Source organism: Mobula birostris, chromosome X (assembly GCF_030028105.1).
Source record: "Mobula birostris isolate sMobBir1 chromosome X, sMobBir1.hap1, whole genome shotgun sequence".
Classification (NCBI taxonomy): Eukaryota; Metazoa; Chordata; class Chondrichthyes; order Myliobatiformes; family Myliobatidae; genus Mobula; species Mobula birostris.
In genome coordinates, this window is record NC_092402.1 from 84,149,565 (window position 1) to 84,293,743 (window position 144,179).

Genomic DNA, 144,179 nt, shown 5'->3' on the forward strand with positions numbered 1-144,179 from the left:
AAATACTCGTTCAGTTCCTCTGCCATCTCCTTATCTCCCATTATAATTTCTCCAGCATCATTTTCTATCGGCACTATATCTACTCTCACCTGTCTTTTACCCTTTATATACTTGAAAGAGCTTTCAATATCCTCTTTGATAGTTTCATAGTTAATCTTTTCTCTCTTAATGACCTTCTTAGTTTCCTTTTGTAAGCTTTTAAAAACTTACCAATCCTCTGTCTTCCCACTAATTTTTGCTTCCTTGTACGCCCTCTCCTTTGCTTTAACTTTGGCTTTGCCTTCTCTTGTCAGCCACGGTTGCATCCTTTTTCCATTCGAAAATTTCTTCTTTTTTGGAATACACCTGTCTTGCACCTTCCTCACTTTTCGCATAAACTCCAGCCACTGCTGCTCTGCCATCCTTCCCGCCAGTGTTCCTTTCCAGTCAACTTTGGCCAGTTCCTCTCTCATGCCACTATAATTTCCTTTAGTCCACTGAAATACCGACACATTGGATTTCGGCTTCTCTTTTTCAAATTTCACAGTGAAGTCAATCATGACAGGGCAGAGTTTGTTAAGTGTGTCCAGGACGGATTCCTGTCACAATATGTTGACAGACCGACTTGGGGGAATGCCATACTAGATCTAGTATTAGGTAACAAATCAGGTCAGGTCACAGATGTCTCAGTGGGTGAGCATCTGGGGGACAGTGACCACCGCTCCCTGGCCTTTAGCATTATCATGGAAAAGGATAGAATCAGAGAGGACAGGACAATTTTTAATTGGAGAAGGGTAAATTATGAGGCTATAAGGCTAGAATTTGCGGGTGTGAATTGAGATGATGTTTTTGCAGGGAAATGTACTATGGACCTGTGGTCGATGTTCAGGGATCTCTTGCAGGATGTTAGGGATAAATTTGTCCTGGTGAGGAAGATAAAGAATGGTAGGGTGAAGGACCCATGGGTGACTAGTCAGGTGGAAGAAGGCAGCATACATGAGGTTTATGAAGCAAGGATCAGATGGGTCTATTGAGGAATATAGGGTAGCAAGAAAGTTTAAGAAGGGGCTGAGGAGAGCAAGAAGGGGGCATGAGAAGGCCTTGGTGAGTAGGGTAAAGGAAAACCCCAAGGCATTCTTCAATTATGTGAAGAACAAAATGATGACAGGAGTGAAGATAGGACCAATTAGTGATAAAGGTGGGACGATGTGCCTGGAGGCTGTGGAAGTGAGCGAGGTCCTCAATGAATACTTCTCTTCGGTATTCACCAATGAGAGGGAACTTGATGATAGTGAGTGAGGTTGATGTTCTGGAGCATGTTGATATTAAGGGAGAGATGTAAGAGCTGTTAAAATACATTAGAGCAGATAAGTCCCCGGGGTCTGACGGAATATTCCCCAGGCTGCTCCACGAGGTGAGGGAAGAGATTGCTGAGCCTCTGGCTAGAATCTTCATGTCCTTGTTGTCCACAGGAATGGTACCGGAGGATTGCAGGGAGGTGAATGTTGTCCCCTTGGTCAAAAAAGGTAGTAGGGATAGCCCAGGTAATTATAGACCAGTGAACCTTACGTCTGTGGTGGGAGTGCTGTTGGAAAAGATTCTTAGAGATAGGATCTCTGGGCATTTAGAGAATCATGGTCTGATCAAGGACAGTCAGCATGGCTTTGTGAAGGGCAGATCGTGTCTAACAAGCCTGATAGAGTTCTTTGAGGAGGTGACCAAGCATATAGATGAGGGTAGTGCAGTGGATCTGATCTACATGGATTTTAGTAAGGCATTTGACAAGGTTCCACTCGGTAGGATTATTCAGAAAGTTAGAAGGCATGGGATCCAGGGAAGTTTGGCCAGGTGGATTTAGAATTGGCTTGCCTGCAGAAGGCAGAGGGTGGTGGTGGAGGGAGTACATTCAGATTGGAGGTTTGTGACTAGTGGTGTGCCACAAGGATCTGTTCTGGGACCTCTACTTTTCGTGATTTTTATTAAGGATCTGGATATGGAGGTAGGAGGGTGGGTTGGCAAGTTTTGCAGACGACACAAAGGTTGGTGGTGTTTTGGATAGTGTAGAGGATTGTCGAAGATTGCAGAGAGACATTGATAGGATGCAGAAGTGGCAGATGGAGTTCAACCCGGAGAAGTGTGAGGTGGTACACTTTGGAAGGACAAACTCCAAGGCAGAGTACAAAGTAAATGGCAGGATACTATACTTGGTAGTGTGAAGGAGCAGAGGGATCTGGGGATACATGTCCATAGATTCCTGAAAGTTGCCTCACAGGTAGATAGGGTAGTTAAGAAAGCTTATGGGGTGTTAGCTTTCATAAGTCGAGGGATAGAGTTCAAGAGTCGCAGGGTAATGATGCAGCTCTATAAAACTCTGGTTAGGCCATACTTGGAGTACTGTGTCCAGTTCTGGTCACCTCACTATAGGAAGGATGTGGAAGCATTGGAAAGGGTACAGAGGAGATTTACCAGGATGCTGCCTGGTTTAGAGAGTATGCATTATGATCAGAGATTAAGGGAGCTAGGGCTTTACTCTTTGGAGAGAAGGAGAATGAGAGGAGACATGATAGAGGTATACAAAATATTAAGAGGAATAGATAGAGTGGACAGCCAGCGCCTCTTCCCAGGGCACCACTGCTCAATACAAGAGGACATGGCTTTAAGGTAAGGGGTGGGAAGTTCAAGGGGGATATTAGAGGAAGATTTTTTACTCAGAGAGTGGTTGGTGCATGGAATGCACTACCTGAGTCAGTGGTGGAGGCAGATACACTAGTGAAGTTTAAGAGACTGCTACACAGGTATATGGAGGAATTTAAGGTCGGGGGGGTTATATGGGAGGCAGGGTTTGAGGGTTGGCACAACATTGTGGGCCAAAAGGGCTGTACTGTTCTATGTTCTATAAGATCTCCCCTCATTCTAAGTGCTAGGAAATAAACATAGAACAGAGAAATCTACAGCACATTGCAGGCCATTCAACCCACAATATTGTGCCGACCATGTAACCTACTCTGGAAACTGCCTCAAATTACCCTACCACATAGTCCTCTATTTTTCTAAGCTCCACGTACCTATCTAAGAGTCTCTTAAAAGACCCTATTGTATCCGCCTCCACCACCATCGCTGGCAGTGCATTCCATTTACCCACCACTCTCTGTGTGAACAAATTACCTCTGACATCTCCTCTGTACCTACTTCCAAGCACCTTAAAACTATGCCCCCTAATGTTAGTCATTTCAGCCCTGGGAAACAGCCTTTGACTATCCACAAGATCAATGCCTCTCATCATCTTATACACCTCTATCAGGTCACCTCTCATCCTCCTTTTTTTCCAAGGAGAAAAGGCCAAGTTCACTCAAGCTATTCTCATAAGGCATGCTCCCCAATCCAGGCAACATCCCTGTAAATTTCCTCTGCACTCTCTCTATAGTATCCATATCCTTCCTGTAGTGACCAGAACTGAAGAAAGTACTCCAAGTGGGGTCTAACTAAGGTCTTATATAGCTGTAACATTAGCTCACGGTTCTTGAACTCAGTCCCAAGGTTGATGAAGGCCAACACAGCATATACCTTCTTAACAAGACTGTCATCAGCTTTGAGTGTTCTATTGACACGGACCCCAGGTTCTCTCAGATCCTCCACACTGCCAAGAATCTTATCATTTATATTGTATTGTCTTCAAATTTGGCCTACCAAAATGAACCACTTCACACTTATCTGGGTTGAAGTCCATCTGCCAGTTCCGCATCTTATCAATGTTCCGCTGCAACCTCTGACAACCCTCCAGACTATCCACAGCACCCCTAACCTTTGTGTCTTTAGCAAATTTACTAAACCACCCTTCTACTTCTTCAGCCAGGTCACCGACCTCCATGCAGAAAGCATTTGATCAGGTTCCCCATGCAAGGCTCCTTCAGAAAGTAAGGAGGCATGGGATCCAAGGAGACCTTGCTTTGTGGATCCAGAATTGGCTTGCCCACAGAGGACAAAAGGTGGTTGTAGATGGTTTGTATCCTGCATGGAGGTCGGTGACCAGTGGTGTTCGGCAGGAATCAGTTCTGGGACCCATCCTCTTTGAGATTATTATAAATGACCTGGGTGAAAAAGTAGAAGGGTGATTTAGTAAGTTTGCTGAGGACACGAAGGTTGGGGGTGTTGTGGATAGTCTGGATGGTTGTCAGAGGTTACAGTGATACATCGATAGGATGCAAAACTGGGCTGAGAACTGGCAGATGGACTTCAACCCACATAAGTGTGGAGTGGTTCATTTTGGTAGGTCCAATTTGAAGACAGAATATGATATAAATGGTTAGACTCTTGGCAGTGTGCAGGATCAGCGAGATCTTGGGAACCGTGTCGATAGGACACTCAAAGCTGCTGCGCAGGTTGATGGTGTTGTTAAGAAGGTGTATGGTGTGTTTGCATTCATCAGCCGTGGGATTGAGTTCAAGAGCCGTGAAGTAATGTTACAGCTATACAAAAACTTGGTCAAATCCCACTTGAAGTATTGTGTTCAGTTCTGGTCGCCTCACTACAGGAAAGATGTGGAAACTATAGAAAGGGTGCAGAGGAGATTTACAAGGATGTTGCCTGGATTGGGGAGCATGCCTTATGAGAATAGGTTGAGTGAACTCGGCCTTTTCTCCTTGGAGTGATGGAGGATGAGAGGTGACCTGATGGAGGCGTATAAGATGATGAGAGGCATTGATCTTGTGGATCAACAGAGGCTTTTTCCCAGGGCTGAAATGGCTAGCACAAGGGGGCATAATTTTAAGGTGCTTGGAAGTAGGTACAGAGGAGATGTCAGGGGCAAGTTTTTCACACGTAGCCAGCAGCAGAGGTGGAGGCGAATACAAAAGGATCTTTTAAAAGCCTCTTAGAAAATAGAGGGCTACGCGCAAGGGAAATTCGAGTAGGTTACATGGTCAGCACAACATTGTGGGCCGCTAGGCCTGTAATGTACTGTTTAAAAATAATTCTATGTTCTAATAAAAGGAAAGGTACATCGTATCTGTAATTTCTCCAGTTAGCAGACGATTTCCCTCCAAGCCTCTCCGATGTAGTGGGGAATCGCGTACGAGGCAAGTTACAGCAGTAGTTTGCCACTGCCTTCTGCCGGGTAGTTTGTCAAATTGATTACAGTTAGAAGTTCTCCTTAGTGATTTTCCTCTAATCTACAATACTCCACTTACAAACTCATCATTAAGAGTAACAAACACTATTTACAAGGTGAACAATTTATGTTTATTCTCATGAATTACAATTTAAATATTTTCCAAATCAAAGAATTAAAGTGAATAATACTTCAAAACAACTCAATAAATGATTTAAACTTCAGCACTGAACAGTACAGAATCTTTCAAAGAGTTAAAGCCATCCAGAAATTGGGATTTAAAAAAATTTTAATAACAATGTTCATTCTCCATTATTTAGTTGCAATTAATCAAATACACAAGAATCTCCCTTCACTGAAGGGATTTCTGCTTCACAAACTACCTTTGTCTCTGTGAATATTGATGAGGCCTCTGTTGGTCAGGGTCGACCATGGATGTTGCACCCTAGCTGTCTAGATACGTCACAGCAAATTGAAACAGACAGCCTATAACAAATGAGTGCTATAAACTGGAATTCAATGTTGACACAATACATTGCAAAAATTACACATTTTATGAAAAGCAGTTTTTCAAATATCAGATGTCAAACTCCTCAAAACAAAATTGTGGCTGGTACAGCACAGTTCATAATATTTGTGGATGCAAGCTTTGTACTGAGACTTTTCTAGCCATTTTTACCGCTTCCGTTCTCCCTTCTGTGTTCTCTTCTTCTCCTTTTCTTTCCTTTCCTGCTTTGCAAGCTTGTCTTTTTCTCGCTGCAGTTTATCTTGCTCTTTCTTCTTCTGTGCATCTTCCCGAGCCTTTTCTCTTTCTGCTTTCTTTGCAACAAGAACAGCTTCAACATTTGTATTTTTGAAAAGAGCTGTAGTTAAATTAAGAATTTTTTTCCAATTCATATTTCTGGTAAACAATAATAATTTCAAATAAGTCCAAATGCATATTATGGAACTGGAAGTAAAATATAAGTTACAAAGAGTATTAAAACAACTTGATCTCCCTTTTTTCATTATTTTACGAGATACGTACATGTTTCATTTAACCCATTCCACTACTTTGCTTTTTAAAATCAGATATCATCAAATATAATGTGGTTCTCATGTATTAATTATCAGATTTATTTCTCAGGTCATGTGGGTTACAAATGAATAATAATGGAAAGATAGCAGCCCCATCATCTCCTCAGCTTTTTTTTTCTCCAGTTCAGCTGAAGGGTTTTGGCTCGAAATGCCAACTGTATTCTTTTCCACAGATGCTGCCTGCCCTGCTGAGTTCCTCCAGCACTTTGTGTGTGTTGCTTGGATTTCCAGCATCCGCAGTGCAGATTTTTTCTTGTTTGTGATTGGAGCCCCATCATTAAGCTCATTTTTTGAAAAAGTCACAAAAGCATTGGCAAATCTTTCCTCATCCTGAATTGATTTTTGTAATTCTTAATGTTCTGGAATATGATGCCCAGAATTTAGAGTATACGACAAGATCTGCAGCCCTAAAACGAGCAAAATTGGTATTTTCTCTGGAGGTAGAGTGTTCCTGGACCTCCAACACAAAGTGTGCCCAAATGTAGTAACTTTCTTCAATTAATTACAAGCATTTAATGCACAATGTAGTTTGTATAAGTGGATGACTCACTGTGCACCAGCTGTTTCAAAGAGCAATCTAGGTAGCTTCAACACTAAATTCTTCCCCAATATCCCTGCAATTTGTTTTCTCTTTCCATTATTCAGTTTTTTTTAAAGCAATCTTTGAATCCACAATTTCATTAAGAAACTGCAAGGGTAAAACAATGGTTATGGGAATCATATATGGGTCTCCAAATAGCAGCCAAGATGTGGGACTGAGATTGCAAAGGGAGCTGGAAAGGGCTTGTAACAAGGGTAATGACACAATTGTAATGGGGGACTGCAATATACAAAGGGATAGGGAAAATCAGGTTGGTGTCGGATCGTAAGAGAGGTAATTTGTTGACTGCCTACGCAATGGCTTTTTAGAGCAGCTTGTGCTCGAGCCTACTCAGGGAAAGGCTATCTTAACCTGGGTGTTGTGTAATAACCCAGATCTTATTAGGAAGCTTCACGTAAAGGAACTTTTAGGAGGCAGTGGTTATAATATAATTGAATTCATACTGCAATTTGAAAGGGAAAAGAATCTCTCCTTGGCTATCCATCCCATAGGATGATGATAGTTCCTTTCAGTCAGTTAGTGGGGTGGTACCCCACTCCTCAGAAAGTAACAGCGTGTGCGTGAGTGGATTTTAGGTGAGTAGGGGGCTTGCACAGGTCCAGACCCACCCTCTCGACATCCTCTCCTGGATCCAGCGGCATGGTGGGGTCCAAGATGGCTGGGGGAGGTTCTGTTGCGGTGAATGGCCAGACCAAGCTTCGATGCAAGGGATGCCCTTTCCACGCTTCACGGCATGTGTTTGCTAGATGGCTGTTGACCCTACGAGAGGGTTCATCCGCCCTTTGACAGGTCTTGTTTTTCGTCCTGCAGGGTGTCTAGCCACCCTCCTCACCAGGCAAGCCTGGTGGGGGAGCCGGTTTAGTCGCCGACCACCTGACCATGCGACAGGTAGTACTGGGTTACAAGGTACCAGTAACACTCAGACGAGTGACCTGACCAACTGGGGGGGGGGGGGGAGGGCGCGGAATTGGCGGATACTGGTGGGGATGATGGCACAGCAGAGGTGGCTGAAGTTTCTGAGAATAGTTCATAAGGTGCAAGATAGATATGTCCCACAGAGGAAGAAGTGGTTGACAAGGGAAGTTAAGGACTGCATAAAAGCCGAGGAAAGGGCATATAAGGTAGCAAAAGTGAGTGGGAAGTTGGATTGGGAAGCTTTTAAAATCCAACAAAAGGCAACCAAAAAAGCAACAGGAAGGGAAAAGATGAAATATAAGAGCAAACTAGCCAATAATATAAAGCAGGATACTACAAGTTTTTTTCAGTTATATAAATAATAAAAGGGAGGTGAGTTGATATTGGACCCCAGGAAAATGATGCGAGTTAGGTAGTAATGGGGGACAAAGAAATGGCAGATGAACTTAGTGGATATTTTGTATCTGTCGTCACTGTGGAAGACACTAGCAGTGTGCCAGAGGTCCGTGAGTGTCAGGGAGCAGGAGTGAGTGCCATTGCTATTACAAAGGAAAAAGTGTGAGGCAAACTCAAAGGTCTTAAGGTAGATAAGTCACCTGGACGAGTGGACTACATTCCAGAGTCCCGAGAGATGCATTGGTCATGATCTTTCAGTAATCACTTGATTCTGGTATGGGGCTGGAAGACTGGAAGATTGCAAATGTTTCTCCACTCTTTAAGAAGGGAGGAAGGCAAAAGAAAGGAAATTATAGGTCAGTTAGTCTAATCTCAGTGGTTGGGAAAATGTTGGAGTCTATTCAGCATGGTTTCTGTGAAGAGAAATCTTGACTGACAAATCTGTTGGGAGTTCAGGGCTGGAATGGCTAACACGAGAGGGCACAGTTTTAAGGTGCTTGGAAGAAGGTACAGAGGGGATGTCAGGGGTAAGTTTTTTTTTACACAGAGAGTGGTGAGTGCGTGGAATAGGCTGCCGGCAATGGTGGTGGAGGCGGATACAATCGGGTCTTTTAAGAGACTCCTGGATAGCTGTATGGAGCTCAGAAAAATAGAGGGCTATGGGTTACACAAGGTAATTTCTAAAGTAAGTACATGTTTGGCACAGCATTGTGGGCTGAAGGGCCTGTATTGTGCTGTAGGTTTTCTATGTTTTCTTTGAGGAGGTAGCAAGCAGGGTGGACAAAGGAGAGACAGTGGATGTCATTTACTTCGATTTTAAGAAGACATTTGATAAGGTGCCACACATGAGGCTGCTTGAGTAGATAAAATCCTATGGCGTTACAGAAAAGATACTGGCATGGATAGAGGAATGGCTGACAGGCAGGAGGCAGCGAGAGGGAATAAAAGGGGCCTTTTCTGGTTGGTGCTAGTGACTAGTGGTGTTCCTCAGGGCTCAGTATTGGGACCGCTGCTTTTCACATTGTTTGTCAATGATTTAGATAATGGAGTTGATGTCTTCGTGGCAAAGTGTACAGATGATATGAAGATAGGTGGAGAGGTGAGTGCTGAGGAAGCAATGTGATTGCAGCAGGACTTAGACAAGTTGAAAGAATGGGCAAAAAAGTGGCAGATGGAATACAGTGTTGGGAAATGTATGATAATGCATTTTGGTAAAAGGAACAATAGCACAGACTATTATCTAAATGGAGAGATGGTTCAAACATCAGAGGTGACGAAGGGCTTAGGAGTCCTCATGCAAGACTACTAGAAGTTTAATTTACAGGTTGCATCTGTGGTAAAGAAGGCAAATGCAATGTTGGCATTTATTTCACAGGGATCAGAATATAAAAGCAAGGAGATAATGCTGAGGCTTTATAAGACACTAGTCAGGCTGTACTTGGAGTATTGTCAACAGTTTTGGGCCCTATATCACAAAGGAGACAATCCAGAGGAGGTTCACGAGGATGATTCCAGGAATGAAGGGGTTAACATATGAGGAGCATTTGGCATCTTTGGGCCTGTACTCACTGAAATTTAGAGGAATTTGGCAGGCGATCTCATTAAAACCTGCCTGATGTTGAAAGGACTAGATAAGGTTGTGGAGACGATGTTTCCTCTGGTGGGGTTATCCAGAACTAGTGGCCATAGCCTCAAAATTGAGGGGCAACCCTTTCGAACAGAGACAAGGAGGAATTCTTTTAGCCAGAGAGTAGTGAATCTGTGGAATGCTCTGCCACAGACTGCGGTGGAGGCCAAGTCCGTGGGTATACTTAAGGCGGAAGATGATCATTTCCTGATCGGTCAGGGCATCAAAAGATATGGTGAGAAGGCAGGTGTGTGAGGTTGTGGGATACAGGATCAGCCATGATGGAGCAGACTCGATGGGATGAATTGTCTAATTCTGCTCCCATGTCTTATGTCATACCCGCCAATCTCCAACTCACACTACAAGGTCATCTGCCTTATTCTGTATACTGCAGGCATTGAAATATAACACCTTAAGTCCTGTATTCACCCTTTTCGATTTTGTCCCCGTTACACTGCAACTCACTCCACTAACTGTAATTTTGCCCTGTCATTTGCCTGTCCTTTCTCACAGTCTTATAAAACACTTGTATACCAGCTGCCCCATCCTCACCCTTATCATTGCAGTTCCCATCCTCCTGCCAAATTAGTTTAAACCCACCCCAACAGCTCTAGGAAACCCGACCGCAAAAATATTGGTCCCCCAAGGGTTCTGGTATAACCTGTCCTTTCTGTACGGGTCATACCTTCCCCAGAACATAGAAAACCTACAACACAATACAGGCCCTTCGGCCCACAAAGCTATGCCGAACATGTACTTTCCTTAGAACTACCTAGGCTTATCCATAGTCCTCTATTTTTCTAAGCTCCATGTATCCATCCAGGAATCTCTTAAAAGACCCTATTATTTCCGCCTCCACCACTGCCACCGGCAGCCCATTCCACGCACTCACCACTCTGAGTAAAAAAACTTACCCCCGACATCTCCTCTGTACCTACTTCCAAACACTTTAAAACTGTGCCCTCTCGTGCTAGCCATTTCAGCCCTGGGAAAAAGCCTCTGACTATCCACACGATCAATGCCTCTCACCATCTTATACACCTCTATCAGGTCACATCTCATCCTCCGTCGCTCCAAGGAGAAAAGGCTTGACTCAGCCTATTCTCATAAGACATGCTCCCCAATCCAGGCAACATCCTTGAAAATCTCGTCTGCACCCTTTCTATGGTTTCCACATCCTTCCCATAGTGAGGTGACCAGAATTGAGCACAGTATTCCAAGTGGGGTCTGACCAGGGTCCTATATAGCTGCAACATTACCTCTCAGCTCTTAAATTCAATTCCACGATTGATGAAGGCCAATACACCGTATGCTTTCTTAACCACAGAGTCAACCTGTGTAGCAGCTTTGAGTGTCCTATGGACTCAGATCCCAAGATCCCTCTGATCCTCTGCACTGCCAAGAGTCTTACCATTAATGCTATATTCTGCCATCATATTTGACCTACCAAAATGAAGCACCTCACGAGGATATAGTTTTAAGGTGCTTGGAAGTAAGTACAGAGGAGATGTCCGGGGTGAGTTTTTTTAACGCAGTGTGGTGAGTGCGTGGAATAGGCTGCCAGTGGTGGTGGTGGAGGCGGAAATGATAGGGTCCTTTAAACGACTCCTGGACGGCTGCACGGAGCTTCAAAAAATAGAGGGCTATGGGTAAGGCCAAGGTAGTTCGAAGGTAGGGAGATGTTCGGCACAGCTTTGCAGGCCGAAAGGCCTATATTGTGATGTATGTTTTCTATGTTTCTATGTTTAATCCGTCTCCCTACGTGCTCTTTGATGTCCCTGTTACTATTGGGCGGCCTATAAAAAACACCCAATAGTTATTGACCCCTTCCTATTCCTAACCTGCACCCACAGAGACTCCGTAGACAACCCCTCCATGACTTCCTCCTTTTCTGCAGCCGTGACACTATCTCCGATCAGCAGTGCCATGCCCCCACCTCTTTTGCCTCCCTTCCTGTCCTTTCTGAAACATCTAAAGTCTGGCACTTGAAGTAGCCATTCCTGGCCCTGAGCCATCCAAGTCTCTGTAATGGCCACCACATCATAGCTCTAAGTGCTGATCCACGCTCTAAACTCATCCGCTTTATTCATAATACTCCTCGCATTAAAATAGACACTGTTCAAACCATCGGTCTGAGTGTGTCCCTTCTCTATCACCTGCCTATCTTTCCTTTCGCACAGTTTCCAAGCTTTCTCTATTTGTGAGCCAACAGCCCCTTCCTCCATCTCTTCAGTTCGATTCTTACCCCCCAGCAATTCCAGTTTAAACTCTCCCCAATAGCCTTTGCAAAGCTCCCTGCCAGGATATTGGTCCCCCTCAGATTCAAGTACAACCCATCCTTTTTGTACAGGTCACACCTGCCCCAAAAGAGGTCCCAAAGATCCAGAAATCTGAATCCCTGCCTCCTGCTCCAATCCCTCAGCCATGCATTTATCCTCCACCTCACTCTATTCCTATACTCATTGTCGTTTGGCACAGACAGTAATCCCGAGATTACTACCTTTGTGGTCCTGCTTCTCAACTTCCTTCCTAACTCCCTGTAGTCTGTTTTCAGGACCTCCTCCTTTTTCCTCCCTATGTCATCAGTACCAATATGTACCACGACTTCTGGCTGTTCTCCTTCCCACTTCAGGATATTGTGGACGCGATCAGAAACATCCTGGACCCTGACACCTGGGAGGCAAGCTACCATCCGCGTTTCTTTCCTGTCTGACCCCCTAACTTTAGAGTCCCCTATCACTGCTGCCATCTTCTTCCTTCCCCTACCCTTCTGAGCCACAGGGCCAGACTCTGTGCTAGAGACGCGACCACTGTTGCTTCCCCCAGGTAGGCCGTCTCCCCCAACAGTACTCAAACAGGAGTACTTATTGTTAAGGGGGACAGCCACAGGGGTACACTCTAGCATCTGACTCCTGCCCTTCCCTCTCCTGACTGTTACCCACTTATCTGTCTCCCCAGGCCCCAGAGTGACTACCTGCCTATAGCTCCTATAGAAGAGATCCCAATGATTCAGACATACGCAATCCTGCCCCTTGCACCACTATTTCAGCCATGTATTCATCTGCCAAGTCATCCTATTTTTACCCTCACTGGTGCATGGCACAGGTAGGTATCCAGAGATTACTCCCCTGGAAGTCTTGCCCTGGGAGTCCCTTTATTCTCGATTCATGTCCTCCTCTCACTTCCTGCTTGTATCGTTGTTACCAGTGTTTACCACGACTTCCAGCTGTTCACCCTTCTCTTTCAGAATGCTGTGGACCCGATCCAAAACATCCCTGCCCCGGCACCCGGGAGGCAACCTGCCATCTGGGTGTCTCTGTTGCACCCGCAGAATCTCCTGATTGCTCCCCTAATGATGGAATCCTTCATCACTACTGCAGTCCTTTTCTCCCCACCATCCCTTCACCTGCTCACTCCATCTCCGTCTTCTTCCCCCCACCACACCCCAACTCTATTATTATTATTGAGGGAAACGGTACAAGGGATACTCTGCACTGGCTGTCGATTCCCTTTTGCTCTCTTGACAGTCACCCTGGTAACTACCTCCTACAACTTACAGTGACTACCTCCCTGTAGCTCCTATCATCTCCTCATTCTCCCGAAGGTCTTTGACCTTTACATGGTCTCTGAAGAGCTGCAGCTCAGTGCACTTCATGCAGATAACGTCATCAGGGAGACTGGAGGTTTCTGAACGTTCCAAGTCACACAAGGATTACACTAACTCTGGACCCATTCCCACTATCTATGTACTAACAAAAAAGGAAACTTGCTGGAAAACTTACTTAGACCCTCCACCTGTGTTTGCCCAAGTCTGTTGAGCCAAGGCCTGACCACTCCAACACTCACCCTGTCAACAATAGCTGCTCTGCTTGCACATCCTTTCTTTTTATTGGCTCAAATAAGGCTCACTCCCCCGACGAGAGCTGAAGTTTTCAAATGGTGCCCGTTCTGCAAGATGTCATTCTCTCACTACTTCAATTAGATACTGCAAACAAGACTTCTGGTTTTCAAATGACTCCCGTCCTGCACAAGATGTCACTCTCTCACTCACTACTTCAAACAGTAACTCACTGTTTACTTGAAAGATCAAGCATTTGAGGGTGATGGGGAATTGACACAGAAGAGGAGTTGAGGCTGGCATAAATTAGCCATGAATGTATTGAATGGTAGGGCTGGCTTTGGGCCTAGGTGGTTTACTCCTGTTTCCATTTCTTTTGGTTAAATGTTCTAGAATAGCCTATAATTAATAATTACATGGACACAATTTTTTTTAATGGAAATGTAAATAGTTTTGCTGAGATTACAGTTGAAGCTCACTTCCACTCCCCTTCTGATCCTCAGTTTCAACTTAAAATGAAAACTATTTTAAACTGACACTCTTGACAAAAATCACAAAAAAGTAAATAAAAGCAATAAAAATATTCTTAAAATGCTCCACAGAAATCTGAAGCATGCAACAAATTTATCATAAACAGCATAACTGCAGTATTTTGAAATGTTACAAGCACAAAATATTTATGATTAAATTACTTTAAGAAATCATACACCAAAATGTGTTAGAAAAAGGATACACTTATCACTATCAAAATTAAATGATCCATTTCCTCCATGTCCCTCTTCATCTTCAGTGTTTCAGTTAAAGAAATTAAATGTTTAAGCTGTGAAAAACAAATAAAACAAAAACTGGTGCATTCTAGCATTTGTTTGGTAAGTCATTTCAGATATAACACAACAATTGAATGCAAAGGGCATTTACAATAAGACTGATGGGATCCACTCCTACATTTTGAGCTCCAAAATGTTACATGTAGAATTTGCAAGGAGAAAACAAATTCAATATTTTCATTGGAAAAAAATGAAATAGATCACACAAAGTGACTAAATGAATTAGCTTGCAGACAAATTACTCCTGGACAATATACTACAACTAAATGTAGTTTCATTAAATCAAATGATACACAGGATATTAGCTTGATCAATATTAATTCAATTTAGTCAACAAAATGTTTGGTAGAATTTAGCAATCTCACTAAATTGTTACAAAAATTGATTAATGAAGATAATGTACGTTATCACACTTCAGTAACTGTTCGTGACATAGGAAACCTTGAATTGTTTGGTTGAGTGGCTGAGTTTTTTTGGTAATTTTTTTAATTGAATTTCATCATCAAACATTTCCATAAGATGTATTTCAGATACTGTACATATATCATATAATATTTATCTGAGGTATACACTTAAAGGAGAGGAAAGAACAAGCAAAAGGAGAAAACTATGTACAAAGTAGGGAGTGATTTTTTTTAACAATATATTGATTCGTGAGAATAAAATCAGGCCTATGAGGTGTCATGTAGTTAAACCATTTTTTCCAGTATGAATAAAATTGTTCCAACTTATGATTAACAGATGCTGTTATCTTCTCCATTTTGTAAATGTCCATTGTAATTTCCATCCATGCGTTTAAAGTTGGGCTCTCCTGTGATAACCATTTCCTGGTAAGGGTCTTTTTACCAGCCACCAGCAGTACATTCATTAAATATTTATCTCTTTTCAACCATTCTTGAGGTATATACCCAAAATATATGGTCTCACTTTCTAAGGGTATTTCACATTTAAAGATGTCTTGTAGGGCATTATGTATCCCACTCCAATAGTCTTTAATAACAGGGCATTCCCGGAAAATATGATAATGGTTTGCATTTTGATTTCCATAATTTCTCCAGCAAACAGGGGAGTTACTATTATAATGGGATTTCTGAGAAGGTGTAATAAAATATCTTATCAAGTTTTTCCACCCAAACTCCCTCCATTTCTGTGAACTGGTACACTTTCATTGATAACTCCATATTATTGTCCAGTCTTCCTCAGATATTATTATCCCTCCTTCCTTCTCCCATTTTGTTTTAATGTATGAAGTCGAATGTGTTTTAAAATTTGACAAACCCTTATATACACTTGAAATTATTCTACAGTTCTGTTGTCTGAATTATATGCTTTTCTAAATAGCTCTATCGGACATGTACTTGCCTTGGTTACATTTTTAACCGTCCTATTAACATACTGTTGCATCTGCAAATACCGGTAAAAGTCTTGTTTTTCTAATAAGTGTTTCTCTTTGAGCATTTCAAAACTGAACAGTGTTCCTTCTTTCATTATATTGCAAATAGCTGTTATTCCTTTAGCTGTCCAGTCCTTAAATCTAGCATCCAGTTTATTCGGCGTAAAATCCGAGTCATATGCACACCATTCAAGAATTGCAATGTCTCTCTCTAGTTTATAATCTTTTATAACAGTCAAGTGGTTAAGGCATTGGACTAGCAACCTGAAGGTCGTGAGTTTGAGCCCCGGCCGAGGGAATGTGTTGTGTCCTTGAGCAAGGTACTTCATCACACATTGCTCTGCAACGACACTGGTGCCAAGCTGTATGGGTCCTAATGCCCTTCCCTTGGACAACATTGGTGTTGTGGAGAGGGGAGACCAGCATGGGCAACTTCTGGTCTTCCATACAACCTTGCCCAGGCCTGCGCTGTGGAGAGTGAAGACTTTCCAGGCGCAGATCCATGGTCTCGCAAGACTAACGGATGCCTTATAATAGTTTTCCATATTTTAAGAGTCCATTTCACCCACGAGTTGTCAATATTATTTATGTAACTTTGTAGGTTGTTATCAGCCAAAATTGCCTGTATGGGGATAGAAAGTATCCTCTCCTCAATGTTTTCCCATTGAGCGTCGTATGATGGGTTGCACCAGCATATCATGGCTCTCAACTGTGCTGCAAAATAATAACCTCCAAGAGAAGGTAGGCCCCATTCCCACTTTTCCTTGGCTAATTGCAAAGTTTTGAGACGAACTCTAAGCCATTTAACTTGCCATATATATCTCGATAGCATCTTGTTCCATTCATTGAATTGATTTTGGTTAATCTCTGTTGGTAGGGTCTGAAAGAGATATAGCAGTCTGGGCAGTATATTCATTTTAATAGATTCAATCCTTGAAATGAGACCAAGAAAAGGAATTAGGTTCCATCTTGTTATATCTTCCTTAATTTTTTTTATATATAGGCTGATAATTGCATTCTGATAATTTTGCCAAATCTTTTGGCATAATGATGCCCAAATATTTGACGGATTCTGTTTGCCATGCCCAAGGATATCTACTTTCAATTTCTCTTGGTGGGCTATAGTTATATGAAAGTAATTGGGTTTTATCTATGTTGATCTTGTATCCTGATAATTGACCATATTGTTCAAAGGATTGCATCAATTTAGGTAAAGAGTATGTTGGTTGTCCTAGATAGATCAAAATGTCATCCGCTTAACAGGCCAATTTATGCTCTGTCCCTTTAATAGTAATTCCCCTGATATCTTCATTTTGTCTGATGTATTGAGCTAATGGTTCCAGATATAATGCGAAGAGTAGCGGTGACCATGCACAACCCTGTCTCGTGCCCCTTTCTAGGGTAAAACTGTTAAATAAATATCCATTGAATTTAATCCTAGCAGTAGGATTGTCATATAGTGCTTGTATAGTTTTAATAATTGTGTCATGTAGACCAAATCTATGTAAAACTCTGTAAAGAAAATTCCAATTAACGGAATCAAATGCCTTTTCAGCGTCCACGCTTATCACTATTGCTTCAATTTCATTTTTTTTATATGATCCATAATGTGAAGTGTCCTTCATGTGTTGTCTTGTGTTTGGCGTTGTTGTATAAAACCTGTCTGATCATTAAGTATCGGTGTGGGTAGAAACTCTTCTAATCGTTTGGCCATGTTGGAGGTAAATAATCTGTAATCCACATTAAGAACAGATATTGGTCTAAATGACCTACATTCCATTTTATCCTGCCTTCTTTTGGTATAGCTGAGATTATCGTCTCCTTCCAGCTGGGTGGAATTTGCGCCTTTTTGATAGCCCAGTTCAGTGTGGGGAGTAAAACAGGAATTAACTCATTTCTAAACTCTTTATACCACTCTGCCGTATATCCAACTGATCCTGGCGACTTGTTTAATTTAAGCCTACTAATTGCAGTTTTTAGTTCAGCTTCAGTTGTGTCAGCAGTCATCGTTCTATTTTGTTCTTCGCTTAAAGTGGGTAACTCTAAAGAATTCAGCAAGGTGTCAATTTGGGTTATGCTTCCTCCTGGAAGTTTGGAATATAGTTTTGTAAAACGTTTCAAAAGCTTCTTGAATTTCACTTAGCTTATTTTTTTTTTATCACTTTTGTTCTTGGATCCCTAATTCTATGAATTGTATTTTCTGCTATTTTTTTTTTTCAGTTTCCACGCCAGTATTTTCATAGATTTAGATCCACTTTCATAGTGTCTCTGTTTCAGAAACAGTAAATTTTTTCTAATTTCTTGTATAGCCAAGCTATTAATTTCATTCCTAATTTTTAAAATTTCCTCTAGTGTACGGTGTGCCAAACTCAATTTGTGTTTTTTTTCCTAGTTCCTTCAGCTTATTTTGTAATTTCTCTAATGTTCTATTCCTTATTTTTTCCTTATATGAAGACATCGCTATAATTTTCCCTCTTAAGACAGCCTTCAGAGTATCCCATAGAAAGGGAGGTGAATCCTCTCCATTATCATTGAATTCTAAGTACAGAACAATTTCTTTTTTAATTTGTTCCTTAAAATAGGGATCATTGAGTAGAGTTGAATTTAGTTTCCAAATAGTATTCTTTGGTTGTAGGTCAATCAAAATCAACAGATAAATATATAGGTGCATGGTCACTTACGTCTATTGTCCCAATTCCACAGGCGATTATTTTGTGTCTATATTTTCCACATGTTATGAAATAGTCTATTTTTCTATATACGAAATGCGGGGCAGAATAATGAGTGTAATCCCTTCTGTCGGGGAAAAGGTCCCTGCATATATCAATTAGACCAACAGCCTCAAAAAGTGTGTTAACTTTCTTATGGTTTCATAGGTTTTTCTATTGGAAGAGTCTAACTTTGGTTTTAATTGTAAATTTAAGTCTCCCCCACATATCAAGAGACCTTCTGTTTCCATTACCATAATATTAGTAATTTTCTGGAAGAAACTAATATCACTTCCTGGGGCTGCGTATACATTCAATAAAGTAACTGGATTTCCATCTATATTCCCCCTTACCAGAATATATCTGCCCTCCTTATCTCCCATTTCGAATACTTTTTCAAAATTTAGCTTACTTGAGATGAGAATAGCAACTCCTCTTTTATGTCCTGATTTATATGAGAAAAACAAATTAGTGAAGCCCATTCTCTTTAATTTTCCATGCTCATTATCACTTAAGTGAGTTTCCTGCAAATGTACTACATGGGCTTGTTCTTTTTCATTTTGGATAGAATTTTACTGCGTTTGATTGGATTTAACAGCCCATTGACATTAAAAGAAATGAATTTTACTTTGTCCTTAACCATGTGTATTTATCTGTCAGTATATCATTGAAATTTGCAGAATATAACTTAATCGATCTACTCCCTGAACAAATAAGAGCCAAGAAACGCGAATAATTTTAAAAAAAAGGTAACTAAGGTGGGATTCCATGGCTGGGGTCTCTAGATGACCCTGAGTTGAGCTAGAAGAAACATCTAGCTGTGGGGGATAGCCCCTCCTACCTGTGAGTTGAGGGCCCCTGCTGCAGTACCTATAAAAGTAAGTAAAAAAATACTATGTCCATTACACAGAAATGATTTCCCTGTGTATTCCTCCTATGTATATATTCTCATTTAGGTGGGGAAAAAGGGAATGAATGAATGAATTTTTAAAAATTGAGTAATATAAAATCCACATCATAATACGTATTTCTCGAGATAGGTATATCACCATATATTTTTGCTTCCGTTTAGTTTATCAGCACTTTTAAAGTTAGCCAAACTTTGACCACGCTAATGGGTTCTTCATGTCTTAGTCGCCTCTTCCACCATCTGATATAGTTGTATCCCTTCTTGGTAAAATACCCTCAGTTGAGCAGGGTACAGGGTTTGGAACTTAATCTTTTCTTGCTTTGATATTCGTTTTGCTTCGGAATATTCCTTCCGTTTCTGTAGGACCGCTGGGGGGTAATCATGATCGAAGTATATTAACTTCCCGTTCCAAAACACCCTCTTCTTACCTCAGGCTCTTCGTAGAATCTCCTTCTTGCTCTTGAATCGAAGGAACCTAAGTACCATTGAGCGCGGTTTACTTTCTCTGTCTCCAGAAGGCCTCGGGATGAGTGAACGATGTGCGCTCTCAATTTCAATCACCATGGTCTGGGGAATCTCCAGTGCTTCCCGCAGCAGCTTGTCTACAAAGTCTATCATCGACAATCCCTCCGCTCCTTCGGGAACATTATAAATCTTGATATTTTTCCGTCGCGATCTTCCCTCCTGGTCAAGCAATTTACTGTCCTGTTGATTTAATATTTTTATCGTCTTACTTAGTATCTGTTCCACATTTTGCACACGATCTTCCACCTTCTCAATTCGAGTCTCTGCCACCACTATTTTCTAATTGACATTGGCGAGCTCTGGCTTTATATCATTAAGTTGCTGCTTTATATCTTTTTGGACTTCCCTTATTTCTTCCAAAATCCTTATCATATTTGCCGTTTCACCTGCGTGAGGCCCATCATCAGCTTCACCGCCACGAGCACGTGTAGGAGAGCTGCGTGCTGCACCTCGCTCTTCCATAGGCTCCGCAGTGGCGCTTTTTAAATCTCCATTCTTTTTCCCCATTCTTGCCCCCCTTATCAATTCAGATATTTTCGAAAGATCTTATATTTGATGGATTAACGGGGCAAAATATCCGATTTTCCAAAGGAGCTATTGATTTAAGCTGCCATTCTGAACGATGATGTCACCGGAAACCCATCGAGTGGCTCAGCTTTATGGCTAGGTTTTCTTAGTTTCATAAAATTCTACTTCGAATTTCAACCTTATGGATTGCTGGAATGCTGTACTGTGCTTTACTACTGTACATGATCTTATTAAGAAGATAAAAATGAAAAAAAATACTGCTACACATAAGGTTTTCAAAACTATTTTGATGCACTGACCAACAAAATTACAAGAGTCCTGCAATATATACTAGCATATCACTATTAACTCATAACAGAACAAAGGTATAATGTTGTCACTGGAACAGGTAAACATCTACCATAAACATAACCAATTTTCCCAAGTTTGCTTACTCTACATTTGTAGCTGCACCCGAATTTCAAAACTGTATGGAAATATGACTCTACAATTAATCTATATAAATACTGCACAGCTCATTGTTAGAAGTGACAGCAGTTCTAATGTTACCGACATTAAAAAGTTACCAGAAAAGGGAATATTTTCAGAAGATTCAGACAACTAATATAATGGGAGAATGGATCAGCTCATGATAAAATGGTGGAGCAGACTATATGGGCTGAATGGCCGACTTCTGCTTCTTTGTCTTTGGGAAGTAAGGTAGTGCAAAAAAACCAAGAGGCAGGTCCGGATATTTGGATGGTACAGCCCAGATTCGGGTCAGGGTCCGTTCAGCAGTCTTATCACAGTTGGAAAGAAGCTGTTCCTATACCTGGCCGGACAAGTCTTCAAGCTCCTGAGCCTTCTCCCGGAGGGAAGGGGGACGAAAAGTGTGTTGGCTGGGAGGGTCGTGTCCTTGATTATCCTGGCAGTATTGCTCCGACAGCGTGCGGTGTAAAGTAAGTCCAAGGACAGAAGATTGGTTTGTGTGATGTGCTAGGCTGTGTTCGCGATCTTCTGCAGCTTCTTCCGGTCTTGGACAGGACAACTTCCATACCAGGTTCTGATGCACCCTAGAAGAATGCTTTCTATGGTGCATCTATAAAAATTAGTGAGGGTTTTAGGGGACAGGTCAAATTTCTTTAGCCCCTTGCTTTTATATTCTATTCCCCTTGAAATAAATGCGAACATTCTATTTGCCTTCTTTACTACAGACCCAATCTGTAATTAACTGTCCTGGAGACTTGCACGAGGACTCCTAAGTCCCTCTGCACCTCTGCTGTTTGAGCCTTCGCCCCATTTAAATAATAGTCTGCACTATTGTTCCTTTTACCAAAATACATCATCATACATTTCCCAACGCTGTATTCCATCTGCCACTTTTTTGCTCATTCTTCCAATTTGTCTAAGTCCTGCTACAATCACATTGCTTCCTCAGCACTACCTACCCCTCCACCTATCTTCATATCATCCACAAATTTTGCCACAAAACCATCAATTCCATTATCTAAATGACAGTGTGAAAAATTGTGGTCCCAATACTGACCCAAGGAACACCACTAGTCACCGGCAGCCAACCAGAAAAGGAGATGAGTTATACAGTTCTCGTTACATGCATATGCAGTTCAACTCTTTGAGTGATTATGCAGAAAGTTTGAAGTTAATAACTCATCTCCTTCTACCTTAGGCCACGAACTTATCAATCACCCCTGCTGTGGACCACTTTCTGGAGGTCCAAGACACTGACGTCTACAAAGAAGGGATCCGTATGCTCCACGACCGCTGGACTAAGTGTGTGAATGTAGGAGGGGACTATGTTGAAAAATAAATGTGCTGGGTTTTCTAAGATTGACTCCTTCTACCTTTGGCCACGAACTTATCAATCACCCCTCATACAGCATTATAGTTAATTTTCCAGTTAATTATGCACCTTTTATTAGGACAACAGGTTCACTGTTCCATTCTGTTTCAAAAGAAAATCAAAATTTCCTAAATTTATGCTGTCAAATTTTCACTTTCCACGATCTCCACCAACTGGTCAAGATAGCGCCAGCGAATGATTCCTCGGGCGACATCTTTGAGATAGTCAACCATTTCAGTTTATCTTTGTCTTCTACTTATTCTTTTCATCTTAATTTTGTTTTTGAAACTGTTGAGCCTGTGACTTACAGACTGTAGTTCAATCGAGTGAACTAACGCTCAGTCTTCCCAAGAAAACTCCAGGAGAAAATTGCGAGCACCAGCTACCACAAGAAGAAGCTCAGAGATGAGATGAGGGGCCATGACCGACTACATTTCACACCGATTAAAGCGTCCAGGAAGATTGAAACATCTAGGCGAATGCGGAGGAGAGCAAGAGGTTCTTGGAGAGGCCGCTGGTTCGTGTAGCTTCCCTTGGAGGGGCCGCTGGGACCCGATGCTCTCAGCGATGTTACAGAAATTCTGAGATTTATGGATAGGACTGTAGTTCAAACTAACAGTAGCTCATATTGGCCTCTTTCAGCTCTATGTTTCTTTTTGTGCTGTCACCCATTCTTTCTTGTTGCTGATTGGCTGGCTGGGGTTCTTGCTGCTGCTTCTCCATGTGGGTGATCTGTGCGAGGGAGGGGTGGGGTTTCCGAGTTTTTGTTACTTTTTCTTTTCGTGTGTGGGAGGGATTGATGTCCTTCTTTCAACTACTTCTATGGTTTCTATATTTTATGACTATCTGGAGAAGACAAATAAGACCATAAGACATAGGAGCAGAATTAGGCCATCTAGCCCATCGAGTTTGTCCGCCATTCAATCATGGCTGATCCTTTTTTTCTATCTCCTCCTCAACCCCAGTTCCTGGCCTTCTCCCCGTAACCTTTGATGCCATGTCCAATCAAGAACCTATCAATCTCTGCCTTAAATACACCCAACAACCTGGCCTCCACAGCTGTATGTGGCAACAAATTCCACATATTCACCACCCCTTGGCTGAAGAAATTTCTTCACATCTCTGTTTTGAAAGGGTGCCCCTCTATCCTGAGGCTGTGCCCTCTTGTCCAAGACTCTCCCACCATAGGAAACATCCTTTCCACATCTACTCTGTCTAGGCCTTTCAATATTCAAAAGGTTTCAATGAGATCACCCCTCATCCTTAAAAATTCCAACAAGTACAGACCCAGAGCCATCAAATGTACCTTGTATGATAACCCCTTCATTCCTGGAATCATCCTTGTGAACCTCTGCTGGACCCTCTCCAATACCAGTGCAACTTTTCTAAGACGAGGGGCCCAAAACTGTTCACAATACTCAGGGTCAGGCCTCACCAGTACCTTATAAATCCTTGCTCTTGTATTCTAGACCTCTTGAAATGAATGCTAACGTGGCATTTGCCTTCCTCACCATCGACTCAACCTGCAAGTTAACCTTTAGGTGTTCTACACAAGGACTCCCAAGTCCCTTTGACTACCAGATTCCTGGATTTTTCCCCCAGTTTAGAAAATAGTCGCAAATTTATTTCAACTACCAAAGTACCGGGGGGGGGGGGGTGCTAGTGCGCATGCGTATGGATTAGACGTGCTTGGTCAGTGCTCCTCTCCAAGGCCTTGATAAAATTACTATTATACCGTGTTTTATTCATTCATAGGCCAACAGTGTATGTCTAAACTAAGTGTCTGTCTGGAAAAGTTTGAAAATGCCGAAGGCAAATAAAGCCAAGACCGCCAACTGCCAAACTACCAAAGTTAGTGTTAACAACGGGTCAGTAAAGAAATTCTCTGCGTTTCAGATACCGCCGGATAAAACTTACGCCATGTGCAAGGAATTAGGTCAGGAGATTTCTGAGTCAGTTCTGCGTGGCATTAACGACCGCTTTGATGTTTTTGAGACCAAGTTTCATGCGCTTGTGGCCTCCCAGGCTGACCTACAAGCCCATGTGGCTAATCAAGAACTAACCACCAGTGACCTCGAAACACGCGTGCAAGAGCTTGAAGTTAAGTATTCAAAGCTAATGAGACAAAATAGCCAGCTTGAAGCTAAAGTGCATGACTTAGAGTCTCTTTCCCGGAGACATAATATTAAGATTGTAGGGATACAAGAGGGCGAGGAGGATGGTAAACCTACTGAGTTTGTTTCCAGACTGATTCCCAAGTTGCTCAGGGAAGAGCATTTCCCGTATCTGGTTAAAGTCAATCGCACGCATCGCTCTCTGCAGCTGAAGCCGGCTGCCGGCGCTAAGCCGCGCACCATCTTGGCATGTATCCATCACTTTCAAGTGAAAGAGCTGATCCTGCGCCGCAGCAGGCTACAACCCATGGAGTACACGGGAAATAAGGTCTTGATCTTCCCGGATTACAGGTGTCCCCCGCTTTTCGAATGTTCGCTTTACAAAACCTCACTGTTACGAAAGACCTATATTAGTACCCTATTTTCGCTTTCAGAAGGTGTTTTCACTGTTACGGAAAAAAAATTCAGCGCGCAATAAAAGGCAGCGCGCCCCGAGCAGCCGCTCTCCCCTGGGTTCGGAACTGCATTGCTTTAACACGTGCCTGTGAGCAGCAGTTTGCAAGATGAGTTCTATGGTATCGGAAAAGCCTGAAAGAGCTCGTAAAGGTGTTACACTTAGCGTAAAGCTAGCCATAATGAAGCGTTTTGATCGTGGTGAACGAAGTAAGGACAACGTGAGTTTGGCTTGTGGAAGCTGATGAACATGATGTTGAAGAGGTTTTGGCATCCCATCACCAAGAACTGACAGATGAAGAGCTGATGCAATTGGAAGAAAAAAGGATAACAATCGAAACCGAATGAGTAATGATAAAGTACGACTTTAATTTTGAAAGGGTACGTCGGTTTAGGGGATATTTGCAGGATGGTTTGAGTCCTTATTAAAGAACTGTGTGATAGAAAAATGCGTGAGGCTCAGCAGTCAAGCAAGCCTTCCACATCAGCCACAGCAGACGACGAACCTCGACCTTCAACATCGAGGCAGCCAGAGATAGAAGAAGATGAGCTACCTGCTGTAATGGAAACAGGCGACGAGATGACACCCCAGTGTCCCACCACCCCAACACCCAGGCCACGGACAGATACTGATTCGCAGAGAATGCAAAGGTAGCCAGGAGGCACACAGCACATCTTTAAGAAAAAGGCCGAAATAAACATGCTAATTAATTAGGTGCCACCGACACGTAATTGTTGGTCCAGATCAAAGACGACGCAATCGGAAATCGGCACTGATCTGGGCCGACAATTACGGGCAGCACCTAATTAATTAGCATGTTTGTTTTGGCTTTTTTCTTAAAGATGTGCTGTGTACCTCCTGGTTACCGCTGGACCCCTGCGTTCTTCGCGGCAATGTATCGCTCAGCAGCCTGGAGGGTGGGGGGCCACTGCACCAACCAACCTGCGACGACTCAGTCTGACACACCATCATCAGTGTGCTCGGCGCTGTTTTCCCAATTCCGGTAAGTGATACTACACTGTACATACATTATTTCTACTTTATATCGGTTGTGTATTTTTACGTGTTATTTGGTATGATTTGGCAGCTTCATAGCTTAAAGGTTACTGGAGAGCGCTTGCGCCGTGTTTTTGCCAACAGCGCTTGCGTGAGATTTTCTGCCGACGGCGCTTGCGTGAGATTTTTGCTACAGAGAATAGTTCAGTAATGATTGTGGAAAAGTATTTCTACTTTATATAGGCTGTGTATTTATCATATCATTCCTGCTTTTACTATGTGTTACTGTTATTTTAGGTTTTATGTGTTGTTTGGCATGATTTGGTAGGTTATTTTTGGGTCTGCGAACGCTCACAAATTTTTCCCATATAAATAAATGGTAATTGCTTCTTCGCCTTACGACATTTCGGCTTACGAACCGTTTCATAGGAACGCTCTACCTTCGGATGGCAGGGGAAACCTGTACACTAAAGAGGTGATGACTCAACGTCGTGCCTTTCGTGATGTACTGCAAATTCTGCATGATGGAGGAATCAAGCACACCCTGCGGTATCCAGCTAGACTCTATATTTATCATCAAGATGGAAAAGCGCCTAAAGTATATCACAATCTGATAGAAGCAGCACAATTCTTGGAAAGGAATAATGCACGCAAAAGGGAGTAGATATATTGACACTGTTTATTCATCTTATATTTGTGCCGGTTTCCATGTTGGGATACGGGGAGGGACTTGCTTGTTATATATAGTTTTGCAATGCTGTATGTCGCACTGGGATTTAATTGCAGAGAATGTTCTAAATATTTTTGTTATTATAAGGGTTAAATTTGAGTTGGTGTCATGAATGTTCAGCTTCAGGTGCGGACATTGGATAACTCATAGTTAATTCAGAAACAAAGGTTCTGAACTGAAAGAAGGGTAACTTTGAAGGTATGAGACGTGAATTAGCTAAGATAGACTGGCAAATGACACTTAAAGGATTGACGATGGATATGCAATGGCAAGCATTTAAAGGTTGCATGGATGAACTACAACAATTGTTCATCCCAGTTTGGCAAAAGAATAAATCAAGGAAGGTAGTGCACCCGTGGCTGACAAGAGAAATTAGGGATAGTATCAATTCCAAAGAAGAAGCATGCAAATTAGCCAGAAAAAGTGGCTCACCTGAGGACTGAGAGAAATTCAGAGTTCAGCAGAGGAGGGCAAAGGGCTTAATTAGGAAGGGGAAAAAAGATTATGAGAGAAAACTGGCAGGGAACATAAAAACTGACTGTAAAAGCTTTTATAGATATGTAAAAAGGAAAAGACTGGTAAAGACAAATGTAGGTCCCCTACAGACAGAAACAGGTGAATTGATTATGGGGAGCAAGGACATGGCAGGCCAATTAAATAATTACTTTGGTTCTGTCTTCACTAAGGAGGACATAAATAATCTTCCAGAAATAGTAGGGGACAGAGGGTCCAGTGAGATGGAGGAACTGAGCGAAATACATGTTAGTAGGGAAGTGGTGTTAGGTAAGTTGAAGGGATTAAAGGCAGATAAATCCCCAGGGCCAGATGGTCTGCATCCCAGGGTGCTTAAGGAAGTAGCCCAAGAAATAGTGGATGCATTAGTGATAATTTTTCAAAACTCGTTAGATTCTGGACTAGTTCCTGAGGATTGGAGGGTGGCTAATGTAACCCCACTTTTTAAAAAAGGAGGGAGAGAGAAACCGGGGAATTATAGACCAGTTAGCCTAACGTCGGTGGTGGGGAAACTGCTGGAGTCAGTTATCAAAGATGTGATAACAGCGCATTTGGAAAGCGGTGAAATCATCGGACAAAGTCAGCATGGATTTGTGAAAGGAAAATCATGTCTGACGAATCTCATAGAATTTTTTGAGGATGTAACTAGTAGAGTGGATAGGGGAGAACCAGTGGATGTGGTATATTTGGATTTTCAAAAGGCTTTTGACAAGGTCCCACACAGGAGATTAGTGTGCAAACTTAAAGCACACGGTATTGGGGGTAAGGTATTGATGTGGATAGAGAATTGGTTAGCAGACAGGAAGCAAAGAGTGGGAATAAACAGGACCTTTTCAGAATGGCAGGCAGTGACTAGTGGGGTACTGCAAGGCTTTGTGCTGGGACCCCAGTTGTTTACAATATATATTAATGACTTGGATGAGGGAATTAAATGCAGCATCTCCAAGTTTGCGGATGACATGAAGCTGGGTGGCAGTGTTAGCTGTGAGGAGGATACTAAGAAGATGCAGGGTGACTTGGATAGGTTGGGTGAGTGGGCAAATTCATGGCAGATGCAATTTAATGTGGATAAATGTGAAGTTATCCACTTTGGTGGCAAAAATAGGAAAACAGATTATTATCTGAATGGTGGCCGATTAGGAAAAGGGGAGGTGCAACGAGACCTGGGTGTCATTATACACCAGTCATTGAAAGTGGGCATGCAGGTACAGCAGGTGGTGAAAAAGGCGAATGGTATGCTGGCATTCATAGCAAGAGGATTCGAGTACAGGAGCAGGGAGGTACTACTGCAATTGTACAAGGCCTTGGTGAGACCACACCTGGAGTATTGTGTGCAGTTTTGGTCCCTTAATCTGAGGAAAGACATCCTTGCCATAGAGGGAGTACAAAGAAGGTTCACCAGATTGATTCCTGGGATGGCAGGACTTTCATATGAAGAAAGACTGGATGAACTAGGCTTGTACTCGTTGGAATTTAGAAGATTGAGGGGGGATCTGATTGAAACATATAAAATCCTAAAGGGATTGGACAGGCTAGATGCAGGAAGATTGTTCCCGATGTTGGGGAAGTCCAGAACGAGGGGTCACAGTTTGAGGATAAAAGGGAAGCCTTTTAGGATCGAGATGAGGAAAAACTTCTTCACACAGAGAGTGGTGAATCTGTGGAATTCTCTGCCACAGGAAACAGTTGAGGCCAGTTCATTGGCTATATTTAAGAGGGAGTTAGATATGGCCCTTGTGGCTAGGGGGATCAGAGGGTATGGAGGGAAGGCTGGTGCAGGGTTCTGAGTTGGATGATCAGCCATGATCATAATAAATGGCGGTGCAGGCTCGAAGGGCCGAATGGCCTACTCCACCTATTTTCTATGTTTTCTATGTTAACTCTCCCCAGCCCTAAAAGCATTTGTTTAACGTATTATATAATTTGTTATAAATTTTCTCGGAGAGGGGGTTTGTGATAATTGTGTAATGTTAGTTACCTGCCCAGCAGCTCCTTTTGGGATGGAAATAGGCAGCTATGTGTCTGGTTTAGGGAGACACGAAGGGGGGTGGGTTAGGGTGTGTGTTTTTGTTTCTAGCTCAGACATGCCTTTTTTTGTGTATGTTGTGTTCTTATGAGGCTGCCAGTTATTTTGCATTGTTTACTATGTTTGTGCTCAACTCTAATAATCTCTTTTTTTATTCTCATCTGCAAAGGCCTTGCGGTAGAACGCAGCTAGGGGGTAAAGATATTACAATAATCTCGTGGAATGTTAAGGGCCTTGGTCATGTTGTTACGAGGGATAAAGTTTTCAGACATCTCAAATCTCTATCTGCAGATGTGATTTTTCTACAGGAAACCCATATCAAGGTAACTGAGCAACGCAGATTGAGATCTAGCTGGGTATCGCAGGTTTACCAGTCACCATTTACTTCTCATGCCCGTGGTGTGGCTATCCTCTTTAGGAAAATATTCCATTTCAACTCACTTCCATGACCACAGATCCTCTCGGCAGGTTTATTATGATCTCTGGCACCATTAATTCGTTTCCGCTAATCTTCCTTAATATCTATGGTCCAAACACAGACAAGCCAAATTTTTTTAGGAAAGTTTTTGATTTACTTCCGGATGCCAGTATTCAAATATAATAATCAAGCAGTGACTTGAATTGCTACCTGGATCCATATTTAGATAGGTTGTCCTCCCGCCCGCCCTCAAATATTGCGACAGTGCAGGTCCTAAATAATTTGATTACATCTAAAAATTTAGTAGATATTTGGCGAGTTCAACATGCCACCGACAAGGATTATTCTTATTATTCTCATGTTCACAAATCTATAGTAGAATAGACTATTTTTTGGTTGACTCTCATTTAATATCTCGTGTTACCAATACAAAATATCATAATAGATTAATTTCTGACCATAGCTCCTTGACAATGTCCCTAAATCTCTCCCTTTCCAAATGAATCTATCGGTAAGAAATTTATAGAATATATCACCACCAGATTAAAAGGTTTTATAGAAATTAACGATAACGGCGAGGTGTCAGATTCCACACTCTGGGAGACATTAAAAGTTGTAATTCGTGGGTATATAATTTCATGTGAATCCACTGCTAAGAGGGAGAGAGAAGGGTGATTATTAGAGATTGAGAATACTCTCCCAACCCTTGAAGCGACATACCAGGCTTCGAAATCCTCTGAAGATTATAATAAAATAATGAAGCTTAAATATGAGTACAATTGTATCTTGGGTAGTCAAATAAATAATCTCCTCTTAAAATTAAGACAAAAGCATTTCGAAATGGGGGACAAGCCTGAGGGGCTCCTGGCGCGGCAGCTCAGGGGTGCCCAGGCCCTAAGGTCAATTCATTGCATTAGATCGAGGGTGGGTACCCTGTTAACTAACCCCAAGGCGATAAATGACTGTTTTAAAGAATTTTACAGTGAACTCTACACCTCTAAATGCAATGCCACACAATCTGATTTGAATGACTTCTTTGATTCTCTTCTCATGCTGAAACTTAGTGACACTGCTAGGGAGGACTTAGAATCTGACTTCACATTGGAAGAAATAACCTCTGCCATTAAGTCTTTTCCGTCCAGCAAGGCTGCAGGACCAGGTGGATTTGGCTGTGAATTTTATAAGAAATTCTGTGATATCCTTGCCCCACTTCTCCTCAGAATGATATCTTGCTCTGAGAGAGATAAAGCCTTGCCTAGGACATTGTACGAGGCTAACATTTCCCTCATTTTAAAGAAAGGTAAAGAGGAAACAGACCAGGCCTGCTATAGGCCCATTGCACTCCAGAATTTTGATAGAAAGGTAATTACTAAAATGCTGGCTAAATGACTAAATAAGCATTTGTCATCTATCATTCATCCTGATCAGACAGGATTTGTCCTGGGTAGGTTCTCTTTTTCCAGCGTCAGATGCCTCCTCAATACTATATATGCTGATCATGGGAAAGCTAATGTCAATTCCTCCTTGCCAACCATGCTGTTCTCCAAGTTAGAGAGGCCTGGGACTTCAAAAAGTTTGAGTTTTCTTTTGAAAACTTCCGTCAGAATTCTAAATCAGATTAGGAGCATTCTTAATTTACCAGAGACCTCTGTACAAACACCAATCTGTTTCAATCACTCCTTTCTACCCTCATGGTTGGATAAAACCTACCATGCTTGGAGGGAGAAGGGTCTAGTTTCTATTGAAGACTTGTACATAGAGGGACGGTTTGCAACATTTAGTCTGCTGAAAGAGAAATTTGAGCTGCCTCATTCGCACTTTTTTCGTTACTTACAAATTAGACACTACATTCAATCTAAGATTTGTAATTTTGAAATCTTTCCAGGGAAACATATGTTTTTTGTGATATTTTAAAGAACCCTCCTGACTCCAGGCATCTCGTTTCTAAGTTTGTACGTTCGTTTGATAATTGCACTGTAGCGTCTACTGTGAAGATTAGAGACGCCTGGAGAGAGGAGTTGGGCATTGAATTATCTGAAGCTGCCTGGGATAAGTGTTTGTCTATGATACAGGCTTGCTCTGTTAACAGCAGGCACCAACTGATCCAGTTTAAAGTTGTCCACCGTCTCCACTACTCTGAACTTAGATTGCACAGGATTTACCCTTCTGTCTCGCCAATGTGTGATAGATGCCAAGGGACGGAAGCCACGTTGTCACACACCTTTTCGTTTCGACAATTACTGACTGGAATTTAGTCCAAAATATTCAACTAGTACTCAAAGGCCGATAAAAGATCCTTCCCCTTGGAAGCTGGTCTCACTATATTTGGCTGCTCGCAATCTACTATTTGTTTCCCTGCAGCCATACAACAGTCTCTGATGCTGGGGATGATTGTTGCCAAAAGACTTAACCTGAGGGAATGGAAATCACCCTCTCCCCCTTCCTTTCGGAGATGGATGGTTGATATGATCTCAGTCATACAGATGGAGAAACTTAGGCTCTTGAGAACCAATTCAGTTAAAAAAATTTTTGGCCATCTGGGATCCATTTCTTGCCTACCTGATTACAGCATGGAAACAGGCCATCTCGGCCCTTCTAGTCCGTGCCGAACTCTTACTCTCACCTAGTCCCACCCACCTGCACTCAGCCCATAACTCTCCATTCCTTTCCTGTCCATATATCTATCCAATTTAACTTTAAACGACAACATCGAACCTGCCTCAACCACTTCTGCTGGAAGCTCGTTCCACACAGCTACCACTCTCTGAGTAAAGAAGTTCCCCCTCATGTTACCCCTAAACTTTTGCCCTTTAACTCTCAACTCATGTCCTCTTGTTTGAATCTCCCCCACTCTCAATGGAAAAAGCCTATCCACGTCAACTCTATCTATCCCCCTCATAATTTTAAATACCTCTATCAAGTCCACCGTCAACCTTCTACGTTCCAAAGAATAAAGACCCAACTTGTTCAACCTTTCTCTGTAACTGAGGTGATGAAACCCAGGTAACATTCTAGTAAATCTTCTCTGTACTCTCTCTATTTTGTTGACATCTTTCCTATAATTCAGTGACCAAAACTGTACACAATACTCCAAATTTGGCCTCACCAGTGCCTTGTACAATTTCAACAATACATCCCAACTCCTATACTCAATGCGCTGATTTATAAAGGCCAGCATACCAAAAGCTTTCTTCACCTCCCTATCCACATGAGATTCTACCTTCAGGGAATTATGCACCATTATTCCTAGATCCCTCTGTTCTACTGCATTCTTCAATGCCCTACCATTTACCATGTGTCCTATTTTGATTAGTCCTACCAAAATGTATCACCTCACATTTATCAGCATTAAACTCCATCTGCCATCTTTCAGCCCACTCTTCAAACTGGCCTATGAAAACCTACTTCATTATCCACAAATCCACCTATCTGTATACTTACTCATCCAATTTACCACCCCATCATCCAGATCATTAATGTATATGACAAACAACATTGGACCCAGTACAGATCCCTGAGGCACACCACTAGTCACCGGCCTCCAATCTGACAAACAGTTACCCACCGCCACTCTCTGGCATCTCCCATCCAGCCACTGCTGAATCCATTTTACTACTTCAATATTAATACCTAACGATTGAACCTTCCTAACTAACCTTCCATGTGGAACCTTGTCAAAGGCCTTACTGAAGTCCACATAGACAACATCCACTGCTTTACCCTCGTCAACTTTCCTAGTAACCTCTTCAAAAAATTCAATAAGATTTGTCAAACATGACCTTCTATGCACAAATCCATGTTGACTGTTCCTAATCAGACCCTGTCATAGAACATAGAATAGTACAGCATAGTACAGGCCCTTCGGCCCACAATGTTGTGCCGACCCTCAAACCCTGCCTCCCATATAAGCCCCCACCTTAAATTCCTCCATATACCTGTCTAGTAGTCTCTTAAACTTCACTAGTGTATCTGCCTCCACCACTGACTCAGGCAGTGCATTCCACGCACCAACCACTCTGTGAGTAAAAAACCTTCCTCTAATATCCCCCTTGAACTTCCCACCCCTTACCTTAAAGCCATTTCCTCTTGTATTGAGCAGTGGTGCCCTGGGGAAGAGGCGCTGGCTATCCACTCTATCTATTCCTCTTATTATCTTGTACACCTCTATCATGTCTCCTCTCATCCTCCTTCTCTCCAAAGAGTAAAGCCCTAGCTCCCTTAATCTCTGATCATAATGCATACTCTCTAAACCAGGCAGCATCCTGGTAAACCTCCTCTGTACCCTTTCCAATGCTTCCACATCCTTCCTATAGTGAGGCGACCAGAACTGGACACAGTACTCTAAGTGTGACCTAACCAGAGTTTTATAGAGCTGCATCATTACATCGCGACTCTTAAACTCTATCCCTCGACTTATGAAAGCTAACACCCCATAAGCTTTCTTAACTACCCTATCCACCTGTGAGGCAACTTTCAGGGATCTGTGGACATGTACCCCCAGCACATGCTCCTCCACACTACCAAGTATCCTGCCATTTACTTTGTACTCTGCCTTGGAGTTTATCCTTCCAAAGTGTACCACCTCACACTTCTCTGGGTTGAACTCCATCTGCCACTTCTCAGCCCACTTCTGCATCATAACAATGTCTTTCTGCAATCTTTCACAATCCTCTACACTATCTACAACACCACCAACCTTTGTGTTGTCTACAAACTTGCCAACCCACCCTTCTACCCCCACATCCAGGTCATTAATAAAAATCACAAAAAGTAGAGGTCCCAGAACAGATCCTTGTGGGACACCACTAGTCACAATCCTCCAATCTGAATGTACTCCCTCCACCATGACCCTCTGCCTTCTTCAAGCAAGCCAATTCTGAATCCACCTGGCCAAACCTCCCTGGATCCCATGCCTTCTGACTTTCTGAGTAAGCCTACCGTGTGGAACCTTGTCAAAAGCCTTACTCAAATCCATATAGATCACATCCACTACACCACCCTCATCTATATGCCTGGTCACCTCCTCAAAGAACTCTATCAGGCTTGTTAGACACAATCTGCCCTTCACAAAGCTATGCTGACTGTCCCTGATGAGACCATGATTCTCTAAATGCCCAGAGATCCTATCTCTAAGAATCTTTTCCAACAGCTTTCCCACCACAGACATAAGGCTCACTGGTCTATAATTACCCGGACTGTCTATCCAGATAATTATATATACCATCTCTAAGAATACTTTCCATCAATTTACCCACCACTGACATCAAACTCACAGGCCGATAATTGCTAGGTTTACTCTTAGAACCTTTTTTAAACAATGGAACAACATGAGCAATACGCCAATCCTCCGGCACCATCCCTGTTTCTAATGACATTTGAAATATTTTGTCAGAGACCCTGCTATTTCCTTTTTTTTTTAATTTTATTTTTATTTGAATAAGGAATTCACAAATATCATGTACTTTTTTCACACATATAACCTTTTCCATTTTTTTATATGTATAAAACTACAATTATTTATACATTCTTAAGTACATATTGAGATGATATAAAAGGAAAATAAACATTTAAATAGATAATTATGTACTGTGGTAAATCTAACCTATTAGGCTAAGTAATGGAATTAGTTGTTAAGAAAAATGGTAATAATAGTTTCCATATAACCCTTCTGGACCATTTCCACTGGTCCAAAATGTTGTATATAAGCCTATGTATCAACCATTGTAGGTGTTTATATCCTAATTTGTTCATGCTTGCTCCTGCCCGCAGACATAATTATCCAATCCCTATGTACTTATTTACTTAATTTTTTCATTTTTTTATCCCTTTCCCAAATCTTTCCCTTTACTTGTGTTAATTCTCTATTTTCCAAAAGAAAACAAAAAAAACAAACATTTAGACTAGGGGTGCTTACGTTAGCAATATTACTGTGTTGATGAGAAGAGCAGTATAAATCATTAGGAAAGTCATCTAAAGTCTGCTCGCATTGGGGTTATATATTCAATCCATTTATTCCAGATTTGATAAAATTTTTCTTTTTGAGTTCTCAGGGAGTAAGTCAACTTTTCCATTTTAAATATTTCCAAGATAATTTCGTACCAATCTTCTAATGTAGGTGGTATTGGATTTAGCCATTTTCTAGTGATTGATTTCTTACTTGCCGCTAAGAGGGCCTGCAGCAACTTTATATCTTCCTTCTGTTCAAGAAACAATACATGCCCCAAATAGAGCGTCTCAAAGTTCAGAGGTATCTGGGACCTAAGTACCTTAACTAATGTTCTATGAATACCTTCCCAAAATAGACTTAATTTAGGGCAATCCCAAAAAATATGAAAATGATTTGCCTCCTTGGAGCCGCACCTTCTCCAACACATCACATTTGTATCTTTATATTTTTCCTGATATGGGGTCTTGAAGTATCTTATAATGTTTTTCCAACAATGTTCTCTCCAAGTCAAAGAATTAGTCGAGGACCATTGAAAGCTGCAGATTTTCTCCCAAGCCTCCTCTGAAAGTACCAACCCCACTTCTTTCTCCCACTTCTCTTTAATATACAGTGTATCTACATTTTTAGCATGGGAGAGTGCATTATATAATCGAGAAACTGATTTACTAGGTATTGAACTGCAAGCCGAATTCAGAATCTTGAAAAATTCTAATTCTAGTGTTGATAGGTCTGTATATCTACAACTCTGGTTAACATAGTTTCGTACTTGAAGGTACCTAAAAAAGTCATTATGTCCCAGGCCATGTTTGTCCTGCAGGATTTGGAAACTTTGTAATACTCTTTTATCTATAAATGAGAGGTAGGTTGTAAGACCTTTCTTTATCCATAGCTCAAATCTTTTATCTCCTCTGTTGGGAAGGAATTCGGTATCATATGCACACCATCTAAAGAGTTTTAACATGTTATTAATTCCACATGAATTAACCACCTTCTGCCATACTTTTAATGTAAGATTTATCCAAGCATTTTTAAACTTTTCCAACTGGGCCATCAATCCTTTGTCAGCTATTGAGGCCTGAAGAGGAAAACTGTCAACTAATCCAAATTCTATTTCCTTCCATCTAGCCTTATATTCCCTATTACACCAATATAACAGAGGGGTTATCTGTGAGGCATTAAAATAATTTCTCAGGCAAGGAAGAACCATACCTCCTCCTTCCTTCCCCAACTGTAAGGTGTTATATCGAATTCTAGGTTTCTTTCCTTGCCAAATGAAGTGGGAAATCCATTTGTCCCATTCCCTGAATTGATTATCATCCACCTCCACCGGTAAAGTACGGAAAAGATACAATAACCGAGGAAGAATATTCATTTTTATAGTATTTATCCTTGAATTTAAACTTAAAAAGGGGATAAGATTCCATCTATGCATATCTGCTTTTATCTCTGAGATTAATGGCCCATAATTTACCTGTGACAGTGTTGAAAGATCCTTCGGCAGGGTTATTCCTAAATATTTTAATGATTTAGCTTCCCACTTAAGATCATATGTATCCTGCAATTTTTTGGATGGTGTATAATTTAGGGACATAACCTGCGTTTTCTTTACATTTATTTTATAACCTGATATTTTCCCAAAGTCATCCAACAGTGTAAACAATCCTATAAATGATTTTTCTGGTTCACTCAGATAGACCAAAACATCATCTGCGAATAACGCCACTTTCTGTTCAATCCCTGCCACCTTGATACCTTTTACGATTTCGCTCTGTCTTATTAGTTGGGCAAGCGGTTCAATATATAGCGCAAAAAGGAGAGGAGAAATTGGGCATCCCTGTCTAGTGCCTCTCTCTAAGATGAAGGAGTCAGAGAGGTCCCCATTTATCTTAATTCGGGCTGTAGGGCTGTCATATAGAGTCTGAATTACTTTAATAAACTTTTCTTGAAAGCCGAATCTTCCTAACACTCTGTATAGGAATGCCCAACTAACCGAATCAAAAGCTTTCTCAGCGTTCAATCCTACTACCATGGTCTCTGTCTCGTTCTTATTAACCTGTTCTAATATGTGCAGAGTTCTCCTTATGTTGTCCTGTGTTTGTCTTTGTTGAATAAATCCAGTCTGGTCCAAGTGGATTAGGCCAGGTAAAAGTTTTTCCAATCTGCGCGCTAATATAGATGTAAATAGTTTGTAATCTAAACTAAGAACACTAATTGGCCGATAATTGCCACATTCTAGTTTATCTTTACCCTCTTTAGGAATAACTGAAACAATCGCTTCTCTCCAGGAAGGTGGAGTTTCTCCTCTCTGCAAGATCCAATTAAAGGTGTTAAGTAGTAATGGGGCTAACTGTGTCTTCAGGGACTTGTACCACTCTGAGGTAAACCCATCAGAACCCGGGGACTTTCCAGCCTTTAACCTAGAGATGGCCACGTTCAGTTCTTTGACAGTTACTGGTTTTAATAAACTTTCATTTTGTAAATCTGTAAGTTTAGGTAGATCTAAAAAATTCAATACACTGTCTATATAGGGCTCATTGGGGGCCCGGAGTTGGGAGTACAGCTCTCGATAATATGTTTCAAAACTCTCTTGAATTTTCCCTATTGTACTCTCCACAAGCTTTGTCTTTGGATTCTTTATTTTATGAATTGTATTGTCTGCTTGTTGTTTTTGTAATTTATATGCTAATAATCTAGCTGATTTACCTCCTACTTCATAATTTTTTTGTCTCAGGTAAAGAAGATTTCTTTGAGTTTCCAACGTATAAATATTGTCAATTTCACTTTGCAATTTCCTAATTTCCTGTTTTCGATTTGAATTACTTTTGTTGCTATCTACAACTTGAAGTTGTTTTAATTTTCCTTGAAGGTCTGCTAATTTTTGTGCATTGATTGTTTTCATGTGAGTGGTAATGGAAATAATCTTCCCTCTCAGTACAGCTTTCAATGTATCCCATAAGATCACTGGTGATGTTTCTCCCGTGTCATTAAGGTCTAGATATTCTTTGATTTCTCCCCTTAATCTCTCCATTACTTTCGGGTTATTGAGTATATGTGAGTTTAGCCTCCATAGTGTTTTCCTCATTTTCCTTTCCAGGATTAGAGACATAGAGACTGGGCTATGATCCGACAGATCAATTGTTGCAATATTACAGTTTTTTATCCTGAGTCTATCTGTATTAAAGATAAAGAAATAGTCTATCCTTGAATAGGCTGAATGAGGGAAAGAGTAATATGTATAATCTTTACTAGTAGGGTGTAATTCCCTCCGGACATCTATAATTCCCAACTCCTCCATCAATGAATTCACTTTCCGAGTCAGAGGTTTATTCTGAGTAACTATTCTTGAAGAATCTAATATAGGATTTAATCTAATATTAAAATCCCCTCCACAAATTACTACCCCTTGAGAACTGACCATTAGGTCAAAAATGTGTCTATAAAATGACCATTCACAACCTGGAGGAGCATAAACATTCAGCAATATTTCTGTACCTTCTATTCTTCCTGTGATTTTTACGAACCGTCCTTCTTTGTCTCTAGTCTCTGAAATATGTTCATAATTAAGAGTACTTGATATTAAAGTAGCTACCCCTCTTTTGTGACTCAATTTATATGATGAATAAAATACATGCTTAAAGCCCATTCTTTTTAATTTTCCATGTTCAGATTGGCTCATATGTGTTTCCTGGAGGAAAGCTATTTGTGCCCTCTCTTTTTTCAATTTAGACATAATCTTATTTCTTTTAATTGGAATTTTACCAATTCAGTTTGCATTTTTCTCTAGTAGAAAAAAAACACTCTCCTTTTCTAACCAAACAGTAAGCAATCCCTTCTCAACAGTAAACCAAGACATATAACCACACCCTAGACACTTTTGAACGTCCAACATTTGAAAATTTTTCCCGACTTCCCACAGTGAGGCCTGAGCACCGACCCGCCTCAGTTCAGAGGGATAACCTCTATCTTCACCCTGTGTTAGAGGGCCCTCAGCAGTTTGAATAATCATAGAGAATTTTCTCCTATTTATGTCTCGACCATATTGCTATCATTCAAGTTACTCCGTCTAGTTTATTTTCAGTTACCAGTTTTCATTTTACCTTTAAGTCCGATTTACTCCTTTCAGTCATTTCTCTTAATTAATCTGTGTTCTCTGTACATTCGCGTCTGAATATTTGCAGCTTTTCCTTGTAGCTTGACACTCTGGTTCGAGTGGAGCGTCCTCGCCCCACTAACTGCCACGACTTCTGCTGAATCCTCTTCAGTAGCGACTCTGGTTGGGTGATAACTTTAATAGGTAGTCCCCGGTCCACCAGGTCCAACGTTGCCTCCTCCACCGTAGCGTAAGTTTTTGTCCCTTCGTCGTAAAAGACTCTTAGCCGAGCTGGATACAGGGTCTGGAATCTGATGTTGTTTTCCTTCAGGACTCTCCGTGTTTCCGTATATTCCTTCCGTCTGGCAAGAATCCCCGGTGCGTAGTCGTGGTCTAAACTGATTTTACAGTTGTTCCACATGAAACCTTTCTTTTGCCATGCCCGTTTAAGCACCTCTTCCTTCGTTCTGTAACTGAGAAATCTCACCAGAATCGATCTGGGCTGGGCGCCTGCTGGAGGCTGTGGTGCCAACGCACGGTGAGCTCTTTCTATCTGTAGGTCTTTTGCAGCCGGTATATCAAGGTTCTCTCTAAGTAGCTTCTCCACGAAGGGAATCATCAATCCGGGTTTACCTTCAGTTTCTTCGGGAACTCCGTAAATCCTCACAATTTCCCTTCTCGAGTGGCCTTCTTGATCTATTAGTTTCCACTGGAGCTGGTCTTGCAGCTTCAGCATTTCTGCTATCACCTCCTCTGCGTTTTGTAGCTTCTCTTCAATTCCAACAATCCTCGCTTCGGCTTCATCTATCTGCGAGTTAGTTTTTACTATTTCTCCTTTAATATCTTCCAGCTGTTTGCTGTTATCTTGTCGGAACTCGCGAATCTCTCCGAGAATCAAGGACAGAGTCACCGATTCCCCCTCATTATCTCCGTCCTGGCTTGCCGTGGGGGAGCTAGGCCCGTCGCCTTGCTGCGTCTCTTTATGTTTATCAGCCTTCGGAGCAGACTTTTTAATCTTGTTCTTAGACATCATCCTTGCCCCTTTTATTAATATAGTTATGCAATATTAAGTATTGGTCTAAATTCGATTATGGGGCAGTTTACCTTCTTTTTTGTCGAGAGACTTTTTCCTTATGCCGCCATTCCCTTGATGACCCAGAAGTCCCAAAAATGACCCTGCTATTTCCACACTAACTTCCCTCAATGTCCTAGGGAATATCCTGTCAGGACCTGGAGACTTATCCACTTTTATATTCCTTAAAAGCTCCAGTACTTCCTCTTCTTTAATCAACATAGTCTCCATAACTTCCCTATCTGTTTCCATTATTTTACACAATTCAATATCCTTCTACTGAGTGAATACCGAAGAAAAGAAATTGTTCAGAATCTCCCCCATCTCTTTTGGCTCCACACATAGCTGTCCACTCTGATTCTCTAAGGGACCAATTTTATCCCTCACTATCCTTTTGCTATTAATATAACGGTAGAAACCCTTGGGATTTATTCTCACCTTACTTGCCAAAGCAACCTCATATCTTCACACTCAGGTTGGAGGAACAACACCTTATATTCTGTCTGGGTAGCCTCCAACCTGATGGCATGAACACTGACTTCTCTAACTTCTGCTAATGCCACACCTCCCCCTCGTACCCCATCCATTATTTATTTATATACACACATTCTTTCACTCTCTCTCCTTTTTCTCCCTCTGTCCCTCTAACTATACCCCTTGCCCATCCTCTGTGTTTTTATCCCCCCCTCCCCCCTTTCCTTTTCGCTGGGCCTCCCGTCCCATGATTCTCTCATATCCCTTTTGCCAATCACATATCCAGCTCTTGGCTCCATCCCTCCCCCTCCTGTCTTCTCCTATCATTTTGGATCTCCCCCTCCCCCTTTCAAATCTCTTCCTAGCTCTTCCTTCAGCTAGTCCTGACGAAGGGTCTCAGCCCAAAACGTCAACTGTACCTCTTCGTAGAGATGCTGCCTGGCCTGCTGCGCTCACTGGCAATTTTGATGTGTGTTGCTCACATCTTCTTTTAGTTTTTCTAATTTCTTTCTTAAGATTTTTACATTCTTTATATTCCTCAAGCACCTCATTTACTCTATGCTGCCTATATTTATTGTAGATATCTCCCTTTTACCAAACCAAGTTTCCAATATCCCTTGGAAACCGTGGCTCTCTCAAACTTTAAACTTTCCTTTCAACCCAACAGGAACATAAAGATTCTGTACTCTCAAAATTTCACCTTTAAATGACCTCCATTTCTCTACTACATTCTTCCCAAAAAACAAATTGTCCCAATCCACTCCTTCTAAATCCTTTCGCATCTCCTCAAAGTTAGCCTTTCACCAATCAAAAATCTCAACCCTGGGTCCAGTCCTATCCTTCTCCATAATTATATTGAAACTAATGGCATTGTGATTACTGGACCCGAAGTGCTCCCCAACACAAACCTCCGTCACCTGCCCTATCTCATTCCCTAACAGGAGATCCAACACTGCCCCTTCTCTAGTTGGTACCTCTATGTATTGCTGCAAAAACTATCCTGCACACATTTTGCAAACTCCAAACCATCCAGCCCTTTTACAGTATGGGCTTCCCAGTCTATGTGTGGAAAATTAAAATATCCCACAATCACAACCTTGAGCTTACTACAAATATCTGCTATCTCCTTACAAATTTGCTCCTCCAATTCTCGCTCCCCATTTGGTGGTCTATAATACACCCCCATAAGTGTTACTACATCTTTCCCATTCCTCAATTCCACCCAAATAGCCTCCCTAGACGAGCCATCTAATCTATCCTGCTAGAGCACAGCTGTAATACTTTCTCTGACAAGCAATGCAACACCTCCCCTTCTTGTCCCTCCGATTCTATTACACCTGAAGCAATTAAATCCAGGAATTTCCTGGAATTTCCCCCCCAGCTGATTTCTCACGGCCCTCATTTGAGATTTAATATTTAGTATTTTTGAGCACTTTGTACAATAGGCATCCCTCTAATATTATGTTTTTTTTTGCTTATTTCTTTTTTATACATGTCTGAGCTGGTATGTTTTTGTTGATTTCATTTTTTTTCTTCTGGGGCAGGTGGGACCCGTACAAGAGAGACGGGTTACACTTGAACCACAGGGGGACCAATATCCTTTCAGGGAGGTTTGTTAGTGCTATTGGGGAGGCTTGGGAAAATAAATGATGTTGAAGGTTTAAGCAAATCCGCTGATAGAAAGGTTGTGAGTGGTGGTAAAAATCTTCTGAGGTGTATATATTTCAATGCTAGGAGTATTGCGGGGAAGGCGGATGAGTTGAGGGCGTGGATTGACACGTGGAATTATGATGTTGTAGCAATTAGTGAAACTTGGCTACAGGAGGGGCAGGACTGGCAGCTTAATATTCCAGGGTTCCGATGTTTCAGATGTGATCGAGGCACAGGGATGAAAGGTGGGGGAGTAGCATTGCTTGTTAGGGAAAATATTACAGCAGTGCTCAGGCAGGACAGATTAGAGGGCTTGTCTACTGAGTCCTTATGGGTGGAGCTGAGAAACAGGAAAGGTATGGCCACATTAGTGGGATTGTATTACAGACCACCCAAAGTCAACGAGACTTGGAAGAGCAAATCTGCAGAGAGATAGCAGGCAACTGCAGGAAACATAAAGTTGTGGTGGTAGGGGATTTTAATTTTCCATACATTGATTGGGACTCCCATACTGTTAGGGGTCTAGATGGTTTAGAGTTTGTAAAATGTGTTCAGGAAAGTTTTCTAAATCAATATATAGAGGGATCAGCTAGAGGGGATGCAATATTGGATCTCCTGTTAGGTAACGAATTAGGACAAGTGACGGAAGTCTATGTAGGGGAGCACTTTGGTTCCAGTGATCATAACACCATTAGTTTCAATTTGATCATGGACAAGGATAGATCTGGTCCTAGGGTTGAGGTTCTGAACTGGAAGAAGGCCAAATTTGAAGAAATGAGAAAGGATCTAAAAAGCGTGGATTGGGACAGGTTGTTCTCTGGCAAAGATGTGATTGGTAGGTGGGAAGCCTTCAAAGGGGAAATTTTGAGAGTGCAGAGTTTGTATGTTCCTGTCAGGATTAAAGGCAAATTGAATAGGAATAAGGAACCTTGGTTCTCAAGGGATATTGCAACTCTGATAAAGAAGAAGGGGGAGTTGTATGAAATGTATAGGAAACAGGGGGTAAATCAGGTGCTTGAGGAGTATAAGAAGTGCAAGAAAATACTTAAGAAAGAAATCAGGAGGGCTAAAAGAAGACTTGAGGTTGCCTTGGCAGTCAAAGTGAAGGATAATCCAAAGAGCTTTTACAAGTATATTAAGAGCAAAAGGATTGTAAGGGATAAAATTGGTCCTCTTGAAGATCAGAGTGGTCGGCTTTGTGTGGAACCAAAGGAAATGGGGGCGATCTTAAATAGGTTTTTTGCGTCTGTATTTACTAAGGAAGCTGGCATGAAATCTATGGAATTGAGGGAATCAAGTAGTGAGACCATGGAAACTGTACAGATTAAAAAGGAGGAGGTGCTTGCTGTCTTGAGGAAAATTAAAGTGGACAAATCCCCGGGACCTGACAGAGTGTTCCCTCGGACCTTGAAGGAGACTAGTTTTGAAATTGCGGGTTCCCTGGCAGAAATATTTAAAATGTCGCTGTCTACGGGTGAAGTGCCGGAGGATTGGAGGGTGGCTCATATTGTTCCGTTGTTTAAAAAAGGATCGAAAAGTAATCCGGGAAATTATAGGCCGGTGAGTTTAACGTCAGTAGTAGGTAAGTTATTGGAGGGAGTACTAAGAGACAGAATCTACAAGCATTTGGATAGACAGGGGCTTATTAGGGAGAGTCAACATGGCTTTGTGCGTGGTAGGTCATGTTTGACCAATCTGTTGGAGTTTTTCGAGGAGGTTACCAGGAAAGTGGATGAAGGGAAGGCAGTGGATATTGTCTACATGGACTTCAGTAAGGCCTTTGACAAGGTCCCGCATGGGAGGTTAGTTAGGAAAATTCAGTCGCTCAGTATACGTGGAGAGGTGGTAAATTGGATTAGACATTGGCTCGATGGAAGAAGCCAGAGAGTGGTGGTAGAGAATTGCTTCTCTGACTGGAGGCCTGTGACTAGTGGTGTGCCACAGGGATCAGTGCTGGGTCCATTGTTATTTGTCATCTATATCAATGATCTGGATGATAATGTGGTAAATTGGATCAGCAAGTTTGCTGATGATACAAAGATTGGAGGTGTAGTAGACAGTGAGGAAGGTTTTCAGAGCCTGCAGAGGGACTTGGACCAGCTGGAAAAATGGGCTGAAAAATGGCAGATGGAGTTTAATACTGACAAGTGTGAGGTATTGCACGTTGGAAGGACAAACCAAGGTAGAACATACAGGGTTAATGGTAAGGCACTGAGGAGTGCAGTGGAACAGAGGGATCTGGGAATACAGATACAAAATTCCCTAAAAGTGTCGTCACAGGTAGATAGGGTCGTAAAGAGAGCTTTTGGTACATTGGCCTTTATTAATCGAAGTATTGAGTATAAGAGCTGGAATGTTATGATGAGGTTGTATAAGGCATTGGTGAGGCCAAATCTGGAGTATTGTGTTCAGTTTTGGTCACCAAATTACAGGAAGGATATAAATAAAGTTGAAAGAGTGCAGAGAAGGTTTACAAGGATGTTGCCGGGACTTGAGAAACTCAGTTACAGAGAAAGGTTGAATAGGTTAGGACTTTATTCCCTGGAGCGTAGAAGAATGAGGGGAGATTTGATGGAGGTATATAAAATTATGATGGGTATAGATAGAGTGAATGCAAGCAGGCTTTTTCCACTGAGGCAAGGGGAGAAAAAAAACAGAGGACATGGGTTAAGGGTGAGGGGGAAAAAATTTAAAAGGGAACATTAGGGGGGCTTCTTCACACAGAGAGCGGTGGGAGTATGGAATGAGCTGCCAGACGAGGTGGTAAATGCGGGTTCTTTTTTAACATTTAAGAATAAATTGGACAGATACATGGATGGGAGGTGTATGGAGGGATATGGTCCGTGTGCAGGTCAGTGGGACTAGGCAGAAAATAGTTCGGCACAGCCAAGAAGGGCCAAAAGGCCTGTTTCTGTGCTGTAGTTTCTATGGTTTATATGTATTTAAAAAAAACAACCAAAGTGAAAGACGATGCATTTCCCAACATTGTAGTTCATTTGCCACCTTCTTTCCCATTTCCTAATCTGTCTACGTCTTTATGCTGCCTTCCTGTCTCCCCAACACTACCTGCCCCTCCACCAACCTTCGCATCATCTGCAAACTTGGCAACAAAGCCATCTATTCCATCATCTAAATCATTTATATACAGCATAAAAAGAAGTGGTCCCAACACTGACCCCTGCAGAACACCACTAGTCACTGGCAGCCAACCAGAAAAGGGTCCTTTTATTCCCACTCATGGCCTCCTACCAATCAGCCAATACTTTAACCACGCAAGTAACTTTCCTGTAATACCATGGGCTCTTAACTTGGTAAGCAGCCTCAAGTGTGGCACCTTGTCGAAGGCCTTCTGAAAATCCAAACATACAACATCCACTGCATCACTTTTATCTATCCTATTGTAATCTAGAAACATAGAACATAGAAAACCAACAGCACAATATAGGCCCTTCGGCCCACAAAGCTGTGCCAAACATGTCCTTACCTTAGAACAACCTAGGCTTACTCATAGCCCTCTATTTTTCCAAGTTCCTTGTACCTATCCAGGAGTCTCTTAAAAGACCCTATCTTTTCCGCCTCCACCATCGTCGCCGGCAGCCCATTCCACACACTCACCATTCTCTGTGTAAAAAAACTTACCCCTGACATCTCCTCTGTACCTACTTCCAAGCACCTTAAAACTGTGTCCTCTCGTGGGAACCATTTCAGCCCTGGGAAAAAGCCTCTGACTATCCACACCATCAATGCCTCTCATTACCTTGTACACCTCTACCAGGTCACCTCTCATCCTCCGTCACTCCAAGGAGAAAAGGCCGAGTTCACGCAACCTACTTTCAGAAAGCATGCTCCCCAATCTAGGCAACATCCTTGAAAATCTGCTCTGCACCCTTTCTATGGTTTCCACATCCTTCCTGTAGTGAGGCGACCAGAACTGAGCACAGTACTCCAAGTGGGGTCTGACCAGGGTCCTATATAGCTGCAACATTACCTCTCAGCTCTTAAACTCAATCCCACGATTGATGAAGGCCAACGCACCGTATGCCTTCTTAACCACAGAGTCAACCTGCGTAGCAGCTTTGAGTGTCCTGTTGGCTCGGACCCCAAGATCCCTCTGATCCTCCACACTGCCAAGAGTCTGACTAATAATACTATATTCTGCCATCATACTTGACCTACCAAAGTGAACCACCTCACACTTACCTGGGTTGAACTCCATCTGCCACTTCTCAGCTTAGCTTTGCATCCTACCAATGTCCTGCTGTAACCTCTGACAGCCCTCCACACTATCCACAACACCTCCAACCTTGTATCATCAGCAAATTTACTAACCCATCCCTCCACTTCCTGGTCATTTATGAAAATAACGAAGAGGAGGGGTCCCAGGACAGATCCCTGAGGCACACCACTGGTCACTGACCTCCATGCAGAATATGACCTGACTACAACCACTCTTTGCCTTCTGTGGGCAAGCCAGTTCTGGATCCACAAAGCAATGCCCCCCTGGATCCCATGCCTCCTTACTCTCTCAATAAGCCTTGCATGTGGTACCTTGTCAAATGCCTTGCTGAGACCCATATACACTACATCTACTGCTCTACCTTCATCAATGTGTTTAGTCACATCCTCAAAAAATTCAATCAGGTTTGTAAGGCAGGACCTGCCTTTAACAAAGCCATGCTGACTATTCCTAATCATATTATGCCTCTCCAAATGTTCACAAATCCTGCCCCTCAGGATCTTCTCTATCAACTTACCAACCACTGAAGTAAGACTCACTGGTCTATAATTTCCTGGGCTATCTCTACTCCCTTTCTTGAATAAAGGAACAACATCCGCAACCCTCCGATCCTCCAGAACCACTCCCATCCCCATTGATGATGCAAAGATCACCAGAGACACAGAAATCTCCTCCCTTGCCTCCCACAGTAGCCTAGGGTACATCTCGTCTGGTCCCAGTGACTTATCCAACTTGATGCTTTCCAAAAGCTCCAGCACATCCTCTTCCTTAATATCTACATGCTCAAGCTTTTCAGTCCACTGCAAGTCATCCCTACAATTGCCAAGATCCTTTTCCATAGTGAATACTGAAGCAAAGTATTCATTAAGTACCTCTGCTATCTCCTCCGGTTCCATACACACTTTTCCACTGTCACACTTGATTGGTCCTATTCTCTCACATCTTATCCTCTTGCTCTTCACATACTTGTAGAATGCCTTGGAGTTTTCCTTAATCCTGTCTACGAACACCTTCTCATGGCCCCTTCTGGCTCTCCTAATTTCATACTTAAGCTCCTTCCTGCTCGCCTTATAACCTTCTAGATGGCTATCATTACCTAGTTTTCTGAACCTTTGGTAAGCTTCTTGACTAGATTTACGACAGCCTTTGTACACCATGGATCCAGTACCCTACCATCCTTTCCGTCTCATTGGAAAGTACCTATGCAGAACCCCACACAAATATCCCCTGAACATTTGCCACATTTCTTCCATACGTTTCCCTGAGAACATCTGTTTCCAATTTATGCTTCCAAGTTTCTGCCTGATAGCCTCATATTTCCCCTTACTCCAATTAAACGCTTCCCTAACTTGTCTGTTCCTATCCCTCTTCAATGCTATGGTAAAGGAGATAATGATCACAAGTCTATCTCCAAAATGCTCTCCCACTGAGATCTGACACCTGACCAGGTTCATTTCCCAATACCAGATCAAGTACAGCCTCTCCCCTTGTAGGCTTATCTACATATTGTGTCACGAAACCTCCTGAACACACCTAACAAACTCTACCCCATCTAAACCCCTCACTCGAGGGAGATGCCAATCAATATTTGGGAAATTAAAATCTCTCACCTCAAGAACCCTGTTATTATTACAACTTTGCAGAATCTGTTGCCCTGTCTGCTCCTCAATGTCCCTGTTACTATTGGGTGGTCCATAAAAGACACTATGGTCTATGGGAAAGATTGAAGGGAAGGAAGCAAGAGGAAGGCAAAGACAAATGATAATGGAGACAGCAGCCAGAGAACTGGAAATGAATACCAATGAATTGATCCACTTGACCCGAAACAGGAGTGTGTGGGCCATGGCAGTCAAAGCTCCAACTGGGCATGGCACCTGATGATGACGATGATGATAATAAAAAACACCCAGTAGAGTTATTGACCCCTTCCTATTCCTAACTTCCACCCAGAGACTCTGTAGACAATCTCTCCATGACTTCCTCATTTTCTGCAGCCGTGACACCATCTCTGATCAGCAGTGCCACACCCCACTTCTTTTGCCTCCCTCCCTGTCCTTTCTGAAACATCTAAAGCCTGGCACTTGAAGTAGCCATTCCTGCCCCTGCACCATCCAAGTCTCTGTAATGGCCACAACATCATAGCTCCAAATGTTGATCCACGCTGATCCGCTTTGTTCATAATACTCCTTGCATTAAAATAGACACATCTCAAACCATCGGTCTTTGCGCGTCCTTTCTCTATCACCTGCCTATCCTCCCTTTCGCACCGTCTCCAAGCTTTCTCGATTTGTGAGCCAACCTCCCTTTCTTCCATAGAAACATAGAAAATAGGTCCAGGAGTAGGCCATTTGAGCCTGCACCGCCATTCAGTATGATCATGGCTGATCATCCAACTCAGAACTTCAGTTCAGTTCCCACCCCCCCAGCAATTCTAGTTTAAACTCTCCCCAATAGCCTTTGCAAACCTCCCCGCCAAGATATTGGTCCCCCTCAGATTCAAGTGCAACCCATCCTTTTTGTACAGGTCACACCTGCCCCAAAAGAGGTCCCAAAGATCCAGAAATCTGAATCCCTGCCTCCTGCTCCAATCCCTCAGCCACACATTTATCCTCCACCTCATTCTATTCCTATACTCAATGTCACGTGGCACAGGCAGTAATCCCGAAATTACTACCTTTGAGGTCTCCTCAAAGAATTCCAACAGGTTTGTCAAGCAGGATTTTCCCTGAAGGAAACCATGCTGACTTTGTACTATCTTGTCCTGTGTCACCAAGTACTCCATCGACTCATCCTTAACAATTGACTCTAACATCTTCCCACCACTGAGGTCAGGTTAACTGGTCTATAATTTCCTTTCTGATGCCTTCCTCCTTTTTTATAAAGTGGGGTGACATTTGCAACTTTCCAGTCCTCTGGCACCATGCTAGAGTCCAATGATTGTTTGAAGATAATTTCTATTGTTAGCACAATCTCTAACGTTACCTCTTTCAGAACTCTAGGGTGCAGTTCATCTGGTCCAGGTGACTTATGTACCTTTAGGTCTTTCAGCTTTTTGAGCACCTTCTCCCTTGTAATAGTAACTGCACTCACTTCTCTTCCTTCACATACAACAACATCAGGCATACTGCTAGTGTCTTCCACAGGGAAAACTGACGCAAAACACTAATTTAGTTCATCAGCCATCTCCTTATCCCCTGTTATTATTTCTCCTGCCTCATTTTCTAGCGGTCCTATATCCACTCTCATCTCTCTTTCATTTTTAACATACTTGAAAAAACTTTTACTATCCACTTTGATATTCTTTGCTAGCTTGCTTTCATATTTCATCTGTGCCCTTCTAATGATTCTTCTAGTTGTTCTCTGTAGGTTTTTAAAAACTTCCCAACCTTCCCACTAATTTTTGCTTTGTTGTATGCCCCTCCTTTTACTTTTACAATATCTTTGACTTCCCTTGTCAGCCATGGTTGTACTATTTTACAAATTTGAGTATTTCTTAATTTTTGGAATACACATGTCCTGCACCTTACTCAGTTTTCCCAGAAACACACGCCATTGCTGCTCTGCTGACATCCCTGCCAGCAGCTCCTTCCAATTTACTTTGGCCAACTCCTTTCTCATACCACTGTAATTTCCCTTACTCGGCTATGCATCTATCTGCCAAATCAGCCTGTTTCTACCCTCAATGGTGCATGGCACAGGCAGCAAGCCAGAAATTATTACCTGGAGGTCCTGCTTCTCAGTTTTCTACCTAGCTCTCTAAATTCTCTTTCCAGGACCTCATTGCTTTTCCTTCCTATGTCATTGGTACCAATATGTACCAAGACATCTGGCTGCTCTCCCTCCCCCTCCAAAATGTTGTGGACGCGATCTGAGATATCCCTGATCCTGGCACCTGGGAGGCAACATACCATCAGGTTGTCCCGTTCACATCCACAGAATCTTCTGTCTGTTCCCCTAACCAGTCCCCCATCACTACCGCTCCCTTCTTCTCTCTCTTTCCCTTCTGCACCACGGAGCCATGCTCAGTGCCTGTAGCCTGATCTCTGTGGCATTCCCCTGGGAGGTTATCCCCCACAACAGTATCAAAAACATTATATTTATTATTGAGGAGAATGGTCATAGGGTGCTCTGCTCTAACCGACAGTCACCTAGCTACTCGCCTCCTACAACTTCGGGGTGACTACCTCCTTGTAACTCTGATCGATTATCTCCTCACTCTCCTGTACAAGCCGAAGGTCATCCAGCTGCTGCTCCAGATCCCTAACATGGTCTTCAAGGAGCTGCAGCTGGATGCACCTCACGCAGATGTAGTTCCGTGGGAGACTCTGGATCTCCCAGTTCTCCAACATCCGGCATGAAGAGCACACCACAGCCATTTAAATAGTACAGTAAGAGAGGGAAAAAAAAACAGAAATGAAACCTTAACAGACGCTTCACACAGAATTTACACCTCTTCTGAACCAAAGCCTGTTGCTTCTACTCTCGCCACTGGCCTACTCCTGACCATGGCCACTCCGCTTATCCCTGCTGTACTTTTATTTAGTTCGTAGAGCTCTGTTGACGCCGCTGATAGGCCATGTACAATCTCAGAGTTGATAATAAAATGAACCTTTAAACCATGATGCTACACACATAAGCTCTACGTACCTCACCCTCACCTGCCAGCTTTTTCTTTTTTGCTGGAAGGAGAAGAACAGGAAAGGAGCAAGGCTAAGTTTTAAAATCAGTGAATATAAAATTATTCAACTGAAGTTATTTTAATTCTTCTCTGTGTGAAAGCAATACGAGAAAGGATATTCCTCTTCATCGGTTATATTTGCATACTGTGCAAGAACGGCAGCTTTAGTAGGTTTCTCTGCTTCTGAAACACCTTTTTGTTTCACAACAATCTGGGCTTGTTTCTCGATCATACTTGCTATGGTGTGTACTTCATCTTAAAAAAAGATAAAAGGAGTCCAGTTAGATGTCAAACTTTAATAGTTAGAATCCCAAAGAGCAGCAAATGAGCTTCATTAACTTCATAACAATGGTGTATGGGAATAACATACTGCATAGTTATGAAACATACTCACCCAGTTAATTAGCTTCAAGCATTTAAAATATGCAAATAAAACAGCAATTATTCAACATTGTAGATTATCCTGAATTTTACCTTCAATACTTTTCCCTTGTGTGATATTGTTTGTGATCTCAGACCACTTTTGAATTATTTCTTTGCAAATGATTTTTAATGAATCTTCATCCTGAAAAAAAGTACAAGGATTGTTTTATACACAACCTGCCTAAAAAAAATTAACAGTATATACAAGACTGATAAATGTGAGAAATATTCTGGCCTTTTATAATATTTTTAAGAGCCAAGTCTGTGGACAGTTCTGTATAATTGAAGGCCTGCATTCTAGAACTAGCTTGAGAGTTAAACTGCTTCAGTAAACATTCAGCCAGCAGTTATGCCCTGTAACAAAACGCAAGCCAAGCTCAGTTGGCTGATTACCAGTACTGGAAGAAATAAATGAAAACTTACAAAACAATAAATTGCTCAAAATCCTTCAAATGACAACCACGTGCAGCTAGATCCATATGAGTAAATTGCACCAAATAAGTATCAGGGAATTCCTAACTTCTGGTCGCCCACTCTTGGTGAACAACACCACAGTTAACACCTTCAGGGGTCCCCATTGATCAGGTACATAAGGTATATCAGTTACAAAAGTAAGAGCAAGGAAAAGTCATTGACCTGGCATCTTGCAATGAGTTGTAGTAACCTGACTTTCCAAATCAGAAATATAAGGAAATACTCTTCACTTGTGTGCACAAGTGCTACTCCAAAGATCCTTAAGATCTTCAACATCATTTAGATCACCAAGAGATTAAAAAAGCTACAAGAAGGGAAAAGGTGAAATATGAAGGCTGACAAGCCAATAATATAAACCAGGATGCCAAAAGCTTTTTTAGTTATATTAACAGTAAAAGAGAGGTGAGAGTTGATATTGGACCACTGGAAAATGATGTTGGTGAGGTAGAAATGGGGGACAAAGAAATGGCAGATGTACTTAATGGGAACTTTGTATCAGTCGTCACTGTGGAAGACACTAGCAGTGTGCCAGAGGTCCGTGAGTGTCAGGGAGCAGGAGTGAGTGCCATTGCTATTACAAAGGAAAAAGTGCTAGGCAAACTCACAGTCTTAAGGTGGATAAGTCACCTGGACCAGATGGACTACATCCCAGAGTCCTGAGAGAGATTGCTGAAGAGATAACGGATGCACTGGTCATGATCTTTCAAGAATCATTTGATTCTGGCATGGTCCCAGAGGACTGGAAGATTACAAATGTCATGCCACTCTTAAAAAGGGATGAAGACAAAAGAGAGGAAATCACAGGCCAGTTAGCCTCACTTCAGTGGTCAGAACAGTGTTGGAATCTATTATTAAGGATGAGGTTTCGGGTACTTGGAGACTAATGATAAAATAAGTCAAAGTCAGGATGATTTCTGTGAAAGGAAATCTTGCCTGACAACTCTGTTAGAGTTCTTCGAGGAAATAACAAGCAGGGTGGACAAAGGAGAGGCAGTGGATGTCATTTACTTCGATTTTAAGAAGACATTTGATAAGGTGCCACACGAGGCTGCTTGACTAGATAAAATCCTATGGCGTTACTGGAAATATACTGGCATGGATAGTGGAATGGCTGACAAGCAGGAGGGAGCGAGTTGGAATAAAAGGGCACATCATTACATCGCGACTCTTAAGCTCTATCCCTCGACTTAGGAAAGCTAACACCCCACAAGCTTTCTTAACTACCCTATCTACCCGTGAGGCAACTTTCAGGAATCTATGGACGTGTACCCCCAGATCCCTCTGCTCCTCCACACTACCAAGTATCCTGCCATTTACTTTGTACTCTACCTTGGAGTTTGTCCTTCCAAAGTGTACCACCTCATACTTCTCCGGGTTGAACACCATCTGCCACTTCTCAGCCCACTTCTGCATCCTATCAATGTCTCTCTGCAATCTTTGACAAACCTCTACACTATCTACAACACCACCAACATGTGGTGGTTTTGGGCCCCATATCTCAGAAAGGATGTGCTGTCATTGGAGAGAGTCCAGAGGAGGTTCACGGAGATGATTCTGGGAATGAAGGGGTTGATACGAGGAGTGTTTGGCAGCTTTGGGCCTGTATTCACTGGAATTTAGAAGAATGCGGGGGATCCCATTGAAACCTACCGAAAATGGAAAGAACTAGGTAGGGTGGATGTGGAGAGGATGTTTCTTCTGGTGAGAGTATCCAGTTGATACGAGGAGTGTTTGGCAGCTTTGGGCCTGTATTCACTGGAATTTAGAAGAATGCGGGGGATCCCATTGAAACCTACCGAACATGGAAAGAACTAGGTAGGGTGGATGTGGAGAGGATGTTTCTTCTGGTGAGGGTATCCAAAACTAGAGAGTACAGCCTCAGAATTGAAGGGAGACCCTTTAGAACAGAGGTACGTAGCAAATTTTTCAGCCAAAGAGTAGTAAACCTGTGGAACGCTGTCACAGACTGTGGTGGAGGCCAAGTCCAGTCCGTGCATATATTTAATGCAGAAGTTTATTGTTTTCTGATTGATCAGGACATCAAAGGATATGGCAGGTGTGTTGGGTTGAGTGAGATACGGGTCAGCCATGATGGAATGGCGGAGCAGACTAGAGGGGCTGAATAGCCTAAATGTGCTCCAATGTCATATGGTCTTATGGCGACTTCAGAGTTAACAACTCAGTGGGTGTGAAAGCAATAATATGGGATGATTTGCTCTCCAGACAAGTGAGAGGCACTGAGTTACTGAGCACCATTAATACTGTCTGCGGTGGCAACAAGCTCTGAACACTGCAGAAACTAAGGGAAAACAAATGTGAATCACAGCATATTACCCTACAGTTCCAATATTTTTCCATTTTTCCTTTTCCTTCTGTTTCCATTCATCTCCTGTTTACATCTCTTCCAGACAGATCATTTGTGATTAACAAGACTTCACCATAACCTTCTCTATCATTTAGACTCTTGGACTTCGTGCATTTCCTTTCTTCTTTCCACAGCTCTCTCATCACTGCAACTTAAAAATAATCTAAGTTTTTTTCACTTTTCATGAGAAACTTGTGGCCTTAAACAGTGTTTCTTTCTCCACAGGTGTTGCCTGACCTGCTGAGTATTTTCAGCATTGTTTTTATTTATAGCAAGGAGTCACTGAGGATACTTTTTTTCTATGGCAGAGATAAAAGCCCAAGAAAGATATTCAAACAAGACTTAAGAGGAAAGAAAGGCATTGCCCTGGAAATATAAGCATGTTTAGTAAGAGAAAAGAAACATAGATTGGATGAGGTACTAGCTTGCAGCAATGGAATTTTTTTTTGGAAATATGTTTTAAGAGGATAGGGCAGGAACAATTAGAGAGAACCATTTACAAAATTATCTAACCTACACCCAGAAATAGCCAGCCGGTGATGTAGTGGCATCTGCACTGGACTTTGAGGAAAGTGGTCCCGGCTTCGAATCTGGCCAGCTCCTTGCACGCTTTCCATTCGTGCCAAGGTGAGCATCAAGCTAGCAACCCAGCCTCGTAAAACAGACAAATTTTGGGAGGAGAAGATGGCAGCGTGACACAGCTCGCAGCAGCCAGTCCGGTGGTGATGTCTGTTATTTGTCAAGTAGGGTGCCGTGCACAATCTTGATTTGATGGAGACGGACGTGAGAGTACAGAGGAACATCTGGTGAAACTTCTGAAATGCCTGCTTCGCTGCTGCTGCTACTGTGTGGTCCTGAATCTCCGGAGAAGGCCCCAAGTCCTCGGCTTTGCTTGTTGCTTGGCAGCCGGGGCGGGGTCGAAGCGCTCGGCAGAGGATGGTGCTCGGAGAGGCTGTGTCAGAGGGGCTGGTCGGAGGCTCTGAGTTTTTGGACGGTCTCAGAGTCCACTGTGGTCGAGTGCTTCCAATGGTGCTTGCAGTGCTTGGAGGTTCATGGCAGGGAGGGTTTCTCCCTTCTACCGTCTGCGTGAGATGATGAGTCTATCGGGACTTTGAGACTTTTTTTTTACCGTGCCCATGGTCTGCTCTTTATCAAATTACGGTATTGCTTTGCACTGTTGTAACTATATGTTATAATTATGTGGTTTTTGTCAGTTTTAGTCTTGGTCTGTCTTGTGTTTCTGTGATATCATTCTGGAGCAACGTTGTATCATTTTTTAATGCATGCATTTCTAAATGACATTAAATGAGGATTGAGTGTCCTCATAATCTAATCCAAATGCTAAAGAAATGGCAAGGTTCCTGCCCAGTGAGCCACAAGGTGTGGAGAGGAACAGCAACACACAGAAAGAGAAGCTGACAATCAGCAGTAGCTCAATGGGAATATGGTAGGAAAAAAGCAAGTAGGTCTCATAGAGATCATTGAGGGCATGAGGTCATCTTAAAAAGAATTTATTTTCTTGTCATAACATGGCGGAGATGAGACTCAGAAAATAAGGTTTCTTATCTCTCCCAAATTGTTATATCTCTTTAAAGTTCAATTATCATTCAATCTTACATGAATACCCATGAATACAGCCAAACAAAACCGCGTTACTCCGAGGCTAAGGTGCAAAACACAGTACCAACAATCATACACAGTAGTAGGCACATAAAGACAGAAGTAAAATACAGTCACTCAAAAAATATATATCCCTTGACAAGAGAAAATCTGCAGATGCTGGAAATCTGAGCAACACACACAAAATGCTGGAGGAACTCAGCAGGCCAGGCAGCATCTATACAAAAAAGTACAGTCGACATTTCGTGTGTTGCTCAGATATCCCTTGACTTTGGTTTGATTTTTGTTAAGCATCTGTCTATTTTTAATTACCTTGCAAAGTTACCTAACTTTATATAACACATCTTAGCCCTCTCTGATCTCAGTTCATCCACAGGATCCTGTTAGTGACCCCACAATGACATTTATATCAGCAACACCACTGTCTCAGACTCATGTCAGATCATTCTGTAAATGATTCTCTTTTGTTAAATACTTCCCTACCCCTCCCAAATTACTTTAACCTTGAAATGGCAATGATCAGGGGAACAATTTGTTGGCCAGAAAGAACTACAGTCTGCAAATCAGTGAATTCGAATGAATCAAGGGCAGTGGAAGCAGACAGAACAATTGTCCTTGTCCTTGCCATGAGGGAGGAGATGGAGGCTGCCATTTTATGAAGATTTCTCTATTTTGAACTGAAGTCCCTTGGCTTTATCAGTGCTTTAAAGTCGACACAATGATGCCTCAGGTAATCTGCTGGACTAGGGATCATTTCCAAATAAGAAGTTATTTGTGAGGTGTCCTTTGGGTTGGATATAACATTGTGAATGTTGGTCTGTGTGATTCAAGCTTGTTGCTGATTGAGAACAAAGAGCCATAAATTACTGATTGTCACTTGCCAAGATAAGGGCAATAAATGGATAGTGACCTGGAGCAGAGCCAAAAAAAAAGGAGTTAAAGGTCAGACACGACCTGTAGCCAATGACACTGAAATGCAATATTTGAATTGGTCAGGAATGAATATAAAAGCAATTGAGCTGGCAGCGGTTACGCTGTAGGAGAACTGTCATGGATGTGAGATGTCCCACAGACACGGGACTATGAGGAGCATGAGGCCAGCAGCAGAAACTCCTTTTTAACAGGTATTCTACTTTCTGTTCTTCGACTGTTCATGGAAGGTCAGGAAAACTTAGTTGGTGTGCACACAGGTTGTGTAAGTTCACATATTCTTCCATCGAGACAATAAAGGTACTTCTCGGTAATTACAGATTCTCTCTGATCATTATTATAAGGGGTGATTTTTGTAACAAATTCAAGGAAAAAATGGACAAGTATGACATCTAAACTGAAAAAGACCTTAAGACCATAAGACATAGGAGCAGAAGTAGGCTATTTAGCCCATCGAGTTTGCCCTGCCATTCAATTACGGCTTATCCTTTTTTCCCCTCCTTAACCTCACTCCCTGGCCTTCTCCCCATAACCTTTGATGTTGTGTCCAATCAAGAAACTGTCAATCTCCACCTTAAATACACCCAAGACCTTGCCTACACAGCTGCCTGTGGTAATAAATTCCACAAATTTACCACCCTCTGGCAAAAGAAATTTCTCCACTTCTCTGTTTTAAATAGCAGACATCCCACCCTGCAAAAACTCATTTCAGGGAGGTAGCACCATCAATTTGCGGGAGACTCCCGGGACAGGTGGGATGTCTGCAATAGAGCAGCTCCTTAGCAGCCAGCCAGCTAGTTTAAATAACATTAGCCAGGGGGCCCCAACCTTTTTTGCACTGTGGACCAGTTTCATATTGACAATATTCTTATGGACCGGCCGACCGGGGGGGGGGTAAGGTTGCCAACGGACAAGAGTAGCAGTCAAATACGTTGTGTTTACCCCAAGAAGGACTACAATGACCATGAAGCCTTGCGCGAACGTCCCGATTTCTTAAAAATCGTTTTTAGCGATTCTGTTCGGGGGGGGGGGGGGTAATCACGACCGGATACCAGTGATAAGTGGCATACACTCAACTTCGTTTCTAAAAGGGTTTATCTAACGAATTTAATATTAAACACACAGCGCATATTTTCCTCGCATGAATATAGTGATAAGACAATTATCAGGGGAGCTTGAAGTAAGTGTTGAACGAACTTCCAGTAGAAGTGATAGAGGCAGGTTCGATATTATCATTCAAAGAAAAATTGGATAGGTACGTGGACAGGAAAGGAATGGAGGGTTATGTGCTGAGTGCAGTTCGGTGGGACGAGGTGAGAGTAGCGTTCGGCACGGACTAGAAGGGCTAAGATGGCCTGTTTCCATGCCGTAATTGTTATATGGTTATATAAGTCACATAATAGCATCATAACATTTTAAGTAACGTTTGGATATTAAACACACAGCGCATATTTTCCTCTTATGAACATATAAAATCATTGCAATGTACTAATATCGCTGAATCAGTGGGAGCCCTGGGCTTGTTTCCCTGCAACGAGACGGTGCCATCGAGGGGTGACGGGCGACAGCGATACTCGAAGGGAGTTCCTTATGTCCAGTCTATTCTGCAATTTAGTTTTCATTGCATTCATTGCAGAGATATGTTGGAAATGGAAGCAACATTTTCAGTGCTTCCGTTGCTATCTCAGGATAGTCAGCCTTGACTCTGATCCAGAATGCCAGCAGAGATGTTATGTCAAACATACTTTTCAGCCCGCCGTCATTTGCAAGCTCGAGGAGTTGATCTCCTTCCCACGCTGACATAGATGACGCGCAGGTAATGATCTCGCGTGCGTTCAAGCCCAACAGTGGGCGTGACGGAGAATGAGGAAAGGTGCAGCTGACTCATATCACCAAATCATAGTGTTTCCTCGCGGCCCAGTAGCGCTTGCCTTGCAGCCCGGTACCAGTCCGCGGCCCGGTGGTTGGGGACCGCTGACGTCAGCTATGCTAATGAACGAATGACACCTGTTAAACTCACCTCAACATGTCTTTTACAGTTTTAACCCACCATGGGCAATAGAAAAGTCACTGTTGCAAACAGTGTAGTGAGCAACACTGTCATTATTTTGACCCCTATTAGGCAGGGGTACACTTTAGTGTAGTCTGGGGTGACGTACGTTTTATATTTTCTTTTTTTTCTGGAACACTGTGCCACAGAGCGCTCTCGCTCGCGGTCTCTCTCATGGTCGCTCTCGCTTGCTTTCTCTCTCTCACTCGCGCACTATCGCTTGTTTTCTCTCTCTCACTTGCTTGCTCTCGCGCTCTCTCTCTCTCGCTCGCTCATTCTCAAATATTGATTTCCGTGATATTGTATATAATTTGCGGGCATCAGGGAGCCACTATTCATATGCGGGAGACTCCCGGAACTTCCGGGAGAAATGGGATGTCTGAAATAGATGCCCCTCTATCCTGACGGTGTGCCCTCTTGTCCTAAACTCCTGCACCATGGGAAACATCCTTTCCACATCTACTGTCTAGGCCTTTCAACATTTCAATGAGATCTCCCGTCATCCTTCTAAATTCCAGTGAGTACAGACTCAGAGCCATCAAACATTCCTCGTATGATAACCCTTTCATTCTCGGAATCATCCTTGTGAATCTCCTCTGGACCATCTCCAATGCCAGCAGATCTTTTCTTAGATAAGGAGCTGAAAACTGTTCACAATACTCAAGGTGAGGCCTCACCTGTGCCTTACCTGTGCATCAGATCCCTGCTCTTGTATTCTATACCTCTTGAAATTAATGCCAGCATTGCATTTGCCTTCCTCACCACCAACTCAACTTGTAAGTTAACCTTTAGGGTGTTCTGTACAAGGACTCTCAAGTCACTTTGCATCTCAGATTTTTGGATTTTCTCCCCGTTTAGAAAATAGTCCGCACATTTACTTCCACTACTGAAGTGCATGGCCATGTATTTTCCAACATTGTATTTCATTTGCCACTCTCTTGCAAAGAGATGTTATGGATGCAATGGGAGGTGAGGACCTCGATACAATAGCTATCACTAAAGAGGTAGTGCTGAGCAAACTTGTGGGCCTGAAGATAGACAAGTCCCCTGGTCCTGATGGAATGCATCCCAGGGTACTGAAAGAAATGGCAGAAGTTATAGTAGAGACTTTGGTGATGATTTACCAAAATTCTCTGGGCAGGTCCCGACAGATTGGAAGACGGCAATTGTCACGCCACTGTTCAAAAAAGGATGTAGGCCAAAGGTAGGTGACTATAGGCCAGTTAGTTTAACATCTGTAGTTGGGAAAAAAGCTTGAATCTATCATTAAAGAAGAAATAGCGAGACATAGCATGGATAGAGAATTGCTTAACTAATAAAAGGCAGAGAGTTGGGATACATGGGTGTTGCTCTGGTTGGTAATCACTGGTGAGCGGTGTGCCACAGGTGTTGGTGCTAGACGCAGCGCGCGCGGCCAGTAGGATGCCATGCACAATCCTGATTTGATGGAGACAGACGTGAGAAGCACGGAGGAACATCTGGAGAAACTTCTGAAATGCCTGCTTCGCTACCGTTGCTGTTGTGCGATCGAGAATCTCTGGAGGGGAAGGCCCCAAATCCTCGGCTTTGCCTATTGCCTGTTCCCGGGGCCGGGGTCGAAGCGCTCGGCAGAGATGGTGCTCAGTGCTCGGTGTCGGAGGGCTGGTCGGAGGCTCGAAGTTTTCGGGCGGACTCAAGAGTCAGCTGTAGTCGGGTGCTTCCAGGGTGCTGCACCGGCAACTTTGCGGCGCTGGAAGCTCATGGCAGGAAGAGGGTTTCTCTTCCTTCTACCGTCTGTGTGAGATGATGGGACTTTCGAGAGACTTTGAAACTTTTTTTTTTACCGTGCTATGGTCTGTTCTTTATCAAATTACGGTATTGCTTTGCACTGTTGTAACTATATGTTATAATTATGTGGGTCTTGTCAGTTTTTTTAGTCTTGGTTTGTCTTGTGTTTCTGTGATATTATTCATGGAGGAACATTGTATTATTTCTTAATGCATGCATTACTAAATGACAATAAAAGAGGACTGCGTGTCCTCATAATCTAATAATCTAACTGCTCACAATATACATTAACAATGGGAAGAGGGAACCACGTTAGGAAAGCGTTTAATTGGAGTAAGGGGAAATATGAGGCTATCAGGCAGGAACTTGGAAGCATAAATGGGAACAGAAGTTCGCAGGGAAATATACAGAAGAAATGTGGCAAATGTTCAGGGGATATTTACATGGGGTTCTGCATAGGTACATTCCAATGAGACAGGGAAAGGATGGTAAGGTACAGGAACCGTGGTGTACAAAGGCTGTTGAAAATCTAGTCAAGAAGAAAAGAAAAGCTTACGAAAGGTTCAAAAAACCAGGTAATGATAGAGATCTAGAAAGTTATAAGGCTAATAGGAAGGGGCTTAAGAATGAAATTAGGAGAGCCAGAAGGGGCCATGAGAAGGCCTTGGCAGACAGGATTAAGGAAAACCCCAAGACATTCTACGAGCGAGTATGTGAAGAGCAAGAGGATAAGACGTGAGATAATAGGACTGATCAAGTGTGACAGTGCAAAAGTGTGTATGGAACTGAAGGAGATAGCAGAGGTACGTAATGAATACTTTGCTTCAGTATTCACTATGGAAAAGGATCTTGGCGATTCTAGGGATGACTTACAGCGGACTGAAAAGCTTGAGCATGTAGATATTAAGGAAGAGGATGTGCTGGAGCTTTTGGAAAGCATCAAGTTGGATAAGTCACTGGGACCGGACGGGATGTACCCCAGGCTACTGTGGGAGGTGAGGGAGGAGATTGCTGAGCCTCTGGCGATGATCTTTGCATCATCAGTGAGAACAGGGGAGGTTCCGGAGGATTGGAGGGTTGCAGATGTTGTTCCCTTATTCAAGAAAGGGAGTAGAGATAACCCAGGAAATTATAGACTAGTGGGTCTTACTTCAGTGGTTGGTAAGATGATGGAGAAGATCCTGAGAGGCAGGATTTATGAACATTTGGAGAGACATAATATGATTCAGAATAGTCAGCGTGGCTTTGTCAAATGAAGGTCATGCCTTATGAGCCTGAATGAATTTTTTGAGAATGTGTCTAAACACATTGATGAAGGTAGAGCTGTAGATATAGTGAATATGGATTTCAGCAAGGCATTTGATAAGGTACCCCATGCAAGGCTTATTGAGAAAGTAAGGAGGCATGGGATCCAAGGGGACATTGCTTTGTGGATCCAGAATTGGCTTGCCCACAGAAGGCAAAGAGTGGTTGTAGACGGGTCATATTCTGTATGGAGGTCGGTGACCAGTGGTGTACCTCAGGGATTTACTAACCCCTACTCTTTGTGATTTTTAATAATGACCTGGATGAGGAAGTGGAGGGATGGGTTAGTAAATTTGCTGATGACGCAAAAGTTGGGGGTGTTGTGGATAGTGTGGAGGGCTGTCAGAGGTTACAGCGGGACATTGATAAGATGCAAAACTGGGCTGAGAAGTGGCAGATGGAGTTCAATCCAGATAAGTGTGAAGTGGTTCATTTTGGTAGGTCAAATATGATGGCAGAATACAGTATTAATGGTAAACCTCTTGGCAATGTGGAGGACCAGAGAAATCTTGGGGTCCGAGTCCATAGGACACTCAAAGCTGCTATGCAGGTTGACTCTGGTTAAGAAGGGGTACAGTGCATTGGCCTTCATCAACTGTGGGATTGAGTTTAAGAGCCGAGAGGTAATGTTACAGCTATGTAGGACCCTGGTCAGACCCCACTTGGAGTACTGTGCTCAGTTCTGTTCACCTCGGGGGGCGTCACGTGATGACGTGGGATTGAGACGTGTAAATCCAGCTGTCCCGTAAAAAATTAGCAAAGTACCATTTAAACAAAACAAAGTTAATAAATACTTTCCGAAAACTATTTATAAACTTTGCAAGACTACTTTACGATATGCCTCCTAAACCACAACAGAAGAAGTCTGTTGTTGCGAAGCCGCCGCGAGATGGGAAGAAAAAAGGGCCTACTGCAGCGATGGAGCCTCGGACTCAGGTTGGATCTCCTTTGGAGGAGATGCATTCTATCCCCGCCGTAGAACAGGGAGCAATGGCGGCGGTAGCGGTCTCTCGGAAGAAGATGCCGGAAATGCGCATGTGCAAAGAAGAACGCATGCGCAAATCGACACAACTCAAACTACAAGAACCGACAGCCACTGCAACTGAAAGTGACTCAGAGTTAGAATCGGATACCGCAGAGAATACAGATGAAGAAGAGGAGGAAGAACTGGAAGAGATTGGAAGTAAAGGAGATGACGGAGACATAAGAGAGGCTTTATTGCAATTAACGGCTGAACTAAGAAAAGTAAGAGCAGAGCTTAGAGACATGAAGATGTGCTATAATAAAGCTATGAAAAGACAGGATAAAATGGATAAGAAGCTTCAGAAGATGGAAAGAAAAATGGAGCATATTAATGATAGAGTGGAAAAAACAGAAAATGATCTGCTTGTCTGGAACACGGAAAGAAATCGACTCTTGGAGAAAGTGGACATGTTGGAAAATTTTAGTAGACGTAATAATATTAAAATTGTTGGTCTTAAAGAAGGTATGGAGGGAAAAAATCCAATAAAATATTTTCAAAGATGGATCCCGGAAGTTTTGCAAATGAAAGAGAAGGACCGATCAATTGAAATTGAGCGGGCACATAGAGCTCTAAGACCAAAACCACAAGATGACCAATATCCACGAGCAATTTTAATAAAATTCTTAAGATTTCAAGACAAGGAAAGGATTCTACAGGCAGCTGCCCAAGCTGCCAAGAATAGAAAAGGGCCATTGATGATTCAAGGGAACAAAATTTTTTTCTACCCTGACATAAGTTATGAACTTTTGAAGAGAAGGAAGAAATTTAATCCAGTGAAAAAAATCCTGTGGGATCACGGTTATCAATTTATATTGCGTTATCCTGCAACCTTGAAGATTTTTTTGGCTGGTGGAGAAAAAAGATTTTTTGATGATTACCAGAAAGCAGTGCAGTTTGTGCAAGACTCTCTGAATATTCACCAGATACAAGAACAAAACCAGGTGAGCGAGATGGATTGAAGAAGAAGACTGGGTCAAAGAATGGACTTGTTGGATTTTTGAACGTGGATGAATATATAAATATATTACTAATTATATGAGGGAGGGGAAGTAAGGTTAAAATTTGAGGAATACTAGTTGGGAATAGTAACATTAATTTTTTTTTATATATATATAATTTTTTTGTCACAGGGGAGCTGGAAGAAGCACTGATCAATTGCTACGCTAATCATGTGTGCAAGCGTGGCTTAGCCACGACCCGCAAAATGGAGGAGGGTAGTGTTGTGTATCTTTTCATTCACAACATTAGTGGGGGGTACTTTGTTTTTTCTTGTTTTATATCTTATCTATCTTTTTTTTTCTTTTTGCCTGGATGATTGGGAGGGAAACACATAGCAACATGGTGAAGTTCAAAGAGATTCCCCAAGGAACTATGAGAGTTGAGAAGCTAAGTAATGTTTTAGATTGGAGTAACTTTGTTAAAAATAATGACTAATTTATTGAATTTTTTGAGTTTTAATGTTAATGGGCTTAATGGACCAGTGAAAAGAAAAAGAATCTTAACACATATTAAGAAAATGAAGATAGATTTAGCCTTTTTACAGGAAACGCATTTAACAGAAACAGAACATCAGAAATTAAAGAGAGATTGGGTGTGGAACAAATTACTGGAACTCAACTTCCACATAACCCTAACAACAGGAATTCTGCAGATGCTGGAAATTCAAGCAACACACATCAAAGTTGCTGGTGAACGCAGCAGTACTCACTCTTCCTTCAGTTAGTCCTGACGAAGGGTCTCGGCCTGAAACGTCGACTGCACCTCTTCCTACAGATGCTGCCTGGCCTGCTGCGTTCACCAGCAACTTTGATGTGATCTCTGTTCCACATAACCCTGTATTATTTCTACTAGGTGATATTGAAGGGATAAAGCCAAAACTTAAATTGAATAAGTATCAGAAAGAATTTATAAAAATTGCATTGGCAGTAGCTAAGAAGACTATAGCTGTTACTTGGAAATCTGATTCGTATTAAGTATGAATCGTTGGAACAATGAAATGGCTAGTTCTACTCCACTCGAAAAAATTACTTATAATTTAAGAGATAAATATGAAACATTTTTGAATATCTGGCGCCCTTATTTACAAACGATAGGATGGCATATTTAATTGCTCCGATAAAGATTTTGGTCCCTTGGGGAAACTAACGAATAAGTATACTAAACTTATTTTGAATCCCATGGAGCACGTGGAAACCTTCCAACACCCAGGCGGCTCTTTTTTTTCTATTCTTCTTTCCTTTTTAGGTAGGACTACAAGCGGGGGGGGGGGTTAAGGGGAGGGGGAGGGTAGTTATTATCTTCCATGTATTCATTTTGAAAATTTAATAAAAATTATATTAAAAAAAAAATTCTGTTCACCTCACTACAGGAAGGATATGGAAACTATAGAAATGGTGCAGAGGAGATTTACAAGGACATTGCCTGGATTGGGGAGCATGCCTTATGAAAACAGGTTGAGTGAACTTGGCCTTTTCTCCTTGGGATGAGAGGTAACCTGATAGAGGTATACAAGATGATGAGAGGCATTGATCGTGTGGATACTCAGAGGCTTTTTCCCAGGGTTGAGATGGCTAGCATGAGAGGGTACAGTTTTAAGGTGCTTGGAAGTAAGTACAGAGGAGATGTCAGGGGTAAGTTTTTTTACGCAGAGAGTGGTGAGTACGTGGAATGGGCTGCTGGCGACGGTGGTGGAGTGAGGATACGATAGGGTCTTTAAGAAAGTCTTGGATAGGTACATGGAGCTTAGAAAAATAGAGGGCTATGGGTAATCCTGGGTAATTTCTAAAATAAGTACGTGTTCGACACAGCATTGTGGGCCAAAGGGCCTGTATTGTGCTGTAGGTTTTCTATGTTTCTAAAAGTTCGCTTGCAGGTTGAGTTGGTGGTGAGGAAGACAAGTGTGATGTTAGCATTCATTTTGAAACGATTAGAATATAAATGCAATGATGTAATGCTGAGGCTGTGTAAGACACTGTTGAGGTCTAATCCAGTATGGTAAGCAGTTTTGGCCCTGTCTGAGAAAGGATGTGTTGACATTGGAGAGAGTTCGGAGGTGATTCATGAGATTGATTCCCGGAATGAAAGGCTTGTCATATAAGGAACGTTTGATGGCTCTGGTCCTGTACTCAATGGAATTTAGAAGAATGAAGGGGGATCTCACTGAAACTATTGAATGTGGAATGGCCTTGATAGAGTGGATGTGGAGAGGATGTTTCCTATGGTGGGGAAGTCTGGGACCAGAAGGCACAGACTCAGAATAAAGGGATGCCCATTTAGAAGAGGGATGAAGAGGAATTTCTTGTGGCTGTGGAGGCCAGGTCATTGGGACTATTTAAGGCGGAGGTTGATAGGTTCCTGATTAGTCAGGGTTTGAAAGGTTATGGGGAGCAGGCAGGAGAAGAAGAAATGGATCAGTCCTGATCTGAGGAGAAGGGAGGTTTGGGGTGGTCAGGGATGGTGGGGTGAAGGAAGGTGGAGTCTCTGAGGACCCAAGAGCTGGTCGTGGGACCTGAGAGAGACGGGATTGCAGAATGCTGGTGGGGGAAGGGGAAATGGGGGCTCCAGTGGCCGTGCATGAATACCCGGCCTGGAGGTCAAACCTCCCTTCTCCTCAGACACTATTAATCCCTTTCCCCCCCCTCCCATCCCAGCTCTCATCCATGCCGGATCTTCACCATCCCCTCCAACCTTCTCCTCTCTGAGGCAGAATGTTCTGTCTTCAGCCAGGGCTTCACCTTTGTACCCCTGTGGCCACACCTGAATGAGTTCCCTGTCTACCACGACGCTGAGCTCTTCTTCCACTGCCTCTGTCTCAGAGCCTATTTCTTCGGCAAGGACTCTCCACCCTGCACCGATGAGCCCTTCTCCTGTCTTCAAACCTCCTCCTATTCCTGTACACCCTGCTCTGGTCTTCTGCCTGCTTTGGACCTTTTCATTGCGAACTGCCAACGGAACATCAGCCGTCTCAACTTAAGCACTTCTCTCTCCTATTCTGACCTCACTCCTTCCGAATGCTCGGCTGTTTACTCCCTCTGCACCATTCCTAACCTCACCATCAAACCCGCAGATAAGGGAGGTACTGTAGAAGTCTGGCGGACTGACCTCAATCTTGTTGAGGCCCAGCAACAACTCTCAGACACCTCCTCTTACCTACCCCTTGAACAGGATCCCACTAAGGAGCACCAGGCCATTGTCTCCCACACCATCACCGACCTTATTGACTCAGGGGATCTCACATCCACCGCCACCAACCTCATAGTTCCCACACCCTGCACCTCCAGTTTCTACCTCCTACCCAAGATCCACAAACCTGCTTGTCCAGGTAGACCTATTGTCTCAGCCTGTTTCTGCCCCACTGAACTCATTTCTACATACCTCGACACTGTTTTATCCCCCCTAGTTCAGTCCTTTCCTACTGACATCTGTGACACTTCACACTTTCTGGACCTTTTCCGGTACCCTGGCCCCCGTCATCTTATTTTTACTATGGATGTCCAGTCCATACACACCTCCACCACCCACCAGGAAGGCCTCAATGCTCTCCATTATTTTCCTGGACACCAGACCCAACCAGTTCCCCTCCACCACCACTCTCCTCTGCCTAGTGGAATTTGCCCTCGCTCTAAATAATTTCTCCTTTGGCTCCTCCCACTTCCTTCCAACAAAAGGGGCAGCCACAGGCACTCGCATGGGTCCCAGCTATGCCCGTCTGTTTGTTGACTACGTGGAACAGTCTATGTTCCAAGTCTACACTGGTGACCGTCCCACACTTTTCCTATGCTACATCAACGACTGCATTGGTGCTGCTTCCTGCACCCATGCTGAACTCATCGACTTCATCCACTTTGCCTCCAACTTCCACCCTGCCCTCAAATTTACCCGGTCCATTTCTGACACCTCCCTCCTCTTGCTCAATCTCAATCTCTGAAGACAGCTTATCTACCAATGCCTATTATAAACCCACAGACTCTCACAGCTACCTGGATGATATCTTGTCCTACCCTGTTACTTGTAAAAACACCATCCCCTTCTCTCAATTCCTTTGTCTCTACCGCATCTGCTCTCAGGATGAGGCTTTTTATTCTAGAACGAAGGAGATGTTCTCCTTTTTCAAAGAAAGGGGCTTCCCTTCCTCCACCATCAGTGCTGTCCTCTTCCATTTCATGCACATCTGCTCTTATCCCATCCTCCCGCCAATCTACCAGGGATAGGGTTCCTCTTGCCCTCACTTACCACCACACCAACCTCCATGTCAACCACATAATTCTCCAAAACTTCCACCACCACCAACAGGATCTCGTCACAAAGCACATCTTTCTCTCCCCCCACTTCATCTATGAGCCTGTTGGGGTCATATACTGTGTTCAGTGCTCCCAGTGTGGCCTCCGGTATGTCAATGTGACCCGACGTAGATTGGGAGACTGCTTCGCTGAGCACCTATGCTCCATCCGCCAGAAAAAGCAGCTCTTCAAAGCAGTGGCCCACCATTTTAATTCCACTTCCCATTCACATTCCGATATGTCAATCCTCTCCTCTACTGTTGCGATGAGATTGGAGGATCAACACCTTATATTCTGTATGGGTAGCCTCCAACCTGATGGCATGAACAACAAATTTGTGAACTTCCGGCAACTCCCCCACCCTCACCATTCCTCATCCCCTTTTTTCTCTCTCACCCTATCTTCTTGCCTATCCATTGCCACCCTCTGGTCCTCCTCTCCCCTTTTCTTTCTTCCCTGGCCTTCTGTCCTCTCCTATCAGACTTCCCCTTCTCCAGCCCTGTATCCCTTTCACCGATCAACTTCCCAGCTCTTTACTTCATCCCTCCCCCTCCAGGTTTCTCCTATCACCTTGTGTTTCTCTCCTCCCTCCCCACTTTGTAAATCTACTCATCGCCTTTTTTTATCCAGCCCTGCGAAGGGTCTCGGCCTGAAACATTGACTGTAAACATTGACTATGAAACTTTTCCATAGATGCTGCCTGGCCTGCTGAGTTCCTCCAGCATTTTGTGTGTATTGCTTGGATTTCCAGCATCTGCAGATTTTCTCTTGTTTGAAAATGAGGAGGAATTCCTTTAGCAAAAGGATAGTGAATCTTTGGGCATATTTAAAGCGAACCTTGATAAGTTCTTGATTAATAGGGAAGTCAAAGCTTATGGGGAGAAGGCAGGAGAATGGGGTTGAAAGGGTAAATAAATCAGCCAGTTGAATGGCAGAGCAGACTTGATGGGCCAAATGGCGTAATTTGCTCTTTTGTCTTATGGTTTTACAGCCTTAAAGTTGTTTCTTGAGATCTCTTGTTCTTCTCCACCAATATTGGAGGTTCATTTTAAATTCGATTAGCAAATACAATGCGGAGAATCCTGCAAAAGGTAGTGGATTCATCCCAGTACATCGCGGGTAAAGCCCTCCCAACCATTGAGCACATCTACATGAAACATTGCCATAGAAAAGCAGCATCCATCATCAAAGATCCTCACCACCCAGGCCATGCTCTTTTCTCACTGCTGCCATCAGGTAGAAGGTACCGGTGTCTCAGGACTTGCACCACCAGGTTCAAGAACAGTTACTACCCCTCAATCATCAGGCTCTGGAACCAAAAGGGATAGCTACACTCATTTAAGGACTGTGTTATATTGATGGATATTATATTATTATTTTACGCTCATTATTTATTGCTATTTATTTATATCTGCAATTGCACAGCTTGTTTACAGTTACTGTTGTATAGAATTGCTAAGTATGCCTGCAGAAAAAGAATCTCAGGGTTGTATGTGGTGACATGTATGTACTCTGATAATAAATTTTCCTTTGAACACACATCATTTAGGAAACTTGTGAATGAAGTTGATTGGTGGATCTTATAATCGTAATTGTTCTAATAATCAAGGTAATTATGGCAAAACATACAATAGAGTGGATGTAGTGGTTTGTTTGATTTTGATGAAAGTTTTGAATGCTATTTTCTTATTGGATAAAAGTAAAGTGGTGACTGTATCAAATGCACCCTTGACGCAGAATAAAATTGCTTCTTGTAGTTGAAAGAGAGAATAAAAACGCAAAGCAACACAGAGGGGGAGAGAGAAAGGGGGAGAGAACAAACTGAAAATTCTTTCTAAGGTAAGGATACTTCAATATTAAGCATATGGGAAATTATATGGATAGATTCTGAGAAACGCCTTAGTTTTATAGACAATAGACAATAGGTTCAGGAGTAGGCTATTCGGCCCTTCGAGCCAGCACTGCCATTCACTGTGATCATGGCTGATCATCCATAATCAGTATCCAGTTCCTGCCTTATCCCCATAACCTTTGATTCCACTATCTTTTAGAGCTCTATCCATCTCTTTCGTGAAAACATCCAGAGACTTGGCCTCCACTGCCTTCTGGGGCAGAGCATAGCACATATCCACCTCTGGGTGAAAAAGTTTTTCCTCAACTCCGTTCTAAATGGCCTTCCCCTTATTCTTAAACTGTGGCCTCTGGTTCTGGACTCATCCATCAGCAGGAACACGCTTCCTGCCTCCAGCGTGTCCAATCCCTTAATAATCTTATATGTTTCAATCAGATCCCCTCGCATCCTTCTAAATTCCAGAGTATACGAGCCCAGTCACTCCAATCTTTCAACATATGACAGTCCCGCCATCCTGGGAATTAACCTCATGAACCTACACTGCACTCCCTCAATAGCAAGAATGTCCTTCCTCAAATTTAGAGACCAAAACTGCACACAATACTCCAGGTGTGGTCTCACCACGGTCCTGTACAGCTGCAGAAGGACTTCTTTGCTCCTATACTCAATTCCCCTTGTTATGAAGGTCAGCATGCCAGTAGCTTTCTTCACTGCCTGCTGTACCTGCATGCTTGCTTTCAGTGACTGATGTACAAGAACACCTAGATCTTGTTGTACTTCCCCTTTTCCTAACTTGACTCTATTTAGATAATAATCTGCCTTCCTGTTCTTACCACCAAAGTGGATAACCTCACATTTATCCACATTAAACTGCATCTGCCATGCATCCACCCACTCACCCAGCCTGTCCAAGTCACCCTGCATTCTCATAATATCCTCCTCACATTTCACACCGCCACCCAGCTTTGTGTCATTGGCAAATTTGCTAATGTTACTTTTAATCCCTTCATCTAAATCATTAATGTATATTGTAAACAGCTGCGGTCCCAGCACTGAACCCTGCAGTACCCCACTGGTCACTGCCTGCCATTCCAAAGGGACCCGTTAATCTCTACTCTTCGTTTTCTGTCAGTCAGCCAATTTTCAATCCATGTCAGTACTCTGCCCCCAATACCATGTGCCCTAATTTTGCCCACTAATCTCCTATGTGGGACTTTATCAAAGGCTTTCTGAAAGTCCAGGTACATTACATCCACTGGCTGTCCCTTGTTCATTTTCATAGTTACATCCTCAAAAAATTCCAGAAGATTAGTCAAGCACGATTTCCCCTTCGTAAATCCATGCTGCCTCGGACCTATCCTGTTACTGCCATCCAAATGTGTCATAATTTCATCTTTTATAATTGATTCCAGCATCTTTCCCACCACTGACGTCAGGCTAACCGGTCTATAATTCCCTGTTTTCTCTCTCCCTCCTTTCTTGAAAAGTGGGACAACATTAGCCACCCTCCAATCCTCAGGAACTGATCCTGAATCTATATAACATTGGAAAATTATTATCAATGCGTCCACAATTTCTAAAGTCACCTCCTTAAGTACCCTGGGATGCAGACCATCAGGTCCCGGGGACTTATCAGCCTTCAGACCCAACAGTCTATCCAACACCATTTCCTGCCTAATATAAATTTCCTTCAGTTCATCCATTACCCTAGGTCCTTTAGCCACTATTATATCTGGGAGATTGTTTGTTTCTTCCCAAGTGAAGACAGATCCAAAGTACCTGTTCAACTCGTCTGCCATTTCCTTGTTCCCCATAATAAATTCAACCTTTTCTGTCTTCAAAGGCCCAATTTTGGTCTTAACTATTTTTTTCCTTTTCACATCCTAGAGACGCTTTTACTATCCCCCTTTATATTCTTGGCTAGTTTACCTTCGTACCTCATTTTTTCTCCGCGTATTGCCTTTTTAGTTACCTTCTGTTGCTCTTTAAAAGTTTCCCAATCCTCTGGCTTCCCACTCGTCTTTGCTATGTTATACTTCCTCTCTTTTATTTTTATACTGTCCTTTACTTCCCTTGTCAGCCACGGCCTCCCCTTACTTCCCTTAGGATCTTTCTTCCTCTTTGGAATGAACTGATCCTGCACCTTCCGCATTATTCCCAGAAACACTTGCCATTGTTGTTCCACTGTCATCCCTACTAGAGTATCTTTCCAGTCAACTTTGGCCAGCTCCTCCCTCATAGCACCATAGTTCCTTTCGTTCAACTTTAATACTGACACTTCTGATTTTCCCTTCTCCCTCTCAATTTATAGATTAAAACTTATCGTATTATGGTCGCTACCTCCTAATGGCTCCTTTACCTTGAGGTCCCTGATCAAATCTGGTTCATTACACAACACTAGATCTAGAATTGTGTTCTCTCTGGTAGGCTCCAGTACAAGCTGTTCTAAGAATCCATCTCGGAGGGACTCCACAAACTCCCTTTCTTGGGGTCTGGACCAACCTGATTCCTCCAGTCTACCTGCATGTCGAAATCCCCATAACAACTGTAGCATTACCTTTGCTACATGCCAATTTTAACTCTTGATTCAACTTACACCCTACATCCAGACTACTGTTTGGGGGCCTGTAGATAACTCCCATTAGGGTTTTTCTACCCTTAGAATATCTCAGTTCTATCCATACTGACTCTGCGTCTCCTGATTCTATGTCCCCCCTCGCAAGGGACTGAATATCATTCCTCACCAACAGGGCCACCCCACCCCCTCTGCCCATCAGTCTGTCCTTTCAACAGGATGTATACCTTGAATATTCATTTCCCAGGCCCTGTCCACTTGAAGCCATGTCTCTGTTATTCCCACAACATCATACTTACCAATTTCCAACTGTGCCTCAAGCTCGTCCACTTTATTTCTTATACTCCGTGCATTTTAAAATCATTTTTGATTGAATAGCAACCATTGGTTACACAGAATGAACTATTTATATACTTCTTCTAGTTATTATTTTTTGCAGTCCTGGTAGTGACACTGTAAGTAGGTATAATGAATATTTTAGAAATACTTGTGAAAGTGAAGATTTTCTGAAACGTTCATACTTAAAATGAATCAGTTTATGGGGTTACTTAAGTGCTAATAATCACTACAAGGAATTCTTTAAATCATTTTCAAAAAGCATAAAATCCCTGTTCGGAAGAATTGCGCAGAAATATACTTGAAAAAGGAATTGGAATATCAGAAAGGTTTCACAATTGATTTTTCCATGGGATTTTGAGTCTAGACAAATAATTTATTTACAGCAGCCCGAATACATTGGTCTATTCAATCCTAATTGAATTCTGTATTTCATTTTATAATATGGTTAAACCAAGTTAATACAAAGAAGCTTATGGAAGCTCAGTAGAAAAGATTCTGAGATGGAATTTCTATTGTATTCTCCGATCCAAGCAGAGACAATAGCAAGCCTTGTGTATGTTTTACAGAGTTTTCACAAACTGCAATTCTTTACCATGTGTCAAGCATACAATTCACAATCTTTTGAATTTCATATTATTTTTCAGAAAAATGAAAAAGAGCTAGGGGAATAGATTAGATAGTTCTTTCAATGATAGCTCATTTGACAAGATACCCCACGCAAGGCTTATTGAGAAAGTAAGGAGTCATGAGACCCAAGGGGAAATTGCTTTCTGGATCCGGAACTGGCTTGCCCACAGAAGGCAAAGAGCGGTTGTAGACAGGTCATATTTTGCATGGAGGTTGGTGACCAGTGGTGTGCCTCAGGGATCTGTTCTGGGACCCCTTCTCTTCGTGATTTTTATAAATGACCTGGATGAAGAGGTGGAGGGATGGGTTAGTAAATTTGCTGATGACACAAAGGTTGGGGGTGTTGTAGGTAGTGTGGAGGGCTGTCAGAGGTTACAGCGGGACATCGATAGGATGCAAAACTGGGCTGAGAAGTGGCAGATGGATTTCAACCCATCTAAGTGTGAGGTAGTTCATTTTGGTAGGTCAAATATGATGGCAGAATATAGTATTGATGGTAAGACTCTTGGCAGTGTGGAGGATCTTGGGGTCCGAGTCCATAGGACCCTCAAAGCTGCTGCGCAGGTTGACTGTGTGGTTACGAAGGCATATGGTGTATTGGCCTTCATGAATCGTGGGATTGAGTTTAAGAGCCGAGAGGTAACGTTACAGCTATATAGGACCCTGGTCAGACCCCACTTGGAGTACTGTGCTCAGTTCTGGTCACCTCACTACAGGAAGGATATGAAAACTATAGAAAGGGTGGACAGGAGATTTACAAGGACGTTGCCTGGATTGGGAGCATGCTTTATAATAATAGGTTGAGTGAACCTGGCCTTTTCTCCTTGGAGCGGCAGAGGATGAGAGGTGACCTAATAGAGGTGTATAAGATGATGAGAGGCATTGATCATGTGGATAGTCAGAGGTTTTTTCCCAGGGCTGAAATGGCTAACACGAGAGGGCACAGTTTTAAGGTGCTTGGAAGTAGGTACAGAAGGGACATCAGGGGTAACTTTTTTTTTTTTTTACGCAGAGAGTGATGAGTGTGTGGAATGGGCTGCTGGCGACGGTGGTGGAGGTGGATACAATAGGATCTTTAAGAGACTCCTGGATAGGTACATGGAGCTTAGAAAAATAGAAGGCTTTGGGTAACCTTAGGTAATTTCTAAGTAAGTACATGCTCTTCACAGCATTGTGCTGTAGGTTTTCTATGCTTCTATGACATAGGGTCGGAAGGAGTGGAATCATTGTGGATAGAGCTAAGGAACTGCACGGGTAAAAAGACCCTGATGGCAGTTATATATAGACCCCCAAACGGTAGTAAGGATGGTGTCTACAAATTACAATGGGAGATCGAAAATGCATGCCAAAAGAGCAATAGTCATGGGGGATTCCAACATGTAGGTAGATTGGGAAAATCAGGATGGCACTGGATCCCAAGAGGTGGAATTTCTAGAATGCCTACAAGATGGCTTTTTAGAGCAGCTCGTGGTTGAGCCCACAAGAGGATCAGATATTCTGGATTTGGTGTTCTGCCAGGAACCGGAAATGATTAGCGAGGTAATACAAGAACCCTCGGGGACAAGCGATCATAAGATGATCGAATTCACCCTGAAATTTGAGAAGGAGGAGCTAAAGTGAGATGTATCAGTATTGCAGTGGAGTAAAGGGAATTACAGAGGCATGAGAGAGGAGCTTGCCAGAATTGATTGGGAAAAAAAACACTGGCAGGGATGATGGCAGAGCAGCAATAGCTGGAATTTCTGGAAGCAATTCAGAAGGCACAAGATATATACATCCCAAAGAGGAAGAAGTTGTAATGTATTGTGAGTATTCGTAGCGTCAGAGTGCGTATGACGTCAGGACGTGGAAAAAGTATAAAAATAGAAGTCTGGTGAATAAACGTGGTTGTTCAATCTACAGCGGTGTCCGAGTCACATCAATATTACATGGTGTCAGAAGAAAACACGAGAAATAAAAAGGAAGAGAAGACATGTAAAAGATGTCACAGTTACAGACACTGTCAAGTTTAAGCCGAGAAGGTAATCTTGCTGAGAACTGGAAAATATGGATGTAGAAGTTTGAGCTGTTTTGCACCGCTAGTGGCCTAGCTGAAAAGACGGAGAAAGTGCAATGTGCTACATTTCTGCACGTGGCGGGAGAAGAGGCAATAAAGGTTTGCAACACGTTTGTCTTCCGAGATGATGAGCAAGAAAAAATTGAAGTGTTGAAAAAAAATTTTCAAGATTACTGTGAACCGAGAAAATACCTACCGTACATCCGACACCAGTTTTTCCCGAGGGCTCAAGGACCAACGGAGACCATAGACACCTACGTAACAGATTTGAAGAGCAAGGCAAAAGACTGTGAGTTCGGACAACTGCATGATTCTTTAATACATGACAGGATTGTATGCGGCATACGAGACGATCAAGTGAGAGGCAGGCTATTGAGAGAGGCGGATCTTACATTAGAAAAGGCGATTGATGTTTGCTGTGCCAGCGAGATCACGTCAAGTCAGGTCAAGGTGCTCAATGAAGAGATTGAAGTGCACAAAATAAAAACTGTGAAAACTGACAAGAATAGGACAAAGCCAGCTCCACAGGATGATCAAAAGGAAGTTAATTGCAACAGATGTGGTTATAAACATGGATACAGAAAATGTCCAGCCTTTGGTCAGACATGCAAGTTATGCCAGAAAAGGAATCACTTTGCAAAGAAGTGCAAATCGAAGGAGCACGCAAGGAAAGTGCATGCTGTGGAACAGAGTGAGGGCAACAGTGACATGTTCATTGAAGTAGAACAGGAGGTATGCATCAAGAATATTGACAATGCAGAGATGGAGAATGAAGATGATTGGACTCAAGATCTGATAATAAACAGGAGGGATGTGACATTTAAGCTTGACACTGGGGCAAGGTGCAATGTAATGTCGACAGAAACATTCAACTCACTGGACATCAGAGGAAGAATGGAAAAATCCACCTGCAAGCTTGTTGCAAATTTGGCCACGAGATGGCGCCACTGGGCAAAAAAAGCACTCACCTGTGTATACAAAGGTCAAAAATACAAGATCGAGTTTGAAATAGTACAGCCACATGTTCCAGCAATAGTGGGCAAAGCGACATGCACAAAGCAAGGCCTGGTGAAGCGAATCTATGGTGTTGAAAAAGAAAAGGACATTCTCAAAGACTTTGATGACTTGTTTTCTGGATTAGGATGTTTACCAGGGAAACACCATATCCAGATTGATCCAACTATTGCACCAGTCGTGCATGCCCCGAGAAAGATTCCAGTAGCTCTCAGGGATCGAGCAGTGGAGGAGCTACACAGAATGGAACAGATGGGAGTCATAACAAGACAAATAGAACCGACCGACTGGGTGAATAGTATGGTGACAGTGGTCACAGAAAAAAAGACGAGTATTTGCATGGATCCACAAGATCTCAACCAAGCCATCGAAAGAGAGCACTATCCACTGCTCACAGTTGAAGAGGTTGTCTCCCGCATGCCTAATGCAAAATACTTTTCAGTATTAGACGCAAATCAAGGCTTCTGGCAGATCAAGCTGGATGAAGAAAGTTCCAAATTATGCACTTTCAACACGCCCATAGGGAGATATCGTTTCCTGCGTCTACCCTTTGTGATTTCCTCTGCATCAGAGGTATGCCAGAGATCCGTGGCACAAATGATTGAAGGCCTGGACGGGGTGGTCAACATCACTGATGATTTGCTGATATGGGGTGATACAATTGAGGGACATGATCAGAGACTGAGGAAGCTCCTGGAGAGAGCACGTAAGTACAACCTAAAACTGAACAAAAGTAAATGGAAGGTCAGAATTACAGAGATCAAATACATAGGTCACGTGCTCAGTGCTGATGGGCTAAAACCAGATGATGAAAAGGTCAGAGTTGTGGTACAGCTACCATCACCCGAAGACAAGCAAGAACTATTGAGGTTCATGGGCATGATACAGTATCTTGCCGAATTCATTCCCAACTTATCAGAGGTCAGCGCTCCACTCCGAAAGCTACTAGAGAGCAACACTGAATGGCATTGGGAAGACGAACAAAAGAAAAGTTTTGACACATTGAAGCAGTTGGTTACCAATGCACCAGCACTCAAGTTCTATGATGTCAATAAACCGGTGACAATGTCTGTGGATGCCTGTTCGGAGGGAATAGGAGCTGTTATACTGCAGGATGGGAGGCCTGTGGCGTATGGATCATGAGCACTTATGGACTGTCAATGCCGATATGCTCAAATCGAGAAGGGATTACTCACCATAGTTTATGGGTGTGAGAAGTTCCACCAATATGTATATGGCAAAGAAATCCAGGTTGAGAGTGATCACAAACCACTTGAGAGCATCTTCAAAAAGCCACTCCACCAAGCTCCTATGAGGCTGCAAAGGATGCTTCTCAGGCTACAGAGGTACACTCTCACAGTCACCCATAAGCCAGGAAAAGAACTGCACATCGCTGATGCTTTGAGCCGTGCTTACCTCAAAGAGCAAAAGGAAGAGTTGCTAGGAAGAGAGCTGGAGGTCAACTGGGTTACACCTCAGCTACCCATCTCTGAGGAGAAGTTGAACATGTTCAGGAAAGCGACTGCAGAGAATCCTGAAATGCAAATGCTAAGAGACATTACAATGAATGGATGGCCAGCAGGAGGAAAAGATGTTCCAAAGGAAATGCAGAAATACTGGACATTTAAAGAGGAAATCAGCTACGCATCAGGACTAATGTTCAAAACAGCAAAACTCATCGTACCAAACCAAATGAGACAGGAAATGCTCAACAGAATTCATCAGTCACACCTGGGGATAGCGAAATGTAAAGGAAGAGCAAGGGACATTCTCTATTGGCCAGGCATGTCAACTCAGATAGAGGACATTGTGTCTCAGTGTGCTGTCTGTAATGAAAACAAAAACAGCAATCCAAGAGAGCCTCTGCTTCCCCACCCACTACCAGGAAGACCATGGGAGAAGATTGGCACAGATCTCTTTCACTACAATGGTACAGAATATCTGCTTTGTGTGGACTACTATTCAAAATATCCGGAGATCACCAAGTTAAGTGACACGTCCAGTCGAGGTGTCATTACTGCAATGAAGTTGACATTCGCAAAACATGGTATTCCAGATATTGTTGTTAGTGACAATGGTCCACAATATGCCAGTGGTGAGTTTAGAGGGTTCTCAGAAAGCTGGGAATTTCAACATGTTACTTCCAGTCCAGGGCATGCTCAGTCTAATGGACAAGCAGAGAGAACTGTACAAACTGTCAAGAACATGCTCAAGAAGGCACATAGCAGCAACGGTGACCCTTACATTTCCCTGCTTGAATACTGCAACACACCGATTGAGGGTGTGGGGTTCTCTCCTGCGCAGCTGTTGATGGGACGTCGTCTGAAGTCCAAACTGCCAACATCCACAACTCTACTGACTCCTGAAGGTAATGCTCAAGTACATGACAAGCAAAAGTACAAGCAAATAAAGCAAAAGAGCTACTACGACAGACATACAAGACAGTTGCCAGATCTACATACAGGTGAAAACGTCAGAATACAGAGAGGAGACACTTGGCAACCAGCTGTGGTTGTGAACAGACATCAGCGACCAAGATCCTTCGTAGTTCGCACGCCGGATGGAAGAGTCTACAGGAAGGTCAGGAAGCATCTGCTGAAGACAGGCGAGAGGGAGTTTCCACGTACAGATGCACAGGACATTTCCACATATACAGACATGGAGACAAAGGACACTAAGAGCGATGCAGACCGCAAAGACACAGAGGTCACTCGAGAGACTGACACTGATGAAGGACAAGCACAGTCACAGTTGTATCACACACGGTCTGGGAGACAGGTCAAACTTCCAGCTAGATACAGAGACTAGGCATACATACAGTCTCACACAGTTTGAGGCAAAGTCACACGTGTTATAAGTTCCAAGGTGTGAAATAAAAGGTTTATTAGTCTATGTTAGTAAAATAAAATACACTGCTGTTAGTATTGTAAAATACGATGCAGAATACAGTACAAGGTAAGATTTTTTTTAGTTTATGTCATGGTTGTTGCACTGTACGAAGGGCATACCTAGAGGCATTGTTTTGGTAATTCACAGTGTTGTAAAAAAATCTTGAGAAGGGAGATGTAATGTATTGTGTGAGTATTCGTAGCGTCAGAGTGCGTACGACGTCAGGACGTGGAAAAAGTATGAAAATGGAAGTCTGTTGAATAAATGTGGTTGTTCAATCTACAGTGGTGTCCGAGTCACATCAATATTACATAAGTATTCTAAAGGAAAGATGACACAATAGTGGCTAAGAAGAGAAGTCAAAGCCAACATAAAGGCCAAAGAGAGGGCATATAATTGAGCAAAAATTAGTGGGAAGTTAGAAGATTATGAAGCTTTTAAAACCCAACAGAAGGCTGCTTAAAAAGTCATTGAGAAAAAGATGAAATACAAAAGTAAGCCAGCCAATAATATTAAAGAGGATACCAAAAGTTTCTTCAGATATATCATGTATAAAAGAAGAGGTGAAAGTGGATATCGGACCACTGGCAAAACGATGCTGGAGAGGTAGTAATGGGGGACTAGGAAACAGTGGAAGAACTGAATAAGTACATTGCATCAGTCTTTACTGTGGAAGACACTAGCAGTATGGAGGAAGTTCCACAGTGTATGAAATTATCAAGTCAAGTCAAATTTACTTATATAGCACATTTCAAAACAACCCACAAACACAAGAAACACAGACATAACCAACAAGGCAAACAGCTTATAGGCACATAAGAAACAACACAAGGGCCAAGGCACATGCCAAAAATCAGCCACATCAGGAGGATTCAAACGCTAGTGAATAGAAGTAAGATCTGAGCCTGGGTTTAAAAGAGTCGATGGAGGGGGCAGATCTGATAGGGAGGGGGATGCTGTTCCACAGTCTAGGGGCTGCAATAGCAAAGGCGCGGTCACCCCTGAGCTTAAGTTTAGATCGTGGGACACCCAGGAGCCCCAAGTCAGCCGATCTGAGGAAGTAGAATAAGGGGTTAGAAGGTCTGCGATATGGGGGGGGGGGCAGCCCATTTAGGGCTTTATAAACAAACAGGAGAATCGTAAAATCAATTCTGAACCGTACTGGTAGCCAGTGGAGGAAGGCCAGGTTAGGAGTAATATGGCCCCTCTTCTGGGCACCTGTCAGGAGCCTGGCTGCAGCGTTCTGGACCAGTTGCATTGGAGTAGTCCAAGCGGGAGGATATAAGGGCGTGGATGACTTTCTCAAGATCTTTGAAAGAGAGAAATGACTTGATTTTGGCAATAGTACGAAGCTGGAAAAAACTGGCTTTTACTACTGCATTAACTTGCTTGTCAAACTTAAAGGTGGAATCAAATATCACACCAAGGGATTTAACATGGGGTTTGACAAGGGTGGACAAGTTACCAAGACTGTTAGTAATCACTTTGATGGAGTCAGGGTGGCCAAATAGGACAACTTCAGACTTGCCTTCATTCAGCTGTAAGAAGTTTTATGCCATCCAACACTTTATGTCCTCAAGGCAGTTCGTGAGGCTGGCTAGTTTTCATCACTAGGGAGAAAATTCTTGGGAAACTGAAAGGTCTGAATGTAGATAAGTCACCTGGACCAGATGGTGTACAGCACAGAGTTCTGAAATAGGTGGCTGAAGAGATTGAAGAGGCATAGTAATGATCTTTCAAGAATCACTAGTTTCTCAACTGGCTCCGGAAGACTGGAAAATTGCAAATGTCATTCCACCCTTCAAGAAGGGAGAGAGGCAGAAGACAGGAAACTATAAACCAGTTAGTCTGACTTCAGTGTTTGGGAGGATGTTGGAGTTGATTATCAAGGACATAGTTTCAGGGTACTTAGAGGCACATGATAAAAATAGGTCATCGTTAACATGGTTTCCTCAAAGGAAAATCTTGCTTGACAAAACTGTTGAAATTCTTTGAAGAAATAACAAGCAGGATAGACAAAGGAGAATTGGATGATGTTGTGTGCTTGGATTTTCAGAAGGCCTTTAACAAGGTGCCACACATGAGGCTGCTTAACAAGCTAGGAGTCTGTGGTATTACAGGAAAGATTCCAGCATGGATAAGGTGGTAAATGCGGGTTCTTTTTTAACATTTAAGAATAAATTGGACAGATACATGGATGGGAGGTGTATGGAGGGATATGGTCCGTGTGCAGGTCAGTGGGACTAGGCAGAAAATGGTTCGGCACAGCCAAGAAGGGCCAAAGGGCTTGTTTCTGTGCTGTAGTTTCTATGGTTTCTATGGTAAAGCATTGGCTGATTGGCAGGAGGCAAAGAGTGGGAATATAGGGATACTTTTCTGGTTGGATGCTGGTGAGTGGTGTTCCACAAGAGTCTGTGTTGGGACCAATTTTTTAAAATTATGTGCCAATGACTTGGATGACGTGCAGACGACAGAAAGATAGGTGGAGGGTCAGGTAGTTTTAAGGAAGTACGAAGGCTCCAGAAGGATTTAGACACATTAGAAGAACAGGCACAGAAGTGGCAGATGAAATACAGTGCCAGGAATTGTATGGCCATGCACTTTGCTGAAGAAATAAAAAGGCAACTATTTCTAAATGGAGAAAAAAATTCAATAATCTGAGGCGCAAAGCGACTTGGGAAGGCTTGTGCAGGATTCCCTGAAGGTTAATTTGCAGGTTGAGTCTGTGTGAGGAATGCAAATATAATGTTAGCATTAATTTCAAGAGGACTTGAATATAAAAGCAAGGATGCAATGTTGAAGTTTTATAAAGCACTGGTGAGGTCTCACTTGGAGTATTGTGAGCAGTTTTGGGCTTCTTATCTTAGAAGGGATGTGCTGACACTGGAGAGGGTTCAAAGGATGTTCATGAAAATGATTCCAGGATTGAATGGCTTGTCATATGAAGTGAGTTTGATGGCTCTGGGCCTGTATTCACTAGAATTCAGAAGAATGAGTCGTGAATGTGGACTTCAGGGAGGGTAAGACGAAGGAGCACATCCCAGTCCTCATAGAGGGATCAGAGGTGGAGAGAGTGAGCAGCTTCAAGTTCCTGGGTGTCAAGATCTCTGAGGATCTAATGTGGTCCCAACATATCAATGTAGTTATAAAGAAGGCAAGACAGCAGCTATACTTCATTAGGAGTTTGAAGAGGTTTGACATGTCAACAAATACACTCAAAAACTTCTATAGTTGTACCATGAAGAGCATTCTGACAGGCTGCATCACTGTCTGGTATGGAGGGGCTACTGCACAGGACCGAAAGAAGCTGTAAAAGTTTGTAAATCTAGTCAGCTCCATCTTGGGCACTAGCCTACAAAGTACCCAGGACATCTTCAGGGAGCGGTGTCTCAGAAAGGCAGCGTCCATTATTAAGGATCTCCAGCACCCAGGACATGCCCTTTTCTCACTGTTACCATCAGGTAGGAGGTACAGAAGCCTGAAGGCACACACTCAGTAATCCAGGAACAGCTTTTTCCCCTCTGCCATCCGATTCCTAAATAGACATTGAAGCTTTGGACGCTATCTCACTTTTTTTTTAAATACACAGTATTTCTATTTCTTGCACATTTTTAAAAAATCTATTCAATGCAAGTAATTGATTTACTTGTTTATTTATTATGTTTTATTTTATTTATTTATTCTCTCTCTCTCTGCTAGATTATGTATTGCATTGAACTGCTGTTGCTAAATTAACAAATTTCACGTCGCATGTCAGTGATAATAAACCTGATTCTGATCTTATTGAAACCATTGAATGATGAAGCACCTTGATAGAGTTGGATGTGGAAAGGATATTCCAACAGTGGGGGAGTCTAAGACCAGAGGACACAGCCTCCGAATAGAGGGGTGTCCTTTTAGAATGGAGATGAGGAGGAATTTCTTTAGTCAGGGAGTGGTGAATCTGTGGAATTCGTTGCCACAGGCAGCTGTGGAGGCCAGGTCTTTATGTATATTTAAGGTAGAGGTTGATAGATTCTTGATTGGTCAGGGAATGAAGGGATACAGGGAGAAGACAGGAGATTGGAGCCGAGAAGAAAAAATGGATCAGCCATGATGAAATCGCAGAGCAGAATCGATAAGCCAAATGGCCTATTTCTGCTCCTATATCTTATGGTAATTTAACACATGTCAGTTCAGGTATCATTCTGTTAGAGCACAATATGCCTATTCGGCCCTTCTTAAGGTGTAATGTTTGGACCTGAAACATTAACTCTGATGTCCCCGCCACAGATTCTGTCTGATCGGCCGATGCTTCCAATATTTTGTTTTTGTAGCTGGAGTGCAAGCGTTTTTCTCAGAAACTAACGTAAAAATACCAGTAAGTGACAATAGATTCAGTGCTTTGTTGGCACATTGAGAAAGCGGGAAAAACTGTTATAGATCAAACTTGGTTTGAAAGCTTCATAATGGAAGGTTACTGAGTTTATTGTCAATCAGATAGTAAAGGAACAAGCAGCCTCGGCACATATCGAATTAGAGCAAATGTTTTAAATCATAATTATGTCACAAACAAATGGTGAAAGTGAGCCATGCAGTAAAATAACTAGAAAAGAGAAACAGACTAAGACTGTCATAGTTCGGTGCCTCACTCACCATCAAAGTAGATAAAATGCCTTGAAGAGCCTCAGACTGTTCTTCTTCGTTCTCTCCCTCCCGCAGGATGCCGTTAATGTACGAGCCGTAGACATCACCATCTATATCCATCCCTTCTAGCCGCCTCCTGAGCCACACGGCAAACCCCGCTACGTCCCCACTGGCCGCGGCCATGCTGTACGGCAATAGGTCCTACCGCCACCCTGCGACTGCCCGCCGAGGCGCCTGCTTGGCACCTGCGCAATAGTGGCCAGATGCCCTCTTCCGCATCATCGCGAATTGGCACTAAAGTAGAAAGAAGTTTGAAATCCCGGTCCGATCTCAGAAGTAGATAGCTGGCTGAAGGAAGGTACGTGATATTTTGAGAGGAACGGACGGTGACTAGGGGAGGATTTTGTCTCGGTTCGGGAGAACGGATCGCTCGGTAAATCCTGGTTTGGGTGGTGGTGAGGGCTTAAATGGCTGTCGGGCAGTCACCCACCAAACAAACCAACTCCTTCCATTTATGTAGCTTCAGGACGTTCTAAGACGCTTCATATGCAATTGGAACCTTAAAAGAAAGCTATTGGAAATCTTTTTAAAAATTCGTGAAGTGTTGGAAGGTTTCAGCAAGTCAGGCAGCATCAGACATAAAAAATGCTGGTGATCGAAGGGTTTCAGCCCGAAACGTCGACTGCACCTCTTCCTAGAGATGCTGCCTGGCCTGCTGCGTTCACCAGCAACTTTGATGTGTGTTGCTTGAATTTCCAGCATCTGCAGAATTCCTGTTGTTTGCAGGCAGCATCAGAATCAGGTTTAGTATCACCGGCATATGACGTGAAATTTGTTAATTTAGCAGTAGCAGTTCAATGCAATACATAATATAGCAGAGAGAGAAAAAATAAATAAAGTAAAATATAATAAACAAGTAAATCAATTACGTGTCTTGAATAGATTTTTAAAAATGTGCAAGAACAAAAATATTGTATATTAAGAAAGTGAGGTAGTGTCCAAAGCTTCAAAGTCCATTTAGAATCGGTTGGCAGAGGGGAAGAAGCTGTTCCTAACTCGCTGAGTGTGTGCCTTCAGGCTTCTGTACTCCTATCTGATGGTAACAGTGAGAAAAGAGCATGTGCTGGAAGTCCTGTAGCAGTGTGCTACACACAGCGCTAGAATAACCACACGGAGTCGGTGAGTTAGAGTTGTGATGAAAGAGATTTATTCAAACTTCGCGGCCTGCTTTAAAGCCTTCCCGTTCCTGCCCTCCCTGGGTGGGACTACTGTGGGGAATGCATATTCCCAGACCCTTTCCGCGCGTGGGATTTTCCCCCTGCTGGTGAAGATGGCCTGGCGCCCTTTTTGGGGCCGGCCCTCTGCCTGCGCGCGCCGTTGTGAGCCGGTTCGTGTGCGCCAGAAAGTGGGTCGCCACAGTCCTTAATAATGGACGCTGCCAAAATGCCACTGTGACACTGCTGAACCTCTCATCACAGCACTAAGCAGTATTGCATCCGTATTGTACTGTCTCAGTACTTTTATATTTGTGTAGCACTTTTTTTATTTGCAGTTATTTTGTAAATAACACTATTCTTTGCATTTCTGGTCAGATGCTAAATGCATTTCATTGGCTTTATATCTGTACTCGGCACAATGACAATAAAGTTGAATCTAATCTAATCTTTCCGAGACACCGCTCCCTAGAGATGTCCTTTGTGGGCGTACACTCATCCACACAGGTTTTAATGAAGTCAGTAACAACAGCAGCATACTCATCCAGGTGTGAATATGAATCCCTGAATACAGTCCAGTCCACCGATTCAAAGCAGTCCTGTAGGCGCTCCTGTGCTTCCCTTGTCCATACCTTCTTGGTCCTCACTACTGTTGCTGCAGTCTTCAGTCTCTGCCTATACTCAGGGAGTAGAAGTACAGCTAGGATGTCACGGACCCCGTGACAGGGATAAAGAAACCAGCAGAGATGGAAAACACTTTGGAGTATCATATTGCTATAAACTAATAATATTTATTAGTAACTACACTATACAGTAATATAAATGTACATAAATCAAACAGGTTAGCAATGATTATATATAAAAGTAAGTGTGGAATATATATGTATGAAAAACCAAGCTTCTTTAAGTCTCGGGGTAAAAAGATACAGTCTTACGATGTTGAGTAAAGTTAAGTTCAGTTCAGTTCATGGTATTTAGTTGAGTAGTGATGGAGAGAGTGAGAGAGAGTTGAGTCTTCAGGTGAGCTGATGCCGTCGGTCTTCTCGTCCTCTGAAATCCTTTATCAGTCACCGACTGTGACTTTAACCAGGGGGACCGGTTTTCCTGTGGTGGAGCTATCACCCCGGCAAGGGTGGACACATAGACAACTCCCCACCAGTCAACCCCTTCTTCAATGATGGAATGGCAGTTTGGATCGATCCGCCTGATCGATCCTCCAAAAACCCACTTTCTCTGCGGGCACAACAATGCTCATTCAGTGTCCAGATCATGTGTCTGAGGTCTGTATCATCTGACCTCCCATTTATCCCACCAGCTGAACATCACCTGTCATTCAAAGAGTCCCTCCTTCCTTTGTCTGTAAAGGAGTGCACAAGCAGGCAACAAGTCCTTGGAAGTAACATCAACAACCTGCCGAAAGTCATAACATCGAGTGTCCACCGCCTTCGGTCACCATAGCAACCTTCGAGCTGCTTGGTGCTGTCTCCAACTCCAAACTCAGTAAAAATCCAAAGTTACTTCCAATGCCTTAAAGTGACAGTCCAACCGTTAATCTTTGTCTCTCTCTCTCTTTTCAAAAGCAACATATCAGTGGTAAATAATTCTGTCTTTCTCTCTTTTCCAAACAAACCATCAATGATAAATGTCTCTCTCCAAACAGTTAATAGGGGTACTCCTGGATCCCCTCACAAGGTGAAGAGACTTCCCGAATTGCGAGTGTGGAATAGCTCAGTAGGCATTCTTGATGGTGGTGTAGCAATGGTCCAGTGTGTTGTTTCCTTTGGTATTGTAAGTGATCTGTTGATGGTAATTGCTTAGTGACATATGTTGTGAAATTTGTTAACTTAGCGGCAGCATTACAATGCAACACACGATAATGTAGAAAATAAATAACTAAATCAATTAGACTATCAAATAAAGTAGTTAAATTAAAAGTAGTGCAAATGCAGAAATAATAAAAAAAAATGAGGGAGAATCACATGTAAGTAGATCAGTAGAGCTACTAGGACTTGATGTTTCAATCCCTATGGTAAGACGGCACTCTCGATGTTGGAGTGGTGACAAGGAGGGAGGGTAAGTACGTCATCGGGGTCATCAGGTGGGCACCCTCCTTCTTTGACATTTCGTTGATAAGCCCACAACGTCTCCAGAGGGCTCAGTCCATGGGTATATTTAAGTATTGCAATGGAATAAAGGAAATTACAGAGGCATGAGAGAGGAGCTTGCCCTGGTGGATTGGTGGAGGATACTGACAGGGATGATGTCAGAGCAGAGATGGCTGAAGTTTCTGGGTATAGTTCACAAAGCGCAGGATAGATATGTCCCACAGAGGAAGTAGTTCTCAAATGACAGGGGTAGGCGACCCTGGCTGACAAAGGATGTTAAGGACTGCATAAAAGCCAAGGAAAGAGCATATAAAGTAGCAAAAGTAAGTGGGAAGTTGGGCAATTGACAAGCTTTTAAAATCCAATAAAAGCCAACTAAAAAAGCTATAAGAAGGGAAAAGATGAAATATCAGTGCAAACTAGCCGATAATATAAAGCAGGATACAAAAAAGTTGTTTTCAGTTATATAAATAATAAAAGGGAGGTGAGAGTTGATATTGGACCACAAGAAAATGATGTTGGTGAGGTAGTAATGGGGGACAAAGAAATGGCAGATGTACTTAATGAGTGCTTTGCATCAATCTTCACTGTGGAACACTAGCAGTGTGCTAGAGGTCTGTGAGTGTCAAGGAGTGCCATTGCTATTACAAAGGAAAATGTGCTAGGCAAACTCAAAGGTGGATAAGTCACCTGGACCAGATGGACTACGTCCCAGAGTCCCAAGAGAGGTTGCTGAAGAGATAACGGATGCATTGGCCACGATCTTTCATGAATCATTTGTTTCTGGCATGGTCCCAGAGGACTGGAAGATTACAAATGTCACGCCACTCTTAAGAAGGGATGAAAGGAAATCATAGGCCAGTTAAGCCTAACCTCAGTGGTTGGGAAAGTGTTGAAGGCTATTATTCAGGATGAAGTGTCAGAGTACTTGGAGACTAATGACAAAATAAGTCAAAGTCAGGATGGTTTCTGTGAGGGGAAATCTTGCCTGACAAATCTGTTGGAGTTCTTTGAGGAAGTAACAAGCAGGGTGGAGAAAGGAGAGGCAGTGGATGTCATTGACTTGGATTTTCAGAAGGTATTTGATAAGGTGTCACACATGAGGCTGCTTAACAAGATAAAACCCTATGGCGTTACAGGAAAGATACTGGCATGCATAGCGGAATGGCTGACAGGCAGGAGGCAACGAGAGGGATCAAAAGAGGCTTTTTCTGGTTGGCTGCCAGAGACTAGTGGTGTTCCTCAGGGCTCAGTATTGGGACCTCTAATTTTCACATTGTTTGACAATGATTGATGGCTTTGTGGCAAAATTTGCGGATGATATGAAGATAGGTGGAGGGGTAGGTAGTGCTGAGGAAACAATGTGATTGCAGCAGGACTTAGACAAATTGGAAGAATGGGCGAAATAGTGGCAGATGGAATACAGTGTTGGGAAATGTATGATAATGCATTTTGGTAAAAGGAACAATAGTGCAGACTATTATTTAAATGGGGTGAAGGCTCAAACATCAGAGGTGACGAGGGACTTAGGAGTCCTCGTGGAAGACTCCCAGAAGGTTAATTTACAGGTTGTATCTGTGGTAAAGAAGGCAAATGCAATGACATTTATTTCAAGGGGAACAGAATATAAAAGCAAGGAGATAATGCTGAGGCTTTATAAGTCAGACGTCAGGCCACACTTCCAGTATTGTCAACTGTTTTGGGCCCCTTGTCTCAGAAAGGGTGTATTGTCATTGGAGAGAGTCCAGAGGAAGGTCACAAGGATGATTCTGGGAATGAAGGGGTTAACATATGAGGCGGGTTTGGCAGCTTTGGGCCTGTACTCACTGGAGTTTAGAAGAATGCATGGGGATCTCATTGAATGTACAGAAGAAATGTGAGAAATGGTCAGGGGATATTTGCGTAGATTCTGCATAGGTACGTTCCAACGAGACAGGGAAAGGACAGTAAGGTACAGGAACCGTGGTGTACAAAGGCTGTTGTAAATCTAGTCAAGAAGATTATAAGGCTAGCAGGAAGGAGCTTAAGAATGAAATTAGGAGAGCCAGAAAGGGCCATGAGAAGGCTTTGGCAAGCAGGTTTAAGGAAAACCCCAAGACATTCTACAAGTATGTGAAAAGCCAGAGGATAAGATGTGAGAGAATAGGACCAATCAAGTGTGACAGTGGAAAAGTGTGTATGGAACTGGAGGAGATAGCAGAGGTAATTAATGAATACTTTGCTTCAGTATTCACTACAGGAAAGGATAATGGCGATTGTAGGGATGACTTACAATGGACTGAGAAGCTAGAGCATGTACATATTAAGAAAGAGGATGTGCTGGAGCTTTTGGAAAGCATCAAGTTGGATAAGTCACCGGGACTGAATGAGATATACCCCAGGCTACTGTGGGAGGCGAGGGAGGAGATTGCTGAGCCTCTGGCGATGATCTTTGTATCATCAATGAGGATGGGAGAGGTTCCGGAGGATTGGAGGGTTGCGGATGTTGTTCTCTTATTCAAGAAAGGGAGTAGAGATAGCCCAGGAAATTATAGACCAGTGAGTCTTACTTCAGTGGTTGGCGAGTTGATAGAGAAGATCCTGAGAGGCAGGATTTATGAACACTTGGAGAGGCATAATATGATTAGGAATAGTAAACACAAAATAATCTGCAGGTGCTGGGGTCAAAGCAACACTCACAACATGCTGGAGGAACTCAGCAGGTCGGGCAGCATCCATGGAAAAGATCAGTCGATGTTTCGGGCCGGAACCCTTCGTCAGGTCTGTAGAAGGAAGGGACAGAGGCCTTATAAAGAAGGTGGGGGAGGCTGGGAAGGAGAAGGCTGGTAGGTTCCAGGTGAAAAACCAGTAAGGGGAAAGATAAAGGGGTGGGGGAGGGGAAGCAGGGAGGGGAGCAGGAAAGGTGAAGAAGGAATAGGGGAAAACACAATGGGTAGTAGAAGGAGGCGGAACCATGAGGGAGGTGATAGGCAGCTGGGGGAGGGGGCAGAGTGACATAGGGATAGAGGAAGGGAGGGGGAGGGAATTACCGGAAGTTGGAGAATTCTATGTTCATACCAAGGGGCTGGAGACTACCTAGACGGTATATGAGGTGCTGCTCCTCCAACCTGAGTTACCCCTTCACTCCCATTCAGGTATGTCCATACATGGCCTCCTCTACTGCCATGATGAGGCTAAACTTGAGCTCCAAGAACCCAAGCCTTGAGGATCCCAAGCCAAGCTCCAAGCTCACGACCCTAGACCCCAGCCTCCAAGCTCACGACCCTAGACCCCAGCCTCAAGCCTGAAGACCATGATCTCAAGCTAAGCTTCAAGAACACAAGCCTGACGACCAAGATCCCAAGCCAAGCTCCAAGACCAAGACCCCAGCCTGCAGCCCCAAGCCTCTAGACCCCAGCCACGTCCTGTCCCGTAGTCATGTTATGTCCTTGGCTGGTTCTGGGGCCTGAGCCCGAGGCAAGACCCAGGTTCTGGGTCCTTCTCCAGTCTCTGGCTCGGAGCCCAAGCCCAGGCTCCTAGTACATAGTTCCTTGTCCGGGTTCCTGTTTTGTCCATGCCCTAGTCCAAGCCTGTGTTCTTGTCCCTTGCTCCTTGTCTGTATCCGGTCACATTCCTACTCTGGTCAAGTCCTGTTCCTTGTATTTCAGTGTCTGTGTCTTGCATTTGGGTCCGTTCCCAGCACCCCATTGTGACAGTGGTTAAGAAGGCATACGGTGCATTGGCCTTCACCAATTGTGGGATTGAGTTTAAGAGCTGAGAGAGACATAATCCCTTTATTATCTTAACAGCCTGCAACACTGTGGCTTGCAAATCTGTGCTGAAACTGCAGATATGACTTTAATGTGGCATCCTTGTTGAAACACAGACATATCACACCTCCTCCCCAATGAAGTTCAGCTAGCTGAATAGCTGCGCAAAATCCTATAGGAATAGAGCCATCATTTAAGGGCTCATCTCCTTTACTTTCTTCTTCTCTCTGTCTCTCTCTCTCTCTCTCTCTCTCTCTCTCTCTCTCTCACTATCCCAATGTCTTTATCTGTCTCTCATCTCCCCCCTCCCCCTCTCCCTCTCCCCCCTCCCCCTCTCCCTCTCCCCCCTCCCCCTCTCTGGCTGTCTGTCTGTCCTCCCCCCTTGTGTCTGTCTCTCCTTCTCTCTGTCTGTCTTAGATTGGGAGAATCGGCTAGAAAGTATCAAATTAACTACAATGTTGGAAAATGTATGGTCATGCACTTTGGTAGTCGAAATAGAATACAAGAGCAGGGATGTGAAGCTGGGGTTTTATAAGGCACTGGTGAGCCCTCACCTTGAGTATTGGATCAGCCATGATTGAATGGCGGAGCAGACTTGATGGGCCAAATGGCCTAAATCTGCTCCTGTGTCTTATGGTCTTTTGTTCTAATCCAGACATATCGTTCATCTAATAGGCTCAATCACAAGCTGCTCTAGAAAGCCACCTTGCAGGCATTCTACAAATTCCCTCTTATTAGACCATCCCCTTTATCTATCCTACTTGTAATCTCCTCAAAGAATTCGAACAGGTTCGTCAGGCAGGATTTTCCCTGACTTAGTACTATCTTGTCCTGTGTCACCAAGTACTCCATCACCTCATCCTTAACAATTGACTCCAACATCTTCCCAACCACTGAGATCAAGCTAACTGGTCTATAATTTCCTTTCTGCTGCCTTCCTCCTTTCTTAAAGAGTGGAGTGACATTTGCAATTTTCCAGTCCTCTGGCACCATGACAACTCCTCTCTCATACGACTGTAATTTCCTTTACTCCACTGAAATACTGCTGCTTCAGACTTTACTTTCTCCCTCTCAAATTTCAAGTTGAACTCAATCATATTGTGATCACTGCCTCCTAAGGGTTCTTTTACTTTAAGCTCCCTAATCACCTCTGGTTCATTACATAACACCCAATCCAGTATAGCTGATCTCCTAGTAAGCTCAACAACAAACTGTTCTAAAAAGCCATTTCGTAGGCATTCAACAATCTCACTCTCTTGAGATCCATTCTCAACCTGATTTTCCCAATCAACTTGCATGTTGAAATCTCCCATGTTTGTCATAACATTGCCCTTTTGACACGCCTTTTCTATTTCCATTGTAATGTGGTCCACCTCCCAGCTACTGTTTGGAGGCCTGTATATAACTGCAATCATCGTCCTTTTACCCTTGCAGTTTCTTAACTCAACCCACAAGGATTCAACATCTTCTGATCCCATGTCACATCTTTCTACTGATTTGATGCCATTCTTTACCAGTAGAGCCACACCACCCCCTCTGCCTACCTTCCTCTCCCTACCTTCCTCTCCCTCCAATATAATGTGTAACCTTGGACATTCAGCTCCCAACTACAACCATCCTTCAGCCACGATTCAGTGATGGCCACAACATCATACCTGGCAATCTGTAATATTGCAACAAAATCATCCACCTTATTTCTTATACTCCATGCATTGAGATACTTTGAGTACTGTATATGCTATCCTTTCTGACTCTGCGTCCCCAATGCACTGATACTCACTCTGCTGGCTGAAATTTTGTCTTATCATCTGCCTGCCCTTCCTGACAGTCTGACTACATGCTATCATTGATTTTTTTTACCAATCGTCCTATCCTGAGTCCCTTCACTCTGGTTCCCACCCCCCTGCCAAGTTAGTTTAAACCCTCCCAAACAGCTCTAACAAACCTGCCCGTGAGAATATTGGTCCCCCTTGGGTTCATGTGCAACCTGTCACTTTTGAACAGGTCATACCTCCCCCAGAAGAGATCCCAATGATCCAAGAACCTGAAGCCCTGCCCCCTGCACCAGCTTCTCAGCCACACATTTATCTGCCAAATCATCCTGTGTCTACCCACAATGGCGCGGGGCACAGGCAGCAGTCCAGAAATTACTACCCTGCAGGTCCTGCTTCTTATGTCATTGGTACCAATATGTCCCAAGACATCTGACTGCTCTCCCTCCCTCTCCAAAATGTTGTGGACGCGATCTGAGACATCCCTGACCCTGGTACCTGGGATGCAACATACCATCAGGTTGTCCCGTTCACATCCACAGAATCTTCTGTCTGTTCCCCTCACTATTCAATCCCCTATCACTACCACTCCCTTCTTCTCCCTCTTTCTCTTCTGCACCACGGACCCATGCTCCGTGCCAGTAACCCAGACTCTGTCGCATTCCCCTGGGAGGTTATCCCTCACAACAGTATCCAAAAGCAGTATATTTATTATTGAGGAGAATGGTCACAGGGTGCTCTGCTCTAACTGCCCATTCACATTTCCGTTTCTCCTGACGGTCACCCAGCTACTTGCCTCCTGCAGCTTTGGGGTGACTGCTTCCCTGGAACTCTGATCAATTATCTCTTCACTCTCCTGTACAAGCCCAAGGTTATCCAGGTGCTGAGGAGCATTTGATGGCTCTGGGTTTTAGAAGAATGAAGGGGATTTCAGTGAAGTCTCTCAAATATTGAAAAGCCTAGATAGAATGAATATGGACAGGATGTTCTAGGACCAGAGTACGCAGCTCCAGAATAAAGAGGTCCATTTTGAACAGAGATGAGGTGAAATTTCTTCAGCCAGATGTTGGTGTGTCTGTGGAATTCATTGCCACAGACGGCTGGAGGCCAAGCCATTGGGTATATTTAAGGTGGAGGTTGATCGGTTCTTGATTAATCAGGTTGAGAGCGATAATAAATCAGCCATGATGAAATGATGGAGCAGACTTGATGGGCCAAATAGATGCAGAATTACACTATGTCTTTTGTTCTTATTTGTGCTTTCCTTTCAGATCCAGGAAGACTGGTTCAAATACTGAAATTTCTTCATCTGGAATGTACGTGAAATCATTGCAAGCTGTTAATCTTGCTCTTGAGGATAAAGAACATGATAATGACTGTTGCTGAGAAAACTGGACAGAATTCAAAGCTGCATTATGTGAAACTGGACAAGATGAAGGAAGAGCCAAATGGAGAAATAATTCAGTATAATCCTATTCATCTGGATCCCCTTCACTTCGAATCATCAAATATAATAGACGTGTTCTAAACAGCTGCTGATGAAACTATTGGATTTCAGTGCAGTAGTGAAAGCATCTTGTCACAAATATAATCAACAAGTGGATGCTATAAATGATCGTGTGCAGGAAATTTCACATATTAACAGTGAAGGAAATTCAGAAACCTGCCATCAGGAAAAACAAGAACATATGAATTCTGCATCTGATCAAATTTTATGTTATGTAAAGGCTTTCTCTAAATGCCACAAGGTTGAGTGTGATGCATTTATGTTAACGAACAAATACAGTTTCAAAAAACGTAAGCGCTCCAATGACTCTGGTTTGCAAAATGAGAGGACCCCAAGACCTCGATTGGATAATTTGGCTGATGAGTGTGATTTTTCCACTTTCTTTAAAAGTAGCAATTCTCTTGCTGGTAATTTTAGTGAACATCTGTCCCAAACACCAGCAGAACAATTTTATGTATCAGATCTAGACAACACTTTCACTTCTACTTGTTTTGAACAAAATATACCTCATGTTACATGTTACATAGACATCCCTACTGGGGAGCATTTTGACTTAACATCTCAGCTTAATGTAGACAATCCTTTGAATATTAAAGGAGGGCTGGAAGATTTGCAAAGTAAGAATGAGTTCAAAAACCTGATGAATCCACAAAGTATTGTGTGGAATTGTGAAGATCAATCAAACTACTCGTCAAACACTACAATAGATAATCAAGAAATAAGTGAACAAAATCAGTTTGTTCAAACCAATGAGAAAGAACAACTGAGAACTACTTTAAGTGGTGCTGCAGTTCAGGTTAGAAAGGAGTTACTATCAACTTCTCTGAACACTCAAGAGTCTGTAAATCAAAGTGGAAAATTGGTCCATGATAATGAAATTGGGATTATGGGTGAAGCTAAACTTCAGAACACAAACAAGGAGATTAATCCCAGAACTACAACAAATGCAGCGCAGGTTGCAGCCAGTACCAATATAGCTCCAGCCTGTGGTACTGATTCCCAAGCAGGTGAAAATAGATGTGAAAATCCAATCAGCTTCTGCAATCTCCATTTTAAAAATTATATAATTCAAACATACACATTTTCATCGGAATCTGAATGGGATATTCAATTACCTGCACAATGTGACATTTTACAAACCATTACCAAAAACCAGTTTGTTGACATGGAACTCTTAAGAAAGACATGTAGTTGTGAAAGATGCAGAATATGAAACTCAGTTATACTCTGTTTTAAAAGATAAATCAAAGGTAGATTGGATTGACAAAGAGGGGTATGATCTAACAAGCTGACATAATGAAACAAACGTCACATTGTATAGTATTTGAGTCCTGTCTGGATGATTGCACTTTATTATTGATACTGCCAAAGTTAATTGAAAGATCTTATTAATACTTTAATTATGCTTTGTTAATTATTTTACTTTAATGGGTTCAGAGAAAAGCTTAGAAAAGCTGTTAGTATTACTTGTCCAGGATTAATACCCTAGAACTGATTTTTGATTTTCTGCTTCAATTTCATTTTTTAATCAATGGAATTCAGTTGATCAATAACATTTGCCAGTGGATATTAGCAGGCCAACTCTCAAAAGGATATGCTTACTTTTTAATTCAAAACCTTTTTACATTTTTTTCTTTCCTTTCCCCTACTCCTCTGACTTTCATAGTACTTGAATCTTCAGACACTACCTCACTTTTTTAAAATATACAGTATTTCTGTTTTTGCACTTTTTTAAATCTATTCAACATACATAATTGATTTACTTGTTTATTTATTGTTATTATTTTTATTTTATTCTTTTCTCTTCTATATTATGTATTGCATTGAACTGCTGCTGCTAAGTTAACAAATTTCATGTCACATGCCAGTGATAATAAACCTGATTCTGATTCTGATTCTGATATGAGAAAAGTAAACTTCAGATGTTCTTAATGGTCAGCATTAAAAAATTCCTTATTGGTAATGCTGTTCCATGCAGAATAATAGGATGTTGATCCATGCCTGAAGTGCTATGTAGCATTTGATTTTTGAATGCTCTCAAGCACGATACAGAGGCTTCATCCATGTCTCCTTAATTCAATGCCACTCCCTTATCCACAGTAATGGAAAGGTTGCCCATTAATTTGTTGTCTGTTTATACAATATTCAAATAGAGCTGCTACAGATTCCAGGAGCAGACCACTTGGTTTTCTAAACAGATTACATGGAAGAAATTAATATTCATAAATACTCACCAGTCATCTTGTATACCCCTTTCACAGATAGCTAACACAAGTAAATATCCATTTGCATGTAAGGGTTCACAGCAAGAGAGAGATAATTTCTTTAGAGAGAATGATCAGATTAGGTACAAAATCAGCAGATCTCAATTGTAGGTGTACGGGGGCTTTCATAGAAACATAGAAAGTAGGTGCAGGAGTAGGCCATTCGGCCCTTCGAGCCTGCACCGCCATTTATTATGATCATGGCTGATCATCCAACTCAGAACCCCGCCCCAGCCTTCCCTCCATACCCCCTGACCCCCGTAGCCACAAGGGCCATATCTAACTCCCTCTTAAATATAGCCAATGAACTGGCCTCAACTGTTTCCTGTGGCAGAGAATTCCATAGATTCACCACTCTCTGTGTGAAGAAGTTTTTCCTAATCTCGGTCCTAAAAGGCTTCCCCTCTATCCTCAAACTGTGGCCCCTCGTTCTGGACTTCCCCAACATCGGGAACAATCTTCCTGCATCTAGCCTGTCCAATCCCTTTAGGATCTTATACGTTTCAATCAGATCCCCCCTCAATCTTCTAAATTCCAACGAGTACAAGCCCAGTTCATCCAGTCTTTCTTCATATGAAAGTCCTGCCATCCCAGGAATCAATCTGGTGAACCTTCTTTGTACTCCCTCTATGGCAAGGATGTCTTTCCTCAGATTAGGGGACCAAAACTGCACGCAATACTCCAGGTGTGGTCTCACCAAGGCCTTGTACAACTGCAGTAGTACCTCCCTGCTCCTGTACTCGAATCCTCTCGCTATAAATGCCAGCATACCATTCGCCAGCATATGAGTTTTCTCTCATAATCTTTTTTCCCCTTCCTAATTAAGCCCTTTGTCCTCCTCTGCTGAACTCTGAATTTCTCCCAGTCCTCAGGTGAGCCACTTTCTCTGGCTAATTTGTATGCTTCTTCTTTGGAATTGATACTATCCCTAATTTCTCTTGTCAGCCACGGGTGCACTACCTTCCTTGATTTATTCTTTTGCCAAACTGGATGTGGTATATTTGCCATTCTTTTTGTTAAATTTAAAATGGCTTCTTTTGTTATGTTATACTGGGGAATGCTGAGACAGTCTCTAACTAGACAGTTGCTTGGGTTATTAGAGATAGCAGCGTTCTATTAGCCAATGGGTGGTTATGTATCGTTTTGTTTTCGGATACAATGCTGTATCATATGACTGGGAACGGGATTTTTGGGGGGGGAGTCGGAGGAGAGACAGGGAGGACGGCGGACGTGCAGGGTTTTTGACGGGGAATAGGAGGAGAGACGGGGAGGACGGTGGACGTGCGGGGGTTTTGGCGGGGAGTCGGAAGAGAGATGGGGAGTCGGAGGAGAGACGGGGAGGACGGCGGAGAGACGGGGAGGACGGCGGAGAGACGGGGGGGGTCGGAGGAGAGGCGGGGGGGTCGGAGGAGAGGCGGGGGGGTCAGAGGAGAGGTGGGGGGTTCAGAGGAGAGGCGGGGAGGACGGTGGAGAGGCGGGGAGGACGGCGGAGAGGCGGGGAGGACGGAGGAGAGGCGGGGAGGACGGAGGAGAGGTGGGGGGGGTCGGAGGAGAGGTGGGGGGGGTCGGAGGAGAGGTGGGGGGGTCGGAGGAGAGGCGGGGAGGACGGCGGAGAGACGAGTTGGGGGAAGAGACGGGGAGTCGGGGGAGAGATGGGGAGGACGGCGGACGTGCGGAGAGGCTCCGGTCGATCACTCCTGGTGGTCCCGAGCCGTGAGTCAACAGGATTCGGGTGGTCGCCAGGAATCGATTGAGCTCCAACAGTAGCGCGCGAAGAACTTGGACTTTGATAAGTGTTGGCGCCTTTTTTTTTCATTACTTTCCTCTCTGTATCAAATTCATATTAATGTCATAGAATTAGTAATATCTATAAAGTGTACCTGTTAAAATTTACTGGGTGTGCTGGCTGATGATTGATGTTTGGGATTGATTCGGGCTGCGACCGACACTGTGGGGAGTGTTGAGGCAGGTGCTGGGTGGGATTTCCCCTAGACATATACGAGCCAATATAACGGATGGTTACATAGGACAATAGTATATTGTATTCTGAACAGCAGATGAGGTTATTTTATTTCAAAGCTTGAATATAGTTCATATGAAAAAGATGTTGCTATAGAAAAAATTTAGATTTCATTGCTGAAAGGAATTCTAAGTAGTCACTGATTACTGTTGTATTCTGGCAATTTTCTATACTCTGTTTCTCTTCAGAGAACTGTATTTTCAAGGACCATAAAAGAGTCTTTCTAAGATCAAGCTATAGACCATAAGCCCATGAGATACCGGAGCAGAATTAGGCCATTCAACATGGTCTGCTCCGCCAATTCAACATGGCTGATCCAATTTTCCTCTCAGCCCCAATCTCCTGCCTTCATGCCATGACTAATACAAAATCTATCAATCCTGCCTTAAGTATACATAAAGACTTAGCCTCCACAGCTGCCTGTGGCAAAGGATTTCACAAATTCATCACTCTCTAGCTGAAGAAATTCCTCCTCATCTCCATTTTAAAAGGACGCCCCTCTATTCTGAGGCTGTGTCCTCTGGTCTTAGTGGAGAGGAAACACCACAGGAAACATTCTCCCCACATCCACTCTGTCAAGGCCTTTTTACCATTGGATCAGATTCAATGACGTCACCCCTCATTTTTCTGAATTCCAGTGACATATGACAAGCCATTCAATCCTGGAATCCTTTTTGTGAACCTTTTTTGAACCCTCTCCAGTTTCAGCACATCCTTTCTAAGATAAAGGGCCCCAAAATTGCTCACAATACTTACCACAGACCTTATTAACCTTTAGGGAATCCTGCACAAGGACTCCCAAGTCCCTTTGTGCCTCAGATGTTTATATTTTCTCTCCATTTAGAAAATAGTCAACCCTTTAATTTCTTCCACCTAAGTGCATGACCATACACTGTCTGACACTGTATCCCATCTGCTATTTCTTTGCTCATTTTCCTGAGCTGTCTCAGTCCTTCTGTAACCTCTCTTCTTCCTCAAAGCTACCTGCCTCTCTACCTACCATATCATCTGCAAAATTTTGCAACAAAGTCATCAGTTCCATTATCTAAATCGTTGACATATAGCGTAGAAAGAATCGGTCCCAACACAGACCCCTGTGAATATCACTAGTCACCGGCAGCCAACCATAAAAGGCTGCCTTTATTCCCACTCTTTGCCTCCTGCCAATCAGCCACTGCTCTATTCCTGCTAGAACCTTTCCTGTAATACCATGGGCTTGTAGCTCGTTAAGCAGCCTCATGTGTGGCACCTTGTCAAAGGCATTCTGAAAATCCAAGCACACAACATCAACCTGTTCTCCTTTGTCTATCCTGCTTGTTATTTCTGCAAAAAATTCCAACAGATTTATCAGGCAAGATTTTCCCTTGAGGCAACCATACTGACTACGGCCTATTTTATTTTGTGCCTCCAAGTACCCTCAGACCTCATCCTTAATAATCGACTCCAACATCTTCCCAACCACGGAGGTCAGACTAACTGGCCTATAATTTACTTTCTTCTGCCTCTCTCCTATCTTAAAGAGTGGACATCTGCAATTTTCCGGTCTTCTGGAACCATTCCAGAATCTTGTGATTCTTGAAAGATCATTACTAATGCTTTCACAATCTCTTCAGCCACCTCTTTCTGAAACCTGGGGTGTACACCATCTGGTCCAGGTGACTTATCTACTTTCAGACCTTTCAGTTTCACAAGAACCTTCTCTGCCTTCTCTCTAGTTAAGGTAGCTTCACACACTTCATGACCCCTTACACTTGGAAGTTCCCCAATACTGCTAGTGTCTTGTACAATGAAGACAGCTACAAAATACTTATTCAGTTCATTTGCTATTCCATTGTCCCCCATTACTACATCTCCAGCATCGTTCTCTAGCAGTCAAATCACACTTTGGGTTAAATCACACTTCCTTATTCATTGGTTGTGCAAGTACATTTTTAAAAAAAACTATCAGATTCATTTTGTACCCAATTTATATGTGGAAAGTTGGAATTGTTATCCTTTTCAATACTGAAAATAATAGTTGGTATGTAATCATTTTTTAATTTATTCAAAGTGGCAATACTCTTGAGAAACCAACAGCTGGACATGTTCTTCAGACCTGTAGGTGTGGCTGGACTAAAGTAACATCAACTCGTGGTCTAAAAATTCATCAAGGATGGAAGAAATGCTTGAAAATCTCCAACCCAGGGCCCCGCATTGACCAGATTCTGTTAAGAGGAAGGTCAAATCAGTCGGATGAAACTCAGCAGCAGGAAGAAACCCACAGTCCGCAGAGTATCAGCACCCTGCAGGATGTGGAAGAAGTCTCAGGCACAAGCAGTAGTCCAAGACACAGCCAGGCACATCATAAAGTGGAGAACATGCAAGGACGTAAGCCGTTGGTGAAATGGCCAAAGTCTAACAGCAGGGAGTGGGAAACCATCAATGCAGATGTGAGCCTGATCTTAAGTGGCATCAAGGGATCAGTAGAAAGGAAGTTGGAGAGGATGGGTGACCTGATCTACAGCTACGGAAAGGAGAAATTTGGAGTGAAGGAACAAGTCAGCAGGAAAGATATGCCTCCTCCCCCCAAATCCCGTCGTCTCCAGGAAATCCAACGACTTGTTAAAGAAAGAAGAAGCCTGAGGAAGTTGTGGAAAAAAGCAACAGCAGAAGAAAGGGAGGGCATCAACCTCCTTCAAGAAAAGAGAGGCTCTCGAAGCTGCACAGAGCAGCGAATTTAAGGAAACGACACAAAAAGGAAAAAGCAAGAACAGACTTCTACAAAGATCTCTTTAAATATGTGAAAGGCATTTTCACAAAAGAGAAAAGCGGATACTTGAAAGTATCAAAAGAGGAGGTTGAAAGACATCTCAGAATCATCCACACTGATAAGCAAAAAGATGAACCGATACTTGTCCCAGCTGACATCCCACCAATCTCACCCCCACAACATCAATTTAACATCAGCCCTCCCAAGCTGAGCGAAGTGAAAGAGGCAGTGAAGGAGGCAAGATTGGCATCAGCGCCAGGCCCTAACGGTGTTCCGTATTGTGTCTACAAGAACACACCGGATGTTCTGAAATTCCTCTGGAAAAACATGATGGTTGCGTGGGAAAAGCAAATTATCCCCAAAGCCTGGAGAAGGGCGGGGGGAGTTCTGATCCCAAAAGAAAAGAAATCATTCACCATCGAGCAGTTTCGCCAAATAAACCTTCTGAACATAGAGGGCAAGATCTTTTTTCAGTGTGTTGGCACAAAGACTTACAAAGTATCTGAAACAAAACCATTTCATTGATACGTCAATCCAAAAGGCTGGCATAGCAGGCTTCTCCTGATGCCTTGAACATACCACCGTCATATGGCATCACTCCAGATGGCTAAGGAAGAAAGAAAGGATCTGCAGGTCTTGTTCCTCGACCTGGCCAATGCCTATGGATCAGTTTCTCATTCCCTACTGTGGACTGCATTTGAATTCTTTCAGGTGCTGCAACAATAACAAATCTGGTAAAACGCTACTTCCAGGATCTGCAAGTCTGTCTCACAACATCAGACTTCACCACAACGTGGCAACCACTGAAAGTAGGCATCATGACGGGGTGCACCATCTCCCCATTGGCCTTCACTATAGTAATGGAGCTCATTATCAGAACTTCAAAATGGGTTGCGGGAGGAAAAGGGCTACAGTTTGGTCAACGGTTACCACCGATACGAGCCTATATAGACGATATAACGATAATGACGACAACTGTCCCCTGCACCAAGAGATTCCTGGAAAAGCTTCATCAAAATATCACATGGGTGAGGATGAAGATCAAGCCCAGCAAGTGCAGAAGCATCTCCATTGTCAAAGGTCAAATCACGGATAAAAGATTTCATATTGACAGAACACCTGTCCCAACTGTGTCAGAAATGCCAGTGAAGAGCTTGGGCCGATGGTATGATGCTAAGCTCAAGGAAACTGAGCAGTTTAAACAACTCAGAAAGGATACCATCATGTAGATAGTTCGCATCAACAAGACCTGGCTGCCAGGAAAACTCAAGCTGTGGTGCTTCCAGTTCAGCATACTCCCAAGACTCATGTGGCCTTTAACAGTGTATGAAATCCCCATCAGCAAGGTTGAAAAACTCGAAAGAGTGATCAGCACACATGTAAAACAGTGGCTTGGACTTCTGCGATGCTTAAGTCCTGTTGGACTGTACGGGAACAGCAAATTGGAATTACCAATTGCAAGTCTTGTGGAAGAATTCAAATGCACCAAAGCAAGATTGGTCATGACCCTCACTGAATCTGAAGATACTGTTATTTAAACAGTGCCCCCCCCCCACCCGTGTGGCAACGGGGAGAAAGTGGACGCCATCTGAAGCTGTTCAGAGTACTAAGTCTGCTCTTTGCTTCAGGGATGTGGTTGGCCAAGTCCAACATGGGAGAGCCGGGCTCGGGCTCATCCCAAAGGCTCCTCAATGACACAAGGCAACATCAGTGCAGAAGTGACAGCTCGTGGTGGAGGAGTTGAGGAGACAGGAGGAGGCAGAGCGACACGCCAGGGCCATTTCAATGACCAAGCAGGACCACTGGACTAATTGGGAGAGCCTGGAAAAGAGGAAACTTAGCTGGCGTGACATCTGGGAGATGGAGGGATCTCGGCTAAGTTTTGTCATCAGAGCCACTTATGACCTCCGGGGAGAAGACCCCGCTTGCTTTCCTTGTCAAGCACCTGGATCACTAAGGCATATTTTAACAGGATGCACCACAAACCTCACCCGGGGTGGTACACTTGGCGGCATAACCAAGTTCTCAAACAGCTAACATCAATCTTGGAACAGAGGTGAATCACCACAAGTGCTCTCCCACAAACATTGGCAGGAAATGTCCATATTACCCGATTTGTATCAGCAGGTCAACCTCCAGAGCACCATATAACATCAAAAGATGTAAGCATTTTGCCGGTTGCTCGGGATTGGAAAACGGATGTGGACTTGGAAAAAAAGCTTGTGTTTCCCCCAGACATTGCAGCTACAACACTACGGCCAGACATGGTCCTGTGGTCCACAACAGCCAAGCTGGCATATATTGTGGAATTGACAGTACCATGGGAAGATAGTGTCGAAGAAGCTTATGAGAGGAAAAAGACCAAGTACTCTGAACTGGCAACTGAAGCTGCCCAGAACGGCTGGAAGACCAAGATTTTCCCTGTAAAAGTGGGATGCAGGGGATTCATTGCTACATCTACGACCAGTCTATTGAAGAAGATGGGGGTGAGCGGTCACTCCCTCCAACAAGCAATCAAGTCCTTGTCAAATGCAGCAGAAGAAAGCAGCAATTGGATTTGGATTAAAAGGAAAGACAACAACCGGGCTGCAAGATGAAGACAGGAGGGTATGGAACTGAGGGGGGTGTATCTGGGACACGAGGTAGCACCGTTGAGCCCTCTGGAGACGATGTGAGCTTATCAACGAAATGTCAAAGAAGGAGGGTGCCCACCTGATGACCCCGATGATGTACCTACCCTTCCTCCTTGTCACCACTCCAAACCCACTGCCGACATCGAGAGTGCCAACTTACCATAGGGATTGAAACATCAAGTCCTAGTAGCTCTACTGTCCCAAGAAACTGATAGTTTTAGGTCTCCTTTCAGTCAGAATCAGAATCAGAATCAGGTTTATTATCACTGGCATGTGATGTAAAATTTGTTAACTTAGCAGCAGCAGTTCAATGCAATACATAATCTAGCAGAAAAAAAATAATAAATAAAAATAATAATAAACAAGTAAATCAATTACATGTATTGAATAGACTTTTTAAAAATGTGCGAAAACAGAAATACTGATTTTTTTTTTACAGTGAAGTAGTGTCCAAAGATTCAATGATGGTACAAGTGAACATCTCCAATAATCATTCAAGATGTTAAAATATTTGTCTAGCTTTTTTGTTGTTTTGACTTGGGCTTCTATGTTAAAAACTATGCATATTGGAGCTATTTTCATTCATGTTTAAAGAAAGGGAAATGGGGGGAAGAGGGAGATAGAAATGAATTGGTCCACCAGATAGATTTATAAGATACTCTTATTAGGAATGCAAACAGCTTCCCCTTTTCAATAAACTAAACTCTTGCACTCTCGCTACTTTGTTTAAAGTTTCCACCTTTTGAGCTTTTGGCTACTACACAGTTAAACAGAAATTTTGTTTGTTCTGCCTTTAATATTGAAATGTAAAAGTTGTACTAGTAAGCACGTTTCAACAATTATTGATTTTCAACTTAAATAGCTAGCTTTTATCTTTGAAAAGACAACCATTTCAAATAGAATTATTATTCTCTGACTACAATTCACCATATTGTACCCTCTTTTTTAGAAGTAGCACTTATAGTATTGGCATTTCACATCAAACACATTGTCTTTGCAATTCCTTAACTTAATTTCCTAGGCAATGAATAATGTAGAGAGAAATGCAAAATATGTTTTTAGTGTTTTGATGACTAAGAATGCATTGAATGGCATTAGATTGATTGAAGAAGTGCACTGGATCAACTTGTTCACAAAACTTTTCAAATGTAAAGTATTTGTTAGCATAGCCTAAAAATGCATCATACTTGAGGTTTGTGGTACTTAATGCAAACAGCTCAATGATTTAATGGTTGATGTAACTTGTAGTGAGCCAAGTTCTATATCTAGCTTTGCAGTATAGAATATAAAATTGTTTTTCTAATCTGATGAAGCTAGCTCATGCAATCTGCTAAATGTATTTTTAATCATGGAATACACATTCGTTAGATATTTGAAATAAATGTTGAGTGAAAAAACGTATGTAGAAATGAGAGGAAGGGGTGAAACAGGAGGGTGGGCAATTTGTGGAACCAGACAGGGAGGGTTGATGGGCATTTGGAAGGGGATGGTGAGAGACTGGGTGGTAGTTGATGAGGGGAAAAGAAGCGAGTGGTGAAGGGTACGTGATGGATGGAACCAAATGAAGGGGGGGTGATGGGCCAGGTAGAACAGGTAGGGGAGGATATAGGAAAAGTAAACCAAGGGAGAAGAAACATAGGGAGATAGGTACATAGGAGATGGGCAGATAGAACCAGTTTGGGGAGGATAATAGCAGTAATGAGGGGAGGGGGAGGCAAGAATCATTGGATTCTGGCATGGCTCTGGAGGACTGGAAAATTGCAAATGTCACTCCACTCTTGAAAGGAAACTATAGACCTGTTAGCCTGCCCTCAGTGGTTGGAAAGATATTAGAGCCAATGTTAAGGATGAGGTGATGAAGTACTTGGTGACACAGGACAAGATTGGACAAAGTCAGCATGGTTTCCTTCAGGGAAAATCTTGCCTGATGAACCTGATGGAATTCTTTGAGGAGATTACAAGCAGGATAGATAAGGAGGATGTAGTGGATGTTGTATATTTGGACTTTCAGAAGGCCTTCGACAAGGTGCCACACATGAGGCTGCTTACCAAGTTAAGAGACCATGGTATTACTGGAAAGTTACTGACATGGTTAGAACATTGGCTGATTGGTAGGAGGCAGTGAGTGGGAATAAAAGGATCCTTTTCTGGTTGGCTGCCAGAGACTGGTGGTGTTCTGTAGGGGTTGGTGTTGGGACCGCTTTTTATGCTGTATGTCAATGATTTATATGATGGCTTTCTTGCCAAGTTTGCAGATGATATAAAGATTGGTGGAGGGGCAGGTAGTGTTGAGGAAACAGGAAGGCTGCAGAAGGACTTTAGCCAGAGATCGGTGAATTTGTGGAATTTCTTACCACAAGCAGCTGTAGAGGCCAGGTTGTTGGGTGTAGTTAATGTGGACATTCATCGGTTCTTGATGGGGCAAAGGTTACGGAGAGGAGGCCTAGGAGTGGGGATGAGGAGGGGGAAAAAAGATCAGCTATGATTGAATGGTGGAGCAGACTCGATGGGCCAAATGGCCTAATTCTGCTCCTGTGTCTTGTGGTCTTGTGGTCTAAAATGTTAAATTATATAAGTAGTTCAAAAATAAAAATTTTAAAAAAGTAGTGAGGTAGTGTTCATGGGGTCATTGTCCATTCAGAAATCAGATGGCAGATGGGTAGAAACTGTTCCTGAAACATTGAGTTGTGCCTCCTCCCTGATGGTAGCAATGAGCACAGGCCAGGATTGAATGGTGGAGTAGACTCAATGGGCCAAATGGCCTAATTTCTACTCCAATGGCTTATGGTCTTACATTGCTATAATGCATTCCAGGCTTTGCCTAAAACTGCGGATGTGACCTGAAGGCTTTGGAAGTTTATCAAAGGGACCAGTGAACCATAGAACCATAGAAACTACAGCACAGAAACAGGCCCTTTGGCCCTTCTTGGCTGTGCCGAACCATTTTCTGCCTAGTCCCACTGACCTGCACACGATCATATCCCTCCATACACCTCCCATCCATGTATCTGTCCAATTTATTCTTAAATGTTAAAAAAGAACCCGCATTTACCACCTCGTCTGGCAGCTCATTCCATACTCCCACCACTCTCTGTGTGAAGAAGCCCCCCCCCTAATGTTCCCTTTAAACATTTACCCCCTCACCCTTAACCCATGTCCTCTGGTTTTTTTCTCCCCTTGCCTCAGTGGAAAAAGCCTGCTTGCATTCACTCTATCTATACCCATCATAATTTTATATACCTCCATCAAATCTCCCCTCATTCTTCTACGCTCCAGGGAATAAAGTCCTAACCTATTCAACCTTTCTCTGGAACTGAGTTTCTCAAGTCCCGGCAACATCCTTGTAAACCTTCTCTGCACTCTTTCAACCTTATTTATATCCTTCCTGTAATTTGGTGACCAAAACTGAACACAATACTCCAGATTCGGCCTCACCAATGCCTTATACAACTTCATCATAACATTCCAGTTCTTATACTCAATACTTCGATTAATAAAGGCCAATGTACCAAAAGCTCTTTTTACGACCCTATCTACCTGTGATGACACTTTTAGGGAATTTTGTATCTGTATTCCCAGATCCCTCTGTTCCACTGCACTCCTCAGTGCTTTACCATTAACCCCGTATGTTCTACGTTGGTTTGTCCTTCCAACGTGCAATACCTCACACTTGTCAGTACTAAACTCCATCTGCCATTTTTCAGCCCATTTTTCCAGCTGGTCCAAGTCCCTCTGCAGGCTCTGAAAACCTTCCTCACTGTCTACTACACCTCCAATCTTTGTATCATCAGCAAACTTGCTGATCCAATTTATCACATTATCATCCAGATCATTGATATAGATGACAGTAACAATGGACCCAGCACTGATCCCTGTGGCACACCACTAGTCACAGGCCTCCACTCAGAGAAGCAATTCTCTACCACCACTCTCTGGCTTCTTCCATCGAGCCAATGTCTAATCCAATTTACCACCTCTCCATGTATACCTAGCAACTGAATTTTCCTAACTAACCTCCCACGCGGGACCTTGTCAAAGGCCTTACTGAAGTCCATGTAGACAATATCCACTGCCTTCCCTTCATCCACTTTCCTGGTAACCTCCTTGAAAAACTCCAACAGATTGGTCAAACATGACCTACCACGCACAAAGCCATGTTGACTCTCCCTAATAAGCCCCTGTCTATCCAAATGCTTTGTGCTTTGGGAAGTTAGGAGCAAACTCAGGTCACTGACCACTCCATGGCCATACATGCCATAATTGCAGCTCACTCCTAAGCTCAATAGATCTCCTGGTCACCTAAAGCTAAAGTTCCCTAGTTTACTAGAATGCCTGGAGTGTTGAATGAAAGCAACTATTTCTGTATTTTATCTGTAGGTTCTTTAATGGTATTGCATACTTAGACAAATTACAGGGAGAAACTGCCAACAGAACAGCCCTTGTTGAAGACAGTAATCTCTCTCAACAGTGTCTGGTACAAAAACGTACCAAGTCAACTTTTCAAGGCTGCTTACATCTATCTTCACTATGCTGCTTCCCAATTCTTAAATAAAAATAAACTGATTTAAACATGCATTAAATCATACAATCAACCAATAATTTTTTAGATTTGCCTGTAAATTTAGCCGACAGTTCAAGGGTTGTCAGCCCCTTAGTCTTTTCAGCTGTACCTTTAAGCTGAATCTAAAAATTTTTGAGTAATCATTCTAACGGAATCAGAATCAGGTTTATTATCACCGGCATGTGTCAAGAAATGTGTTAACTTAGCAGCAGCAGTTCAATGCAATACATAACACAAGGAAAAAAAAGAAAATCAATTACGGTATACGTATATTAAATAGATTAAAAATCATGCAATAAACAGAAATAATGTATATTTAAAAAGTGAGGTAGTGTCCAGGGGTTCAATGTCCATTTAGGAATCGGATGGCAGAGGGGAAGAAGCTGTTCCTAAATCGCTGAGTGTGTGCCTTCAGGCTTCTGTACCTCCTACCTGACGGTAACAGTGAGAAAAGGGCATGTCCTGGGTGCTGGAGGTCCTTAATAATGGACACTGCCTTTCTGAGACATCGCTCCCTGAAGATGTCCTGGGTACTTTGTAGGCTAGTGCCCAAGATGGAGCTGACTAAATTTACAACCCTCTGCAGTTTCTTTCCACATAGAGTCATAGAGAAGTTCAGCACAGAAACAGGCCTTTCAGTCAATCTTGAAACCATTTAACCTGCCTAATCTCATCGACATGCACTGGGTCTATAGCTCTCTATATTCCTACCATTTATGTACCTATCCAAACTTCACTTAAACGTTGAAATCAAGCTTGCATGTACCACTTGCGCTGGCAGCTCATTCCACACTCTCACCACCCTCTGAAAAAGTTTCCCTTTATGTACCCCATAAACTTCTCACCCTTCAGCCATGGCCTCTGGTTATAGTCCCACCCAACCTTAGGGTAAATGTAAGCAGGCTTTTTTCCACTATGTATGTGTGATGCCACTTTCAATGAATTATGTACCTGTATTCCTGGATCCCTTTGTTCTAAGATAGTGTGCAGTTAGACTGTCAAGAAGGACAGGCAGATGACAGGATAAAATTGAAGCCAGCAGGATGAGTATCAGTGCATTGGGGATGCAAAATCAAAAAGGGTAGCAAATACAGTGCTCAAAGTGTTATATCTCAGTGCACAGTATAAAAAATAAGGTGGATGGTCTTGTTGCAATGTTACAGATTGTTAGGTATGATGTTGTGGCCATCACTGAATCGTGGCTGAAGGATGGTTGAAGTTCAGCGTGTGGTGGTGCATTCATGCAGACCGTTGGTCCAGTGCGTGAGTAAGAGATACACTCCGAATACTCTTAGTATGAGCTCCAATGTGCATGGTTATGTGCATATTCGACTGGTTGAACTGAAATGGGCCCTTTTATTTTCTGAGCAACATACACAAAATGCTGGAGGAACTCAGCAGGCCAGGCAGCATCTATGGAAAAAAGTACAGTCAACATTTTGGGCCAACAGTACATTTGTTCATAGATGCTGCTCTGCCTGCTGAGTTCCTCCAGCATTTTGTGTGTGTTGCTTGGATTTCCAGCATCTGCAGATTTTCTCTTGTTTGTCCTTTCATTTTATTTTCTTTTCTCTTTCCTATTAATTGTTTCTTAAAGCTGAAATTGGCCAATATGCTTTCTTTATAATTTTATGCAGTGTACAATCTGTTATTTCTTGTGACTGATAATTGTGTCTAGGCAGTATTTGCACAGCATTCACTCTTTATAAATTTGTTCTTCTAAGTCTCTCGGACTATTGGGTGTTTTGTAACATAGCCCCATTAATCTGGTCATATGTTCTTATTTCTCAGTTCCAACCATAACACCTCACTAGTCGAGCTCCTCAGTCTGTCCTGACTGAGCACTACCGTAACATTTTCCCTGACTAGTAACACCACCCCTCCAACTTTAATTCCTACCGCTCTATCACGTCTAAATATTAAGCTGCCAGGCCTGCCCCTCCTGCAACCAAGTCTCACTAATGGCTACAACGTCATAATTTCAGGTGTTGATCCATGTGGCTTTGGATCATCAGGCTTAGGCAAACCTAAGGCGAGATCAGGTTTAGGTGAGGTCAGTTGTCTTGAAAATTTCTCCCCCCTCCTCCTCCCCCCTCTCCTCCCCCCTCCCCCCTCTCCTCCCCCCTCTCCTCCCCTCCCCCTCCTTGCCCCCTCTCCTCCCCCTCCCCCTCCTCCCTCCCCCCTCCTCCCCTCCTCCCCCCTCCTAACCCTCTCCCCCCTCACTCCCCTCCTCCCCCTCCCCCACATAGGCTCCACACATAGACAACCACTCTGGTCTTCTAGGGGACCAATTTTGTCCCTTACTATCCTTTTACTCTTAATATACTTGTAGAAACCCTTCGGGTTTACCTTCACATTATCTGCCAAAGCAACCTCATGTCTTCTTTTTGCCTTCCTGATTTCCTTCTTTAGTATTTTCTTACATTTTCTATACTCTTCAAGTACCTCATTTGTTCCTTGTTGCCTATATCTGCTATACACCTCTCTCTTTTTCTTAGGCAGATCGCCAATATCCCTTGAAAACCAAGGTTCCCTATGCCTGTTAACTTTGCCTTTAATCCTGGCAGGAACATGCAAACTCTGCACTCTCAAAATTTCGCCTTTGAATGCCTTCCACTTACTGAACACATCCTTGCCAGAAAACAACTTATCCCAATCCACACTTCCTAGATCCTGTCTCATTTCCTCAGAATTGGCCCTTCTCCAATTTAGAACCTTAACTCGAGGACCAGACCTATCCTGATCCATAATTAACTTGAAACTAATGACATTATGGTCACTGGACCCAAAATGTTCGCCTACACATACTTCTGTCACCTGACCTGTCTAGTTCCCCAATAGGAGATCAAGTATTGCATCCTCTCTCGTAGGTACCTCTATATATTGACTTAGAAAACTTTCCTGAACACATTTGACAAACTCCACACCATCTAGCCCTTTCGCAGTGTAGGAGTCCCAGTCAATACGTGGAAAGTTAAAATCCCCTACTATTACAACTTTCTGTTTCTGACATCGGTCTGCTATCTCTCCACAGATTTGCTCCTCCAATTCTCTCTGACTATTGGGCAGTCTATAATACAACCCTATTAGTGTGGTCACACCTTTCCCGTTCCTCAGCTCCACCCATATGGCCTCTGTAGATGAGCCCTCCGGGCTGTCCTGCCTACGCACAGCTGTGATATTCTCCCTGACTAGTAATGCCACTCCTTCCCCTTTCATCCCTCCCCCCCTGTCACGTCTGAAACAACTGAACCCCGGAACATTAAGCTGCCAGTCTTGCCCGTCCTGCAACCAAATCTCACTAATAGCAATAATGTCGTAATCCCACGTGTCAATCCACGCCCTAAGCTCATCTGCTTTACCTACAGTACTCCTTGCATTGAAATACATGCACCTGAGAACATTTCTGTGACATACAAACCTTTGATTTCTGTCTATACATGCAGTCCTCACATGACCTTTATCCTCCTCCACCTCACTATCTGCTCTAACACTCTGGTTCCTCTCCCCCTACAAATCTAGTTTAAACCCCCCAGAGCAGCCCTAGCAAACCTACCTGCAAGGATGTTTGTCCCCCTCCAGTTCAGGTGCAGCCCGTCCCGTCGGAACAGGTCCCACCTTCCCTGAAACAAAGCCCAACTGTCCGGAAACATGAAGCCCTCCCTCCTGCACCAACTCCTTAGCCACGTATTTAGCTGCATTATCTTCCTATTTCTAGCCTCACTAGCACGTGGCACGGGTAGCAATCCTGAGATTGCAAACCTGGAGGTCCTGTCCTTCAACTTTGCACCTAACTCCCTAAACTCGCTTTGCAGGACCTCCTCCTTCTTCCTACCCATGTCATTGGTCCCTACATGGACCACAACAACTGGCTGCTCCCTCTCCTTCCTGAGAATACTGAGAACTCAATCCGAGATATCGCAGACCCTGGCACCAGGGAGGCAACAGACCATCCGGGATTCTCAATCTCTCCCACAGAACCTCTTATCTGACCCCCTAACTATCGAATCCCCTATCACTACTGCTCTCCTCTTTTCCCTCCTTCCCTTCTGAGCTGAGGGTCCAGTCTCGGTGCCAGACACACAACCACTACAACTTGCCCCTGGTAGGTCGTCCCCACCACCAGTATCCAAAACAGTATACTTATTATTGATGGAAACGGCCACAGGGGTGCTCTGCTCATTCTGTCTGCTCCCCTTCCCTCTCCTGACAGTCACCCAGCTACCTGCCTCCTGACTTTTAGGGGTGACTGTCTCCCTGTAACTCCTCTCTATTTCTGCCTCTGCCTCACAAAGGATCCGAAGTTCATCCAGCTCCAGCTCCAGTTCGCTAACTCAGTTTGTCAGGAGCTGCAGCTGGATGCACCTTTTACAAGTGTGCTCGCCCTGACTTCCCACATACTGCATACGGAGCACTCAACTGCCCTAACTGCTGCCTTCATTACCTACTCCTAAGTTAATTAAATTAATTAAATGAACTTACCCGGCCTTACCTCACTGGGACCAGGTTCGTCCTCAGCCTCCGTTCGCCGAAGCCTCTCGAGCCAAAGCCTCAAAGCTCCACTCCTACCCTGAGCCACTCATACACTGGCCGCTCCTCTTCAGTTACCCCTCCTTTTATTTGTCCCTGCCAATTATCTCAAGTACTCACTCCCTCTAATCAACTAATCAACACTGTTTAACCCTTCGGTTGCCCTCAGCGCTCCTTTTAGAGCACACTCACCTCAGCTGCTTCCCAGCACTCAGCGCTCTCCCGAGCCCCTTACTCCTCCTCCTGCTGTGACGGTCCCCCGATCACACTGTGTGTGACGTTACCATAACCAGAGAGAAGGTTCTTGGGAAACTGAAAGTACTCAAAGGTCACCTGGACCAGACGGAGTACACCACAGGGTCCTGAAAGAAGTAGCTGAAGAGATTGTGGAGGCATTAGTAATGATCTTTCAAGAATCATTAGATTCTGGAATGATTCTGGATGACTAGAAAATTGCAAATGTGGAAAACTTTACTCTTCAGGAAGGGAGAGAGGCAGAAGAAAGGAAACTATAGGCCAGTTAGTCTGACCTCAGTGGTTAGGAAGATGTTGGAGTCAATTGTTAAGGATGAGGTCTCTGGGTACTTGGAGGCACATGGTAAAATAGGCTGTTGGAATTCTTTGATGAAAGAACAAGAGAATAGGCAAAGAAAATTAGATTGATCGTGTGTACTTGGATTTTCAGAAGGCCTTTGACAAGGTGCCACACATGAGGCTGCTTCACAAGCTACAAGCCCATGGTATTACAGGAAAGATACTAGCATGGATAAAGCAATGGCTGATTGGCAGGAGAAAAAGAGTGGGAATAAAGGGAGCCTTTTCTGACTGGCTGCCGGTGACTAGTAGTGTTCCACAGGGTCTGTGTTGGGACCGATTATTTTTACGTTATATGTCAGTGATTTGGAAGATGGAATTGATGGCTTTGTTGCAAAGTTTGCAGGTGATATGAAGACAGGTGGAGGGGCAGGTAGTTTTCAGGAAATAGAGAGGTTACAGAAGGACTTAGACAGATTAGGAGACTGGGCAAAACAGTGGCAGATGGAATACAGTGTTGGTAAGTGTATGGTCAGGCACTTTGGTAGAAGAAATGAACTAAGAAAGGTTGGCTATGTTCTAAATGGAGAGAAAAAGGGATGTGATGTTGAGGCTCTATAAGGCACTTGTGAGACCACACTTGGAGTATTGTGTGCAGTTTTGGGCTCCTTATTTTAGAAAAGATATACTGGCATTGGAGAGGGTTCAGAGAAGATTCACGAGAATGATTCCAGGAATGAAAGGGTTACCGTATAAGGAACATCTGGCAGCTCTTGGGCTGTATTCCCTGGAGTTCAGGAGAATGAGGACGGATCTTATAGAAACATTCAGAATGTTAAAAGGCCTGAACAGATTAGATATGGCAAAGTTATTTCCCATGGTAGGGTAGTCTAGGACAAGAGGGAACGACTTCAGGATTGAAGAACATCCATTTAGAAAAGAGATGTGGAGAAATTACTTTAGTCAGAGGTTGGTAAATCTGTGGAATTTGTTGCCACGAGTGGCTGTGGAGGCCAAGTCATTGGGTGCACTTAAGACAGAGATAGAACGGTTCTTGATTAGCCAGAACATCAAAGGGTATGGGGAGAAGGTAGGGGAGTGGGGATGACTGGAAGAATTGGATCATCCCATGATTGAATGGTGGAGCAGACTCGATGGGCTGAATGGCTTACTTCTGCTCCTGTGTCTTATGGTCTTAAAGGGATTTAGGAATCTACATGCACGATTTCGTAAAGGTTAATTTGCAGGTTGAGTCTGTGGTGAAGAAGGCAAAGGCGAAGTTAGCATTCATTTCAAGAGAACTGGTATATAAAAGCAAGAATATAATGTTGAGACTTTATAAGGCACTGTTGAGGACTCACTTGGAGTATTGTGAGCAGTTTTGGGCCCTTAACTTAGAAAAGCTGTGCTGAAACTGGAGGGGGTTCAAAGGAAGTTCACAAAAATGATTCCAGAATTTATCAGCTTGTCATATGAAGATTGTTTGATGGCTTTGGGCCTGTATTCACTGGACTTCAGAAGAATGAGAGGTGGCCTAATTTAAACCTATAGAATGGTGAGAGGCCGTAATAGAGTGGATGTGGAGAGGATGTTTCCTATGGTAGGGGAGTCTAAGACCAGAGGACACAGCCTTGGAATAGAGGGGTGTGCTTTTAGAACGGAGATGAGGAGGAATTTCTTTAACCAGAGAGTGGTGAATCTGTGGAATTCATTGCCACAAGCAGCTGTGGAGGCCAAGTCTTTATTTTTAAAGCAGAGGCTGATAGATTCTTGATTGGTCAGGGCATGAAGGGATACAGGTGGAATGCAGGAGACTGGGGCTGAGAGGAAAATTGGATTATCCATGATAAAATAGTGGAGCAGACTGGATGGGCCAAATGCCCTAATTCTGCTCCTATATCTTATGGTCTTATATTACATTGTCTAACACTCTGAGCATAGGCTATACAGATCGGTTTCTCATTTTCACATTTGCCTTCTTGGGCTCTTCTGTGATGAATCTTCTGCTTTAGTATTGCATTGCCATCATAGTGGAATATCGGTTTTTCATACGAACTGGAATGGAAGACAGGAGCCAGCCCTTATGATGAAATGCCCAAATGGTAAGCAATGCAGACCCATGTCTCTCAAAGAATGTTTTCAGCTTTGTTTTACATCCAGGAACCTATATGTTAATATTGACCACTCATCACAAACCCACCATAGTCCATGGAGATATATTGCTCTCAATCAATGGCCTTTAGAATACAACATTTGCATGCTTTGTTGAAACTGGTGGCTTCCTACTTTCCAGGAAGGTCTCCTGTTAAGCTACTATTTTTAGCCCAAGTTTCACATTCCTTCTCAGGTAGGCATCATCAAATTCCATCTGTAATAGTACACTGCTCCATTGATCATCACATCTTCCCTCTTGGAGTGAGTTACCTATATTCACTGCACACTCATCCCACGTTATACCTTCTCTCATTGAACTAGCTGGCTGTACGTTAGCCATCCTATGTTGGAGCTGGAGCCTGTAACTGGTGCCAGGATCTGCAAGTTATGGATTCTTCACATGTCTCAAACAAGATTAGGTTGAGGAGGGAGGTTGGCAGTGCATTCCAAAGCCAGCCACATTAGTGTAGTGGTTAGCATGATGCTTTTACAGCACTAGTGACCTGGGTGCAATTCCTGTCTTTGTCTGGAAGTAGTTTGTACATTCTCCCTATTACCATATGGATTTCCTTCAGGTGGTCTGGTTCTTCCCACATTCCAAAGATGCATAGGTTAGTTGGTTAATTGGTCACGTGGGTGTAATTGGCCGGTGCAGGTTCATTGGGCTAGAAGGGCCTGTTACTGTGCTATATCACTAAATTACTTTTTTTGCCTCCCAAAAATAGTCGCAAGAACAAAGGAGCTGGTTGTTGACTACAGAAGGAATGGAGACAGGCTAGCCCCTATTGAATTCAATTAATCTGGGGTTGAGAGGGTGAACAGCTTTAGGTTCCTCAGCATACACATCACTGAGGATCTCGCGTAGTCTGTACATACCAGCTGTCTGTACATAAAAGCACAACAGCGCCTGTTTCACCTCAGACAGTTGAGGAAGTTTGGTATGGGCCCCCCAAGTCCTAAGGACTTTCTACAGGGGCACAATTGAAGCATCCTGACTGGCTGCATCACTGCCTGATATGGGAACTGTACCTCCCATAATCGCAGGACTCTGCAGAGAGTGGTGCAGACAGCCCAGCGCATCTGTAGTTGTGAACTTCCCATGATTCAGGACATTTACAAGGACAGATGTGTAAAGAGGGCCCAAAGGATCATTGGGGACCCGAGTCACCCCAACCACAAACTGTTCCAGCTGCTACCATCTGGGAAACAGTACTGCAGCATAAAAGCCTGGACCAACAGGCTCTGGGACAGCTTCTTCCACCAGGCCACCAGACTGATAAACTCACGCTGATTTGAGTGTATTTCTTTGTTATATTGACTGTCCTGTTGTACATAATATTTATTATAAATTACTATAATTGCACATTGCACATTTAGACGGAGATGTAATGTAAAGATTTTTACTCCTCATATATTTAAAAGATGTAACTAATAAAAGTCAATTCAATTCAATTCAAATCAGTGTGATTCAGTCCAGGATTTGTCCATTATTACCAGTGCCAAGCCCCTGACCCATAACTAGAAACATAGAAAACCTACAGCACAATACAGGCCCTCCAGCCCACAAAGCTATGCCGAACATGTCCTTACCTGAGAAATTACCTAGGGTTACCCATAACCCTCTATTTTTCTGAGCTCCATATACCTGTCCAGGAGTCTCTTAAAAGACCCTATCGTATCCACCTCCACCACCGTCATCGGCAGCCTATTCCATGCACTCACCACTCTCTTTTCTTTTTAAATCTTTTTATTGAATAAGTATACAAAAAGGTAAGCCATATAGGCACTAATACACTGTTAGAATATAATAAAATTACAGGAGATATTAATACAAAATAAATGATACAAACAATGTAATTTAAACATAACATACCAAGGTAACATAATAGTATACTAATTTTTATATATATATCAATAGAGAAAAGGAAAAAAAAACCCACCGTGCAACTAACTAAAAGCAAAGCAAAGCAATGGGCTCACTTGAAACCAAACAGAGTTAAAAAGACTAAAAATCACGTCCTCAATCCCGACCTCCATTAAAAACAGTAAAAAAAAACAAGGAGGGTATATATTACATTAAATGAAAATATTGAATAAAAGATCTCCAGGTCTGTTCAAATTTAAATGAGGAGTCATAAAGATTGCTTCTAATTTTCTCCAAATTCAAGCATAATATCGTCTGAGAAAACCAAAAAAAAAGGTAGTTGGAGCATTAAGCTCTTTCCAATGTTGTAAAATACATCTTTTCGCCATTAAAGTAAGAAATGCAATCATTCTACGGGCTGAAGGAGAAAGATTACTGGAAATTTTAGGTAGTCCAAGGATAGCAGTAATAGGATGGGGAGAGATATCTATATTCAATACCTTGGAGATAATATTAAAAATGTCTCTCCAAAAAGTTTCCAGAGTAGGGCAAGACCAAAACATATGAGTTAAAGAGGCTATCTGCCCCGGACATCTATCACAAAAAGGATTAATATGAGAATAAACGCGAACTAATTTATCTTTGGACATATGTGCTCTATGAACAACTTTAAATTGAATTAGGGAATGTTTAGCACAGATAGAGGAAGTATTGACTAATTGTAAAATCTGCCCCCAGTCATCCACAGAAATGATAAACCCCAATTCCTGTTCCCAATCTACCCTAATCTTATCAAATGGAGCTTTCCTAAGTTTCATAATAATATTATAAATGATAGCCGATGCACCTTTCTGACATGGATTAAGGTTAATTATAGTATCTAAAATGTATGTAGGAGGAAGCATTGGAAAGGAAGAAAGTATAGTACTTAGGAAATTTCTAACTTGTAGATATCTAAAAAAAAATGTATTCTTGATAAATTATATTTATTAGATAATTGTTCAAAAGACATAAGGGAACCATCTAAAAATAAATCCAAAAACCGTGAAATACCCTTAGTCTTCCAAATTTGAAAAGCACGATCCGTAAAAGAGGGAGGAAAAAATATGTTACCTAAAATAGGAATCGCTAACCCAAATTGATTAAGATCAAAAAATTTTCTGAATTGAAACCAAATACGTAAGGTATATTTAACTATCGGGTTAGACACCTGTTTAAGGCGTTTCAAATCAAAAGGAAGAGAGGAACCTAAAATAGAGCCAAGTGTGTAACCCTGAACAGATTGTAATTCCAATGCTACCCATTTAGGAATGGATAGTATATCCTGGTCAAGTAACCAAAATTTCATATGTCGAATATTAATTGCTCAATAATAAAATCTAAAGTTAGGTAATGCTAAGCCTCCATCTCTCTTAGCTTTCTGTAAATGTATTTTACCCAGTCTCGGGTTCTTATTTTGCCAAATAAATGAAGAAATTTTGGAGTCGACTTTATCAAAAAAAGATTTTGGAACAAAGATTGGTAATGCCTGAAATATATATAAAAATTTTGGCAAAAAAAACATATTAACTGCATTAATACGACCAATCAAAGTTAAATATAAAGGAAACCATTTAGGTGAAAGTTGAATAATATGGTCAATTAATGGTAAAAAGTTAATCTTAAATAAATCTTTGTATTTACAAGTAATTTTAATACCAAGATATGAAAAATAATTATTAATCAATTTAAATGGAAAGTTATGATATAAGGGAAGTTGTTTATTAATCGGGAAAAGTTCACTCTTACTAAGATTTAATTTATAACCTGAAAAAAGACCAAATTGTGCTAATAGCTCTAAAACAGCCGGGATGGATTTTTGGGGATTAGAAATATATAAAAGTAAGTCATCAGCATAGAGTGATATTTTATGGGACTTTAAGCCCCGAGTTATCCCAGTAATATTTGGAGATTCTCAAATGGCAATTGCAAGAGGTTCTAATGCAATATCAAATAATAAAGGACTAAGAGGACAACCTTGTCGAGTACCTCGAAAAAGAGGGAAAAAAGGTGAACTTAAAGAGTTAGTATGGACCGAGGCCACAGGAGAATAATATAACAGTTTAATCCAGGATATAAATTTCGAGCTAAAATTAAACATTTCAAGCACCTTAAATAAATAAGGCCATTCTACTCTATCAAAAGCTTTCTCAGCATCTAAAGAGATAACACACTCAGGAACATTTTGTGAGGGAGTATAAACAATATTTAACAGTGTGCGAATATTATAAAAAGAGTAACGACCTTTAATAAAACCCGTTTGGTCTTCCGAAATAATAGAAGGAAGTACTTTTTCTAATCTATTTGCTAATAACTTAGAAAAAACTTTAGAATCAACATTTAATAAAGATATTGGTCTATAAGATGCACATTGAGCAGGATCTTTATCCTTCTTTAATATTAGAGAGATTGACGCTCTATTGAAAGATTCAGGAAGTTTACCAAGTTTTAATGAAGCCTCAAAAACCCTACAGAACCAAGGGATTAACGAAGGTGCGAAACATTTATAAAATTCTACGGTAAACCCATCAGGGCCAGGAGCTTTCCCCAAATTCATAGAGAAAATAACATTCTTAATCTCATCCATGGTAATGGGAGTATCTAACATAGAAGACATATCCTGTGAAATCTCAGGGAAGTCTAGATTATCTAAAAAATCATTCATATATGTAGAATCTCGAGGAGACTCTGATTGATATAAGGAAGAATAAAAATCACAGAAGGTTTGATTAATCCCCACATGATCAAGTATCAGTCGGTCATTTTGGTTATAAATCTGATTAATTTGAGATTTAGCATAATTAGACTTCAGTTGATTAGCCAACAGTTTGCCAATTTTGTCACTGTGTACATAAAATTCGCTTCTTGTTTTCTTTAATTGGTTTACAATCGAGGACGAAAGTAATAAACTGTGTTCCATTTGAAGTTCAGTTCTTTGTTTATATAACTCCTCAGAAGGAGCTATAACATATTTCTTATCAATTTCCTTAATCTTGTCCACAATTACCAACTCCTCCTGCTTCAGCTTCTTCCTCAAAGCAGCAGAATACGAGATAATCTGACCACGAATATAAGCTTTAAAAGTATCCCAAAGAATGTTCACAGAAATATCCTCTGTATAGTTAATTGTAAAAAAAAGATCAATCTGTTCATTCATAAAGTTAACAAAGTCCGAGTCCTGAAGCAACAGCAAATTAAAACGCCATTGTCTATTATTTTGTATATTGGCCAGAATTTTAATAGAAAGCTTAAGTGGAGCATGATCCGAAATGGTTATAGAGTCATAATCACATTTAATCACTGAAGGAATAAGACGAGAATCAATAAAGAAATAATCAATTCTTGAATAGGAATGGTGAACATGTGAAAAAAAAGAAAAATCTTTTTCCTGAGGATGCAAAAAACGCCAAATGTCCGTCAACCCAGAATCAGAAAGGAATGAATTAATCAAAGTTGCAGATTTATTAGGTAAGGTCCGTAGAGGAGCCGAATGGTCCAAAGCTAGAGACAAACAGGTATTAAGATCTCCGCCCCAGATCAATGAAAACTCATTCAAATTCGGGAACTGATTGAATAATGATTTATAAAATTCCGGACAGTCCATATTAGGAGCATAAACATTAACCAAAACTACCTTTTTATTAAATAGTAGACCACTAACCAATAGAAATCTACCATTCGGATCAGAAATAATATCATGTTGTATAAAAGTAACTGAGGAGTCTATAAAAATAGAGACACCTCGAATCTTAGCATTGGAGTTCGAATGAAACTGTTGTTCCTTCCAGAATTTAAAAAAACGTAGTCTGTCCCCCCTCCGCACATGGGTCTCTTGTAAAAATAAAATTTGTGCTTTAAGTCTCCGGAACACTTTAAAAACTTTTTTCCTTTTAATAGGATGATTAAGACCATTAGTATTCCAGGAGACAAAATTAATAATAGACTCCATAAACCCTAAAGTCAACCCGCAACAAGGAGGATTGACGATAGGCTCGACCCACGAACCCGGAAAGGGAACAGAACATACAAGAGATACCGGGAAGAAGAACGCAACCAATACTTCAATAATGTACATAGCCCAAGAAGAAAGAAACTAAAACGTGAAGCCCCTCCCACCACCCCCCACCCCATGACCCCAAGGCTAAATCTAACGCAGACCAGCCCGAAAGAAGCAAGCACTAAAACTACCTCCATGACTTCCGGTATACGCTCCCTAAAAAAAGCCTAAATATAAAAAAGATCAGCTAATTATAAAACAGTGTAAAAGAATAAAAAAAAGATAACTCAATTAAAACAAACACATAATATAACAGATTAAAAGCCAGAAAATATAAAAAAACCGCAACAAACCCCAGACCCATGAGTAAACAAAACAAAAAAAAATGAGATTATTAACATAAACTAGTTATGAAAACCTACAAAACAAAATAGATTTAAAAACTACAAAATTTAAGGCCACAAAGGAAATACGTAAAATGACGGTGAGGAAATAACCACCCAGAATCCCCTGGGAAAAAGAAAGAAATGACGCAGTTAAAAAGAAAGTTTAGCACTCATCACTCTCTGTGTAAAAAAAACTTAACCCCGGATATCTCTTCTGTACCTAACTAGAATAAGTAAATGAACTCACCTACTGTATCTCTACTGGTAGATAAAGCTGGTCTCCTATAACTGAATGACTTCCCCTGAATAAGTGTTGAATCATATTTCATTGTCTCAATGGTAAGTGGTTTAAGTTCTTCTGATCCACATTTTGGCCCACAACAGATCAATTTACCAGTATCAATTCACATTATTTTACTTGCCTTCTCAGTGAGGGGGCCTGAATTACACTGTCCTTGTCATCCTCTTCAGTTTGCAATAGGTGCCATTCAACATTTCTAGTTCTGCATTCTTGTTGGCCTGTAGAGTTTTTGCACAATATTGCTTCATATTCTTGTATCCAAAACAAACAGACTATTGTCTTTATTAAGCCTGGACAGGAGGTCATTGTGATGTGTGAACTTGAATGGGCATTTTAAAATCAAGTGCAGGGCGTCCTCACCATTACACCCATGTTACTTGCAACCCTGTCACCTTTTACACTTCTGTAACTTACTAGTGCCCGTCAAACTCTCTTGTACCACATTTGTGACTTAGATGATATTATTACCATTTCTGTGGGTTTGTTTCCTGGCTATGCCTCAAAACCATGCCCAAGTGAAACTTGTTCACCATCTCTGTTGTATACACTCCCTTCAGCATTAAGTTCCTTGTGTCAAATAGTTTGGCCTAAATATTCTGATTCACTGGTCCATTACTGAAATGATTCTTCATAGCCCAATTTACAAAGGACAGCAAATTGCATCTCTTTGCCAGTGTTCTTGGCCTAACCAATTTGCTGATCGTTACCACTAGTCCCTGGTTACATGTGCCAAAACTAGCTCTCCAACATCTCTGGTGATGCTAACTTGAAACATCCCTTCAGGCCCACTTTTCTATACTGACCCGTTTCAAAAATTGTTTTTGAAACTATGTGATTTAACAAACGTTGAACACTGAGAACTAACTCTTGTATATAGAATGGGTTTTGACTGGCAACTAATTTCCAGTTCCGGTGGATACGTGATAAATGATTTGAACAAATAGCCATTACAATTTGTGCATTTTGTTAGTGTTGGCTTGATTACGGCCTTCGGCCACATTGTTGACAAAATGAGCCCTCTCGCTAACTATTGATGAATTAGGTTGCAGATCAGGAACCTGCTGCTCAACGCGCTATTGGAAAACGCACTGTAGCAGAGCGCAGTTCGTATGACTGATGCGTTTAGATTGGAACTAAGTCCATTCATTAACAATAGAGTGAACTCGGCTGCCATTATTGCTCATCGTTGCATGGTACTGGGATGGATGTAGGCTGGGTTTAACTAGACTGGTGCATTGGGCGAGAATTCTGCTGGTGTCATAGGCACGGACCGGGATGAGAAGGAATCTCGCTCTCCATGCTGATGGAAAAGACTGCGGGACTATGATGCACAGGTTGCAGCTTCTCCGCAGATCTTCATAACATCATCTTCCTTCAAGGAGAGGGGTAAATAAAAACGCGTCGATGTGTGCATAAGATAAGAAACCATGGCTCGGGTACGGACTTGGATTTTCGTTGCATTCTTCTACCTCACTGATCCTACAGGTAAGCAACTGCACTTATTTTTATTTTGAAATTTGGCGCTTTTCAAATAATTGCAAATACATCCCTTTTTTCCGTTTGGGCGAAATTTAGCTTACACTGGTGGTTTGAAACCTGCAATTCGTCCATTATTTTCAATGCGGCTGCTGCATCGACACAAATTCTGCAGTGCACATAAGTACAGTCCGCCCGTCACCGACACAGCGACGGTTCCTGGGTATTTTTTAATGAGTCACATTTCGCTTCGAATATAGGATCGATCACTAATCAGACATCTACGATTTTTTTTGTTTTGCGGTTAACTTGACACTTTTTTTTTATTTTCAAAGGGGTTGCTAGAGCCGAGATATACAAGGAAACATCGTGGAACGAACGGCGGAACGACAGCTCCGTTTTACAGGCGGCTACCAAACCCCAGCGATTAATTCACAGTGTTCATTCAACAAACGAAATTAAACACAACCAACTGAATACGAGAGTCCGAAACAACAGCACAGCGGCTCGTGTAGGTTTAATGCAGCGTTCGCTGTCTGTTCAAAAAAAAACAAAAAGCTATCTGTGCGTATTCTCACTTAGAACCCTTTCGGAGTATTTCAGCATTGCTCACGGGCTAATCATTAAAAATTGTGTTTTTCCTTGCATATTTTGCAAACTGAATTGAGACATGAAAATTCAGCAGCGAACATTATCTCGGCTCCAGCCGATCCGATTTTGCAAAACTCCTCTAAAGAGCAGTTAGTTCATCTTGTTTGTGATTTTCTTCTACGGGCTGGGCTGGCTTGGGATTTGACCTTGTTCTCACATTCATTTGTGAAATATTTGAAATTACGGTCAGAATGATTCGTTAATCCTTTCATTGCGGAATTTAAAGTGTCTCCTGCATCATTTTGCATTAAAGTTTAGTTATATTTCAGATTTCCAATGTACAGATTACTTTCTAAACCCTAAAAGGGCGTCAGGATGTGGCCTGTCTTTTATCAGTCTTGTAATTAATGTTCTAGATGTTTTAAACTTTTCAAACTGACATTTCCTAATAATATTGTGCATTTTATTTTATAGGTTATTCATCTGGCACATGCAAGCTTCCAGATAGATGTATTCCATTCATCCTTTATTTTGGATCTAAACTTGAACTAGTGAGTATTTAATCCAATGGGCAGTACTATAGGGGCTTTAAAGAGTGAACCACCTTCAGAGCTCTGTCTGATATCAATATTAATGGCTTCATTTATTTAAAAAAACAAAACTAATTTCTAATACCTGTACAATTACAAATGATCTGGATAAACCAAGAATGCATCTAACTAATCCTCCTGTAAATTTAGTGCCCCGACTAATTTAATGTTTCAATTTCATTCCTTTTCCGAGTTATTTCAAGTAATACTCGTGCATCATTATAACACCATTGTTTATGAACAACAAATAGCCCAAAATAGAGCAAACAGCAGGCGAGTTGAAATCCAGTGATATGCTCAGGAATTGCTTGGCACTTCAATGATCTTGGTTGACCCAAAATGTAGTGCTTGCTTTTATTCTGTGACATGTGGAGGGTTGCATGTTTGTCTGTCAGTACTCAGTTGGTTTACATTATATGGCAAATGAAAAAAAATAGGCATTGTGTTCTACGGATAAACACAATTAGCCAAGATTTATTGAATTCATCCTGAAATTTGAGAGGGAGAAACTAAAGTCAGATGCATCAGTATTATAGTAGAGTAAAGGGAATTACAGAGGCATGAGAGAGGAGTTAGCCAAAGTTGATTGGGGGAAAAGAAACACTGGCAGGGATGACAGCACAGCCCCAATGGCTGGAATTTCTGGAAGCAATTCAGAAGGCACAGGATATACACATCCAATACAGGAAGCAGTATTCTAAAGGAAAGGGGAACAGAATCGTGGCTGACAAGAGAAGTCAAAGCCACAGAGAGGGCATAAAACAGAGCAAAAATTAGTGGGAAGTTAGAGGGCTGGGAAGCTTTTAAAAATCAACAGAAGGCAACTAAAAAAAAAGCCATTAAGGTAAAAATGGAATATGAAAGTAAGCTAGCCAATAATATTAAAGAGCATACCAAAAGTTTCTTCAGATACATAAAGTCTAACAGAGAGGCGAGAGTGGATATCAGACCACTGGTGTAAACAGTATTGGAGAAATAGTAATGGGGGGCCAACTGAAAAAGCATTTCAGACCATAAGACATAGGAGCAGAATTGGGCCATTCAGCCCATTGAGTCTGTTCTGCCATTCCATCATGGCTGATCCCAGATCCCACTCAACCCCCTACACCTGCCTTCTCACCATAACCTTTGATGCCCTGACCAATCAGGAAGCTATCAATTTTCACTTTAAATATACCCACGGATATGGCCTCTACCGCAGTCTGTGGCAGAGCATTCCACAGATTCACTACTCTCAGGCTAAAAATTATTCCTCCTTACCTCTGTTCTAAAAGGTCGCCCCTCAATTTTGAGGGTGTGCTCTCCAGTTCTGGATACCCCCATAGAAGGAAACCTCCTGTCCACATCCACCCTATCTAGTCCTTTCAACATTTGGTAAGTTTCAAGGAGATCCCCCTGCATTCTTCTAAATTCCAGTGAGTACAGGCCTAAAGCTGCCAAATGCTCCTCATATGTTAACCCCTTCATTCCTAAAATCATCCTCGTGAACCTGCGCTGGACTCTCTCCAATGACAACACATCCTTTCTGAGATATGGGGCCCAGAACTGTTGACAATACTCCAAGTGTGGCCTGACTAGTGTCTTATAAAGGCTCAGCATTATCTCCTTGCTTTTATATTCTATTCCCCTTGAAATGAATGCCAACATTACATTTGCCTTCTTTACCACAGATTCAACCTATACATTAACCTTCTGGGAGTCTTGCACGAGGGCACCTAAGTCCCTCTGCACCTCTGATGTTTGAATTTTCTCTCCATTTAGATAATAGTCTGCACTATTGTTCCTTTTACCAAATTGCATTATCATACACTTCCCAACACTGTATTCCATCTGCCACATTTTTGCCCATTCTTCACATTTGTCTAAGTCCTGCTGCAATCACATTGCTTCATCAGCACTACCTACCCTTCCACCTATCTTCGTATCATCCACGAACTTAGCCACAAAGCCATCAATTCCATTATCCAAATCATTGACAAACAATGTGAAATGTAGCAGTCCCAATACAGACCCCTGAGGAACACCACTAGTCACTGGCAGCCAATCAGAAATGGCCCCTTTTATTCCCACTCGCTGCCTCCTGCCTGTCAGCCATTCCTCTATCCATGCCAGCATCTTTCCTGTAACACCATATGATGTTATCTTGTTAAGCAGCCTCGTGTGGCACCTTATCAAATGCCTTCTGAAAATCCAAGTAAATGACATCCACTGCCTCTCCTTTCTCCACCCTGCTTGTCACTTCCTCAAAGAACTCCAACAGATTTGTCAGGCAAGATCTCCCTTCAAAAAAAAACAATGCTGACTTTGACTTATTTTATCATTAGTCTCCAAGTACCCCGAAACCTCATCCTGTATAATGGACGCCAGCACTTTCCCAGCCACTGAGGTTAGGCTAACTGGCCTATAATTTCCTTCCTTTGCCTTCCTTCATTCTTAAAGGGTGGAGTGACATTTGCAATCTTCCAGCCCTCTGGGACCATGCCAGAATCAAGTGATTCTTGAAAGATCATAACCAATTCATCTGTTAACTCTTCAGCAGCCTCTCTCAGAACTCTGGGATGTAGTTCATCTGGTCCAGGTGAATTACCCACCTTAAAACTTTTCAGTTTGCCTAGCATTTTTCCTTTATAATAGCAATGGCACTCACTCCTGCTCCCTGACACTCATGGACCTCTTGCACACGGCACAGTGACGACAGATACAAAGTACTCATTAAGTACATCTGCCATTTCTTTGGCCACCATTACTACTTCACCAGCAACATTTTCTTGTGGTCCAATATCAACTCTCATCTCCCTTTCTCTCTTTGTATAACTGAAAAATCTTTCAGTATCCTGCTTTATATTATTGGCTCATCTATCCTCATATTTTATCTTTTCCCTTCTTACGGCTTTTTAGTTGCTTATTGTTGGATTTGAAAAGTTTCTCAATCGTCCAACTTCCCGCTCACTTTTGCTACCTTAAATGCCCTTTCCTTGGCTTTTATGCAGTTCTTAACTTCCTTTGTCAGTCACAGTTGCCTCCCCTTGTTATTTGAGAACTTCTTCCTCTGTGCGACATGTCTGTCCTGTGCCTTGTGAACTATTCCCAGCAACTTCAGCCACCTCCGCTGGTGGTCATCCCCAGCAGTATCCTCTTCCAATCCACCTGGGCAAGCTCCTGTCTCCTGTGTCTGTTCCATTCTTCCTCTAGTAATTCCCTTCATTACACTGTGATACCGATACATGTGAGTTTTGCTTCTCCCTCTCAAATTGCAGTATAAATTCAGTCATATTATGATCACTGCCTCCTAAGGGTTCCTTTATATTAAGCTCCCTAATAAGATCTGGGTTATTACACAACACCCAATCTAAGATAGCCTTTCCCCAAGTAGGCTCAAGCACAAGCTAATTTAAAAAGTCATCTCATAGACATTCCACAAATTCCCGCTCTTGTGATTCAACACCAACCTGATTTTCCCTATCCCTTTGCATATTGAAGTCCCCCATTATATTTGTGACATTATCCTTATTACAAGCCCTTTCCAGCTCCCTTTGCAATCTCAGTCCCACATTTTGGCAACCATTTGGAGGCCTGTATATGATTCCCACAATGGTTTTTTACCCTTGAAGTTTCTTCACTCCACCCACATGATTCAATGTTCTCTGACCCTGTGTCACCTCTTTCTAAAGATGTAATTCCATCTGTTACCAACAGAGCCACACCACTGCCTGTGCTTTCCTGCCTGTCCTTTCAATACAAAGTAGATCCTTCATTGTTCAGCTCCCAACTATGACCTTCTTTCAGCCACAACTCAGTGATGCCCACATTGTCATACTGACAAATCTCTAATTACGCTATGAGTTCATCCATCTTATTTTGAATGCTATACACATTTAAATACAGTACCTTCAGTCCTGCATTCTTTGCCCTTTTGAATTTTGCCTCTGTGGTACAATTTAACTCTTTGATCTATCTGCACTTGTACCCAATCATTGGCTTGTCCTTCATTACATTCATGTTACATCGGTCATCTACTTGTAAACCTGCTGGTTCACCTTCAGCTCTATCAGACTGGTTCCCATCCTCCTGACATATTAGTTTAAACCACTTCCGACAGCTCTAGTAAATCCGCTTGTAAGAATATTGGTCCTGCTTGGGTTCAAATTTAATCTGCCCCTTTTGTACAGGTCACACCTGCCCCAGAAGAGGTCCCAATTATCCAGAAATCTGAATCCCTGCGCCCTGCTCCAATTCTTCAGCCAGACATTTATCTTCCACCTCATTCTATTCCTATACTCATTGTCGCATGGCACAGGCAGCAATCCCAAGATTACTACCCTTGAGGTCCTGCTTCTCATTTCCTTCCAAACTCTTTTTATTCTTTTTTTCAGGACCTCCTCCCTTTTTTCTACCTGTTTCATTGATACCAATATGTACCATGACCTCTGGCCGCTCACCCTCCCTCTTCAGGATATTCTGGATGTGCCCAGAAACATCAAGGACCCTGGCACTGGGAGGCAAACTACCATCTGTGTTTCCTTCTCGTGTCCACAGAATCACCTATCTGTCCCTGACTGTAGAGTCCCCTATTACTGGGGCCAGCACCTTCAGTTCCCTACCCTTCTGAGCTGCAGGGTCAGAGGCACGGCCATTGTTGCTTTCCCCAGCTAGGTCGTCTCCTCCAACAGTACTCAAGGTGGAGTCCTTAATTGTTGAGGGGTATGGTCACAGGGGTACTCTCCACTATCTGACGTTTTCCCTTCCCTCTCCTGACAGTCACCCATTAATCTGTCTCCTGTAGCATTGGGGTGACTACCTCCCTGTAGCTCCTGTACTTTACTTTCCCTAACAAGCTGAAGGTCATCGAGCTGCAGCTCCAGGTTCCTACACATCAATCTTCACTGTGGAAGACACTCGCAGTATGGTGGAAGTTCCAGATGTAGGGGGGCATGAAGATTGCGTGATGTTACCATGACTAGAGAGAAGGATCTTGGGAAAGTGAAAGGTCTGAAGGTAGATAAGTCACCTTGACCAGATGGTGAACACCACAGAGTTCTGAAATAGGTGGATGAAGAGATCATAGGGGCATTAGTAATGATCTTTCAAGAATCACTAGATTTTGGAATGGTTCTAGAAGACTGGAAAACTGGAAATGTCACTCCTCTCTTCAAGAAGGGAAAAGGCAGAAGAAAGGAAATTATAGGCCAGTTAGTCTGACCTCAGTGGTTGGGAGGATGTTGGAGTCCATTGTTAAGGATGCTGTTTCAGGATACTTGGAGGCACATGATAAAATAGACTGTTGTCAGCTTGTGTCCTCAAGGGAAAATCTTGCCTGACTCATCTTTTAGAATTATTTGAATAAATAACAAGCAGGATCGACAAAGGAGAATTGGTTGGTGTATATTTGGATTTTCAGAAGGCCTTTGACAGGGTGCCACACATGAGGCTACTTAACAAGCTAAGAGCCCATGGTAATACAGGAAAGATCCTAGCATGGATAAAGCAGTGGCTGGTTGGCAGGAGGCAAAGGGTGGGAATAAAGGGAACCTTTTCTGGTTGGCTGCCAGTGACTAGTGGTGTTCCACAGGGGTCTGTGTTGGGACAATTCTTTACGTTATATGTCAATGTCTTGGATGATGGAATTGATGGCTTTGTTACAAAGTTTGTGGATGATATGAAGACAGGTGGAGGGGCAGGTAGTTTTGAGGAAGTAGAGAGGCTACAGAATGACTTAGACAGATCAGGAGACTGGGCAAATGGAGTACAGACTTGGGAAGTATATGGTCATGCACTTTGGTAGAAGAAATGAAAGGGTTGACTGTTTTCTAAATGTTGAGAAAATACAAAAAGCTGAGGTGCAAAGTGATTTGGGAGTCCTTGTGCAGGATTCCCTAAAGGTTAATATGCAGGTTCAGTCTGTGGTGAGGAAGGCAAATGCAATGTTAGCATTCATTTCAAGAGGACTAGAATATAAAAGCAAGGATATAATGTTGAGACTTTATAAAGCATTGGTGGGGCTTCACTGGGATGTGCTGAAATGGAGAGGGTTCAAAGGAAGTTCACAAAAATGATTCCAGGATTGAATAGCTTGTCATATGAAGAGTGTTTGATGGCTCTGGGCCTATACTCAATGGAATTCAGAAGAATGAGGTGTGACCTAATTATAACTTATCAAATGGTGAAAGGCCTTGATAGAGTGGATGTGGAGAGGGCATTACCCATGGTGAGAGAGTCTAAGACTAGAGGACACAGCCTCAGGATAGAGGGGTGTCCTTTTAGAATGGAGATGTGGAATTTCTTTCGGCAGAGGGCAGTAAATCTGTGGAATTCGTTGCCACAGGCAGTTCTGGAGGCCAAGTCTTTTTGTGTATTTAAAACAGAGGTTGACAGATTCTTAATTGGTCAGCGCATGAAGGGATACGGGGAAAAGGGAGGAGATTGGGGCTGAGAGGAACATTGGATCAGCCATGATGAAATAGTAGACCAGACTCGATGGGCCAAATGGACTAATTCTGCTCCTATTATCTTATTATCTTATTTGTAATGGGTGATAATTTACTTTGTGCAATGGTCACTTTATGAATCAGTGAATTCTGGGTGACTGAGATTATTCATTGAACAGATAAGCACGGAAATGCATTGCCTTGAGAGAAGATGGCAAATGTCATAGTCATACTTTATTGATTCCGGGGGAAATTGGTTTTCGTTACAGTTGCACCATAAATAATAAATAGTAATAAAACCATAAATAGTTAAACAGTAATATGTAAATTATGCCAGGAAATAAGTCCAGGACCAGCCTATTGGCTCAGGGTGTCTGACCCTCCAAGGGAGGAGTTGTAAAGTTTGATGGCCACAGGCAGGAATGACTTCCTATGACGCTCTGTGTTGCAACTCGGTGGAATGAGTCTCTGGCTGAATGTACTCCTGTGCCCACCCAGTACATTATGTAGTGGATGGGAGACATTGTCCAAGATGGCATGCAACTTGGACAGCATCCTCTTTTCAGACACCACTGTGAGAGAGTCCAGTTCCATCCCCACAACATCACTGGCCTTACGAATGAGTTTGTTGATTCTGTTGGTGTCTGCTACCCTCAGCCTGCTGCCCCAGCACACAACAGCAAACATGATCGCACTGGCCACCACAGACTCGTAGAACATCCTCAGCTTTGTCCGACAGATGTTAAAGGACCTCAGTGTCCTCAGGAAATAGAGACGGCTCTGACCCTTCTTGTAGACAGCCTCAGTGTTCTTTGACCAGTCCAGTTTATTGTCAATTCGTATCTCCAGGTATTTGTAATCCTCTACCATGCCCACACTGACCCCCTGGATGGAAACAGGGGTCACCGGTGCCTTAGCTCTCCTCAGGTCTACCACCAGCTCCTTAGTCTTTTTCACAGTAAGCTGCAGATAATTCTGCTCACACCATGTGACAAAGTTTCCTACCGTAACCCTGTACTCAGCCTCATCTCCCTTGCTGATGCATCCAACTATGGCAGAGTCATCAGAAAACTTCAGAAAAATGAGGGTCTTTATCAAAGCAGATCACAAAAGATGAAAACATAAAAATTCAGATAACCAGCAGCATCTATGGTAAGAGAAACAAAGTTGTCGTTTCAGGTTGGTAAAAGGTTTTGATTAAAGATCATCAGTCTGTGTCTTTCTGCGTTACTGAGCATTGGAGAGTCTAAAGTGGTGTTTACGAAGCAAAGCTGCTATTCACCCAGTTACCACAAACAAGAGGTTTGATCGTAAACACTGCAAACATCCTGCATAGTATTCAGTGTTGTATGTTGGGGTGGTTGGTGGAATATAATGAGGATGGAATAGTCTTGAATCTAACTACAATGAAATCTTGAGGATTTTAGGAATACCTCCTCCATCCATTCATATGCTTTCTCAGATTGATTTTTAAGTCCTTAGACTACAGGCTTCCAAAAATTGTCTTTCTGGGTTTCTGCCAGTGGTGCTTTTTGCCAAGTAACAAGAAAACAGCTTCATTTCTTTTCACCAGAGGAAATGGAAGATTATGTGGCTCTTTGCTTTGTAGAATGACAAGAGTTGATCAGCACAGAAATGGGCCCTGCACCCCACCCCCTGTGCCTAAGCTGCCTGTTGTATCACTCTACACCAATCCTATTTACCCATATTTTCTTTGTAGCCTACTCTGCCTTGATGACTCAAGTATGCTTCTTAAATATTGTGAGAGTATTTGTCTCCACATTCTACTCAAGCAATACATTTGATATTCCATTCAGCACATTTTACATGAAATAAATTTGTCTTAGATCCCCTCGAAATCTCCTACCTCCCACCTTAAACCCATGTCCTCTTAGACATCCTTGCCATGGGAAAAAAATTCTAATTGTTTAATCCACCTATCCTCATCATTGTGCACACCTCTGTCAGACCACTCCAACAAAAACAAACTTGGCCTATCTAGTCTGATGCAATCTAATCCTGGTACATCTCATCCGCACCCTCCTTCTATAGTGTGATGACCAGAACTACACATTAAAGCAGGTTGAAAAGTAAGAGTTTTTGATCAGCAAATAAGTGGCAGATAAGAATTAAGAGCAGGATAGGCTGCCTGGTGCTTTAAGCTTGCACCACCATTCAGCTGATCTATTTTGGTTTCAGTTTTCAGCATATCTCAATATCCAGAAATCTGTTCATCAGTTTTAAATGAGCTTGGTGACTGATCCTTACCAGCATCCAGGGAAGAGATTTCCAAAGCTTTGTCACTGTCTGAAGAAATTCCTCCGCATCTCAGTCCCAAACAGTTTTCCTCTTATTTTTGAGATTGTGACCTCTAGTTCTGGACTGCTTAAGCTAGGGGAAATGTCCCCTTTGCTTCCAGCCTGTCAAACCCTGTAATAATCTTGTAAGTTTTGATGAGAGATCAAGAGTTCAGGTTTAGCATACAGGAGAAAGGAACATAGTGTAATAGTTACAGAGAAAGTATTTTCTTCTGAATTACGGAGAAAACAGACATTGTCTGTCCCTAATATGGCAGTTCCCCTATCACCTTACTAGTGAGCAAATCTTTCCCGAACTTCCTCCATGCATTCTGTTCTTTTTTTCCTTTTATATTACCTTGACATACTCAAATATGGAATGTCCTGTCTGGATGGCAAACAAAGAAATGCTGTTCACTATAAATAAACCAATTGTCAATTATTCAAATCTTCTCATAGTGAAGACTGATGCACAACTTGTTTTTATAATTGCTTGTTGGCTTTCAGTAACTTGTGTTGAAAAAGCGGATGCAGAGAATGCTTGTAAGTGGCTGCCTAAGCTAACTGGAATACTTGTTCAACAATAAAGAAAGCTGACTCGTCAGTGTTTTTTTTTTGTAGATGAGACTATCTTATACAGGAATGTTTTGAGCATTCCGCTAATCTACTCTGCTCCCTGTGCACTCATGACTGCATGACCAGATTCTGCTCTAGTTGTACCTACAAGATTGCAAATGATACCACCATCATGGGCCAGATCTCAAATAATGATGAGTCAGAGAACAGGAAGGAGATAGTGAGCCTAGTGACAGGGTGTCATGACAACAAACTTTCCATCAATGTCAGCAAATGAAAGAGCTGGTCATTAATTTCAGAAAGGAAGGGGGTGGATTGGTACTCATTCTCCTGTCTACATCAACAGAGGTTGAAAAGGTTGAAAACTTCAAGTTTGTAGGAGTGAACACCACCAGTGGATTGTCCTGGTCCAACCGTGTAAATGTCATGGCCAAGATGGCTTCCCAGTGCCTCTGCTTCCTCAAGCTAAAGAAATTTGGTATGACTCTATCGACCTTTGCCAACTTTTATCAATGCACCTGTCATGTACCCCGTGACGGGGATAAAGAAACCAGCAGAAACAGAAACCACTTTGAGTCTCGTATTGCTATAAACTACTAATATTTATTAGTAACTACGCAATACAGTAATATAAATGTACATAAATCAAACAGGTTAGCAATGATTATATATAAAAGTAAATGTGGAATATATATGTATGAAAAACCAAGCTTCTTTAAGTCTCAGGGTAAAAAGATACAGTCTTACGATGTTGAGTAAAGTTAAGTTCAGTTCAGTTCATGGTATTTAGTTGAGTAGTGATGGAGGGAGTGAGAGAGAGTTGAGTCTTCAGGTGAGCTGATGCCGTCGATCTTCTCGTCCTCTGAAATCCTTTACAAGTCACCGACTGTGACTTTAACCAGGGGGACCGGTTTTCCTGTGGTGGAGCTATCACCCCGGCAGGGGTGGACACATAGACAACTCCCCACCAGTCAACCCCTTCTTCACCGCTGGAATAACAATTTGGATCGATCCGCCTGATCGATCCTCCAAAAACCCACTTTCTCTGCGGGCACAACAACGCTCATTCAGTGTCCAGATCATGTGTCTGAGGTCTGTATCATCTGACCTCCCATTTATCCCACCAGCTGAACATCACCTGTCATTCAAAGAGTCCCTCCTTCCTTTATCTGTAAAGGAGTGCACAAGCTGGCAACAAGTCCTTGAAAGTAACATCAACAACCTGCCGAAAGTCATAACATCGAGTGTCCATTAAATAACACTGCCTTTGGTCACCATAGCAACTTATGAGCTGCTCAGTGCTATCTCCAAACCCAAACTCAGTAAAAATCCAAAGTTACTTCCAATGCCTTAAAGTGACAGTCTAACCATTAATCTTCATCTCTCTCTCCTTTCCAAACAAACCATCAATGATGAATGTCTCTCTGTGTCTCTCTTCAAACAGTTAATAGGGGCACTCCTGGATCCCCTCACATACCTTAGAAAGCACCCTTTCTGGATGTATAATAGCTTGGTATGGCAACTGCCCTGTACCTGACTGCAAGAAAGTGCAAAAAGTTGTGTGGGCATAGATCAGCATATCACAGAAACCAACCTCTCCTCCATGCACTGTGTCTGTACTTCTCGCTGCTTTAGTAAAGCAGCCAGCATAATCAATGTCCATACCTACCCTGGATATTATTTCCTTCCCTCTCCCATTAGGCAGAAGGTACAAAATCCTGAACACTCATACCACCAGGCTCAAAGGCAGCTTCTTTTCCACTGTTATCAGACTATTAAATGTTTACATAGAAACATAGAAAACCTACAGCACAATACAGGCCCTTTGGCCCACAAGGTTGTGCCAAACATGTCCCTACCTCAGAAATTACTAGGCTTACCCATAGCCCTCTATTTTTCTAAGCTCCATGTACCTATCCAAAAGTCTCTCAAAAGACCCTATCGTATCCGCCTCCACCACCGTTGCTGGCAGCCCATTCCATGCACTCACCACTCTCTGCGTAAAAAAACTTACTCCTGACATCTCCACTGTACCTACTCCCCAGCACCTTAAACCTGTGTCCTCTTGTGGCAACCATTTCAGCCCCGGGAAAAAGCCTCTGATTATCCACACGATCAATGCGTCTCATCATCTTATACACCTCTATCAGGTCACCTCTCATCCTCCGACGCTCCAAGGAGAAAAGGCCGAGTTCACTCAACCTATTCTCATAAGGCATGCTCCCCAATACAGGCAACATCCTTGTAAATCTCCTCTGCACCCTTTCTGTGGTTTCCACGTCCTTCCTGTAGTGAGACGACCAGAACTGAGCACAGTACTCCAAGTGGAGTCTGACCAGGGTCCTATATAGCTGCAACATTACCCCTCGGCTCCTAAACTCAATTCCACAATTGATGAAGGCCAATACACCGTATGTCTTCTTAACCACAGAGTCAACCTGTGCAGCTGCTTTGAGTGTCCTGTGGACTCGGATCCCAAGATCCCTCTGATCTTCCACGCTGCCAAGAGTCTTACCATTAATACTATATTCTACTAGACATATACTATATTCTAGTTTCTTTAGTATGGTAAGTTGGACACTTGACTTCACAATCTACCTGGTTATGATCTTGTACTTTTTATTTGCTCTGTAACTGCAACACGTTATTCTGCATTGTTATTGTTTTACCTTGTTCTACCTCAATGCACTGTGTAATGATTTGATCTGTATGAACAGTATGCAAGAAAGTTTTTCACTGCATCTCAGTACATTTATAATAATAAACCAACTGCAAAGATAATGGGCTTCACGAGAAATTGGAGAATTGAATGTAGATCAAAAGATCTGGGAAAAATCACTTGTAGAATAAAACTTGAGTGCCAAGGGTTGACAACACAGGTGTGATGGAACAACTGCAGTAGATTTTATTGAAAAAAGATTGGTGTACTGTATTGTATTGTGTCTTAGTGACCGCCTTAACAACTAACATCTCGTGACACTGACCTCAACACTAATGAAATGCTTTGAGAAGCTGGTTATGGATTACTTTAAATCCCAAGTTCCTGCTGTATTTGATCCTTTCCTGTTTGCTTATAGAAACATAGAAAATAGGTACAGGAGTAGGCCATTCGGCCCTTCGAGCCTGCACCGCCATTCAGTATGATCATGGCTGATCATCCAACTCAGAACCCCGCCCCAGCCTTCCCTCCATACCCCCTGATCCCTTTAGCCACAAGGGCCATATCTAACTCCCTCTTAAATATAGCCAATGAACTGGCCTCAACTGTTTCCTGTGGCAGAGAATTCCACAGATTCACCACTCTCTGTGTGAAGAAGTTTTTCCTAATCTCGGTCCTAAAAGGCTTCCCCTCTACCCTCAAACTGTGACCCCTCATTCTGGACTTCCCCAACATCGGGAACAATCTTCCTGCATCTAGCCTGTCCAATCCCTTTAGGATTTTATATGTTTCAATCAGATCCCCCCTCAATCTTCTAAATTCCAACGAGTACAAGCCCAGTTCATCCAGTCTTTCTTCATATGAAAGTCCTGCCATCCTAGGAATCAATCTGGTTAACCTTCTTTGTACTCCCTCTATGGCAAGGATGTCTTTCCTCAGATTAGGGGACCAAAACTGCACACAATACTCCAGGTGTGGTCTCACCAAGGCCTTGTACAACTGCAGTGGTACCTCCCTGCTCCTGTACTCGAATCCTCTTGCTATGAATGCCAGCATACCATTCGCCTTTTTCACCGCCTGCTGTACCTGCATGCCCACTTTCAATGACTGGTGTATAATGACACCCAGGTCTCGTTGCACCTCCCCTTTTCCTAATCTGCCACCATTCAGATAATAATCTGTTTTCCTGTTTTTGCCACCAAAGTGGATAACCTCACATTTATCCACATTAAATTGCATCTGCCATGAATTTGCCCACTCACCTAACCTATCCAAGTCACCCTGCATCTTCTTAGCATCCTCCTCACAGCTAACACTGCCGCCAAGCTTCGTGTCATCCGCAGACTTGGAGGTGCTGCATTTAATTCCCTCATCCAAGTCATTAATATATATTGTAAACAACTGGGGTCCCAGCACAAAGCCTTGCAGTACCCCACTAGTCACTGCCTGCCATGCTGAAAAGGTCCCGTTTATTCCCACTCTTTGCTTCCTGTCTGCCGACCAATTCTCTATCCACATTAATACCTTACCCCCAATATCGTGTGCTTTAAGTTTGCACACTAATCTCCTGTGCGGGACCTTGTCAAAAGCCTTTTGAAAATCCAAATATACCACATCCACTGGTTCTCCCCTATCCACTCTACTAGTTACATCCTCAAAAAATTCTATGAGATTCGTCAGACATGATTTTCCTTTCACAAATCCATGCTGACTTTGTCCGATCATTTCACCGCTTTCCAAATGTGCTGTTATCACATCTTTGATAACTGATTCTAGCAGTTTCCCCACCACCGATGTTAGGCTAACCGGTCTATAATTCCCTGGTTTCTCTCTCCCTCCTTTTTTAAAAAGTGGGGTTACATTAGCCACCCTCCAATCCTCAGGAACTAGTCCAGAATCTAACGAGTTTTGAAAAATTATCACTAATGCATCCACTGTTTCTTGGGCTACTTCCTTAAGCACTCTGGGATGCAGACCATCTGGCCCTGGGGATTTATCTGCCTTTAATCCCTTCAATTTACCTAACACCACTTCCCTACTAACATGTATTTCCCTCAGTTCCTCCATCTCACTGGACCCTCTGTCCCCGACTATTTCCGGAAGATTATTTATGTCCTCCTTAGTGAAGACAGAACCAAAGTAGTTATTCAATTGGTCTGCCATGTCCTTGCTCCCCATAATCAATTCACCTGTTTCTGTCTGTAGGGGACCTACATTTGTCTTAACCAATCTTTTTCTTTTCACATATCTATGAAAGCTTTTACAGTCAGTTTTTATGTTCCCTGCCAGTTTTCTCTCATAATCCTTTTTCCCCTTCCTAATTAAGCCCTTTGTCCTCCTCTGCTGAACTCTGAATTTCTCCTAGTCCTCAGGTGAGCCACTTTTTCTGGCAAATTTGTATGCTTCTTCTTTGGAATTGATACTATCCCTAATTTCCCTTGTCAGCCATGGGTGCACTACCTTCCTTGATTTATTCTTTTGCCAAACTGGGATGACAATTGTTGTAGTTCATCCATGCGATCTTTAAATGCTTACCATTGCATATCCACTGTCAACCCTTTAAGTATCATTTGCCAGTCTATCTTAGCTAATTCACGTCTCATACCTTCAAAGTTACCCTTCTTTAAGTTCAGAACCTTTGTTTCTGAATTAACTATGTCACTCTCCATCTTGATGAGGAATTCCACCATATTATGGTCACTTTTACCCAAGGGGCCTCTCACGACAAGATTGCTAATTAACCCTTCCTTATTGCTCAATACCCAGTCTAGAATAGCCTGCTGTCTAGTTGGTTCCTTGACATGTTGGTTCAAAAAACCATCCTGCATATATTCCAAGAAATCCTCTTCCTCAGCACCCTTACCAATTTGGTTCACCCAATCTACATGTAGATTGAAGTCACCCATTATAACCGCTGTTCCTTTATTGCACACATTTCTAATTTCCTGTTTAATACCATCCCCAACCTCACTACTACTGTTAGATGGCCTGTACACAACTCCCACCAGCGTTTTCTGCCCCTTAGTGTTATGCAGCTCTACCCATATCGATTCCACATCCTCCCGGCTTATGTCCTTCCTTTCTATTGCGTTAATCTCCTCTCTAACCAGCAACGCCACCCCACCTCCTTTTCTTTCATGTCTATCCCTCCTGAATATTGAATATCCCTGAATGTTGAGCTCCCATCCTTGGTCACCCTGGAGCCATGTCTCTGTGATTCCAACTATATCATATTCATTAATAACAATCTGCACTTTTAATTCATCCACCTTGTTACGAATGCTCCTTGCATTGACACACAAAGCCTTCAGGCGCGCTTTTACAACTCTCTTAGCCCTTATACAATTATGTTGAAAAGTGGCCCTTTTTGATGGTTGCCCTGGATTTGTCAGCCTGCCACTTTTACTTTTCTCCTTACTACTTTTTGCTTCTACCCTCACTTTACACCCCTTTGTCTCTCTGCACTGGTTCCCATCCCCCTGTTGTGAACTAACCTCCTCACGCCTAGCCTCTTTAATTTGATTCCCACCCCCCAACCATTCTAGTTTAAAGTCACCTCAGTAGCCCTCGCTAATCTCCCTGCCAGGATATTGGTCCCCCTAGGATTCAAGTGTAACCCGTCCTTTTTGTACTGGTCACGCCTGTGCCAAAAGAGGCCCCAGTGATCCAAAAACTTGAATCCCTGCCTCCTGCTCCAATCCCTCAGCCACGCATTTATCCTCCACCTCATCGCATTCCTACTCTCACTGCCGCGTGGCACAGGCAGTAATCCCGAGATTACTACCTTTGCGGTCCTTTTTCTCAACTCCCTTCCTAGCTCCCTATATTCTCCTTTCAGGACCTCTTCCCTTTTCCTACCTATGTCATTGGTACCTATATGTACCACAACCTCTGGCTTCTCACCCTCCCACTTCAGGATATCTTGAACACGATCAGAAATATCCCGGACCCTGGCACCAGGGAGGCAAACTACCATCCGGGTCTCTGGACTGCGTCCACAGAATCGCCTATCTGACCCCCTTACTATCGGGTCCCCTATTACATCTGCCCTCCTCTTCCTTTCCCTACCCTTCTGAGCCACAGGGCCGGACTCTGTGCCGGAGGCACGGCCACTGTCGCTTCCCCCAGGTAAGCTGACCCCTCAACAGTTGCTCAGCTTGGTGCACTGATGATGCCATAGCCTCTGCACTCCACTCTGTCCTGACCCACCTGGAAAACGGTGCCTCATATATCAGGATGCTGTTTATTGACTTAAGTTCGGTATTTAATATGATCATCCCTCAGAAGCTGGTGGGTAAATGGTCCTTATTGGGTCTCAACACCTTTTTCTGTAACTGGATCCAGGACTTCTTGACAAGTAGACCACAGAAAGTCTTTGTTAGCAGCTACATCTCTAACTCCATCACGCAGAGCACCGGTGCCTGCCAGGGCTGCATATTCAGCTGACTGCTGATGTATGAGTGTACTGTTAGATCCAGTTCAAACCAAATCATCAAATTTATTGATGACACAACAGTAATTGGCCTCAGCAACAGCAGTGACAAGACAGTTTACAGAGAGCAGGTGCAGCAGTTGGTAGAATGGTGCGAGCACAACAACTTGAGTTTTAACTTGGATAAGACTATGAGATGATTATAGACTTTAGGAAGGCATAGACTGACAATTCCTCACTGCACATAAATGGCTGCTCCATAGAGAGAGTTAGGAGCACCTAACTTCTTCACTCAGCCTTGAGACTACTGAACTCCTGCCACCATCCAGGTCTCATCATGTACAAAGTGCCAGTGGCATTATACTGTTTACTTTTTAACTTGTGGTCATAAATGTACCTTAACATTTGTTTATTTGTGGTAATATTATTTATATGTTTTGTGAGTTATATGTACCGTGTTTTACACTTTGGTCTGGAGGAACATTGTTTCATTTGGCAGTTTACAGTACATGTGTACATTTGAATGACAATAAACTTGAACTTGTGTTGACATATTATAATTTTACCATATATTTAGCTTTGGGACCAGAAAATATAAATTGAACTGTTAGAATATTTTAATTTGATCTTTTTACTAATTTTTAGCCAGATACATGTTGTGTCCAGAATCCAATTATTGTCTTAAGCATCATCTGTAGATTTTGTTTTCTTTAAAGAACACTAAGAATAAATATCTTGAGTGCCTCTATTCCCAAAGTTCACCAAGATGATTCAAAATATACTCTATTGCCCTCACAGTGTGTTGTATACAAAGCTAGGCAGGGAGTTAAACACCTTCTCAAAAATCACCCGAGCCAGAAGCTTGCTGCAGAGTTTTTAATGGGGAAATTTTGTGAAACTGCAGAAAGTTAAGTAAAACATGTATTAGATTTAGTACAGAATCTCCATGTGGTGAACGATAAACATAATACTTCAAAGTACATCTACTAATTGTATACCAATATTAAGAAGCTCAAGACTCACAGATATTACTCTTTCAAGGGCAAATTAGATTATGAGGACACGCGGTCCTCTTTTATTGTCATTTAGTAATGCATGCATTAAGAAATGATACAATGTTCTTCCAGAATGATATCACAGAAACATATGACAAACCGACTTAAAAACTGACAAAAACCACATAATTATAACATATAGTTACAACAGTGCAAAGCAATACGGTAATTTCATAAGAACAGACCATGGACATGGTAAAAGTCTCAAAGCCTCTCGAAAGTCCCATCATCTCACGCAGACGGTAAACCTCCAGCGCCGCAAACTTGCCAATGCAGCATCCTGGAAGCATCCGACCACAGTCCGACTCCGAGTCCGTCCGAAAACGTCGAGCCTCCGACCAGCTCTCTGACACGGAGCAGCGAGCACCATCTCTGCTGAGCGCTTCGACCCTGGCCCCGGCAACAGGCAGTAGGCAAAGCCGAGGATTTGGGGCCTTCCCCTCCGGAGATTCTCGATCGCACAGTAGCAGCAGCAGTGAAGCGGGCATTTCAGAAGTTTCTCCAGGTGTTCCTCCGCGCTTCTCACGTCTGTCTCCATCAAATCAGGATTGTGCACAGTCCTGTGATACGATATCATTCGGAACAGCCGTGCGCGCTTCATCGCGCCGCCATCTTCTCTTCCCTCCTTCAAATAAAGAGTGGATGGAGATGGGCGCCTTTCTACAGTGTGTGCTTCAAGTCAAAATTCAAATCAACCTGGGCAGGAAATGATTTAAAAACAACTTATGAACAAGAAATGATATTTACACAAAACAAACTGCACCTCCGGAGGCAGAACACCCCCTGCCTGACCATCTATGATTTCAAACTGAAC

General features: G+C 42.6%; 2 protein-coding genes across 3 annotated transcripts; one reads left to right on the forward strand and one right to left on the reverse strand.

Annotated features, from left to right (window-relative positions):
* Positions 1–5,212: 5,212 nt before the first annotated feature.
* ccdc43 (coiled-coil domain containing 43) lies at positions 5,213–85,119 on the reverse strand. Its single transcript, XM_072248781.1, has 5 exons — positions 84,895–85,119; positions 52,145–52,235; positions 51,790–51,925; positions 14,274–14,329; positions 5,213–5,949 (listed from the first exon to the last, which is right to left on the reverse strand). Exons 1-5 carry the CDS (start codon positions 85,066–85,068, stop codon positions 5,762–5,764), a joined length of 645 nt encoding a protein of 214 aa, XP_072104882.1. The 5' UTR covers positions 85,069–85,119; the 3' UTR covers positions 5,213–5,761.
* A 36-nt stretch (positions 85,120–85,155) lies between these two features.
* On the forward strand, positions 85,156–105,201 carry LOC140191393 (uncharacterized). 2 transcript variants are annotated; one of them, XM_072248779.1, is made up of 3 exons: positions 85,156–85,243; positions 94,997–96,239; positions 101,567–105,201. In XM_072248779.1, exons 2-3 carry the CDS (start codon positions 95,264–95,266, stop codon positions 101,635–101,637), a joined length of 1,047 nt encoding a protein of 348 aa, XP_072104880.1. In that variant the 5' UTR covers positions 85,156–85,243; positions 94,997–95,263; the 3' UTR covers positions 101,638–105,201. The 2 variants fall into 2 exon arrangements, with proteins under 2 accessions (XP_072104880.1, XP_072104879.1); XM_072248778.1 differs by lacking the exon at positions 101,567–105,201 and having other exon boundaries at positions 94,997–96,919.
* The last annotated feature ends 38,978 nt before the right edge of the window (positions 105,202–144,179 follow it).

Excerpts from the sequence above, each read along its gene's own strand:
- ccdc43 (XM_072248781.1), bottom strand. The coding sequence starts at position 85,068 with ATGGCCGCGGCCAGTGGGGACGTAGCGGGGTTTGCCGTGTGGCTCAGG. Across the intron at positions 14,330-51,789 it reads AATATAACCGATGAAGAGGA|TGAAGATGAAGAGGGACATG; the intron begins ATATCCTTTCTC and ends TAACTGAAACAC. Across the intron at positions 5,950-14,273 it reads TAATTTTGATAGTGATAAGT|CTCTTTTCAAAAATACAAAT; the intron begins GTATCCTTTTTC and ends ATTTAACTACAG.
- LOC140191393 (XM_072248778.1), top strand. The coding sequence starts at position 95,264 with ATGAAACTATTGGATTTCAGTGCAGTAGTGAAAGCATCTTGTCACAAA.